We start from the raw sequence: 144,179 nt of genomic DNA on the forward strand, positions 1-144,179 counted from the left end.
AATATGTTTCCACCATGTGGTAGATATGCCACTTAGCAATAGCCATGGGTGTTGGTCTCAAAGACGATTTGAAAGTGAATTCATGCTGAGGGAGACATTACTGAAAAATTTCAAGATCTGCCTCTTCGGGGCAAAGAGTGATTTCCTTTCTGTGTCATGGATGCAAAGCAGTTGCTGGCAATAAACAGACCACTGTTCATTTCCGATGGATTTGTGCCCTTTGGGTGATTTCATTGTGAGCCATAAGGGGCTTCCCTTCTGGTTCTGGGCTTCTTGGGAGGTGAATGTTCTGAAAACATCATGGGACTGAGAGCATTAGACAAACAGAAAAGAAGTGTTTGCACTAAAGAGATTGTTGAATGAGTTACTATCTTTTGACAGAATCACCCTGCAGGCTTAGGGAGTTGGACACACATAGAGTTTGAGGGATCTTTTTCACAACTTTAGTTTCATGAGCTGACTTGCCCAATGAACGAGAGGAGACAAAAAGAATCATTTTCTTTAGCTCAGGTAATAAGAGATTCAAAAACTCACCAGATACAGGAGGCCTGATAGGAAATTTGATTGTCTTGGGGCTATCCTGTGCCTCGGAGATCTCATCAGCATCTAAATCTGTCAGAAGGCATGTTTAACAGAATAGGAGAATATAGTCCATTTGGACAAGTTGCTTGTTTTATTAAGGTACTGCCACAGTCACATAGCCAGATAGGAGATTTTATCATTGTTATCAGGGCGACAAGAAACCAGCTTGTTCCTGACACCGCCTTGGTGGGAATCATTTTAAACAATTCATGTTAAGCCTGCATGCTTCCAGTGTCTGGATCCTCTCCAGGTGTCAGAAACTTGCTACAGCAAGGAAAGCAAGGTCAGATTTCCCTAAGGGTTCTGCATGAGCATGTATATGTGTGTGATATTGTACATGTGAACATAACACACACACATGCATATATTATATGTGCAATATACACATATCGAAGCATATTTTGTGCGTGCATATAAACTCTATAAATACATACATATTTCCCTATATACATATACCCATGTATGCATATACACATATACTATATATATACATATACACACATATATATCTTTTAGAAGGGAGAATAGAGTTTTTAAACAGCCACCATGTGAGTTAGATTTCTGTGAAACTTCTATTTTTCTTTCATCTATTCTTGTAACTCTTTGTACTCATATACACCTTTCAAATTCTACTTGTATTGTAGAATTTAATTATCATTTCCATCAGATTATAAACTTCTCAGAGTTAGGCATAGTATAGTTTCCAGTAGTCCAGTGGGAAGATTATTAGTTTTGGAATCAGAAGATTTGGATTCAAGAACTACCTCTGACACTAACAGTATTATTGTGAAGTGGTTGTTTAACTTCTCCAGGGATTTAAACTTATTTGTAAATTGAGAAGTTTGAACCAGAATATCTCTTGCAACTCCCATGATCCTAACAACTCAGAGAATCTCTATAAAATGAAGAAAATAATATTTGAGTTAGCTGCTACACTGAGCAATTCTTAATGCAGGACTTTGCAAATTATAAAGTGGTACACAAACATGATCTATAATTTTAATATTTCTATTTGCTCCAATTTCTAACAGACTGCATAGCACATTGTTTGGTCCACACCCTGTAATTTCATCTGTTTAGGGAATTTTACTCTTTATTAATGTGTATTATCAATTGTCTAAAGCTTATAGTCTTAGCTGCCTATGGCATTAGGAGTTTAAATGGCTTATCTTTTACCATGCAATCCATACATGTCAGGGTCAAGAATTGATCCTGGTCTTCCTAAATCCAACCAGTATTCCTCCCAGTATACCTAATGTCCCTATCCACTTCATCATTCTATTGTTTGAGGCAAGAAAATGATAAAATGAATAGAATATTTTTCTGAGAGTGAGGAAAAAGACTGGCCCCAGACACTTTATAGATGTATTAGGTGGACCCTGAGTAAGTCATTTAATCTGTCTGCCTCAGTTTCTTCAATTGCAAAATTAGGTAAAACACTTTATTACTGATGTGAAAATCAAATGAAATCATTTATAAAGTGTTTAGCACATTTTTGTACCAAATTAGGTATTTAATCTATTCTTTCCTGTTTCTTTCCCATTAATAAATATGTATTGAGGGAACAGTGAATGAATTAATGAATGAATGGGACAAAAATACCTGCAGGACTCCTTGTGGTCTGAGGTGGGGGGGAATTGAATAATGGTTGAGAATAGGGAAGTAGCTTATAGAGAAACAAAAGTATTATTCAGCATAAAGTATCATTGGATAACAGAAACCTCTCATATAACTCATAATACAAGATATAAAAAGATGCCTTTTTTGGGGGAAATACTTCTTCAGGATGGAGATAATCTTAAAATATCACATAGTAGTAATGATGTCCCCTTAATGAAAGCTAAAAAAGACCTCTTAGTGATCATCTAAGTTCAATTCTTTGTTTTTATAGATGAAAAGAATGGAAACCCAGAGCATTTAAGGGACTTGTCTATAGCAGTCACAAAAGCAATAATTTGCCAAGATGGGACTCTTCAAATTTTTTGACCCAATTACATTGCTCTTATAGGTAGTACCTCACCTTCCAAACAGAAACAGGAATATTTTAAAAAGGGATCTCACCAGTCTACAATAATCACAGTATGTATTTATCTCAACCTTCTTTCATAAAACTTTACATCATCCTATAAGTTACTGGTTTCCTCCAAGAAGAGAGGATAAACCTATTTATTATGTGGTTTCCCCCTACAGCAGGTATGGTAACCCATGCTAGTTGGCATGGGTTGTAAGGTTATTTGTTTGTTTGTTTTTTCCAATGAGAGGGGAAAAACCACACAGAAGAAAAAAGTGACTGTATCTGCAGTTGCTCTCTTTAAAGTCTTATCTCAAAGTATCTAAAGATAAAAGATAGAGGGGCAAACTGAAAGGTATAAAATAGTTTGCACTATGTTGTCTTACTCAGGTGACAAGAGCACTGAAATCAAAACAGGTATCTAAACACAGGAAGTGTCTGGCAGCTTTTATAGCCTTTACTGATTACCTAGGATCTGACAGCTTCTGCAATACAGGATTGAAGGAATTGGAATACCATATTCCAGGAGGCAAAGGATCTGGGGTTACAGCTATGAAGCAACTACCCAACAAGGATGAGCATTCTCTTTTATCTTTTAGGGGAAGATATGGATCTTCAATGAAGTAAAAGACTTTCAATAATTTTTATTCTACAATATTTAATATTAAGGGAGAAGTGATAGAAGGGAATGCAGGTTGAAGGTGGTATGTGTTAGAAACAAAATACTATGTTGGGACAGGATGGAAAGGAAGAACCAAAGCATATACAGCACAGAAAATAGAATGGAGAGAAATACACACCTGGTAATCATACATGTGAATGGGATGAAGTCTCTCATAAAATGGAAATGAATAGCAGAGTGGATTCAGATTTTGAGAATCATATGATATGCTTACAAGAAAACCATTTGGTACAGAGAGATATATACAGAGTAAATGAAAAAGGTTGGAGCAGAGTTTATTTTGCAGGGGTAGAAATTCGGATCTTAGATAAAGCAAAAATTAAGAAATATAGATCTACAATGATGGATAGAAGCAGCTACACCCAAAGAAAGAACCCTGGGAAATGAATGTAAACTGTTTGCATTTTTTTTTTCTTCCCAGGTTATTTTTATCTTCTGAATCCAATTCTTCCTGTGCAACAAGAGAACTGTTTGGCTCCGCACACAGTATATCTGTGACATATTTAACATGTATAGGACTGCTTGCCATCTGGGGGAGGGGGTGAAGGGAGGGAGGGGAAAAGTTGGAACAGAAGTGAGTGTAAGGGATAATGTTGTAAAAAATTATGCAGGCATGGGTTCTGTCAATAAAAAGTTATAATTATGAAAAAAATATAAATCTAATTCAAAGAGATAGACTATGAAATAGTATTGATATGAAATGTATATGAATCAAATAGTAGAGAAGTCAAGCCTGTTACAGAAAGACATAAAAAGCAAAACCATATTTGGGAGAACCTCAAGCTTCTCCTCTCAGAATTAGACAAATCTAATCACAAAATAAATGAGAAAGAAATAAAAGAGGTAAATAGAATCCTAGAAAACTTAGATATGGTGGACTTTTGCAGAAAATTTAACAGGGACAGAAGGGAATACGTCTTTTTCTTTTTAGAACATGGCATCTCCACAAAAATTGATCATTTATTAGGGCATAAAATCCCCACAACCAAATGCAGAAAGGCAAAAATAATAAAGACTTCCTTTTTCAGATGATGCAATAAAAATTATATTCAATAAAGGACAAGGGAAAGATACACTAAATTCCAATTAGAAATAAAATAATCTAATTCTAAAAATGAGTGGATCAAACAACAATTCACTGAAATAATCAATAATTTCATCTGAAAGAATGACAAGAATGAGCCGATATAATAAAATCTATAGGATGAAGTCAAAACAGTTCTTAGGGGTAAATTTTATATCTCTAAATAGTTACATGAATAAAATAGAGAAAGAGGAGATCAATGAATTGGGCATGAAACTAAAAAAAGCTGGAAAAAACAAATTAAAATCCCTCAATTAAATACCAAATTAGAAATTCTGAAATTAATAAAATTGAAACTAAGAATACTATTGAACTGATAAATAAAACTAAGAATTGATTTTATGCAAAAACTCCAATAAAATAGATAAACCTTTGGTTAATTTGATTAAAAAAGGAAAGGAAAAAAAACTAAATTAACAACATCAAAAATGAAAAGGGTGAACTTAGCACCAATGAAAAGAGAATTAAAGCAATAATTAGGAACTATTTTGCCCAACTGTATGCCAACAAATCTGACAATTAAGTCGAAATGGATTAATATTTACAAAAATATAAATTGTTCAGATTAACACAAGAGGAGGAAATAAATTCCTTAAATAGCCCCTTTTAGAAAAAGAAATTGAACAAGCCATCAAAGAGCTCCCTAGGAAAAAAATCTCTAGTGCCAGATGGATTCAATAGTGAATTCTACCAAAGATTTAAAGAACAATTATTTCCAATGCTATGTAAATCATTTGCAAAAAAATAAAAAAAAATAGGTTAAGAAGGAATCCTGCCAAATTCCTTCTATAAAACAAATTGATATTGATACCTAAACCAAGAAGAGCCACAATCGAGAAAGAAAATTAGAGACCAATCTCTCTAATGAATATTAATGCAAAAATCTTAAATAAAATATTAGCAAAGAGATTACAACAACTTATCAGTAGGATAATAGCTTTTGACCAAGTGAGATTTATACCAGCAATGCAGGACTGGTTCAATATCAAGAAAACTATTATCATACTTGATCATATATATATAACAAAACTAACAAATTATGTGATAATCCTTATACTCTTTACCACTTTACCTCTTTATGGTATGTGTGTCAGTGGCAGCTGTTTCCAAACATGTCCTTTAAATTTGCTGAAAACTACATATTACTGATCTAATCTTATTTCTCAAAAAAACATTTGTGCTTGATATTGTCTTTTGTATTTCCTCTTGTACTATTACACATATTATAGTGTTCTTATTATTTTAACTAGAATGTATATTATAACTTTATATTTCCATCAGACTTTTCATAGTCTTCACAAATAACTGAGGATTAATTTCCCCCATTATACCGGTTTTAAAATCAAATGAAATCAAGGGAATCCATATGAAAATAAATATTTACTATAGAATTGCCAAGAGGTGGCTAATTCTGCTTCTCTGAAATAGTAAAAACAAATACAAAACAAACAAACAAAACAAATAAACAAAAACTTACTTGGGAGTTTCTCTAGGCTTCATTCAAGGTCAACTCAGGGTCCCTCAGCACCCTTGGTGGAGAGCTTGTCTCTGTAGAATTGACAAATATTTTCCTCTCATGAATAAAATATTAAGCTGACCTCTATATGGCAATGCCCATAGAACATGGTACAGAGTCTAAAATTTTTTTCCCTTCAGTTTTTATCCTTTCCAAAATATTTCAATTCTTCTCTTTTCTGTCAAAACACATCAATGTCATTTTTCAAAACATTGATCTATAATGCTACCATTGCACCTTTTCTTCCTTTTCCCCCCTATAAATATCCATCACTGCTGACATTTAACATACAGAAATGGAATTCACTTATGCATGATTGGCCATCATTTTCTATATTTAGACAGATTTTTGGCTGATCAAGAAAAGTCCCAAATTCTTTGCTTTTGTAGATTGACATGCTTAATGCAGCTCTACCATTTTTCAAAGATGCCATTTAACTTTTCAGATTTTTTTCCCTCTTTTTCAGGGCCAGAAATAAAAAAAGGGATGATTCCCTACCACTTAAAAATACATGAAATCATATCCCTTAGATGTTTAAAATTATCTGATATATGAATACATGCATTATATATACACATATACACTTATATAAGTTTGAGCAAGCCCATACATACACAAATGTATATATACCCACAAAATACACAATATGTATGTTTGTATGTATGTGTGTGTGTATGTATATATATATATATATATATATATATATATATATATATATATATATATATAGAGAGAGAGAGAGAGAGAGAGAGAGAGAGAGAGAGTGAGTGTGTGTGTGTGTGTGCTGGAGCCAGAAGACCTGGGAAGAGTCTGCAGTATGAAGGTAAATCAGACTCATGACCTTTCAGAAAATTGACTTTGAACTTTGAACTTGCAATGATCACACACATTATGAATCAGTATTTTTTTTTTGTTCTTTTCATCAAGAACAGAGTAGCTGCAATATATCAGAGGAGACCCAATGACCCAATGTTTCTATATCATCAAATTTGGTTAATTTTTGAAAAATACAATTATACTTATATTTGTCTCAATTTTAATGTTCCTATTTGGCAAAAATCCAATATATGTTATACATGATAACATATATGTTAAATTCAATATTTGTAAACATATTTATATAATTGTCTTGCTGTACAAGAATAATAAGATCAAAAAGGAAAGAAAATACTCATTTTCTTACTCAAGAAAACAAAATGAATGCAAACAACAACAAAAAGAGTGAGAATATCATGTTGTGATCCACATTCAGTTTCCATAGTCCTCTCTCTGGGTGCAGATGGCTCTCTTCATCACAAGATCATTGGAAATGGCTTCAGTAGTCTCATTGTTGAGAAGAGCCACTTCCATCAGAATTGATTGTCATATAATATTGTTGTTGCCCTGTATCATAATCTCCTGGCTCTGCTCATTTCACTTAGCATCAGTTCATTTAAGTCTCTCCCAGCCTCTGTATTCAACCTGCTGGTTGCTTTTTACAGAACAATAATATTCCATAACATTCATATACTACAATTTATTCAGCCATTCTCCAACTGATGGGCATCTACTCAGTTTCCAGTTTCTTGCCACTACAAAAAGGGCTGCTATAAACATTTTTTCACATATGGGTCCCTTTCCTTCCTTTGAGATCTCTTTGGGATACAAGCCCAGTAGAAACACTGCTGGGTCAAGGAGTATTCACAGTTTGATAATTTTTTGAGTATATTTCCAAACTGCTCTCCAGAATGGTTGGATCCATTCACAATTCCATCAGTAATGTATTAGTGTCCCAGTTTTCCCACATCCCCTCCAACATTCATCATCTTTTCCATTCATCTTAGCAAATCTGAGAGGTATGTAGTGGTACTTTAGAGTTGTTTTAATTTGCGTTTCGAAGAGAAAAATTTTAATATCTTTTCACTAGTTCACACCCCCTTCTTTGACTTCAGTAAGCTCTGGAAGTTGTAGGAATCACCTGCTATTTCCAAACTATCTTCCATTGTCTAAGGTATCATTTATATATGAATACACACATACACCTCTCTCTATATACTAATATTCTATGTAATAGAAACTGGAACTTAGCTATATAAAGGTTTGCATAGATTTGAAATAAACATTTGTTTTATTTATTTTTGAATCTTTTCATAGTAGTGCAGTTTTTGAAATACAAAAACCTCATTATAAGGAAGTTACATTGTATTAGGGCTCTTAGGACAATGAAAAAATGTGATCTATTGTTGAATACATATATGCATGGTTTCTGTCTCAGTACATATATGTACATGTACAAATAGAATACATATCTGAAATATTATCTTACTTAAAGAGATATTAATTGTAATGGTGACCTTTTTACCTATGTTTGTGTATAGAACCTTTCTTGCATTATTCTCTGTTGCATATGAAATACACAAAAACATAGTATATGAAAGAAATATCAATAACTTATCTAATAACAATGTTTTCCCCGTGAAATCAAAGATTCTACTCAATCTCCAAGGAATGTTCATCAGGATTGACAGAAACAATAAACCTGGAACCTAAGATTTTCGTGTGACAACCTTAAATAAACTTTAAACTCAAAAATAAACTTTATAGAAATATAATGAAGAATAGATAGAAGAGTCACTAGCTAATATCTTTCTTTTTCTTCAGCTACTGATTGTTAGTTAAGACAGTAGAATTGAATTAAGAATCTGCTAGTTCTACTAAAGGGTTTTGGCAAGAGCAAAGAAAGTAAACTATGCAAGATCATATTTGTCATGAAATTGCTTGTTTTGCAGCTACTATTGCTGTGAACAAAATATATTTATCTTTTGACTCTCCTGAAAACAGTTGTTTATGGACCACTTGGAGGTGCGGTTGAAATTTGAGCTGCAATAACATGCAGGATGCACACGCAGCAATTTGGTGACAGAATGTTGAATGTTGGTAACTACTAAACTCTGTCTAGACACCACTTCTCACAATTTGTGTTGGTAAAATACTTTGCATCAGCAAGTCTATTTAGAACAGCAGTCTATAGAGGTTGTTTCTAGTGCAAAACACTAGAAGCATTGTTTCCCTTTGGTTACTGAAAAGTCCTATCATTATCTTCGGGAAGAGGGGCTGCCAAGGGTGTAAACTAATTTTACTGTTTTCATGTATTCTTCTAGTAAAATCTTTCTGATACTGCTATGAAAAATTAAAAATGATTTTAAAAATCCTGCCAATTAGAGTGGTAAAACTGTATGCATGATGAACTGAGATGTTAGATATTTCATGTACTTTCTTTGGGTAACTTATGGGAAAAGTAAAAGACACCATAGGAATATACTTTCTAGTTTTTTGACAACCAAGCAATAATTGATTAATAATACAACTTATCTTTCTTGCTTAAATCAAGTTTACATTTTTCCTTTAATTTCAATATTACACTAATGACTATTATAATGAACTCAATAAATCTGAAGTCAATATTAATTTAATATTTGAACATCTTATTAACCAACACTGGCAAATAAGAACCATTGTTCTAATACACTTTCTATATGGTCCACAGCTATTATACCAAAGTTATTACATTCTAAAATTCATATTTCAGATGAGATTAGGTAGAAATTATGTTTCTTCCACAGATTACCTGAGTTGGAAAGCACATTATAAAATACCTGAACCTTGATCCATTAGCACCTCATAGATCAATCTATAGAAATGTATGTCTGTCTTCATTTCATGTGCTTCCATTGGTGTTATGCTCTCTTTATGCATCTTTTAAAGAGATTATTTCAAAAAAGTGAGAAACCTTGATGGTCTTTCCCATCAAGATTGATGTGTATTTTTGACTAGGCAAAAAGCTGCCTCATTTTTTACCTAGTCTGAATCACTGGATGGACTCAATAGACCTGTTAAAAAGCTTAGCTTAAAGGATTCTGGGAAGATGGCTGAGTAAATTATCAAAGTTTAAGTCCTCCTGATTTCCTCTATGAATAGAATAAGTTTGTATTTCAGGGCCAACAGACTAATGAAAAATCAAGAAGTCTTGGGGCAAAACAGGGGTCCTCTAAGGACAAGCCAAGAAAATTCAAAGAAAGACTCAGGTGAGCATTAACCCATATGAAATGCAAACATCTTCAGGCTAGCTCCAGAGAAATATCAAGTGGGAAGCCCTGGAGCAAGTCCAGTGTGACTGGAGCCTCAATTGGAACCACAGAAACTTTTCCCTATAGAAAAGCTTGAGGAGTTGCAAGTTTGAGTCCAGAAATACTGAGGGAAGCTCAGCTGATTAGGAAGGCCAGGTCCAGCTTTGCTGCAGGGACTGAGCTCTGGGCAAGAAGGAACCAGTACAATCAGTGAGTGCAGAGACAGGGGTGGGGAAAGGGATAATTGGGGGGGGAGGGAATGGACACTGCTGGCTGCAGGCACTTGCTGGAGGAGGGCACTCTTAGTTTAGGATTTCTGGACACAGGGGCGAATTGAAGTAAAGCCGGAGATACCATCCCCTACACCCCAGTTTTAAAGGTGCTTATACTCATAACTCTTATTAAAAATGAATTGGCAGAGAAGAACCCCACCATAGAAACTTACTATGGAAAAAGAGAAGACTCTACCCCAAAAATTAATGTGAAATGATTCCCTGCCCAGAAAGAATTTATAGAAAAACTTGAAAAATTTTAAAAATCAAATGAGTGAGGAAAAACTAAAAATTAAAAATAAAAATTGCCCATGAAAAACATGAAGATTATGAAAAAAAGGTAACCTACTAGAAAAGGAGATACAGAGTTTCAAAGCAAAAATAACTCTTTGGAAATTAGAATTGGGCAAGAGAAAGCCAGTAAAGCTATGAGAGACAAAGAAATAACAAAAAGAGATTATAAAGAAGGGAAAAAAATAGAACTGGATATGAAACATCTTATGAAAAAAAACAACAGACCTGGAGAACAGATCCAGAAAAGAAAAAGATAAGAATTGGAATGCCTGAAAGTTGTGAACAACAACAAAAAAGGAACTTGACACAATGATGCAAAGAATAATGCAAGAAAAATTGCCTTGGAGCTATGGAACATGAGGGGAAAGTAGAATTAGGGAAAAAAAAAAAAACAAAAAAAAAAAACAAACCTATCCATCATCATCTAAACAAGATCCTTTTTGGAAAACACACCGAAACATTACTGTTAACTTTGAAATCCCCAGATCAAAGAGAAAATTTTGCAAGAAACAAGAAAAAAAAAAAAAAAAAAAAAGACTGGAGCTGCAATAAGAATTGTACAGGATTTATCAACAGCCACAATAAAAGACTGCAGGTCCTGAAATCAAAATATCTAGACCTCCAACCACAATATCATATCCAACAAAATTATCTATAATATTAAATGAGAAAAAAATGGACATTCAATGAATTTTCAGATTTTCAGGACTTTTTATCAACCAGACCTAAACTTAAAGAAAATTTAACATATAAGAGCCAATATCAAAGATCAATTTCAAGGAACTCAATATGGACAAACTGTTAATGTTTGTTTTTGTATAGATATGTATGGCATATGTTTAAGAATGAAATCAACAATAAGGGAGCTCAAAAGAAAGATTGGGGCAGAGTTAAGGCAAAAATGGTAATTATGTTATACAAATGAATTGCAGAGGAAGAATAAACATAGAGACATTAGAGCAGGGAGGAGGACTCTCAAAATTCTGAAAATCACAATGGGAATGGATTAAGTAGGCAATATTATATATGTATATATAAATATAGTCTTTCTTAACTATAGTCTGCTTAGGGTTTGGGGAGGGAGAATGAAAAGGAGAAAAACAAATAAAGTAAAAAATGTGCATAGCAGAACATAAAAATAAAAAAGCCTTATCTTAAAAATGCTAATGTCTCCCATTACATTGGGCACCATGACATCTCTGATCTTTCTTATTTATGTCTTGCCATTAGATCCAGAAGCCTTCAAAAGAGATAGTGAGGTTGGTGACTGGAAACCCTCTCTCATTATGGTATATGACACTGATGTCATAGTACTCTTTGAGATGAAGGACAAACAACAATAACAGCAATGAAAATGAATAAAATAAATTTCACAGAAATGAAGCAACATCCAGATTCATACAGCTGATCCAGAGAATCATCATTTGAACCTGGGACTTTGACTTCAAATCTAATCCTCTTTTCATTTAATAGAATAGCCTTTTTATGTGTGTGTGCAATACCACCAAATTGGCTATGGTATTTGAAATATGGATATTCTTCCACTAACCATAGTTATGTTCAACTCCCTAGTAGAAAATCATTGATTTGTCCATCTAATTAAGTAAACAAAAATTTCCTTTCCATTACCCCTCCCTTGAAAATGAAAATTGAGAACTTGTGAACATATTTTTACTGTATATTCAAACAGTTCTGTACATTAATATAAAAGAAAAAAAGAGGACTATTTAAAATGAAGAAAATGGTCAAATCAGGCATTTAGATTGCATGACACACTTGCACTCTCACCAATGTTCTTCAGTTGTTAGTATAAATTAACTTCCATTGAAAACCTGCTGTTTCCCTTGTATAGCCTGATCCATAATATAAGAATATAGGTTATATAGCATGAAAAAGAATAAGTGAATGCTTGAAATAGAAATTCACAGCACATCTCCTTTAGCTTCTTAGTGTAGTAATACTGTCAGTGAGCAGCAAATTCTGAACCATTATCACAATTTTGTTACAAAATATCTTGAAGATTTATCCAAAAAGGTCCCCTCAATTTTGGAGCCATGCCTTAAAAAAGAAGTAAATTCCTTTTAGAGCCAACATAAATAACAAATTAAGTGACTGGCAATAGTATAAAGTTTTGAAGCAAAACATTTTGCAAGTTCAATGATGTTTAAACAAGGGGAAAAAAAACAAATTGCTGGAAGGAACCTGAAATGCCCCAGGCTCAGGAATAATGAGCACACCCTCTGATCTCAAGACTGTTGCTGCTGGCAGCCTCTTTCTCATATTTGGAAGCTTTCACTTTGCCTAACAATCTACAGAGTGCATATTTTAAATGCATGTGACATGTCTAACTACAGATACTGAATAGAGCAATAGATAAACAAATAAACAGAAATGAGCAGTGAAGGATAATAAAATGTACTGAATTCTTGTTTTTTAGGTCATAAAATAGGGCAAAGGACAGGTGCAGAGAGTTTGTTTTCTGAGGTTTTATGCTTTATATTATAAATAATATTTTACCTGTTCCCTGATGTCAAAACAGAGAAGATAAATTCAATATAAATAATCTCTGTCTCTAAGTCTAAGAGTGATTGGTCACCAGAAAGTTAATGGATAAATAGAATATTATTCTTGCATTTTTATTGGATTAGAATTTAATGAAGTTCTGGAACCAAGAGATGCTGAAGAATATTGGAAAATTTGTGCCATTAATGGTAAGTTACAACAAATACCCAGTTTGCGAATTATTCTAAAGATTCAATCACTGAAAAATCACTTTAAAGATTTAATAACAGTTATTTTCAATTCCATTAAGATACCAAGAAGCTAGATGCCCTTCAATGAATTTAGGTATTGTATGTGATGCTTACAAAGGCTGGAATGCTTATAGGCAACACAAAGAAGTGGAAAGAATACTAGATCTGATTTGATGAGACAGATTGGAATACCAGTTCAGTCATATAAATAAGACACTGGAAAATCTTTTATCCTCTCTGGACTCCAAGTGCTTTATCTAAAATTTTAGACTAGATGTCTTTTGATGTACATTTGAGATTTAAATCTATATTATTTTTATACAAGTCTGGATGGTATCTGATTAGACCGACTCCCACCTTCTAATTGGTCTATCACCTTCCCTTTGGTGGAAAAAAAATCATGACAATGGTTGAAGTCTTTGACCCATTTCTGAACAATTTGAAAGGTTTTTGGGTAATTCTCAAGATCATCCTGCCTATGATATCAGTCAGAGTAATTTAAATGAAAACTTTTCTTTTCCTCTAAAAATGTACCATTCAATTGCTCTACTAATAACATTGTTCTCTCTCTCTGAGTTTCTCTGTCTCCCTCTTTGTCTCTGATCTAGTCTGTCTTTCTTTCTTTTTGTCTCTCCCTTCCTTTTTCCCTCTTCTCTCTCTTTCTCTCTCTCTCTCTCTTTCTTGCTCTATCTCTCTTGCAGAGAAATTGAAATATGTTATTTTCCAGCTGCATTCAGTAGCATGGTGGTGGAAGTAATTCAGAGTTGTGATCTGGCAAGCTGTGTTGGAGAGAGGGAGAATGTGGAAAGAGATTTGAGAACTGAAGAAAAAAACAGGGCTGATTTGCCAGGGTATAAATATAAAGAAGTTTACTCAGAAAATGACAGGAGGAAAAATGCGGGAGGGAGGGATTGGGACCATGATGGAAAATAAAATGAGGATTTGTGGTCATAAAATATAATGAAAGATTTAATGATAAAAGAATAAAGAAAGGTCATAATTACTTTCCATGGCAGTGGCCCAAGATAGAAAGTAGTGGAAGGTAGATGAAGAATTGAAAAATTAAGAACTGAAGTCCCCTCTATGAAGATGGTATTTGGAGACTTGGGAGTTAGGGAAAGACTGAGACAGGCACTGAAGATCTTGAAAAATGAAGGGAAATATCATAGTGTGGAAAGATATTGACCACTAAGATCTAGACAGATGTGATAGATTGGAGTACTATGAACCTCAGTAAAAGACAGTTTTCTCAATGATTGCACAAAAGGCAGAATCTGAAAATGGAAAAGAGAAAAGCAAGATGGTAGGTCCCTCATTCTGACCATCTGACCAGGGAAATATTATTTGTACTGGGGTCTTAAGGTAGCTAAGTTAAGCAGAATTTTGTATTTGTGGAAAGTAGTACTATAAAAGAAAAGTAATAGTCTCACTTTTAATTGGTGTACTGAAATAGTCTTCATTCATAGATATAAAATACATTGTTGTTGGGTTTTTTAATGTGAATAATTGCCCTGAGTACTTTAAAAGGAAAAGCCAAGTCTATAACTAATTTGAAAAGTCTATCTTTACATCCAGCTATTCCTTTCTTTGACATTCCTAGAAGTTATCATTTGATAAGTGCTTTTTATTCAGTCAGGAGACAGATATCTTTAAAAAGAACCATCTTCCTCAGTTGAAACTCATACCCTTGGGAAGATGATTCCTACTCTTAAACTAAGATTGATGATCTAGACAGCCACTATTTGGTGGAACTTATGGAAAGATGCAAAGGAATAAGATGTATGCTAATATATTTGAAATAAATCAGTATAGACACTTATTTACAAATACTTAATTCTTAGTATGAGGATGTTGAGAGTCTAAAGTTTATGCAAATAATTTTATTTACTTTTATGTTGAAAAGAAGGGGGAAGGTTGTTCCCACCGCTACAGCTAGAATAGATTTCTAAAATAGAAAGCTGTATATTTCAATCACCTATATGAATGAATGGATGCATGCATGAAATGAATTGAAAATCATGTATTAAGATCTTACTCTACGCAAAGCAGTAGGTTAAGTACTGGGGATAGATATATTATCCCTCTTCCTTTCAGTCTCAGAGGCTAAGGTTTCTTCTCTCTTTTTTCAATCTATTTGGGCATCTGTTCCCTTAGTCTAATCACAGGGATCAATTTAATGTTGACCTCGAAACTCTAAATTTCTAATCTTTTGTAAAAATCATAAAGAGGATAAGAAAGATAAGAGGATAAGAGCTGGAAAAACTCTAGTCTTCTTATTAAGGTTCTTGCATCAAATAAATCAATATCTAAACTATCCAAGACAAATGCTTGATAATCCTCTTTGCAAAAGTGATGAGGGGCATGGAAAAACAAATTTTATATTTTAAGTTTAAACTTTTCTTCTCAACTTTAAAATCACAAAGAAACATTTCTATATGCAAAGCTGAACAGAGGAAGAAAATTTTGTAAAAATTGCTCATTTAAAAATGTATATACTTTGTCTCAAAAATTTGTGGAGTTTTAAGATGTTAAAGCTTAAAATAATAATCTAATATAACTCCACATTACTAAAAAGCAAACAAAAAACATTTGCCCTTCTCCCCTCCATTCCACTTCTTTTTCCTCTCCTCTTTCTTGCCCTTCTTCACATCACAAATCTAGACCCACCAGGACTAATATTAAAAAGTCATATGAATTAATCTAGTCTTTCTTCCATCAGAGTCTCATGGAAAAAAAACTTCTCTAAAAAACCTATTAAGTAGTAATTTAATTTTGTTTGAATTTTAAATATCTTGGTTAAATTATGGTAAATCATTAGGAATGTCAATTAGTTCTTTGACTCAATTGGCAAAGATTTAATAAAATGATATCTGTATTGTACTGTGTCATACTGACAAAAAAAACTGTTTTACTGACTTATTAAATAAAATATCTGTTGATGTTCCTCTTGTTTGCACATGAGTATAATTAAAATATTTTATGGAACTTTTATTAAGTAAACAAATCTATTCTTCCTAGTTTGCTAAAACATCTATCAAAATTTTCTTTTTATTTCAGCCAGTAGATAATCTGTTTTTTTCTTATTTCCTGAGATTTTTACCAAAGTTCAAAGGAGCATCTTCTTTAAAGCCTTGTGTAATAACTAAACTCATTTGTATGCACTTACTCAATTTTTTATAGAATATAAACTTCTACTTGTTTATATGCATCTACATAAAATATACATTTCTACCTCTTTCAATATGTTTCAAAACCATCACTATTTTTGATTGACTAATATGAAAGTTTCCTTTTTTATCATCCTGACACCTATCAATGCCCATGCTGCTATCAATGGCCACATTTTTCATTTAGTTATCCATTTGTTCTTTTTTTCCACATCTCTTCCTTTTAAAATCCAATCAATTGATAGTCAAGTGCTATAAATTAAATATGTATAATGTCTCAAATTCTATCTCTCTTCTCCATTCCTATTGTCATCATCCTAAGTCATATCCTCAAGATCTTTTGACTGGACATTTGCCATTGCTTTCTAATCATTTTTGCAGAATCCAATTCAAATCCAATTAAATATTTCCTGCATACAATTGACAAAATCTATCTTCTGTTCCATGGATCTGACCATTTGACTCCTTGGCTTTTTATTGTTCATTGGTAGAATGCAAATTCCTTAGTTTAGAAATCAAGGCCTCAGACAGGATGCCTCTATCCTAACTTTTTAACCCAATTTTACCTAATAGGATCTTTCACATACTCTCTATTCTGGACAAAGTAATTTATACCAGGTGTTACTTGTGATAGATAAATCAATAGACATTTATTTTGTTCCAGGCATTGCATTAAGTGCTGGAGATACAAAAAGAAAGACAGTCACTGCTTTCAATGAGCTTATAATCTAAAGGTGACAGCATGGAAATAAACATGTCCAAGGCAACTTATAGATTTAACAAATAGAAAATAATTTATAGAGAGAAATTACTTGCTTTAAAAAAGATTGGGGAAGACATCCTATAGAAGTCAGGGAATCAGCAATATTGGTAAGATGGTCAAAAAGAGGGATATCATTCCAGACACAGAAGAAAGCCAGAAAAAATGCTAAGAGTTAAGAGATAGAGTGTCCCCTTTGAGGAATAGCCATGAGGCACATTTCACTGGATCAAGTATATGTAGGGGAACAAGATGAATGAAGATTGGAAAGATAAAGGAACTGAGAGTTATGAAAGAATTTTAATTCCAGAGTATTTTGTATGTTATTGTAAAGACAATAGAAAGCTATTGGAATTTATTGAAGAGAAGGGGTAACATGACGAGACTAGGGTTTTATAAATACATGTTAGTGGTTAAATGGAAGATTGATTGAACTGAGAAGAAATTTGGGATAGATAGAACTAACTCTGTTGCTGAAGTATCTTACCGATGTGCGTTAAACAGACCAATCATCATTTTTCTTAATTTACTGATGAAATTGTTATTGTATCATCTTTTCATGTTTGACTTTTGAATGATCCCATTGGGGTTTTGGCAAGAAGACTAGAACGATAAGCCATTTCCTTCTCCAGCTCATCTATAAAGATAAGAAACTGAGACAAACAGCATTAAGTGACTTGCTCAAGGTCACACAACTAGTAATTGTCTGAGGCAGGATTTAAACTCAATCCTTCCTGATTCCAGATGTAACACTTTATCAAGTGCATAATGAAACTGCCCCTAAGGAAACTATTCTCTTCTTCCAATCCAAAATGTAAGCATACTATATCTTTTTCATGAACATTTACTCATAACCCTCTCATGAAGGAGAGGGTAAGAAATGCTTGGATTGGATGAAGCTTGGATGAAACCCACAAAAAAGGGATCAGCAAGAAAATAGAGTAAAATAAGGAATATTTAGAAAGTTAGGAAGTAGATCATGATAACATAATAATTCTGAAATAAAGAAAAGAGGTGTCCAATAGAATGTAGAACACTCAAAATTAAGTGCTATAGAACAGTCACCAAAGATGAAGGTATAGAAGAGGAGTGAATGAGATTATTTTTGGCAATTTGAAGTTCATTAGTGACTAATGAGTCAGTGATATATATAGTTATAGATATATATGTATACATTTGTATATTACATATTATATGATATGTAGCATAATATAATATATATAAGTATATATATATATATATATTTATATATAAAACAGTTGTGACAAAGTGGAAGTATTAGAAATTAAAACAAAACAAAACAAAAGAACCTTGTTCCAGAAATTTAGCACTTAGAGATAGGCAGCTGAATTGACTACACAAGTCAAAAGATTGCTTAAGAATCTTTGGCTAGCTCAACATCACATATTTTTGGTTACAATATGCTTTAGTAGATGCTGATGAATATATTTCATGTACGGAATTATTCTTGAAGATAAGATTGTGTATTAATGGAATGTACTGGACTAAATTACACATTAATTATTTGGGTAAAATTTATCTGAAAAACCATAACGATCAGCCAAATGCAAGCAGAATTTTTAGTACTATCATAGAAACTTTAAATAACACATCAAACATTAAAAAAGAGTTGAAAGTAAATAATATCTTTCTTAAATTCAATAAGAATTTAAATGCTAGATGCAGAGACCTATGTAATTGGGTAGCTAGATAGATGGAGCACCAAGAAAAACTTGAGTTCAAATTCTGCCTCAGGCACTTACTATGTGACCATGGATAAATCAGTTAATCCTGGTTGCCTCAGTTTCCTTATCTGTAAAATGAATAGGAGGAAAAAGCAATCCAGAATCTTTGCAAATAAAACCCCGATTGGAGCCACAAAGAGTCAGATACAACTGAAATGATTAAACATTAAAAATGTAGCAAATATGATTTTATCCTCTCTCAGAGTTCTAGGAGGAAACTCTGAAAGTTTGGGATATGTTCTTTGATGCCAGTATTCTTCCTTTTCTGATTACTTCAAATTTATCCTTCATATTACTTTTTTCTACATAGTTACTTTGATGTTTGTCCCCTATTATACTAAAATTTATTTTAGAATGGTGACTGTGTGTTTTCTTTTCTTTGTATCCCAACCTCTTAGCATAGAACTTGGCAGATAATAAGTACTTAATAATTGCTAGCTGACTAAGTAACTGATTTTCTTTTCTTTGTTACTATTGGTTAGAGTCACCTACCGTTATAATCTGCTTATTTTTAAGGGTTAATTACTGGTACTTCATTTCCATGTAAGAGTTAACATAAATTAACATTTATGAAGGAATATTTATTCCAAAATTAGAAACACACACAAATACATACACATTCTGTCCCTGCAACTAGGCTATAATTTCCTTTATGCCATTTTGATCTGTGAGAAGAAATAAAAGTTCATACATTAGCTTATTTCCTATATTGCATTGTTCCTTCCAAGTTCATAGCACATGACTGCTAGTATTAGGTACAAATCACTTTAAGATACTGTGAGTGAAGAGTCATAGAACAGCCTCAAATGTGAAAAAAATAATAGAAAAGGTTGAATCTGGAATTTTTGAAGATGCTAACTCCTCAGTCAATGTAAAAAAAGCTGACCACATTGTTAGTCATTAATAACTAGTTACAGACTGACTACTTATGCTAGACAATCTCTCCAAGGAATTTCCCTTACACATCATTACAATTCTCTTGGAAGCAAGAACTCCCAGACATGTATTGTAGAGAGCTTAGAAAAACTGAGAAACCTGATGGCATATGCACAACTACCAGATTCCTATTGTATCTAAATATCTTTCTAATTAGTCCATAATCACAAAAAGGGAGGAAGGCTTTTGAGGTTCTAGGGGACTTCTGAAGCTCGATAATCCTCAATCTTTGAAATACTAGTCAGAAAAAAAAAATCTTTTCTTAAATTATTAGTCCTAAGAAGGTCACTACTTTAACTCTATTCCCATCACCCTCCACACAACCATTTATGTTTGACCCAAGATCCTTAGTAATCTACTTCCATCTTGTTAACACAATGAAATGAAAATGTTTCTATTCTTCTCTATTTTCAATATGAAATGAGGTTTTCCAATCATTGAACAGATTTCATATGCCTTTCCTTCCATGTTGTTTTTAATTCCCAAGATTGGAGCTGGATCTGAATGCTTATGAAATCTGATGAATCAATTTATCGTTAATTGTATGGGAATGTATGTTATAAAGTTTAAAAAAAAAAGATGTAGCTGAAATCAAAGGATCTGAATAAATCCTACGGTTCTGCTTATGTGATCATAGCAAGTAACTCAATATATGATATTCAGTTTACTCATCTAAAATGAGGAAATGGACAAGATGTTTATAGTCTCTTCAAGTTCTAGCAACTTCCAGATCTAGAATCCTACAATCTCCCTATTCAGTCAAGCTTACTTATGGTTCATCAGGGACCAGGGAAAACTGCTAGTTCCTTTCATGGATATCATACCTTTTCTGTTAGTCACAGAAGGGCATTTTAAATCATTTAGAGACTTTATTTTCTGACTAAACCTGTGTGTCTAATCACTTGTGCTTAATCAAAGTCAATTATGGCTCAATGGCTATCTATATAATGGGCAGGCTGCTTATAATGAGCAAGGAAGACAGCATTTGAATACCACATGATGGATCCTTAACACTGATCTATTCGGGGGTCAAAAGTTCAATTTTGAATTTAATATCATTTTCCTTCTTTTTTCTTAGTTGACAGAATCCAAGCCTCAAAATATACTCTTTAAAAAGAGAGAAAGAAAATCCTGGGTGCAGTAGCTACCCAGGAGCTGAATCTGATTTAAAGTGAATCTCATTTCATTTACCAGAAAATAGTCAGAGCAAAGGCAAACTCCAATTCACCTAGCTTCTCACCGAAAACCTAAAAGAGTAAGTACAGAAAGTGACTTGTCAAAAAAGAAGGCAGTACCAAACCATCTGGGAAGGTATTGAAGGGCACAATTTTGTATTATATTAAATGCCCTGGTACCTACTTCTGTCTGTTGATTTTATAGTTATATATATAGTATTCTGGATAATTGAGGGAAGGGGAAGAAATACAACATGTTTTAACCAAAAAAAAAAAATAAAAAAGCAGAAAAAAGTCTAAAAGTAATTCAGTAACTTGTAATTATATATGTGTATATATACATATATATATATATATATATATATATATATATATTTCTACTCTTAGTTATCAGATTTTGATAGTGAAGCATTGCAAATAATGGCCAACACAGGGTATATATGAAAAAACTGCAGCAAAGAAAGTTACATATTTGTAGGTAGAAAAGTTTTTATGGCTCATCAAGTTCAATTTCTCCCATTTTTCAGGTGAAGAAACTGAAACATAGAGGTGAGTGATATATTCATGGTAACACAAGTCATTACTGGCAGAACTGATATTTGAAACTATGTCCTCCAACTCCAAAACCAACAATTTTTTCCCACTGCATCATTTCAGGGTTTAATTGTGAAACTGTCAAGGTTCTCTTATGTTATTGAGACCTTTGAAATGGACTTTGCCAATTTTCATGGTAGATATAAAAATAAATATGTGTGTAATTTTCTTTATTGCTTTATCGGATATTGATTAAAATCATTACTCAATATTAACATTGTTTTATAAATCAATCAGTCTTACTACAAATAATCATTTCCTGAATAGCTACTGTGTGTGTGTGTGTGTGTGAAAGTGTTTACTTGATTTGGGGGGAGTGGAGTTGAAAGGAATAATACATAATTCAAACTTAAGGGTTCCTGATAGCTTAGAAAGCACTTTTCTCACACACACACACACAAAAAAAATCTCTAAGATAGCTTTAATAGAGTTATTTCCATTTTATAGGTAAAGAACTTAGGCCCTCGCAGATTCAAAGGTTTGTTTGAGGACACATAGCTGGTTCCTAATATATCAAACATATATATTCAGGTTATCAAACCCTCCAAATCTAGTGTAAATATTTTTGTACACGTGGGTCCCTTTCCTTTTTTAATGATTTCTTTGGGATATAGACCTGTTAGTGGTATTTCTGGATCAAAGGATTTATAGGTCTTTGGGCATGATTTCAAATTGCTCTCCAGAATAGTTGGATCAGTTCACAACTCCAAAAACAATAATGCTAGTTATTATTCCTCTATAAGTTTTGTTATTTCTGATCTAAATTCTCTTAGCTCCTTCAGTTGAACTTTATAAGAGGTTTTTTTATTTTTGTCATGGTCTATGTTGTTTATTAAACATTTCAAAAACAAAAGGGAAAAGATCAAGTTCTCCTTCATGGAGCCATACAATTCCAGTAAGGTCCCCAAACCATTTCATCCCCTTCTCTTATTGCACAGAGCTTTTCCCCAGGTTCTATTTTCTCTACATGTGCTCCCTGCCTTCCCACAATTTCAAGTACTACCTCTGTGCAGATAACTCACAAATTTATATATCTATTCCTAGCTTCCTTACTAGACTCCAGTATCATCTCAATCAATTTGCTTCTGGATGTGTATTTCCAGAATATTCTCAAGTATCTCAAATTCCACAGGTTGGAAGTGAAACTATCTTTTTTTCTGAAGAATAAAATCAGTATTTTGTACTTGTGGCACAAGCCTACCAGAGATAAATCTACATTATACTATTTCTTTTACAATAAAATTAAATGTAGGAATTGTAGAGAGCAGGTGAAAATTCAGTTAATAGTTTTGATTCATCAAAAAAAATAATAGTCATTTAACTTTTGATGGATCCTATAACAATCGGTTCCCTCTTTACCCACTACCTCTAAGACAGGAGTTCTTAAAATTATTGGTATAAAAGACAATTTGAGCATTATGGTGAACTTATAGTTTCCTTTTCAGTCAGTCAATAAATCATATTTATTAAGTACTCAATATATGCCAGGAACTGCTAAGAAAAGGATGTATAAAACAAAATACATTCCATTATAACAAATACAATAACATTGAAATATAATTGTGAAAATAGTACAGATACAAGTTTATAGACTTTAAAGTTTAAGAACCTTTGCTTTATGATTTCTTTTCTACTTGGTTAAAAAATATTTCAAGAAATACCTCTCTTTATATATTTCTCATTGTTCAGTCATTTTAGTTGGTTTTGTTTTTGTTTTGCTTTAATGCACTTAATTTTTTTTACAATTACATGTGAGTATAGTTTTCAACATTTATTTTTTGTAAGATTTTGAATTCCAAATTTTCTCTCTCCCTCCTTGCTCTCTCCCTCTCCCTCACCAAGAGAGCAAGCAATCTGCTCTAGACTATTCATATACATTCATATTAAACATCTTTCCATATTGGTCATATTGTGAAAGAAAAATCAGAATAAAAGGGAAAAACATGATAAATTAAAAAAACCCAAAAAGTGACAATAGTATGCTTCCATCTGCATTCAGACTCCATTGTTCTTCCTGTGAATATGGTTAATATTTTCCAGCACAAGACTTTTAGAAATGTCTTTGATCATACTATTGCTATAGAAAGTAATATCTATCATAGCTGATCATCACAGAATGTTGCTGTTACTATTGTACTTAAATGACAATCTCCATTTCAATCATTACCTTATGCTTTCCCATTTCTGCCCTTGCACTAGATTGTTAATATCCTGCCTCAAATATGGAAAGCAACATGTCATATGTAGTCTTAACTGGATAGAGCAAAATAGTACTTTTACCTTCTCATTCTAAATATTATACTACCATAGGCTAATAAGATAGCATTCAATTTTTGCCTGCTGCATTATATTAGCTTATATTCATCTTGAAGTCCAACATCAGCAATAACGAGGACAAAAAACAACAAAAATCCCCCATGATTTTTTCAGAAAGTGTAATTAATGACTATAGATATATGGATAGATAGATAAATAGAGCTTATTTTTAAATGCAAGAGTAGGAATTTGGTTTTATCCATAACAATTTATTTAATAAACTTGGCAAATAAAACAAAACAAAAACATTAAGGCAAGTTACCTGTTCTCCAAATAAACTAAGTTCAAAGAAACTTACAACTTACAACTAGTTTCAAAGCCAAGGATTTTTAAGCCAGACCAGGTCCTGAAGACTGAATGAAGTGCTTCAGAAGTGTTGCTACATTGGTGTAGTAAGTATGTACACTGTTAAAACTATATGTGAAGTGTATTTTTTAAATCTTATGTCAATTGCATGGGGTACTAAAATGTTAAATGAGGTTTCCTCAGCATGAATCATGATTATTCAAAAAACAATTACTTTAATAGGAACACAGGATCATTGAATTAGATCTGAAGGGAGATCAGAATCAATTTAGTCCAATCCTCTCATTTGTAAATATGAATACTGAGATCAAGGGAGGTGAAATTATTTCCCTAGGACATCTGCAGATATAATATTCAATCTCAAGTACTCTCACTAAGCTAATGGAGACTATGTATTATGGAAATCGTAATCTATAGTTTGATGGGCATAATATTGGGTTAATCTAAAAGTAGATAAATAGATCTGTATCTATCTATCTATATCTATGTATGTTATGTGTCAATCATTTGTGATCTGACACTCTCTCCCACAAGATGCAACAATTGTGGGATACAATAAGAACAGTACATTATACACAATAAGTGAAGTGATAGGCTATTGATATTCTGTTTAGAAAATATCTAGACTATTTCCCTTCACTAAAGGTCTTTTAGGAAAGAGTAGATGGCCATATTTGTGTTAATATTGGAGGAAAGAAATTCTTGTTTGCTGAGATTTCATTTTATTAAATTTTCCCATTACTTTATACTTGAAATATGTTTTAGATTCTGATGTGCAATGTGTTAATTAGCTTTCTGAACATATTTATTTGACAAACATCATCTATATGTATCAAATTTGCAAAGGATTAGGATGCTAGTTCAAGTTTTTCCATCTAAAAGCTAGATGAACATGTGCAAGTCGCTTGTTTTAGAGGTGACTCATATTTTCTATATTTGTTGAATTAGACTGATTCCAAAGTTACCCCCAAATATGCAGTTCTATAAGTGAGTTTGCAAATTTGATACATATAGATGACATGTTTGTCAGATAATTTCCCCAGGAGTTGCTACTTCCTGGAAAGCAAAAAATGTATGCATTTTATGTATAGAAATGGAAAAAAGAGGAAGAATGAACCTGCTGCCCATTTATTTTGCTTAAAACTACTTTTCTATTACAACTGAATTAAATATTTTGTTATTTCCTTTATAAAGTCTTTGTGGACTGGGGAAGTATGGTCTTTTATTTTTTGTTAGCATACATCTATTGGTAAAATAAAAATGGATAAAGAAATATGTAAAATATATAAATACAAAATAAAATAAACATACACCCCCGATTTATAAGTATTATACATGTACTATTGTATAACATACTTTAAACACACTTTAACACACAAAAATAGACAAATGATTGATAAAAGATGAAATAGTTTTTTCTTTTAAGATATAATATAATTATTCAAAAACAATTATTATTGATAATTTAGTGTGATCCATATGATTGAGTATGTATTATTATTTTCCAAAAAATCCAATATACCCTGGGGGATAAGGCAGATTTGTAAATAATTTTTGTTTATTAGAGAGCAACTATTCATTAAATTTGATCAATGTAACTAGACAAGCAAATAAATTCATTTTAGAATATTTATTATTAAAAGATGCATAGTAAAAAAAAGTTATGACAGTTACTATAGAAGCTTCCCAGCAAGAATCACTTTTCTTTGTGTAGAAATTTACTATAATTAAAGGGAAAACACCAAACAAAAGTTAACAATGTCTAATTCACCAGAAAGACTTCAACATTAATCCATTTCTCTTTCATTAACATATTTAATTTCTTGATCTTATTTGAGTGTTTTATCTTTTCCTGTGAAAGTTAGCAAAATAATAGTTTGACTACAAGGTTCATTGTGGAGAATAAAATATATAAAGTCTGGAAAGGAAAGTTGGGGTCAGGTTGGGAAGGATTTTAAAATACAGATAGAAAAAATTATATTTATTCTAACAGTGAATAGGAATCACTAGAACTTATTGAGTTTGAGGATGACATATTTACATCTTCATTTTAGGAAAATCTAATGACCAGATCTGTAAAAACAGAAGAGCCATAAGGTAGAGAGGGATATCAAGTAGGAAACCAAAGAAATAATCCATAGAAAAGCTGATCAGGGCTTGAAATAGGTTTGTGGCTATGTGAAGGTGACTAATTTGAGACTCACCCTCCAAAATCTGTAATTATTAATTGTTTGAATACTTGGGAAAAATGAAATTGAAGAGTTGAGAAAAAGATTTGATAACAAATAAGAAAGATTCTGATGACCTTGTTAAGAAATAATTAAATGAGGAAGAGAGGTGAGATTGTGGGGGAAAGATGGATAAGAAATTCTGTGATGCGGACAAAAATCTATTTATCCCTGCTTACCCTCACTCTATTACACTAAAATGGAAAAGAGGGGGGGAGCTCAGCATCCACTTCCTCAAGAACATTGCCCATCTTTAGAGGGATTGGGGTCCTGTGAAGATGAATGAGGGTTAATTTTATGGGGAAGGCATAAGTCAGTAGGAGATTTTCTGTTGGAATATACAAGGTTACTTCTCTGAATAACTGACCAGTGAAAGTTTATAATTGTCTCAGGAACTGAATCCTGGTATAATTTGTTGGGAGTTTAATAGTCATTAAAAGGACTGAAGTAGGGAAGTATTAGACAATGAGTTAAAGACACACTTAATTTTGTTAGAAATAAGCCACCAATTAGCTATTATGGACATGTTTCATGTATTCAATTTCTCCACCTGCCAATTATTTGATCAAACACTCCTTGAAGTCATATGATAGTTCCCCAAACAGTCCGTGCTTTAGACAATACACTAGAGAAAATAATGTCTAGTAAAATGGATGCTAGAATTGCACTTGCTTGAATAAGATGATCTCAAACAACCCTTACTGAAAATGAAGCAAAAGTAGGCTTTTGGGGATCTGAGTTATATGTGAAAATGTTTTCTAAATTATAAAAAAAAACAGGAGAGTAGAAAATAATAAGGAAAAACTAATGGATTTCCAAAAAGTTTCTTTTCTTTTCTTTTCTTTTTATTTTTAAAGCTTTTTATTTTCAAACAAGTACACGGATTGTTTGACAATATTGACCTTTGCATAGCCTTGTGTTTCCAATTTTCATCTTCCCTCTACCACCTCTCCTAGATGGATAGCAATCCAATATATGTGAAACATGTTAAATTCAATATGTATAAACATATTAAGACAATTCTTTTGCTACACAAGAAAAATCAGATCAAAAAAAGAAAGTAAATGAGTAAGAAAACAAAGTGCAAGTGAACAACAACAAAAAGAGTAAGAATGTTATGTTGTGATCCACATTCATTTCCCATAGTCCTCTCTCTCTCTCTCTCTCTCTGGGTGTAGATGGCTCTCTTCATCACAAGATCATTAGAACTGGCATCAGTCCTCTCATTTCTGGAAAGAGGCATGCTCATTAGAATTGATCACTGTATAATATTGATGTTGCTGTGCACAATGATCTCCTGATTCTGCTCATTTCATTTAACATCAGTTCATATAAGTCACTCCAGACCTCTCTAAAATCATCCTCCTGATCATTTCTTATAGAACAATAATATTCCATAACATTTATATACATAACATTCAGCCATTCTCCAACTGATGGGCATCTATTCAGTTTCCACTTTCTCGCCATTACAAAAAGGGCTCCCACAAACATTTTTGCACATTTGGGTCCTTTTCCTTCCTTTAAGATCTCTTTGGGATATAAGCCCAATAGAAACCTTGTTGGATCAAAGGGTATGCACAGTTTGATAACTTTTTGAACGTAGTTCCAAATTGCTCTCCAGAATGGTTGGCTCCATTCACAGTTCCACCAATAATGTATCAGTGTCCCAGTTATCCCCTATATCCTCCCACATTTGTCATTATCTTTTCCTGTCATCTTAGCCAATCTGAGAAGTGTGTAGTAGTATCTCAGAGTTGTCTTAATTTGCATTTCTATGATCAATGGTAATTTAGAGCACCTTCTCATATTAGAAATGGTTTTAATTTCTTCATCTGAAAATTGTCTGTTCATATCCTTTGACCATTTATCAATTGGAGAATGGCTTGAATTCTTATAAATTTGAGTCAATTCTTTATATGTTTTAGAAATGAGGCCCCAAAGTTAATTTTCTACATGAGACTTTGCATTATTTGTTTAAAAGATACCATAAAGGGTAGTTAAATGGCACAGTGGATAGAGCACCAGTTCTGAAATCAGGAGGACCTGAGTACAAATCTTGTCTCAGACACAACACTTCCTAGCTGTATGACCCTGAACAAGTCACTTAATCCCAATTTCCCCAGGAAAAAAGGGTATCACAAAATAGTAGGTAAGATACAAGAAAAGTATCAATAGACAATTGGAAGGTATCATTACTAGCTAGTAGGAAAAACAAAACAAAACAAAATAAAAATCATAGATCAAAGAAGCTATTTGTACACAAGTCACAGATTTTGAATAATAAATCAAAAATATTTTTGGCAAACAGGTATATTCCACATCATAGATAACAACTAACAATACTATTTGGAAGCACAGATGTATACTTCATGAATGAATTATAGATTTTTCTTCAAAATAAACAAATTTAATAAAGGGCTAATTCATTAACAATGTTATTACAGACCCATTACTACAAAGGAATTTAAAATTCAACTGAAAAATATCACAAAGAATATTTTGGTAAAGATAAGTAGAAAGGAATACCTATTTTTGTAGGAATATACTGAAGACTACTATTCCATAAATAGGAAATTAAGAGTGACTTGGGAAAATTTTACAAATGTATATAGAAGCATAATATACTATTGTTGAGAATTTTATTTCAGTCAAATATTTTAGGACTTCTATTGTTTTAAACTTTGCTTTAATAATTATTTCATTCTTAAAAAGATACAAGAAGTGATGCATACTAATCTTATACTAATTTTTGGCCACAAATATGGTAAAGCTGGATACATTCCAAATTCTTTATTTTGGGGGATATTGTTCTTTCAAATGTGGTGGTCAGACTGGAGAAGACCTTAACAGCCAGAAGAGGAGTTTATATCATTTATCCTAGAAGTAATAGGAAGGTTGTTAGATGATTCCTGAATTTGTATTTACTAAAATTGTGGTCCAGTGAAAGAAGTTTGAATTTGACCTAGGTGTTGGGTGGATGTTAATATCTTTGTCATAAATATGCTAATTTCTTAGTTGTATGGAGAATAGCTTAGAAAGGAATGGGACTGTCATTAATTAGTTAATTCCTTAAATACTCAGAAATGTATTTCAAGTCATTTGAAATAATTTATAGCAATAAGTTAAAATAAACTTGAGTATTTTCATTTTGTTTCCTTAAACTATTTTAACTCAGCATATTTTACTCATTTTTCATAGAAAAGTCAAAAGCAAAAAAGAAAAAAGGTAAAAAAAGAAAAGTCAGGGACAGAGCCAAGATAGCAGAGAAGGCACAAACAACTTTCTAAGCTCTCATACCCTCATTACCAATTGTGCTTGACTCGTATAATTAACAAAGATTGGTAGTACAACAATTTACCAGCTGAAGATAATCTGGAAGATCACCAGAAAAGATTTGTCCTGGGGGGCAGGAATAGACCAGCTCAGGCAGGGATAGAAACAGGAGTGGGGAGTGGCCTCTGTGGTTGGAAGGTTTACTGAAAGATCTCTGCCATAGGCTGACTGCTTCGGTTGAGGAGTAGTGGACCAGAAGAAATCAGAGCCTAGGGTAGAGGGTACTCTGAAGGATGGCCAGAGCCTAACAGCCACCCAGGACCGGAAGTGACTAAGAGCAGACTATAACTCAGCTCTGCAGTGACATTCTACAGCTAGGGGCTTTCACAGGGGGAAGGGAGTAGTCATAAATCTGCATGGCAGAGGGCATAGCCCAGGGCAGCATCTAATCTGCACAGTGGGGGACTCAGCCTGGGGCAATGGAATTTCCCTAGCTCAACTATGCTTCCCAGGCAGAGAACTTCCAGTGTTGTGAGAGGTAGGGCAACTGCTAATACTCAAAATGGACTTTTGTGGGGGGCAGCGATACTTTAGCAGCTCAGCCTCTAGCCCCAAGGCAGTTGCTAATCCTCACAGCAGGGCTCTTTGCAGGGCACTTCTGCAGTTTGACCATGATACCCAGGCCTAGTCACTTCCAGGAGTGTTTCCCAGAGCACTGCCATAGCTCCACCACTCTCTGCAGTCCATAGACAGGACAGCTACTGTTCATATACCTCTCCCTGCTTTGCAGAGGAAGCTGGTAACCTCCTTGCCTTGAAGGCAGATCCTAAGGACATTTTTAAAAAATGAGTAAAAAAATCAAAAAGATGATTGATAGCTCCTATACAGAAAGAGATCAGGTTTTCAACCCCTAGGAGACTAATAGCAGACAGTCTCCAGACAATACTCCAAAGAGAGATGTAACCTGGTCTCCAATACAAAAGGCTCTCCTAAAAGAAACTATAAAAAAATCTTAAAAGAGAACTAGACAAAAAATGGGGAAAGGAAAGAGAAGTTATGCAAGAGAGCAACAACTTTCTGAAATGTGAATCAGAAAAGGTAAAGAACTCCCAGGAAGCATAGGGAAGCAGAATTTGTGAAATGGAAAAGATAAAGAACTCCCAAGAAAGTAGGATTTGTGAACTGAAAAAAGAAAATAACTCAGTTAAAAACAAATAAATAAATAAATAAATGAAATTAGTGATATAGCAAAAAATTCCATAAAGCAAAACAATTCATTTAAAAACTCAATTGAACATATACAAAAAGAAGTAAAAAAAGCTAATGAAGAAAATAACTCACTAAAAATCAGAAATGAACAAATAGAAATGAATGATTCATTGAGACATCAAGAATCAGTCAAGCAAAACCAAAAAAAAAAAAAATATGAAAAACTAGGAAATAATGCTAAATATCTACTTGGAAAAACAACAGACCTGGAAAATAGATCTAGGGGAGATAATCTGAGGATCATTGGACTTACTGAAAATTATGATGAAAATAAAGAGCTTAGATACTATTTTACAGGAAATCATCAAAGAAAACTGTCCAGATCTAATAGAATCAGAGGGTAAAATAGACATTGAGATATTCATCAGGTGGCAAATATTGTTTTTTGACCCAGTTATATGTTTCCCTTCTAATATTAGATGCATATGATCTACTTGTGGGGAAAAAATAGAATGGTTTATTTTATCTTATATCATGCCCTCTGTCTTTTGTTTAGTAATGAATATTTCCCCTGTATCTGAAAGCTATTTTTGTCATTGTATCTCTAATCATTTTTTATTTGACCTTTTATATTTAGATTACATTTCCATTTATAGCTAATTTTGGCAAATGACAGAAGGTGTGGTCTATACCTAATTTCTTCCAAAGTGCTTTCCAGTTTTCTCAACAGAGTTTGGCCAAAAATTGAGTCCTTAACTCAATAGCTTGGATCTTTAGAAGGACTGAACTCTAGGCTACTAAATTAGTTGTTTCTATATGATGACTAAGTAGTCTTACTCTGTTCCTAGGATAGGTAGATGGCAGAATAGATAAAGCAGTGAGATTAGAGTCAAAAAAAGTCTAAATTCAAACTTGATCTTAGATAGTTACTAGCTACATGAGCCTAGGCAAGTCACTTTACCTTGTTTATTTCTGTTTCCTCAATCTGTAAAATGAGCTAATGAAGGAAATTGTAAAGCCACTCCAGTATCTTTGCTAAGAAAAGCCTAAATGGGGTCACAAACAGTTGGAAATAATAAACAATTACAAACCTGTTCCACTCACTAGTCTCTTATTTTTAACCACTATAATTTGGGTCATTATTTTGTAGTAAATATAGTTTGAAATCAAGCACAACTAGACTTAATAAACTAATAAACATTTTTCCATTTTATCTCATTATTTCTTTTGAAATAATTGATTTTTTGTTCTTCCAGTCAAATTTAATTATTATGTTTGGTAGTCCTATAAAATAACTTTGTCAATTTGACTTTGATAAGACTGGATAATTGTTTTAATTTTGGTAGTATTACATTTTTTTCAGAATATTAGGTTGTCCTACTCATGAGTAATCAGCAGATTTCCATTCATTTTATTTCCTTATACAAAGTTTGTAGATCTGACAATATAGTTTCATTATGCATCTTGGGTAGGTAGATTCCCAAGAATCTGTTCTTGGTGAAGTCAGGCTGGGTTTTTCATAATCCAATTCCATTTCAAGATCTTTTTCAACCCTCTTTTTAATGTGATCATTAATTCCACAATATTCCTAGGGATTATTGTTTGCACATATTATTCTCTTTAGTTGTTTGAAAATTACAATTTTTTTTTCTTTCCAAACTTTTGTTGCTTTCTCTAGTTTCCATATGATAGAATCTGGTTTCCAGCATCATGCCTAGCTATCATGGACAGTGACTCAGAAAGTACATTTGCCTGTTGCTATGAAATTGAATGATAAAATTCTTTTGGCACATGTTTCTTGAAGCCATCAGTTGTAGTTATATATTCTCTTATTATTGACTTATTTATCTTTATTATTAACTCATCCTTAGACATTCTTTGATATATTTTGCCTAGTGCATGAAAAGAAAAGAAAATTTCTGAACATTTCTATTTTTTCTTTGTTGATTATCTTCCTATCCATTCCAATCAAAAAGTCTATTTCTTTGTTGATACTTCTTTTTTTCTCCAATATTTATGTTGCTTTTAGTTTCCCTTGCTGATCTTAGCTCCTTCTTAGTTTTTAATGATCCTGACTTTATTACATGAGCATGACATGTTATGTTCATCTCCTACTACCTGGACTTATTTACATTTCCCATAAGAACATCCATAATTAGGAGTATGTTGCCTTATGTAGAGAGAGAGAAAGGAAGAAAAGGAAAGTAGGAAAGAAGGAAGGAAGGAAGAAATAAAGGAAAGAAGAAAAAGAATAAAAGGAGGATGGAGAAAAGGAATAAATGAAATGAGAATGATGCAAAGAAAAGTGAGGGAAGAAGAGAAGGAAAGATAAAAAAGAGAGAGAAAAGAAGGAAGAGAGGAAGGAGCTGCATTGTCCAATAGGAATTGGCCATTTGGGTCCCAGTGAGACAGATACTACTATTCATAGATTGTTGTTCATCCTTCAACTTAGAAGAGAACCATGGCATCAGGAAGGAGATATGCATGACTTGCAAATAAATTGAATTTAAGTGAGGGAGGACTGTACAAGCTTACTAGCCTCACTCTTTCCTCCTGAGCCCATTTGAGTCCATTGATAAAATATAGACTAGAGATAGCCCCAGATGCATTGAGAGGCCTTGGTCTTTCTGAGCTAACATCTTTCCTAGGTCTCAGTTTATCTGAAACAATGACCTTTCAATGATTGGGATTAGGTAAAATTGAGGCAAATACTGGTCTCTTTTACCTAGTCCCAAAATAAAATCAATCTGGGAGAGGAAGACTCTCTGGCTAAAACAGAAAAAACAAAACAAAACAAAACAAAAAAACAAACTACTATTTGCACTGACTTTGAGTCATCAGAATCCATCACTGAACAGATTGAACTTAGGCTGGAAGTCATTATTGGCCATCAAATGAGAACCAGATGCCACTAGAAGAAAGGATGAGACTGATTCCTTATAAGAGCTCACCTTCCCTTAAATCCAATTCATTTGCAAGTCACTACATCTACTTCTTTAATGAAGGACAAACAACAACCTGTGAATTGTAGGTGCTCTATCAAGGACTTAATTTGGGAAGAGAAGGCACAAAAAATGACGTGAAGGAAAGGTAAGTGACAGTAAGGATAATAAACTAAGGAAAGACAAGAAAAGACAAGACAAGGAAATCAGAATACAGCCAAAATTAGGTTTAAAAATATAGCTTTTTAAAAAAACATATTTTTGAATAATTGATATACTTACTCAAATGAGATGTATATTTAAATCATTAGCACAAAATAAACACATGAATACAAACAGATTAAAGTTAGAAAAGACAAAACAAATTAACCATTTGCAACCTAGAGTTACATTGAGGTAGATATATGATTCCTTCTCTGATTAACTTAATTTTGAAAAAAAATTTTTCCATACAATTCTTATGTACTTAAAAGAATGAAGTTCACTTAGACAAACTCCCAGAGAATTTTGTAAATTACTATGGGTACATATTATGTGAGAATTAATAATGTTATGCTAAACTAGTATCCTGGTTTAAAGTAAGTGGTTTCCTCTCATGAGGAAAGTTTCCTATGTGCTTCTAAAGAACTCAAGAACGGCAGTGGCAATTGTGTTGATGCATTTGAAAACTTATGTTCTTTTTTTGAAAAATCTTTTTTTCCTAAATTTTTGTATTCTTCATTGGTCTTGCCACTGTCCTTTTGAAGGGCATGACAGTAACAAAATTGACAAGGTTTAATCTTGAAAGATAATCAGAAAGCATTAACAATATTCAGGTATAACACTTTATATCACTGTTGATTGAAGGGTAAAGCCTATGATTGTGGTTTGTAAATATTTTCTGGCAGTAACTCAATACAGACAGAATTCAGCTCGTTAATGAACTGCCACACTAGCTCCTTGCTTATTTCAGTAAAGTCCCAAGTTTGCAGTCGAGTATTTAAGAAGCAGGGTTACAATGATCCTTACTCAACCATTTTTTTAAAAGAAAGATTAGTAGTAAATTAAAAACTGACACACCAAGTAAATTAGAACATCAAATGATTTCGGAATAATAAACTTTAAAAAGTGTATCAAATTATGTTCAGCATGCAAAAGGCAAAGCATGTAGATGAAGCCCAAAGCACCAGTCCACCACTGTGTATATAATTGTGTGAAATGTATTGGGAGGAGCACATGTTTGTAATATTTTTTGAAGTTTCTTTACTGAGTCAAATTCATTCCCTAAACAAAATTCTAAAATAGAAGTTAGACCCAACTGGCAAATATATCTTATACAAGATATGCTGTGTTTAAAGGTGTAAATCAAGCTTCAAAACAGAAATTTAATATAATTTTTCTCCATTTTAGTACTAAACATGGAGAACTAGTAACACTGGCAAAGAAAGGAAAGGCAGTTTTACTGAATCCTTTGTTAAGAACAAAGAGTTTTGAGTAGAGGTAAAATTCAGATCTTGTTTCTTTAATTTAGATAGAATTGAGAAATTTAGGGCAAATATAGAACTTAGGTTAAGCCATGAAGAGAAATATGATATGAAGGCTGCTTTACTCTGTAGGGAGGAAGAATGAATTCAAAAGGATAGACCAGAAAATGAGAAGTCCATAAATAAATGTAATTGAAAACACCAAATGGTAAGAAATACCCCAGCGGAGAGAACCAACTGCAAAGAAAATCTTCAGGTTAGAGAATGCATACAGAAACAATAGTTCTGGATGCGATCACATCCCCACAGGGAGACAAAGGAGTGCTGCTTTCCCATGTCCAGAGAGAAATGAAAGAATTCACACCATAATTGGCAGAAGGATACTCTGAAAATCCAAAGCTTTATGGTTCAGATACAACCTGGAGAGTAAGACCCTGGGGAATATGCATCAAACACAGAATTTTTAAAAAGGGCAGTGAACAGGTACCAGAGATTCAACTTGACCCAGGATGAAAAAGACCTAACGACTTGGGCATTATACACATTCCTTCCCAGCAAATTTGTGATCATTGTCTTTTTTCCCTATCAGCAGAAAAAATTATATATATAAAGACACACACATATATGTATGTATATGTGTGTGTGTACATACACACACATATAGTTTGTCTAAGACAAAGGATACATGGTTGTTTATTAGTAATAAAAATGTAAAGTTGTAATTGAATAAATCTTTACTGTTGCTATATATCCCTATTTGGTATTGCTTCAGGGTAAAGTCATTACCTCCTAAAGTTAATATATTTTGTCCTTTATATGTATAGGTACCTAGAAGCTAAGGTGAATAGATACATTTTTATCCACTATGAAAGCAAGCTTTTTCTTGTGTCTGTTATTGTATAAGTAAAGGTGTTTTAAGACTACATCAAGGTAACTTGGCTGGCCAAACCTTCCAAAGGTTTTCATTTTTGGAATAGTTACATCAATAGATTCAAAATCATAACTTCCATATAGCTGTATATTTTTTGACTATAGTAATGGGAAGAAAAAAAATTGGCCTTATTTCCTATGCAAACTCTTAAAATCTTCATTGTATAAGGGATCTTGAAAGGAAGCCTTTTTGTTTTTAATATACAAAAATAAGAACCATAATTTAACCTGCATAAAAAGATGTTTCACTTAATCCTTGTTGCTTGAAAAGATTAAACCAGACTTCTGAGTCACATAACCAATAAGAGAGAGTAATACATATTCTGATTAGTACCTCTTACAAGCAGAGACAGACCAAACAAGAGATTAAAAATAAACAGATGCAGCTAGATGGAGCAATGTTTAGAGCACTGTCCTGGAATTCAGAGGACCTGACTTCCAAATCTGGCCTCAGACACTTGATATTAGCTATGTGACCATGGTCAACTTAGTTCAGTTGCTTGGGGAATGAGAAGGGGAACAGATGAACCATTAAGATATTGTTATAAGTTTACAAAGAGATAAAGTGGAAAGTAGATTTAAACAAGTAGAAGAGGCAAGAAAAAAACATACCTTAAAAAGTTATACTAAAACTCACATATCTCCTTCAAGTGAATCAATGTGTTTTCTGGGACTAAATTTCAAATTGAAGAACTCACAAATGAAGAGACTGGAGATGAAGAGGGATTCTATGTTGCTCTAATCCAATATCAACTAGCCATAATTCTTCAAGAATTTCTCTTTGTAGTAGAATGTCCATTAGGATGAATCAGCACAGATACCTAGATTCCCCAGATTCAGGCCAACTGGCTCCCTTCCTCCAATGCCTCACCTTGCTTAATCCCGGGTAAGAACCCAATAAATACCTCCTGCATTTTGCTGCGTTGGGAGAATCTGATTTCACTTGAAGCATGAAAATGATGTCGTTTTGAAATTAGAGTTCAGAAGATGTGTCTTGTTTCTGTTTTCCCTTTTTGTGCTTCTTTATGGAGCGCATGACTTCTTAATAAATCTATCTTGCTTCCTTTGTTCAGTCTTTTTCTGCGCTTCATATTTTCTTGCACTAAAAATTGGTATACCAAACTGAATTAAACAGGAAGGGATACGTTTTATAAATGGGGACAGTGGTGAGGTCAATGGAATAAGTTTGCAGGAAAGTAGATTAAAGCAAAAGAAAATCTAAAAAAAGATACAAAATTATGTGAGTAATAGGAATAAGAAAATTTTATACAATACTACTCACAAATGGAAGAAAATAAGCACAAATCTCACAATTTCAAATGTGAACTAAAGCAGTAAATTGAAAAAAAAAACATAATGGATAAAAAACAAAACAATAACAACAACATCAAAAACCTGATTTTCTCTTCCTTCATCTCAAAGTCTTAGTTTTTTTGGTTTCCTTCAAGGATTAACCCAAATTTTCCCCCTCCTGCACTTTCAGGTCTTCTCAGCTATCATGAGTTAACTTACTAATTTATGAATAAGATTAAGAAAAACCTGGATTCAAATCCAGCCTCAGATACTTACTAGCTTTGTGACCCTGAAAAAATCATTTACCTTGTTTGCCCCAGTTTCCTCACTTGTAAAATAGGTATAGTAAAAACACCTGCTTCACAGGATTGTTGTGAGAATCAAATGATCTATTTATATTTTCTTGCACTAATAATTGGTAAACTAAATTGTATTAAATAGGAAGGGGAGTATGTTTCATCAATGGGGATAGTGGTAAGATCAATGGAATAAGATTGCAGAAAAATAAATTAAAGCAAAAAAAATCTAAGAGCAAGATCCAAAATTATGTGAGTAATAGAAATAAGAAAATTTAATAAAACAAATCATTCCATAAGGTGTCTGGCACATTGTAGGGATTATATAAATGTTTATTGTTTTACCTTCTTCTTCTACCCTCTTCAAATTTCCTTCCAAATACCATTTATACATTTTGTATGTACCTAGTTATTTATATGTTGGTGCTGAAATGGTATAATGAATAGAGTGCTAGACTTGCCATAACCTGAATTAAAATCTCCTTCAGCCACATACTAGTTCTGTGATGGTGGGAACAACATTTAACCCATGAGACTCATTTTACTAAAATGAGTCCATAAAATGGAGATAAAACTTACAGCTCACAGAATTTTTGTGAAGAGTACATGTGATTGTATATACATATGTATGAGTGTATATCTATGTATGTTTTGATTTTTGATGTATAATTAGTGGTTATTTTTATAATTATTAATATTGTTGCTACTGCTGTTATTGTTATCTACTTTCATTAGAAACAAAATAAAATTAGGGACTGGATATATGATTTCCCTGGGAATATTTACATGAATAAACTCTTTAGCTAATAAGAATCTTGCCTTCTTTGAAATTTATAATGCTAGTGAATTGATTCACATATAAATATATGGTGGAAATAGAAGCAAGATTTGAAACAAATAAAAATTAAATGCATGTAAGGTAAGAGCAAAAAGATGGAGTGAATAAATGACAGGGTGTTCTACAAATGAAGTCATCAGCTTTAGAGAACAGGTATTGTTATATTTTGGATTCTCAGAGGCACTAAAAAAATAACCCTGGTGACTCTGTTCTACAGCAGTTCTTGCTATATATACAAATTTATTAGAAAATGACTACAATGGAGAAAATTTCTCTTCATTGTTATTGTTCAAGAAATATGACAGTAACAAAGGGCCAGACAATAGGTGAAGACCAGATAATGGAAATAAACTTGAGGCTTATGGTGTTTTTGCTCTTTTTGGTCTCTTGTGTCTCAAAGGGAACATTGCTTTTTGAAAGTATATTACTGACTTTAAACAGACTTGTAGAAATGTGTACCTGATTTACTTGGGACTTCTAGTACTATTGTTAGGCCTCTTGGGCCTCTTGGATCCTCCTTCCCTTCATCCTACTATGGAATTATTGTGTTATTTAGGGACTTGTCCTAGATGAGAAATTCCTCATGGAATAGCAATGTTTTTAAAACTCAACCAATTTTTTTCTAACATTTGAAATATATAATTAAGCAAGGTTTCACTGAGATTGATTTAGCATTTAAGCTGTTTTTTAAAAATTTTGTCTAAACATTTTGCCCATCCCCTAGGGTCTTTTAAAATAATGTTCTTTACATCAAACAAACAAATTTCTAGTTTGTTATTTGTTGAATGAGTATTTCTGACAATAAATATTTAAGGAATAGTTCTGATCCACAGATAATTCTGAGGATGTGTATATCTATCTATCTATCTATATATATAATTATATATAAACATATATATATACATATATATGTATGTATTACTTCCTAATATGGTTGGTATATAATGATCTGAGAGCAGTGTGCCTCTATATATGGGGGAGAAAGCACAATGTATTTGTTTTCTTTCAGATTGTTTGTAGGTTTTTCCTCCTGTCAAAATATTTATATTTTAATATATCTGGTATATGGTATAGATTTTCCCCCTCAGATGTGTCTATGGTCTTAAAATAGCATTTATTTTTCTTAGAGAACTCTAAAGACTACAACTTTTTTGTCAGAAAGATGTATTCTTTTTCTAATTGTGACTAATTATAGATTATTGAAAATTACCAACTTTTAACATTTATCTAAAATGTACTTAATCTGAACTCTTAACAATTTCATGATTAGAGTTTCATATAACATTTCTTTCTGGACAACTGTATATAGTCATATCCAAATGAAATAGTTTCTATTTGTAATTTTAGCTTTGAGGAATTTTGATAGAGTTTCTTTTACTCCAATGTCTCACAAAGATCTGATAGAAATATTTAAATAACTCCCCTTAGCTTTATAATCTTGGTGACTTATTGGGATTCAAACTCAACATGAAAAAAAACCTCCCAACTAAATCTTACTATACTGCCCCATTTCCTCAAAGATAAAATAAAGCTATCTAAAGGCCACAAAATTTAATTATCATTTCACTAATAGAAAGTTTGTTTTGCTTTATTTTGATCACTATTCTCTAATATATTCAATTCAATACAAATTTCAAAATTATACACAATTGTCTTAAATTGCTAACTCCTCCCCATCCTTAATCTGGATCAATCTAAGACACATGGCAACTTCCATATTTTTTTCATTTCTTAATTTCTGGTCCTAAGAAATAGTGCTACAATAAAGGTTTCCTATGAATAGTAAGATTTAGAATTATGTAAAAAAGTATTTTTGGTCCTTGATTTTTACCCCCTCATTTATATAGGAGGCAGAGAAGAGTGTGATTAGTGGCAGAGCTGAGATTCAAATATAAATTATTTGAATCTGAAACTAACACTCTGTTAAATATAATAAGCTTTCTTCTTATGTCTTCACAAATTAAAAAAATTGATTCCTAATTTATAGGAATCAAAACAAAGGCAATAATTTCTACTGTATACTGTGGATTAATTCATTCTGTGTAGGAAACATTACTTTCAAAATAAATATTTTAATTTTAACAGCAAATGAATTCTAGTTTCTCAAACAAGATCTTTGTAAAAAATGAACATCCTTAAGACATTTCAGTGTGATGATTTCCATTGTTAATACTATCTAATAAAGCTGGGTGTTCTTCTATATATTGTTAAATACAATAAGAAAGCAGAAAACAATAATGTGAAAAGCATATATCTTAGTTACTCAGGTTTGAAACAAGAAGAGTTAAATCCAAAATGAGGGAAAAAATAGTGCCCAAACAAAATTTTGGTGGCTATCAGCTGATCTCCAGAACATTCCCATTTTTATCAACTAGAGCAATATATGGATTATGATTTCTTTTCACATTCTTCCACCCCAACTCCTTCCCTTATACTATGAGACTTTAAAATACATATAGATACTTCCTCAAAAACTCTTCCAAATTCTCCTATTTATGTATTTCTCATGTTTATTAGTGGACTGTATTCTACCTCAGTCACATTAAAAAATATGTAATATATGTGATTTTTATGTGATCCTTTGACACTAGTTTGCTATTAATAACATGTACCTTAAAAGGCATGCGTGACCTCTTAGTCTTTTGCACTTTTGTGCTTTTATTCAGTCCATGGATAGTCTATTCTTGCAGTTAGTGGATGACTTCAACTTTACCTACTATGTTCCCCCTCTGAATCTATGATAACAATCCTCCCTAGTGACCTGCGAGGTAAAAGAGCCCACCACCTGAGAGATGGTCAGAAAAATATGAACAAAAGAGAAATCCTTTCCTACCCTCAGGAGTCAGCTACCTGGAGTTCAACTCTGACTTGTTACCTGTGATAAGACTTGATTCTCATGCATAGTAACTACCCTGTCTCCTCCTTCTCTCTATCTTGCTCATACATATTTCAGTCTCTTTTCTTATTTTTTTTAATTTTTTAATTTTTTATTTTATTTTTTTTTATTTAATAGCCTTTTATTTACAGGTTATATGCATGGGTAACTTTACAGCATTAACATTTGCCAAACCTCTTGTTCCAATTTTTCACCTCTTACCCCCCACCCCCTCTCCTAGATGGCAGGATGACCAGTAGATGTTAAATACATTAAAATATAAATTAGATACACAATAAGTATACATGACCAAAACGTTATTTTGCTGTATAAAAAGAATCAGACTCTGAAATATTGTACAACTAGCTTGTGAAAGAAATCAAAAATGCAGGTGGGCATAAATATAGAGATTGGGAATTCAATGTAATGGTTTTTAGTCATCTCCCAGAGTTCTTTCTCTGGGCGTAGCTGGTTCAGTTCATTACTGCTCCATTGGAAATGATTTGGTTGATCTCGTTGCTGAGGATGGCCAGGTCCATCAGAGCTGGTCATCATATAGTATTGTTGTTGAAGTATATAATGATCTCCTGGTCCTACTCATTTCACTCAGCATCAATTCGTGTAAGTCTCTCCAGGCCTTTCTGAAATCATCCTGTTGGTCATTTCTTACAGAACAATAATATTCCATAATATTCATATGCCACAATTTATTCAGTGATTCTCCAACTGATGGACATCCATTCAGTTTCCAGTTTCTAGCCACTACAAAAAGGGCTGCCACAAACATTCATGCACATACAGGTCCCTTTCCCTTCTTTATAATCTCTTTGGGATATAAGCCCAGTAGTAACACTGCTAGATCAAAGGGTATACACAGTTTGATAACTTTTTGAGCATAATTCCAATCTACTCTCCAAAATGTTTGGATTCATTCACAACTGCACCAACAATGCATCAATGTCCCAGTTTTCCCACATCCCCTCCAACAATCATCATTATTTTTTTCTGTCATCTTAGCCAATCTGACAGGTGTGTAGTGGTATCTTAGAGTTGTCTTAATTTGCATTTCTCTGATTAATAATGTTCAGTCTCTTTTCTAATGAGGAACTCACACCTCTGACCCTAAAGCTACTTGCATGCTCTTCAATCTTGGTCTAAGGCAGGAGAAATTGTCATTCCTTATAATAATTAGTAAGAGTTCATCAAGCTGCTTCCCCAAGTGATAGTTTTCTTCATACTGATTATTTGCTCTGTTTGTTTCTGGAATTCCTTGTACCTTTTGCTAAATGCTGGCTATGAGAAATATCAATGTTCTACAAAGACTATCTTTGAGTCATTTAGCACTCCCTCTCTTTTGTTTTTAGTAGCCCTTGAATCAGGTCTGTTGTAGTGGTAGATAGTTTTCCCAATTTACAGACGGAGTGAGTGCTATCAGATTTTCAGCTTTTGACCAACTATTCTAATAAGCATAGTGCTGTGATTCAGGATATAGATGAAAGGTTTGTGCGGGTTAGCCCCCAGGTTCCATAAAATAGAAAATTCCTATTCCTTGAGAACTATTCTACAAAGACATATCAATATATCCATGATCTTACCACTCCCCACAAGTGTTTTATTTCCATGCTTATGAACTCTAACATTTCTTTTTCTGTCCATAAATCTTTTTTTTATTCCATTTTTCCCATAGCCTCATGCCTTTCAGCAGCTTAGCAGCTCTATATAGAGTGCCAGAACTACAGTCAGGAAGATGAATTCAAATCTAGACTCAGATATTTACAGACTTAATCTCTGCCTCAGTTTCCTCATATATATAATGAAATATTTTCAATGAGAATCAAATGACAAAATGCCTATAAAGTGTTTACCAGAATGCTAAGCACTACATAAATGTCATCATCATCATCCTATATGTCTTCTTCTCTTGGTTAAATTCCTTAAGAAACCTGCCTACCAATTGTTGCTTCCTCATTCTCTCTTCTCATTATTTACCAAGATTTCCATAGACTAGTAGTATAGATGGAATTTGAATGTTTATCTCAGGCATCTCTAAATCTAATATTCTGTCCATTAATTTTTTTCTTTAAATGCTTCATGTTTTCCATCATAGCAAATTTCATTTTAATATATATTAATTTGGAAATATTTTCTTAAAGAAATTCATATAATTTAACATTTATACAATACTTTACATTTTTACAATGCTATTTTCACATATATGTCTATATAAAAATAATGTAATCTTGCCAATGACAAAAATGAGGAAACAAACTTACCATGGAGATATAATTGGTAGAATATAAGCCAGGATGAGGATGTAGTTTTCTTATTCCAGTTTTGGTTTTCTGTCCATTAAAATATACTACCTCTCAGGATTTAGAAGAATTTCATATTATTGATTGTAATTTCTTAATATTTCTTATATTTTGATTTCAAATGATAGTTGGGATACATTAAAATATTTTATACAAAGGTGAAGGAACAATGTTTCCTCCAAATCATACTTCTCTGACATGTCATGCTTTCACTGAGAACACTACTTTCCTTTTAGCCAGGCAGCAGTGGAATTTGAGTCATACCTAGCTTTTGATTTTCCTTCATTCCACATATCAAATCAGTTGCCAAATTTTGCCTATTGTACCTGCATACAACATCTCTCATATATGATTGCTTCTTGTTATTAACATAGCCACCAGGTTAATTCCAACCCTCCTTACCTTTCATCTAGATCACCACATCATTTCCTAATTGGTCCATTCCCTCTGAAGTATTTGCCAACTCCAATCCATTTTTTTCACATTATGTTTAGAGTGCTTCTTCCAAAAGACAGGTCTGATCTCATCTCTTCCTTACTCAAAATCTCTAGTGGCTTGTTATTACTCCTAAAATTAGATTAACATTTAAAACATTAAAAATTCTGACTCCTATCTTATGTAGAAGAAACCTTATAGATCAATTTAAATTGCCAGCCAAGTTTCTTTTTATTCTAAACAATAGCAGTGAAATAAACTCAAGAATTTTCTGAACTGAAAAAGAAAGACATAAATACATCATTCAATTTATATCTCTGGTACTTTCCTCCTCCATTACAATTTCGCTTCATATATTTTGTTAAATGTAGGAAATTTGTCTCATTGATATTTTACCTTCCTTTTCTCTTTCCCTTTCATATTCATTGATCTGTGTCTGAATTGGTTGAATGCTGGCTTGCAGTCAAGACGATCTAGGTTGAAAATCTGCTCTTTTGGGGTGAACAAGAGCAAATTACTTGAGCCAATCACTCAATTTCCCTGAAGCTCAGTTTTCTCATAGGTATAATGTGGAAATAATATCTGTAATTTCTACCTCATTAGAGGCAGGTAGGAAGCATGATGTATAGAGTATGCTGTTAGGAGTCAGAAATACCTAAATTTAAATTCAACTTCAGAGTCATTCTACCTCTTTAACATTTAATTCCTTCATCTTTAAAATGAGGATAATAATAGCTTTTACATCACCGAGTTGTTCTAAGGAAAAAATAAGATTTTATATAGATACATAACTTTGCAAAACTTATGCTGCTATATAAATGATAGCAATAATTATTAATACAATGTTGTAAGAGTCAAATTTAGTAATGCATGAAAAGTGTTTTGTACATTTTAAAATGCCTTATAAATGTCAACTATTATTATTTTACTGATGAGTGTAATGAACAAAACTGTGTAAGATATGGGAAATTGGTTAAGCAGATGCCTATATAATTCAGAGAGCAGATGGCTATCCCTTTGAATAATTCAGATTTCAATTAAATAATATAAAACCATATTTAGAGCTACAGGTGACTGTTGAAATCATGGAGTATGACCTCCAAGTTTAAGAGATAAGAAAACGATGCCCAAAGACATAAAATGACAGGCCCAATAGGAAGCCAGTAGATTAGAATGCTGGAGTCCGATGGACCAGAGTTCAAATTTGACTTCAGATACTTACTAGCTGTGTAACTATGGGCAAGTCCCTTATTTTATTTGCTTCAATTTACTCATCTGTAAAATGAATTGGAAAAGGAAATGGCAAACCACTCTGATATCTGTGCCAAAAAATGCCAAATTGTGTAACAGAAAGTTGGATGTGACTCAGACTTCTCAATAACAACATACAGTCACATTGACATAAGTTACAAAAGAATCAGAATTTTAGAGCTGATCTAATTTTAAAACCAGTTTTCACCACATCAGACTGTAATAAAAGATTCAATTAAGGGAGCTGCTAGAGGGGAGAATTACAGGAAGATGGTGGAGTAGTTTGGTAAATTTCTAGCTCTCTTTATTCCCCACACAAACAGAAGAAATTTGTATGTCAGGGAGAACATAGACTGGTGAAAAATCGAGAAAACTTGGGGAAGAGGAGAGAAACTCAAGATACAAACCCAGAAGAACTAAAAAAGACCCAAGTGAAGTACAAACACCTCTAGGCTACCTCTGCAGACACAGCTGGTTTGGCTGGAACTTCAAAAGGAACCTCAGAAATTTCACCTTCTGGACAGCATAAGGAGTCGGGGTTTGAGTCTTGGAAGATTGAGTGAACATCGACTGATTAGGAAGGCCAGGCCCAACTATGATGCTGAGATAGGGCCCTGGGCAAAAAGGGACAAGAACAACCAGTGAGTGCAGAGACAGTGGAGCAGGGGCACTTCGGGCTAAAGGCACTTGATAGAGAGAGGCATTCTTGGTTTGGGGTTCCACTTCAGAAGGGAGAGATGAAGTAAAAAGTCAGAGGCACTATCTCCATTCCCCCAGAATTAGAGTTGCTTTTATGAATACCTCTTATTTAAAAAAATAACTAGCAAAGAAAAATAACCCCAACCTAGAAACATACTATAGGAAGAAGGAAGACTAGGGTTCATCTTCAGACAAGTATACTAAAGTTAAGGGGAAAAAAGGCTTCTATACAAAGAATAATATGAAATGGTTCCCTGACCAGAGAATATTTATAGAACTCCAAAAAGGATTTAAAAATCAAATGAGAGACATTGAGAAAAAAATAAAAAAATAAAAACCACCAAGAAAAACAAGATTATGGGGGGAAAGTTAACCAAATAGAAAAGATTTCAAAGATGAAAATAATTCTTTGAAAGTTAGATTGAGTAAGGGAAATCCAGTGAAGCTATTAGAGACTAAGACATAACAATAAAAACGTTATGAAGAAAGAGAAAAGAGATAGAACAAAATATGAAACATAAGAAAAATGATGGCTACAGAGGACAGATCAAGAAGAGAAAATATAAAGAATAATTGAAATGCCTGAAACTTGTGATAAAAAAAAGAACCTTGCCAAAATAATGCAAGAAATAATCAAAGAAGATTGTCCCAGGGTAACAGAACATGAGGGGAACACAGAAATAGAAAAAAAATCCACCAATTACTACCTCAATGAGATCTTTTTTTGGAAAACATATAAGGACATTATTGCCAAATTTTGAAATCTCCAGATCAAAGAGAAAATTTTGCAGGAAACAAGAAAAAAAAAAAACACAACAACAACAATTCAAATATACTGGACACTTAGAATTGTCCAGAAGTTATCAGCAGCCACAATAAAACAGCATAGATCCTGAAATCATATTGCTAAAAATCAAAAGAACAACTCCTATGGCCAAAAATATTATATACAGCAAAATTATTTATAATTTTGAATGAGAAAAAATGTACTTTCAATGAATTTGCAGATTTTCAGGACCTTTTATCAACCAAACCTGAGTTTAATAGAAAATTAAAATATAAGAAAGAGCCAATATCAAAGATTGCTTTCAAGAAACACAACATGGACAAATTGATTGTTTTGTTTTGTTTTGGTTTTTTGGTGGGAAATGATAACATATGTTTAAGATTGACATCAACAATAGAGCAGCTCAAAAGAAAGATTGGGACAGAGTTAAGGTAAAACTAATAATTATGATATATAAAAGAAGTGCAGAGGATGAATAAGCACAGGGTCATGAGGGGGAAAGGCTCATAGTTCAAAAAATCTACTCATATTGGAAATGGGTTAAATAGGAAACATTATATGCATACCATGAAGAGTATAGCACCCTCCAAAATCTATAAAGGGGTGTATGGGCAGGCAAGGAAGCAAAGGGTGAGAGAAAACAAGGGAGGGATCTATGAGTAGGGAGCAGTTAAGTGATAGCAAGGTAACTTAGGAGTAGAATTAAAGCAAAGGGTGAACAGGATAGAAAAAATATGTGTGTATGTGGGTGTGGTGTGGTGTATGTGTAGGTATGTGTATGTTTATGTATATATGTATGCAAATATACTCTTTCTTAACTATACTTGCTTGGGAATGGGAGGAATGAAAGGTAAATAAAAAGAATAAAGTAAAAAAGGTACAAAGAAGAAAATAAAAGAACCATTTAAAAGGAAGTAAAGAAAAATTGATCATTCAGGAATATAATTTCTTCTAATAATATAGAGATAAATAGATAGAAAATTTCTTGAACTGGTCATTTGTTGCTATAGCCCTGAAGTTTTCCTGGGCACTTGACAATGTTCTCTTGCTTAATTTTGTTTTTATTCCTTTTCTTTTTGTCTTATTTTTTTAAATAAAATAAAATTTAAAAATAAGGAAGGTTTTAATATTTCTTTTTTCATAAGTTAAAGGAATTACTGATCAAAAGTAAATATGTTGGTAAAATTTATCTTTGAGGGGTTGCAAGGAGGGGGAAAAGACAAGCAGCTGATGATTGTTCTACTACTGATACTGCATTTGGAATCTTAAAAAAAAAAAAAAAAAAGAAGAGATTAAAATGTCTGCATTTCAAAAAGTCTGCCATGTCTGCATTTGCATTCATCCATTCATTCACTCAACAGCTTTTTATTGAGTGAACATAAGGTCAAGGCCTAGTCCTAGACATCAGGTTGGATGCAAAGTTGTACATGGCTTGTGTGGTCCCTGTCCTCATGTTATTCATTCCCCAAGCCCTAATTGATGGCAATAAACTGCCTTGAGTAAAGGCCTTTAACCCTCATTTGTTATTAGTGCTGTATTATGCAACATATATTATTTACAAAAAGGATTAAAAGCCATATCAAGAGAGGGATGCCTGCTTAATAGCTATTGCAGTGTGAGCATTGCCCTGCATTAGCTCCATTGATTTCCACATCATTTTCAGGAGCCTGAGATAAGGCTGGACTGCTTTAAATGCACAGATTCACTGTGAGGCTCCAATGCCATTGTCAGACATGAGACAGCCATTAGATATATTAGGACTCTGAAATCAGGTTAAAAATCCCATTCCTTCACTTCCCTGGGTGATGATTCTCCTCCTAGGTCACAGATCTTTTTGACACATCTGAAACTTCTTCCTCAAATGGAGAAATTCACAAAGATCACTGCATGGAGGGGGCTCCTTCCCAACCTGATTTGTCGAACCCGATTGTACAATATAATTTTCTCTGTGGGGGTAAAAGGGCAGGATACTTCACCTGTCACAGGCTACTGAAAGCAGTCAGCTTTCATCAGCAAATCCTGACAATGCAGAAGGAATGAGTCACCTTAAGGAAACATGGGGCAGAATATTTCAAAAGTGATCTCAGCAGACTGATGATTCCTTGTCCTTGACACCCTGCCAAGGGCTAGATACATTGAACATTTGGGATGTAATGGAGCCTACAAATCACCAGTTGCCTAAAGTCCCACTTGGGCCACAAGAGGATGATGTGCTTGACTTTTAGTTCAGCTTTTATTACATGTTGTAAACTTTTGACTGCTCTGATGTGTGTTGTCATTGATGTGTCAAGATTGGGCTCTGACAAGGTGTCTGACCTGATTGAAATCAAGAACACTCTGCTGGAACTTGTGGAAAATAATAGGAACATCGCTGGTGTAGGACCTCAGGCAATCAAATACATTCCATAATCATGTCAGAAAGAACACATGGAGGCTTAATTCAAGAACATTTTAGGAGGGAATACCTGCCTCCTTCCACTGCTAGTCTCAAACAATTATAATTGGTTTCTATGCTATGAGAACTGTTACTGAACATAGCCCCTATTTTCCAATAAATCATAAGTCATGGGTTATAAATTTCCCTGTAAAAAAGGTTACATTTATGGATGAAAATATGCCCTACCAATCCTTGTTGCCAAGTTATTGTTGTTGTCTACCAATTAAAAGGATATCCTTGGTGCTGAAGAAAAATTACAAAGGTTATCAAATGAAAGATAAACTTCACATTTGTGATGCTAGCATTGAGAATGCTCATTTTATGGGATGTGAAGACCTTGTTTCTCTTTTAGGCAGTTTCCAATAATACACAGTTCTAGTACAGTTTCTAATAATATAATTGCTCTTAATAATACCACTCTCAATGAAAATGTCAATTGAATGTGTGAAACAGAAATTGGGGGTCCCCCTGTTTGTTTGTTTTCTTTTTAAAACAAAAGCCTTCCCAACAAAGAAACCTGAATTCAGAAAGACAAGAATGTTATCTTAGTCACAGTAAATTTCAATCAAAGTAACAGAGTACTAGTGGGACTGACTAGGTCCAAAGCGTGCTTCAGGTTGCATTTGCAATTCTTCAGCTGTGAGTCCCCACTTGTAGATTAAAAGCTATGGCCCATCACTGACTGACAGACCTACTCTTTAAAGAAGCTATGTAAACAGGCATGTTACCTCCTTATAGCTGGAGAATGCAACCAAAGCAAATCAAACAGCTTTTCTACTGACTCTGAATCACCTAAGCATAGTTGTGCAAGTGAACATCACAAATCCCTTTTAAAATTGCAAATCAAATATGGAGGGTGTTAATATTTGAAGGAGGGTAAAGAAAATACTATCTTCCTAGAATCAATATTTCCTATCTCCTGTCACTGTTGTTAAGTCATTTTTCAGTTGTGTCCAAGTCTTTGTGACTCCATTAGGGTTTTTCTTGGGAAAGAAGCTGCAGTAATTTGCCATTTACTTCTCCAGCTCATTGTACACATAAGGAGTTGACACAAACAGGGTGAATTGGCATGACCAGAGTCATTTAGCTAATAAGTGTCTAATTCATGATTTAATTGAGGTCTTCATGATTTTAGATCCAGTACTCTACCATCAGGCCATCTAGTTATCTCAAGACTAGGCTTGGTTCTAGGTTTAAAAATTTTCCATTACTCTGTTAATAGATGAACATGGAATGTATGTTTAGGGAAGTTAATTGGATCCTAGAAAACTTAAATATGAGAGACATTTGGAGAAAATTGAATGAAAAGATAAAGAAATACATCTTTTTCTTGGCAGTTTATGGTACCTACACAAAAAGTGAACATGTATTAGGGTATAAAAACCTCATGATCAAATGCAGAAAGGCAGAAATAGTAAATGCTTCCTTTTCAGACCATGATGCAATAAAAATTATATTCAACAATGGGTCAGGGGAATAAAAACCAATTGGAAATTAAATAATCTAGTTCCAAAAAAATGAGTAAGTCAAAGAACAAATCACAGAAACAATCCATAATTTCATCCAAGAAAATGACAATAACAGGACAACATATCAAAACCTATGTGATGCAGCCAAAGTGATAATTAGGGGGAAATCTTACATCTCTAAATAACTACATGAATAAAATAAAGAAAGAGGAGATTGATGAGTTGGGCATGCAACTAAAAAAAAACAGAAAAAGAGAAATAGGGTGAATTGACTTGACAAGGATCACATAGCTAGTAAGTATTTAATATATAATTTAAACTAAGGTCTTCTTGATTCTAGATCCAATACTCTACCACTAGGCCATCTAGTTATCTCAAGACTAGGCTTATTACTAGGTTTAAAAATGTTCCTTTTCACTGTTAATTTTCAAACACAGAGTGTATGTTTTTTCATATACAGATATTACATATGTGTGTATTTGAGTATTACTATGTGAGTGTAAGTAGGAATGGGCTTGAAACAATATCCAAACTTGAATGTTCTCATATTAAATAGATCTTAAAAACTGGAATCTAGGAGATTCCAAAAAAAAAAAAAAAAAGAAAGAAAGAACTGACCCTTGCAGAATACCATTGTATTATTAGGTTCCAGCTACCCATTCCTTCCTCATCACCTTCTGTAATGACCTTCTAGAGATCAAGTTCAGAGAAGCGTTCTAATCACATATTAATTTCCAATCCTCCCCAACACCCAATGACTGAATCTCTAATGCTCACCACTGTATTAAATTAAATTCAAATAAGAAGACTAGAAAGATTTTGGGAGAATGTTCTGAAAGATTTTGAACACCAGACAGCTTCATATTTGATCTTGGAGATCACAAGAAATGTATGAGTTTTTTTTGAGATTTTTTGGATATATTAATAGGAGTAGGGGTGGGATGCAGTGTATGAGATATGGTCAGACCTGTGCTTTAAGAATTTCACTTTGAGAACTGAAAGTAGGATGGACTTCATTTAGAAACTTGAAACAGGAAGACCAACCATAAGACTTTTGCAATAGTCAAAACATGAGTTGATGAGAGCTTGTGTCAGGATTTTAGCAGTGTCAGAAAACAAAATATAAGAGTGCTAAGTGCTAATTGGGAGATGTTTCAAAGACCTTGGCAACAGATTGGATATAGGTAATGAGAGAACGTAAAGTCAAGGATGATAGCTAAGGGACTATCAATACTAAAAGAGAAGGTTTTAAGATAAGAGAGTTTGGGACAAAATGAATTTTACACATGTTGAATTTAAGATGTCTATAGAATATTCTGTTTGAGACATCCAATAAGCAATTGGATATGTGAGAATGGAAATTAATGGATAAACTAAGGCTGCTTAAATAGATAAAAAAAATTATCAGCATAGAGATGATAGTTAAATCCATGAGAACTGATGAGGCCCCTAAATAAAATATATTAAGAGAAAAGAAGAACAATAGATAGTTAGATAAATAGGAAATATACAAAGAGCAAAGAATGACCAAGACAACATCATATGGTTCATTAATGACTTAGCCATTAAATTAGATGGAAATAATTAGCTGTTATATTTATAGGATATGTAGAGATCATTATATATCTCTAAATGGCACTTTCTTAACTTTCTTCATTAAACATTTCAGCAGCAATTAAATAAAATAAGAATTGTGCAAGAAATGTATGGATGAGTCCTTTAGTGAGCCTGATTTATTATAATAACTTGTAAGCTTTAGGAAAAATATTCAACAAAAATACACAAAAAATATCAAAGAAGAAGAGGAAGTAGGTTAAAGACATACATTTCAGTTAGATTGGATATGGAAATAAACAATTTGATGGGACTGTGCCTGATTATTCTCAACAACTGCCTAGTTTTAAATTGTGCTTCATCTGAAATATTGTTTGAGTGAGCTGACTGTTGCTTGGACATTATTAATAGTGAAGGCATTTAGGTTGCATGACTGTGTGTATCTGTGTGTGTACATGTGTTTGTCTAAATCTATGTACATTTTTATATATACACTGTAGAATTCTTGAACATGGCCAAAATCTTATTGAATATTTATTGAGTTGAAATTAATTGAATTAAAATTAATCCACAATTTCACCTTATCTTCTTTACTTAATTTGTTCCTATTGTTTAAAACTGTCTTCTTTGTACAGTGTATGTTATGCTGTATAATGTGCTTACTGGGAATTTTTAAAAAATTATTTTCCCTTTGACAGATTTTAAAAAATTTAAAATTTACTTTTAAATATATGATTGTCCCTTGAGTTCTTAAAGGAAAAAAAAGTTCAGTTTTTGAAATCAAATAAAATGTTCACAGAATTTCTTTTTATAGGACTGATACATGTGGGTTTTACAGGGGTGAGAAAGATTAACAAGGAACTCAGTGTGATGTGAAGCAGTCATATGAGCAGCAGTGGGAGACAATACTTGACCTTTGGGGCTTCTCAAGGGATTGAAGTTAAAGTAACTCCAGGGGATCTTCAAATCACTTGACATTTCCCTTCTGTGATGGACCAAGCAAGCAAAAAGCAGAGAAATGCAAGTTACAGTGATGTTATAGTAAGTCAATGCTTACAATACTTCCATTTAAAGTCTCCCTTAATGTGACATTAGACAATTTTACTATAATGACAATATAGACTTAGCACATTAAGAGAACAAATGGTGTGTATATTTATTTGTGTTTGCTAAAAGACACATAATATCAGACAATCTAAAGAATTAGGAACCAATATTTAGTTGCTTATTTTATGATCACAATTCATTAGAACTTATTATAAAAACCAAATTCATTTGTAGATAGGCACATGTCAATTGAGTTAAGTATAAAGGCAAAATAGTCTAAAAGATATTATCAAAGAAATGTGTTAACTAGAAAAAAAGATAGGGCAATGAAAACTATATACAAGTATGGGCAGTCCAGGTATTTCATTTGTATTTTCATAACAGAACATAAGGAATAATTTCAAAAAGTTGAGTTTACCACACTTAATAAGAGCACATGAATAAGAGTGACACAGATAAGGAAGCCATGAATGCATGATCTTTCTCATCAGTGGAGGGATACTTATGTTAATGAGGTAATAGATCCTTTAAATAAATAAAAATAAAGTGAAATATTTATTGCATAATCTTGCTGAAGTTCTTCCCTTTATAGAAGTTGAAAAAGCTGCAAGTTCCTTCAGAGGCCATCTAGACCAAACCATTCATGACCTGAAATCCTTTCTATAATACTTTCCAAGAATAGCCATTCAGTATCTTTTCAAAGTCCTCCATTGTAAACTACAGTACAACCTACTTTTGTGTAAATATAATGTTTTCCTTACATGAGAACTAAATCTGCCTTTCTGAAATTTCTACCTGTTTTTTTTTTTTTTCTAATTTTGATGTATTGGATTAAGGAACATAAATCTTGTATTTAAATAATTAACATTTATTTCTATTAATTCTCCTTTACCTATTTTATATATACATTTATGTATATACAACCTGTCTCCTCCACTTAAATTTAAGTTAATTTCAAGTAATCATTATTTTATTCTTTACATTTATAATGCTAGTTCCTAATACTGTGCTGTGTTCAATATATGCTTATTGTTTGGTCTTCAAGGTGGTACTAGAAGAAAGCTATTGCATCTACACCAAATTGTTCATCTTCTCTTCAGTGTAACTACCTCCAAGGTCTTTGTTTGCCTTGTGTGATAGAGTCTCCAGTTAGTTCACTAACTGACTAGTCACCTTATTCCATATATGCTCCATTTGTTCTTTTCTTTACTGAAACATGATGCTGAATAAATGAAAAGAAAATAAATAATTGAAAAAGTATTCAACACGTGACCTGGCCATAACAGAATATAGCAGGACTAAGTGGTTCCTTGTTTCAACTTGGCTTTTTCATGTTAATGTGAATTTTTTCATAGAAATAGCAAAATGATTTGGAAGAATTCTAAACCATGTTATCTCCAATCAACAGACTCAATACTGGGTTTTTGCATCATCACTTACTATGCAAGGCCACATTTAGTAGCAGTTTGGGAAGCAATTACTTTTGTCACCAATGCCTAACTGAACTTTCACAGCAAGTTCAGACAATCTACCAGTTTTCAAATCTATTGTTTTGCAAATCATTTATCAGTCTTTATTAATGAACCTGATTTCAGCTAGCTTCAGCAAAAAAGATTGATAAATTCAATTTTCCAATACTATGTAGCTTCTTACATAAAAAAACCCAAATTTATGGTGCGATAAAGGTTCTTAAACTTATGAGTTTGCATCAACTTGTTTGCCTCTTTTAGTCTTTTCATTTCTGATTTTCATTGCTTGCTTACATATTTTGAACCAGTTTCCCCTTTCTTTTCCAAAAGAAACAGCTAAAATTTACAGAATAATTTGTGAGGAGATATGAAAGAATGATTTAGTGAATTAATTTAATTTTTCCTAGTTTTCCTAAACTTTATTACAGTCTTAGAGAACACCAATCATCAGGAGTGGGTATCGTTTTAAACAATGGAAGGGAAGAGAGAATGTGTAAATAAGTTTTTGTTTGTTTGTTTTGTTGTTGATGTTGTTCCACAAGTGGTTTTGCTGCCTGTAACAGAAAAATCCACAGGCTCACCTCTGACATAGCCAAAATAAGGGATGAGCTTTGTTCAATGTGCCAAAATATGTCTTTGCGAGCTTTTTTCGAAAACACTGCTATTTTCCTGGACAGCTTGGAGGCTTGGCATTTATTTTATGTGTGTGTTTATTTAGAGTCTTGTTCTAGTGAGACTGGAGATTATCTGAGAGATTCTTATAGTGGCAAGGGTCTGAATTATAGCACATTGTTTTGATGCTGACGGTGTTTTCCCTGTTATTATAAGTGTATTTACTTATGGATTGTTGGGGGTAGAGAGCCTGCCTTGCAACAGGGAGACAGCAAAGGTGAAGAGAGAAAATTCAAAAGGTCAGTAAAACATCTGGGGAAGTATTTGTGTGGGAGAAAAACAGACAATAGTTACTCTGAGGAAGCCCAGAACTGTCAGTTGCTTGCCTTAAACACGAATAAAAAGAAAGCTATCCAAGAAAGACAAATCTAACCAGGAAGGAAAAAAATGTGCTATTTAAAGTAAGCCCTGGAAAAACAAATAAAGTTGGAAAATGGTATGTTTAAACAGAGCTGGGCCAAAGTTTGGTGTAAAAATTAAAGCCAGAAAACTAATATAAACTCCAGCATTGTGATCCATAGAGGTTCAGAGACTTACTAATACATATAAAATGGGTTACTAATGGGCACTGACAATTAAAATAAGCAATAATTTCACTAGGGTAGGGAAAAATTCAGTTTTTTGGGGTGTTGGAGATAGTAGGTGAGGTCTTGAGATCTCTTCTCTTATTCACAAAGCAACTACGTCAAAATAGTGACTGTTCTCATGGTTTCCATTTGATATCCTCTTCTACAGGCCCTTTCTTCTCACTGTCTTTGCAATTCATTGTAATGTGACTTTTTACCCCATCTGGTCATTTTACAGCTTTCTCCATAATTACACATGTTTTAATTGCCAAAAACGATGACCTCTTTTCATCCTCCTTGATTTTTCTGAAGCATTTTATATTGCAGATCATCCTTATTTTTTCCTTTCTAAGATTACAAGAAATTCTTTATTCTCTTCATATTTGTCATGTCCTTAGTGTCCTTTATTCATCATCCATGGCATATGTATACACCCCAGATTTCTGTCTTTTGCCCTCTTTTACTATATTTTCCAGACAACCTGATCTATTTATTTAACTATAGTCTGTGTACAGATGACTCCTACATGTATCTATAATCTCTCTCCTAAAGTACAGTCATAAATATTTAAGTACTCATTGGATATTTTGAACCCCATCTCTCTATTCATGAAGCTGTGTTTCAGTCCATCATCATACTTTTAATGTAGTTCAATACAACATATAAATAATATCTTGTTGGAAATTTCTTAGATTGTTCATATCACCAGGCCAGAGAGAATTTGGAGAACTCAATGCTGAGAGAAACCTTGAATCTTGTTTGCATTTTAAACCCCTATTCCTTACAACTCCTTTCTCAACTATAGGTGAGGTCCATGTGTACTTCCAGGTAAGTTTCTAAAAGGTTGTTCCAAAAAGGTCAAGAGTTTTGATGGAATTAATGGGGGGGGGAAGCAAACGAGGGTGACCTAGCTATACTAGATCTAAAACTACATTATAAAGCAGTGGTCATCAAAACCTTTGGTAATGGCTAAGAAATAGAGTAGTGCATCAGTAGAATAGGTAAGGTTCACAAGACACAAAAGTAAATTACTATAGTAATCTAATGCTTGATAAACCTCAAAATCCTAGTTTTATGATAAGAACTCAACATTTGACAAAAATTTCTGGATAAAATTGGAAAATTGTATGGAAGAAACTAAGCACTGACCAACCCCCAATACCATATACCAAGATAAGGTCAAAATGGGCTGATGATTTAGAAATAAAGAGTGATATTATAAGCAAATTAGAAGAATAAAGGATAGTCTACCTCTCATATCTGTGGAGAAGGAAAGAATTTATGGCCAAAGAATAAGTGGAGTGCATCATGAAATGGTCAAAGGATATGAACAGGAATTTTCAGATGAATAAATTAAACCCTTTTCTAGTCATATAAAAAAAAATGCTCTAAATCACTATTGAGCAGAGAAATGCAAATTAAGACAACTCTAAGGTACTACCTCACACTTCTCAGATTGGCTAAAATGACAGGAAAAAATAATGATGGATGTTGGAGGGGAAAACTGGGGAAAACTGGGACACTGATCCATTGTTGGTGGAACTGTGAACAGATGCGATCATTTTGGAGAAGAATTTGGAACCATGCCCAAAGGGCTATCAAACTGTGCATCTATCCCAAAAAATTATAAAAAAGAGAAAAATACCACACGTATAAACAAATTTGTGGCAGACTGTTTTGTAGTGGAAAGAAATTGGAAATTGAGTGGATGCCCATCAGTTGGGGAATAGCTAAATAAGTTATGGCATATGAAAATTATGGAATATTATTGTGCTATAAGAAATGATCAGCAGGATGATTTCAGAAAAATCTGGAGAGACATGCATGAACTGAGGCTGAGTTCATGCCATTCTTTATTAGTATAATAACATCCATATATTCTATTAGATGGGAAGTATGGAGAGCACTCTTCCAATAATGTAAATTGTATTCTCATTCATTTTGTCATTGCTCAAATGTTCTCTACTACCCTTATAAATATATCTTCTTTTGTTTATACTTCAAAACTTGATTCTCTCACCTGTATCAGTCAACTTTATAAATTAAAGTGCTATCAAGGACTGGTTATATGAGAGTTTCTTTCAAATCATTCAGAATTATTTTTTGGACTTTTGTTCTGTAAAGTGCTATGTACATTCTGAGCAATTTAAAATAAATGTTTAATCCCAGAATATTGAATTCCTTTTTAAATGTCAGGTTGAATAAGAAAAATAAAACATAGTAATTTGGAAATGAATTAAAACATGATTTGCAAGGCTTCTTATCTTTTGCTGACATTCTTTGGGACCTGTATTTTTGGTTTTATCTATTATCATTTCACATAAAGCTTTTCATTGCCAAGTACGAGTAAAGGTAGTTTATCTTTCTTTGAACAAAGCATGCAACTCATGGGCAGAGGAAACAAGGCATTTTTATTGAATTTATGTAAACAATGTCATCCTAAAAATCTTATTGTGCCTTTTTATGAATTATATCAGTTTAACAATATGAATAGAATCTGAAAATATATGTGATGGAGATCTTGTTAGATTTTTACAACATGGCTATCAGATAAACAACACACTTTTAGGAGCACTCATATTCAATGATATGCACTGAAAAGGTTCCCAAGTGGCACTTTTATTTCTGGTATCTCCCTCTAGAGTTGAATTTGTCCATTCTTCTATTCCCATTAACATGAAGTTTTATGATAGCTCATCCCCATGATCCTACTTCTGAAAAAAAGCACATTATAGAGTAATATTAGCCATTACTTCTTCACCCCTGCTATAATCCAATGAGGAACCACCTGTTTATTTTGTCCTATTAACATTTTCATATAATGATGAAAAACAATCTGAGTGATTTATTTTTCATTTTCAAAAAGAAGCAAAACCACTATAATTTTCTTAATTTGTATGAGATTTGATCTATTTATAAATGCTCAGCTTCAAGTTTATCTACTGTATTGAATTTATTTGTTTTATTAAGTATTTCTCAGCAATATTTTAATTGTTTAGACTGAAGTCAGAATAAATCTATGTGCTATGATTTTGATGTTGGTAATGTAAATGATATCCTCAAAAATATGTATGACTAGAAAAGAAGTATGTATACCCATAACATAATTTGAAAGATGACGAATACACAGTGCAAATATTGTGTTGGTGTCCACAGAAATAAAAATAAGAAGAAATAGAGGCAGGCTTCACTTTTAAAATAAGTCTTTTATGAAGGATTTATCAGGGGCAAAAGGATAAGAAGAATTATAGGAAATGAGAAGATTTGGCAAGATTACATTCTGAGATTGTAAAGCCATAACTGTTCCAAAAATTAATGGACATATCTTACATATCACTTCATTTATAGAGGATTAATTAACTTATTTGATTCTTACAAAAAAAATCTGTGATGCATGTAGATAGACATTAATTCTTATTTTATTTCTATTGGAATAATCTAAAGTCAAGAGAAGAGCAATGATTTTTACAAGACTTTGTGAGAAATGTGGAATGACTAGACCTGTTAGGAATAACAAGAAATTAGAATTTGTCATTTAATAAGTGTTTGAAATAATGAATTTCTTTTTTATTTTATCAGTCTGTTATCTTTTTTCCATTGTGAGACCTATCAAACCTAGATATAAAAATAAATTTAATTTAGAACTATATTTTATATCATTGTATCACAAAATTTTAAAACAAATTTGAAAAATTATTCAGTTATTAAAATGATATATAATATCATTTAGTGAGGACAGATATCTTGCACTTTAAAAAATATTTATTATTATATCACTTTTAACACATCATTTTAAATTATTTTAGTAATTGTTTAAAAGATTCTTAACAGAGTACTACTTAATAAGCTGATCCTTAGCTTAGAAGGATGGTCTTTACCCAAGAGCCACTGTGGCTTCAGAAAGGACTAAGGAATGGTTGATATGATGTTTTGCCTGACAACTGCCGAAGAAATGTCAGCAGCGGAACAAAGGTTTGTATAAAGTGTTCATTGATCAGACCAAGTCCTTTAATACTGTCAGTCATGAGCACTTGTGGAAAATCATGTTGATATTTGATTATCCAGAGCCAGAGAAGTTCATCAGTATTGCATGTCACTTTCATGACAGCGTGCTTGCATAGATTAACAAAAACTTGTGCTTTTCCCTGGTATTAATGGAGTGAAACAGGGATGTGTGCTTGCTGCCATGCTAAAAAGCATGATGTTTTCAGTGCTATTGTTGGTCTCCTTCAAAGACTGTGAAAATGGTAGCTACCACACTGGTGGTAAAGTATTTATCTTGAAAAGACTACAAGTCAAGAGTTAATATGTAACTTTTTTGTTTGCAGATAATTTTGTAATCAGTGCAGCTTCTGAGACTGAGATGTAATAAAGTATGAATTGATTCTCTGCCACATGTACTAATTTTGGCTTGACAATTAACATCAAGAAAATGGAGATTCTCTACCAGCCAGTACTGCATTATTTACATCTGGAACCATTGCTTACTTTTCAGGGAAGTCCCCAATAATGGCAAAGTTGATGAATGCATTTTTTGGAAGGCTCTAAAGGAATATGTGGGAGAAAAAAGGTTTTAGACTGCCTACAGAACTGGAGGTCTATAGAGCCTTTGTGCTGACTTCACTTTTGTGTGTTTGTGAAACCTAGACAGTATATCAGTACTGTTCCAGGAAACTGAATCACTCTATTTGAATTGCCTTAAGAACATTCTGAAACTCTCCTGGAAAGATAAGTTACTGAACCCTAAGGTCCTTTCTTAAGCTGAACTGCCAAGCATTCAAACTCTATTGCAGAGAGACACTCCAGTAGGCTGCTGAGATTATTTGAATGTCAAATGTACATTTGCCTAAAAGACTATTTTATTGAGAAATTATACAAGGTAAGCACTTTCCCAGAGATTAGAAAGAAAGCTATAAGGACACTTTCAAGGTCTCTCTGAAGAGTTTTAGAATTTATTGTAAAACATTGGAGACACTATCATAGGACCACTCAGCATAGTGTGGCCATATAAAAAAAGCTTTGTGCTCTATGAACAAAGCAGAACTGTATCAGCGCAAAAGAAACACAGGGTGGACAAATTTAGAGACATCTCTTCCAAATGGTCATATGGACTATTTTTGTCCATATGACCTGCGACAGAGACTTCCTAGTTCATATTAATTTTATTAGTCACAACTGGACACACTGTACTGTGACCTCAATATAATGATGTCATCATGGCCCTCTTTGAGCATAAAGAATAACAATTATTGTCAAGTTCAGGCTTCCGCATTTGTTTTTTTTTCTAATAATCCAATTGTTTTATTTGTCCTATTTTTTTAGCCAGTAAATCAATCAATATGCATTTAGTGTTTATTATATTTCAGATCCTATGTTAAGCAATGAGGAAAAAGAAAAAAGGCAAAAATATAATCTCTGTTCTCAAAGCAGTTTCCATTCTAATAGAGGAAACAGAAAACAGCTGTCTATATATGTCACATACAGTGAAAATGGAAGATAACATGGTTTCATGAATAAGTTACTAAGAGTGGGGGGTGAAGGGAAAATGCAGGATGGGAGGTTGGAGAAAGAATCCTAGTGAGATTTAAACTGAGTTTTAAAAGAATCCAGGAGGCAAGTTGGGAGGAAATTTATCCTTGGAATAGGGAGCAGCCAATGAAAAGATATGGAGTTGGGGGATTTATAGTTAAGTGTGAGGGAGAGCAAAGTCGGTGTCACTAGGCTGTAGAAAATGGAGAAGGGAGTAAAATAAAAGACTGGAGAGTTAGGAAGTCACTCCCATTTATCCCTGTCCTTGAATGCCTGCCTCATTGATTCATCTCTCCCAAGTTCCTAAGATAATAAAGTGTTTAATTGGATTAGATGAAAGGTAACAAAAGTCAAGGAATTATTTGTATGTAACAGAGACAGTATATACCACTAGATCCCTAGACACAGTATTTTCTGAGTAGCAAGTTTCTCTTTCATCTCAGTGCCTCCCAAAGGCAGAAATCTATGTCTTCTGTCCCCCTCCTAAGGATGAGAGACAAGTGAAACTTTTCAATTCCTCTGCTACTTCCACACAGAAACTGAGTAAAGACAATTTACTCACACAAAAAGGGCTAGCTGGGTCTATGTAGGTAACTACTGAATACCCAATAGCTTTCTCAAAAGTTGCTGTATGAATGATTCAGCTAAGTTTGATTTTACATCCTTAAACTATACTCCTCTCAACTGTTTCACTTAATTCCCCCCCCAAAAAAAAATTCTTCTCTCTTAAAATCTATATCATAGTGCTTTCATTAATTAAAACAAAATTGGATTGAGCCACAAATGGTTAACTAATGCTATCAGAATCCTTTCAAAGGCAAATGGCATCAGGAAAGCGAGTTGCCCAATACTGAGTTGTAATGTCCATTCTTACTCTTCTTCAGAAATCTGCTTGGTAGGGATTTCTACCATTCATTCTTCATCATTTTTCCCTTGAGCTTGGAGGACAATCAATGCACACACTCTACACTCCTGAAATTAAAGGAAACAGGAAAAAAAAAGCAATACAATTATTCTCTCTACATCAAGACTTTCCCCATTGTGGTTTCAATATATTGCAGATTGACAGAAGAAATTAAAGGGTAATTGGAGGGCATGGGATTTTCAAATGCCTCAGATGACACACAAAGGCCAACAAATGACACACAAAAAGTTTGGAAATTAAGAAATGCATCATATATATATATATATATATATATATATATATATACACACACACACACACACACACACATATATATATATACAAAATTGTATAATATCAATATATTTTTATCTTTTTATACCACATATTGAAATTTTGCATTTGTAATGTTGGAGAAACCGAGGCAAGACAAAGATTAGGTTTTTAATATTTTAGTAATGGAGAATTTGGACTAGCTGGCTGAATGGGACTCTTGTCTCAAAGCATTCAGCAGCCAGCAATTAATTTCAGAGACTTTTATAGGGCTCCAGCACTAAGGGAAACAAAAGCAAGGCAGGGCAGCACACTGGGTAAGTAATAATTTCAGGGAAGGATCATAACTTAGTGCTGACAGATTGGGGGCAAGATAAGGAGGTTGAGGGCAGGAGACAGGAGTCTGAGACAGGAAATACCCAGGCATTTGAGATAAGCCATCTGGAATTTTATGACTAGTGAGTGACTAGAGCTTAATAAGGTTAAGAAAGTGGGGGTAGCCATAATATTTTATTCAGGGCATAGAATAATACAAGGAAAATGAGGCAGGGAAACTGAGGTATTACACAATAAATTATGGTAAATATCCATATAATCAAAGGGGAAAAAAATTCAGATTTTTCTCTGGTATGAAAGGAGGGCCAAAAAATTTTACATGGGTTTTCCAAATCACAAAAGTGCCATGCTACTAATTCTTGTGATGTGAAAGTGAATTGCCACCTCCTTAATTCAGGATATTATTAATCTGAATGTTAAAATAAGTTTAACTTTGCTTTGCTTTATTTTACCATTAAGCTTACAAACTGCTATTACTCTCATTTTATGTTCATATGAACCAATGTTTAAATAGATTCCACAAATTTTCTCTCAGGGATTGTTTGTGTGACTTCTGAATTTCTACTTCCTTCCTAAAAGTCAAATTAGTACAACATAAGTCTTATTTCCTCAGTCCTGCAGCTTTAGCATTTTTTCCCAGCTTATGTCCCTTTGCTGAAAAATCTTTTAAAAGCACCTTTATCTTTATGAACATTTCAAATGTATAGGAATAAAAAAGCATAGAAAAATTTTAAAATGTTACAAAACATGTTTCCTTACACTTCCTACACACAAAATCCTTACACAGGATTTAAATCCTGAATGATTTCTAAGAAGTATTTATTCTAGGAGTTTCTTTTTGTGAGTAACTTTACAAAGAAATTGAGAAAATGAGACATTGTTAGAATAGATCTTGGTATAATCTGATTATTCAGTTATCACAAAACAAAAATGTGAGGCTTTCACTTATCTGAAGTAATGACTATAATGCTTAATACTTTCAAAGGTCAATGGAAATTAATAAGAACTGTGATAGACCTTGTGGCAGAAAAGAAGAAGGAAGAAGAAGAAGAAGAAGGAGAAGGAAATGGAGAAGGAGAAGGAGAAGGAGAAGGAGAAGGAGAAGAAGGAGAAAGAAGGAGAAGGAGAAAGAAGGAGAAGGAGAAGGAGAAGGAGAAGGAGAAGAAGGAAGAAGGAGAAGAAGGAAGAAGGAAGAAGGAAGAAGGAAGAAGGAAGAAGGAAGAAGGAAGAAGAAGAAAAAGAAGAAGAGAAGTAGCAGCAGCAGCAGCAAGTGCATTTTGAAAATCAAAAATAGAAATCTTTCAGGAAAAGTACAGGGGTGAATAAAAGCCAATATTAGGAAATGAGTAGGAACAAGGAATAAAACTGACCCCATAAAGATAAATCCCTACTCTATAAATTTGAACCTAATTTTCCAGTAATCTAGAGAGCTACCTACAGAAGAGCAAAACTTTTAAGAATTAAAAATTCTGATGAAATACAATAAATATTTAATTTCATTGTTATCTGTATTTGATCTTATTTTTTCAGTTTTTAATCTATAGTAAATCTTTTTTTTTTTTTTTTGTCTAGCTATTTTCCAAAAAAAAAAAATTATTTTATGAATCATGTTTGGAAAAGAAAAATCAGAACAAAAGGGAAAAAAAAAGCATGAGAGAGGAAAAAAAAAACAGAAAAAAAGAAGTAAACATTAGCATGTGTTGATTTACATTCAATATCTATAGCTCTTTTTCTGGATGGAGATGACATTTTCTATCCAATGTCTATTGGGATTGCTTTGCATCACAGAACCACTGAGAAGAACCAAATCTTTCAGAGTTGATTATCACACATTCTTGCTATTACCATGTACAATGTATAAAAACTAGAGTAAATCTAATAGACTTTTCAGGCTTTTTTCTTCTTTTTTAGATTTTGGTCTTGGAGAAGAATCAGTAGCAGAAACTTTAAGATGATAATAAATTCCATCATAAAATTCATACAGCAGATTTGTCAACAGTAAAGGACCTACCAAGCTTTTGTTTAATTTGATTTTTTAAAAGTTTTTGATTGTGGAGTCCTTCTGAATTGTTATAGAATAGTGAATAAGAGACCAAAGACAAACTCTGTACTCTATATCCCGATCACAAAAATTCAACTAATCAAAATACAGTGATTACCCAAAAGTCTATATCCTAAGTCCCAGGTTCTTAAACAAAAAGTTTATATCCTAAACTATGGCGTTTCATTGATGAATGTGGGCATCATGAAATTATGATTTATTAAGAGTAGAAGTTTGATTTCTATAGCTTATTTTCCACGGTGTCAGGTGAAAAGAGGTTATGAGTGGGAAAAATTTTAAGAAATCCTGTCCTAAGCAGCTGCAGTAGTAGGCAAATATTATATGTCATTATTCTTCTTAAAGAAATTTTAAATCTAATACAGAGGTCACTCAACAACATGATGGCAAATTCTGGTCCTTGAACTAAAAATTTTTTTTCATAATTTTCTTAGTGGGCCATAAAAATACAGGTATCAGACTGGAATTGGAACAAGTGCTTTAGTTTGCTGACCCTTGGTCTCATAGAACAGAATAGTCAGGTGTATTTTTTAAAGTTCTCTATATGTTTAACTTTAAACAAAGTCCCTTGATGATATGTATTTTGAAGTCAGTTAACATTAAAGGAAGATCAAACATCCATACTTGAAATAAGGGGTGATTTTTTTTCTACTTGAAAATCTACTGAAAACTTACTGACATTTAGATGGTCTCTAATCTTGTTTTTTTTTTTTTTTTATTTCCATCCCAATTTGATCCTTCCCCCTTGGCCCCCCAAGTTATCTGACTTTACCATTTTGATCTTTTCTTTACATTTTATCATACATGGTTTCTCTTTAAAGTGCACTTTTTCTGAGTATTAAAAGAAATATGTCTATTTTAGAAAGTTTCAAACTCAGTAAATACCCTCTTCCTGCTTAAAATGCATGCATATAATATGCATATATCATGTGCATTTGTATTTATATTTATCTGTTGCTTCCAGTATTAGAATAGGAATTCATTAAGAGGAGAGAGCATGTTTTAGCTTTTCTTTTTATCTTTCATCCATAGCATAGTGCAAGGCACATAATATATTTTATTAAGTATTTGTTGATTGATTAATTAATTCTATTATTCATATATAGAAATTAATTTGATTCATCGTGGAGGATTTTTTTTCCTTCCTTAATCCTTTTATGGAACTGAAAAGGCTTGTATCTTATGATGGGACTTTCTTGTAAGACCTTCCATTTAAAATGATATTTTCAATTGTCTTGTATTTTATTTTGACGGTAATGACCAAGACTACTAGCATTCATCTATCCATCTATTTACCTATCTATTCATTTGTCAGTATATAATTATATACATATATAATTATATGCATACATACAGTATATAATTATATAAATATACATATATACATATAATTATATAGATACATATGTACAATTATCAGTATGTATATAATATATATATATTATATAATCATATACATATACATACTTACCAGTATATAATTATATACATATATAATACATGCTATATGTATATATGTGTGTGTATATATATACATATATATACACAGAGAGAGGGAGTGTTGTGTGCCTATGGCCAACAAATGTTATATTTACCATGGTATCTTATTAGTTTATTAAATGAAAATAAGTATCCATTATGCAATAATTATATTTTAAGTTTCAATATCTCAACTTTGATTTGTGTAGATCTGTAAGTTATGCATTATACAAAATAAGCATAGCTTTAACTATAAGCCTTCAATTTAACATATCATGTTTCTGCAGGCAGTTGTTTTTTTCAAAGATTTCTTTAGAAGTCTAGATAGATGACTGTATAATCTTCTCTTCCTGTGTGAAAATCTTTTGTTATCTTACAATACTGCATATGCTCTGTCTTTCCCAATCAAATTATCTAGAAGATGAAGTGACCAGCAGAAAAACCTTATAAGTACACTATTGATTTAACCTCTCAGAAGCAGATCTTAACGATAGCAAGGTTCCTACAATAACATGCCTGGATCATTTGCTCTTACTTTTATTTCATTCTAGTGTAAACTGGCAATCATTAGGAAAGATGTGGTTATGAACAGATTAATTGCCTCATTATATTTTACTTATATCATCATGTAAATAATAAGTTCTTACTACTTAGTAGTCCATGACTATTTACTTTCTGTAAAACTTGAATAATGAAAATTTCAGGCAGATTCTAGTTATAAAAATGGACTTCAAAGAGTAATTACAAAATCTATGTGCTTTGAAAGTCAAAGAATGACAGGGTTAATCAAACCATTTATGTAACATTTGGCTAAATAAAGAAACTCCATATAATAAACTAGCCCCCAAAATGCACCTAGGATTCTCCAGTGAAGCTTTCAGTATTGTTAAATGTCTTCTGTGAGCAATAAAACCTGTCAAGCAATTGCTATTCTCTAAAACAACAGCAATTTTCTCCTACACAACTAAAGCCGGTCAAACCTTCAACTGAGGGCCAGGGGAGAAGAAGAGAGAAAAGGGAATGGAGAGGAGACAGAGGAGAAGAAAAAGAAGGAAATATGATTTAGCTAGTTAAGCAAATCCTAGAAGACCTTGATCACTTTATCACTCAGTTGGCAATTGCAGCCACGAAAGAGAGCAAAAAAAAAAAAAAAAAAAAAAAAGTAAGAAAGAAAGAAAGAAAAAAGAAACTCATAGAAAAACCTGTGTAGGTACTTGTGAAACTCATTTATTGGGATATAAAACGAGGTTATTTTTATTTCACTTGCATATTGAAAAACAAACATTTGTAATGTTTATGAAACAAGAAAGAGTCTCAAAAGGCTTGTTATCACAAGCTAAAAACAAAACAAAACAAGAGCACAAAATGTGATAGCACTGCTTTTCACAGACATTGTGTTCTAGTTGATGACTTTATTAAACTGGGGAGTTTCTGAGGAAAGAGTAGGAGTAAGAATAGCTGAACCTTGGGAGAAATAGTGGGTAATGAGTTCAGGGAGATAATGATATCTACATTTCTATTATTCTGCTTGCATTTTGTGACATATATGTGTGTATGTTATATAAAATGCATATTTTTATATACACTATGTATAATCCATAGTATTACACGCATATATATTATATGACTTAAAAGGAGGTATCATAGCAGATGTATATTTAAAATGCAAGTGTTTTACTTGCTCTTCTGTATGATTCATCATTACTTGTTTTCTTTCTCTCTTTCACCCAATGGCGAAGAGGGTCTGGCTCTGAGCCCAAGTCTTTCATATAATGATGAACCTTAGACAAGCAAAGCACCATCTGGTATTGTTTCAGGTATGAAATTCATAAAGACAACCAGTAAGCTATGGGTTTCCTTCTGTACATGCAGAGCTAGCTACAGGCTAGCATGTACACACACACACACATACACACACACACACACACACACACACACACACTGTACTTACCTAGTCATTGAAATCACTGAAGCCAGATTACAGTGTATTATTAATTTTTCTTTTCTTTTCCTTTCCATTTTTAAGGGGAAAAACTCAGAGAACAAGGAATTAGAAGAATGATTTCTGTCTTTATTAGAAAGCAGATACGAAGTTGCTGATTTACTGAAATTTTGTACTGGTTTCAAATATTAAGAATTTTGAGATTTAATATAGAATTGTACCATGCAGGAGTCAAAAGGAGGTTTCTAGTCCATTTATTATCTAAAAAATAATGAATCCCATCTATGGCATCACTGAAAAATGTTAATGTGGCTTTTACTTAATGGTCTTAAGTCTTAAGGAAGGCTAATTCCAAAAGCATTGCATTCTATTTCTGGAAGGATAGAATTTTTAGGATTTTTTCTGTTTTTTTTTTTCTTTGTAGCAAATAAAAATGAGAGAAACAGACATGGCAGAGTGAATAAAGAGTTGGCCACAGAGTCAGAAGAAGGAAGAAGTGTGTTCACATTCTGCTCCTGACACATAGTTTCTATTTTACCAGACTTCTGATTTCTTAATTTCATTGCTATAGTCTTAGAAATTCACTTGGAGGTATTATCAAAGTAACTTAAACTCATCTTCTCTCCTCACCCCAAATTTCAGCTTTCCACACTGAAAGACTGTAAATTGCAAAAACTAATTTCATTGATAGAGAAAATTCTCTCACTAAGAATTGCTATACTTCTGAATTGGAGGAGGTCCAGGTCATTGCAAATAAATAAATAAATAAAAACCAAACAACATTTCTTTGTAAATTTCCAATAATATCTACTAATTCTGTCCTCAAAGGCCAAGCACAACTATTTCATCTATTTCATCCAATTTCATCTTAGAAACAGATCACAGAAAGGTGCATTTTGATGATATAAATCAGTCCATTAGTCAAAAGGCATTTATTAAACACCTAAATATTGTGTTAAAAATTGGAGACAAAGAGAAAAACAAAAAAATATATTTAGAAGCTTATGGTTTGTGAACTCATAGATTTTCTTAGAGTTAAAAAATTCTTCTCACTGTAGCTTTTCAAAGTATGCCTATTGATGGAGTTGTCTTTATGTATACTTATAGGTTTGACTAGATAAGATTACACTTTTAACTGGGGTCTGTAAAATTAAAAACAAATTATTAACTATTGCAATAAAACTCTATTGTCCCACAAATTTCATTTTTAAATTTTAAAGCATTATTTTAAGAAAGTTTCCACGAACTTTATTAGACTGCCAAAGGACAGGATTCTTTCACACATACACACACACACACGCACACACACACACTCACTCACTCTCGCTCTCTCTCTTTTTCACACACACACACACACACACACACACACACACACACACAGGTTAATAATACCTTGACCAAATGAATCTTTTAAGTAAATTCCAATTCCAAAATGTTGTAATGCTGTGAATACTTCATATGTGAATATTTCATACTGTTGATTCAATTGAGCCTATTCTTTCATGGTGCTAAATTACCATTGAATTTTATAAATTCTCACAGAGCAAGGCTTTGAGTTCTTTAGTTTTCATGGACAATCCACACTGAAGCTTGTTGATACATTTTGAAAACATGGTGCTCAGAATTCCACAGAAGATACAAAATGCGATCTGAACATTGTTGACAGGACTTGAGTTCTCATTTCATATTGAAATTTCACATTCACTTTACTAGCTTTCCACTAATAGTCCTAATTCTTATATATATGAACTGTTTTCTAAGCAAGTTTCAAATATGCAGTACTTGTACATTGGATTTTTGAGCCCAAATTTAGAAGTTTATTTTCTAGATATCCCATAGATTTCTGAAACACCATATATCCAAGGACACTCCTTTAAAACATCTCTTCCAATCTTCCCTATTTCTACAAGGATATAGTCACTTTTTATGAAGTTTATTTGCTTTTAGATTCATCACGTTCCTAAAAATTTTGGTAGTTGTGATTTACTAACAGCTGAAGACATTCTACTTTTTCATTAATGAGTTCATTAATTAGATCGCTGTCTTTCTCACCCATCCCTGTAACATTAGAAGCTAACATATGAGTGAATAAACCAACCTATTAAGTACTATGTGATAAACATATATATATATTTTTTTTCAAAGACAAAAGTTTAAAAAAATGCCCTAATTTCAAGAAGCTCACAGAATGAAGAAAAAAAGAAACCATTCAAATAATATTATTAAAGAGTAATACACATATATAAAAGATATATATATATATATATATATATATATATATATATATGCATGTATGTATGTATCACACAGCCGGGAAGTGTTAAGTATCTGTGCCAGATTTGAATTCTTGTCCTCCTGACTCCAGGGATGGGTGGGGCTCTATCCACTGTGCCAACTAGCTGTCCCTATTACATGTATTCTTTTTTTTTCCAAATTGCCTATGTTTTTCTTTCTTTCTTTTTTAATTAAAGCTTTTTATTTATAAAACATATACATGGGTAATTTTTCCAACATTGACCCTTGCAAAACCTTTTTATTCCAAATTTTCCCCTTCTTCCCCTCCCCCTCCCCTATTTGGCAGATAGTCTAATACATGTTAAATATGTTAAAATACATGTTAAATCCAATAGATGTATACACAATTATACCATTATCTTGCTGCACAAAAGAAAATCAGATAAAGAAGGAAGAAAAAGAAAAACTGAGAAAAAATGCAAGCAAATAACAACAGAGTGAGAATGTGTTGTGTTCCACACTATGTTCTCACAATCCTCTCTCTAGGTGTAGATGGCTCTCTTCATCACTGAACAAGTGGAACTGTTTTGAATTATCTCATCGTTGAAGAGAGCCACGTTCATAAGAATTGACTGTCATATAGTCTTCTTGTTGCCATGTATGATGATCTCCAGGTTCTGTTCATTTCACTTAACATCAGTTCATGTAAGTCTTTCCAAGCCTCTCTGAAATCATCCTGCTGGTCGTTTCTTGCAGAAAAATTATATTCCATAGCATTCATATACCATAATTCATTCATCCATTCTTCAATTGATGGGCATCCAATCAGTTTCCAGTTTCTTACCACTACAAAGAGGACTGCAACAAATATCTTTGCACATATAGGTCCCTTTCCCTCCTTTAAGATCTCTTTGGGATATTCTGGGTCAAAGCGTATGCACAATTTGATAAGTTTTTGAGGATAGTTCCAGATTGCTCTCCAGAATAGCAGGATCTGTTCACAGGTCCACCAACAATGTATCAGTGTGCCAGTTTTCGCACATCCCCTCCAACATTGGTCATTATTGTATTCTGTCATCTTAGCCATCTGATAGGTGTGTAGTGGTATCTCAGAGTTGTCTTAATTTGCATTTCTCTGATCAATAGTGATTTTTGAGTACCTTTTCATGCAACTACAAATTGTTTCAATTTCTTCATCTGAAAATTGTCTGTGCATATCTTTTGACCATTTATCAATTGGAGAATGGCTGGAACTAATATAAATTTGAGTCAATTTTCTATATATTTTAGAACTAAGGCCTTTATCAGATCCTTTGGAAATAAAAATGTTTTCCCAGTTTACTGCTTCCCTTCTGATATTGTCTGCATTAGTTTTGTTTGTACGGAAATATTTTAACTTAATATAATCAAAATTATCTACTTTTTGATTAATAATGATCTCCAATTCTTCTTTGGTTGTTATGTCCCTATGAACTACTCTAACTGGTAGCTCCCCTTTGAGCTACTCTTAATGCCCGTCCCTGGACAGTATGGCTAAGCCACACTTACCTGTCTTTGGGCACCAACCCAGATCCCATGGAAACAGATCACCAGGAGGTAGGGGTGAAGCGAAAGAGAACTTTATTCTTAGATAGCACATATTTATACCCCCCTGAAGATCTGGGGGAAGGGGAGGTCCTCTAGGAATCTGGCATAATGGGATTGGCCCAAGAAGAGAGAGAGAGGTGTGCTAAGCTTTGAGAGCACCAAGGAGGGAGGCATGGTACCTGGAGTCAGACACCGCCTCCTGGGGTTATGCCCCATCTCCACACTGACCTGGGCCTCAGTACCTCTCATGCCTCAAATTCTCCCACATGCCTTGAACAGCATTCCTTGCTTCTAGAGGTTTTTTAACCCTTACATTTCGTTACAAATTCCTTTCTTCTCCACAATCTGAGAGATAAATTATCTTATATTGTTCTGATTTGTTTATAATATCATTCATTATGTCTAGATCATGAACTCATTTCAATCTGATCTTAGTATATGGTGTTAGGTATGAGTCTATGCCTATTTTCTGCAATATTAGTATCCAATTTTCCCAACAGTTTTTGTTAAGTAGTGAATTCTTATCCCAAGTCTTTGTATTTCTCAAATATTAGATTGTTAAAGTAATTGACTATTTTGTTCTGTGAATCTAATCCATTCTACTAATCAACTTCTCTGTTTCTTAGCCACTACAAAATGGTTTTAATGACTGCTGCTTTATAATATAGTTTTAGATGTGGAGCAGCTAGGCCATTTTCATTTGCTTCTCTCTTCATTAATTCCTTTCAAATTCTTGACCTTTTGTTCTTCCAGATGAATTTTGTTGTTATTTTTTCTAAGTCAGTAAGTAGTTTCTTGGGAATTTGATTGGTATAGTACTAAATAAATAGACTAGTAAGAGTTGTCATCTTTGTTATATTCGCTTGACATATCCACAAGCACTTGATATTTTTCTAATTGCTTAAATCTGACTTTATTTGTATGGCAAGTGTTTTGTAGTTTGCTTATATAGTTCCTGACTTTCCCTTGGGCAGATAGATTCCTAAATATTTTATGCTATCAACAGTTATTTTAAATGGAATTTCTCTTTGTATCTCTTGCTATTGGATTTTGTTAGTGATGTATAATGATGCTGATGATTTATATGGATTTATTTTGTATCTTGCAATTATTCTAAAGATGTAAATAGTTTCTAATAGTTTTTAGTTGATTCTCTGAATATCCCATCATATCATTTTCAAAGGGTAATAATGTGGTTTCCTCATTACCTACTCTAATTCCTTTAATCTCTTTTTCTTCTCTTATTGCCAAAGCTAGCATTTCTAATACAATATTGAATAGTAGTAATGATAGTTGGCAACCTTGTTTCATCCCTAATCTTTTGGGAATAGTTCCAGTTTATTCCCATTCCATATGATGCTTACTGATGGTTTTAAATAGATGCTACTTACTATTTTAAGGAAAAGTCCATTTATTCCTATACTCTCAAGTGTTTTTAATAGGAATGTGTGTTAGATTTTATCAAATTTTTTCCCTGCACCTATTGAGATAATCATATTTTTTTTGTTTATTTGGTTATTGATAGAGTCAATTATGCTAATAGTTTTCCCAGTATTGAACCAGTCCTGCATTCCTGATATAAATCTTACTTGGTTATGGTGTATTATCCTGGGGATGATTATCTGTAATCTCTTTGCTAATATATATTTTTTAAGATTTTTGCATCAATATTCATTAGGGACATTGGTCTATAATTTTCTTTCTCTGTTTTGTTCTACCTGGTTTAGGTATCACTACCATATCTGTGTAATAAAAGGAATTTGGTAGGAGCCCTTCATTCCCTATTTTTTCAAATAGTGTCTATAGTATTGGAGTTAATTGTTCTTTAAACATTTGGTAGAATTAACATGTAAATCCATCTAGTCCTGAGATTTTTTCTTAGGGAGTTGATTAATAGATTGTTCTATTTCTTCTTTTTTTAAAAATGGAGCTATTTAAGTCATTTATTTCCTTTTATTTTAATCTGGGCAATCTATATTTTTGTAGATATACCTCAATTTCATTTAGGCTGTCAAATTTTTTAGCATAAAGTTGGGCAAAGTAACGCCTAATTAATGTTCTAATTTCCTCTTCATTGGTGGATAATTATCCCTTTTCATTTTTGAGACTAACAATTTGATTTTTCTCTTTCCTTTTTCTAATCAAATTAACTAAAGGTGTATCTATTTTGTTGGTTTTTTCATAAAAAACAACTCTTAGTTTTATTAATTTAAGTTTTTTTTAAACTTTCAATTTTATTGATCTCTCCTTTTATTTTTAGAATTTCAAGTTTGATATTTGATTGGGTTTTTAAAATTTGTTCTTTTTCTAACTTTTTTAGTTTCAAGCCCAATTCATTTATTTTCTTTCTCTATGCAAGGAAGCATCTAGAGATATAAAATTTCTCCTTATTATTGCTTTGGCTCATCCCATAAATTTTGATATGTTGTCTCATTTTTGTCATTCTCTTAGATGAAATTATTAACTGTGCCTATGATTTGCTGTTTCACCCATTCATTCTTTAGGATGAGATTCTTTAGTTTCTAATAATTTTTGGGTCTGTTTTCCCCTGTCCTTTTATTGAATGTAATTTGTATTGATTAGTGGTCTGAAAAAAAATGCATTTAATTTTTCTGCCTTTCTGCATTTGATTTTGAGGTCTTTATGTCCTAACATATGGTCAATTTTTGCATAAGTTCCATGAACTGCCAAGAAGAAAGTATGCTCCTTTCTGTCTCAACTCAATTTTCTCCAAAGATCTTTCATATCTAGCTATTCTAGTATTCTGTTTGCCTCTTTAATTTCTTTCTTATTTTGTTGTTTGATTTATCTATTCTGAGAAAGCAAAATTGAGATCTCCCAGTATTATAATTTTGCTGTCTATTTCTTCTTTCAACACTCTTAACTTCTCCTTTAAGGATTTACATGCTACATCTCTTGGTGCATATATGTTCAATGTTGATATTTCTTCATTATCTATGTTACCGTTTAGCAAGATATAGTTTCTTTCCTTATTTCTTTTAATTAGATCAATTTTTGCTTTTGCTTGATCTGAGATCAGGATGGCTACTCCTGCTTTTTATTTACTTCACTTGAAGCATAATAACTCCTGCTTCAGCCTTTCACCTTTACTCTGCATGTATTGCTCTGCTTTAAATATGTTTCATGTAAACAACATATTGTAGGATTCTGGCTTTTAATCCAATCTGCTATCCACTTATGTTTAATGGAAGAGTTCACCCCCTTCACATTTACAGTTAAAACTACTAATTCTGTATTTCCTGACATCTAATTAACCCCAAATTATAATTTTCTCTTTCCTTTTCCTCTTTCCCTCCTCCCCAGTATTTTACTTATGAGTACTACTCGCCTTAAGCAGTCCTCCACCTTTAGAGATCCTCCCCTTTTCTTATACCTTTTCCCAACTATTTCTGTTTTCCCTTCTATTTAGCTTAACATTTCCCTTTTCTCCTCCTCCCCCCCCCCCTTTTCTATAGGGTAAGAGAAGTTTCTCAGTAAAACCAATTATATCTAATATTCTTTCTTTGAGCCAAATCTGTTGAAAGTAAGATTCACACAATTTTCATCACCTTTTCTTCTTTCCTTCAGTTATAATAGATTTTCTTTGCTTCTTCCTGAGGTATAATTTCCCTCATTTTACCTCCACTTTCCCCATTTTTTCTGTTACAATCTCTTTTCCACCTTTAGTTTCTTTTTTATATTATATCAGTAAAATCAGATTACACATGTACTCTCTATGTACACCTATAACCGAAATACAGTTCTCAAGATTTTTTTTTCTTCTTACCTGTTTATGCTTCTCTTGAGTTCTATATTTAGAGGTTTTTGTTTAGCTTGGTCTTTTCACCAAAAATAAATGAAATTCACCAATTTCATTGAATGTCAGTTTTCTTCTCTGAAAGAAAATGTTCAATTTAGCAGAGTAATTTATTCTTGCCTGCATTCCAAGTTCCTTTGCCTTTTTAAATCTCAATTCCAGGCCCTTCAATCCTTTAAGGTAGAAGTTGCTAGGTCCTGAGTAAACTGTATTGTGGCTCTTTGGTATTTATAGAATTTTTTTTTCAGGATGTTTGTAATATTTTTTTCTTTGATCCAGTAGTTTTGAAATTTAGCCACAATATTCCTTGGGGTTTTAATTTTGGGGTCTCTTTCAGGAAGTGTTCAGTGAATTCTTTCAATGGTCATTTTTCCTTCTGATTTTATGATATCCAGGCAGTTCTCTTTGATGATTTCCTGAAAAATAGTGTCTAAGCTTTTTTGTTTTCTTCATCATGTATTTTGGGAAGTCTAATAATCCTTAGATTGTCTCTCCTAGATCTATTTTCCAGATCAGTTGTTTTCCCAATTAGATATTTTGCATTTTTTCTATTTTTTTCTTTTTTGTTTGGCTTAACTGATTCTTGTTGTCTCATTAAGTCATTCATTTCCATTTCTTCAGATCTGAATTTTAGTGAATTATTTTTTCATTTACTTTTCTTTGTATTTATCTATTTGAATTTTTAAATGAGTTTATTTTTTGTTGTTGTTCTATGGATTTTTTTTTCTATTTCACAAATTCTGTTTTTTAAGTAGTTATTTTCTTTTTCTGTTTCACAAGTTCTGTTTTTCTTATTGTTTATTTCTTTTTCCATTTTATCAAATCTATCTTTTAATGAGTTATATGCCTTTTTCAAACCCTCTTGCAAAGTTTTCATTTCCTTACCCCATTTTTCTTCTAGCTCTCTTTTAAGATCCTTTTTTAATTTCTTCTAGGAGAGCCTTGTGTGATGGGGACTAAGTTATATCATCTTTTGAGGATTCATCTGGAGACAATCTGCCTTTAGTCTTCTCAGAATTTGAATTCTGTTCTCTTTCACCATAAAAGCTGTCTATCGTCAGAGTTCTCTTTCCTTTTTTACTCATTAAAAAAAAAAAAAAAAAGTTAAGGTCTGCTTTTAGGGTAGGGGAGGTTTTCTGAGCTTCCTCTACTAGCAGTGGCCTCCTCTGCAATTGGTCATGGCTGTGCTGGGTCAGTGCTGACTCACTTCTGGTGCTGAGTGGGCATAGCCAGATCCCATGAGATTCTGGCATTTTGGGGTTCACTATTGACCTTTTTTGTTTGTGTTGAATGTTTTCTAACTTCTCTGCTGATCTACTGGCTTGCATGTAGGGTAGAGTGACTGCTGTAGATTCCTGTAGATTTCTCCCCATAGATTCTCCAACACACAGAGTCTGCATCACCCCTAGGAGTCTGAACCATCCCTAGGAGTCCAACCATCCCAGGTCTCTGTGCTGTCTGCACTGGTGTATGTTCTCAGCTGCTTGTGTTTGGCTGCCTCCCTCCTATTTCAATTGAATTAAAACAGACCTTTTCTGGCAATCTTTAAAATTATCTTCTGTGGGTAATTTGTTGCACTTCCAACATTTGTGGATTCTGCTGGTTCAGAGCTAATTCAGAGACTGGATTTGCTAATTAGTCAGAGGATTGTAGAAGATGGTCAGAAAGAAACATGTCTCCTCTCCACCATCTTGGCTCTACCCCTGGAAGTCCTATTATAAATATTCTTACACACACATGTGTATTGTACATATAGGCATGTTGTTATGCAATACTAGTTTTATTAGGGCATGAGTTAAAATAGAAAAGATAGGAGGTATAGATGAGAATGGAAACAGTTACAGTCATGTCAGTAAAAATGCAAAGAATTATTAGATCAAATGTCTTGTTAGAGGAACAATAAGAAGTTCAGGGTCATATCAGGGTACATGATGGTGAGAAAGAATGAGAAGACTGCAAGAGGTATAAGTTATGAAGAGATTCCTATTCTGTGCAAATGATTTCATATTTGATCCTACAGATTGATAGGGAACTACTGGCATTTATTAAATGGAAAGGATGAGGGAACTTGCTTAGATGTGAACTTCAGTTACATTAATTTGAATACTGACTGGAGGTTGGACTATGAATGGAGAGACTTAAGACAGGAAGATCAAACAGCATGCCATTGCAATAGTTTATGTGGTTGATGTGATGTGTGATGTGATGAAGGTCTATATCAAAGTGGAAGATAAGAGATAAGATAAAAGATATTATAAAGATCAAACCAAATTGAAGTGACATTAGATTACATATTGGTGAGTATGAGAGTGAGAATTAAAAAATTACTCTTAGAATATGAGTCAGGCAGAATGGGATGATAATGAAGAATAATAGGGAAGTTTAGAATATTTGATGTTTTCAAGTAATGAGTTAAGTTTGTTATATATAGGTTTATGTTATCTATGGGATATCCAATTTCAGATTTCTAATAGGTAATTATTAAGGCAAGATAAACAAATTTTAGAATCATTGACTTAGAAATCTTAATTGAATCTATTACAGCTAATGAGATGGTCAAGAGAAATGGAAGAGAAGAAAAGAAAAAGAAAAGATCTAACCCATAACTATGAGGGACATCCACTACCAGCTAGAAAATACCTAGAGTAAAATTCAGCAAAGGTTAACCAAGAAAAACCTTCCAGAAAAGTAGGAAGAAAAAATATTATAGTGTTACAAAAAGCTAGAAAAAAAAGGATACCATAATCAATGGTGACAAAGGCTGCATAAGTCAAATGTCCAGGATGAGGCTTTAAAAAGACCATTATATTTGGTATAATTATTGAGGTTAGTGCTACACTTCAGACAGTTGAAAAGGAAAGAAACAGAAATAAAAGGACATGAAGAAATCTAAAAGGTTGAATTTAATATTTATATCTTTCAGAATTTGATTGTGACATGTTTATGCCCTAATACACATTTTGTGTGTGTGTGTGTGTGTGTGTGTATGTGTGTGTGTGTGTGTATATGTGTGTGTGTATAGTGAGATATGTCTCACTGCAAAAAAGTACATTCCTTTTTATGCCCATTCAATTTTCTCCAGAGGTTTATTATATGTAGTTCCACAGTATTTGAATTATTTTTTTCTGGCTACTTGCAATAATTACTCTTTAACTTTGGAAATTTTGTATTTGTCTATAATATTCCTAAAAGTTTTTGTATTAGGATCTCTTTCAGGTGGTGATTGATGGACTTTTTCAATTTCTATTTTCTTCCTCTGGATCAAAGATATCAAGGCAGTGTTCCCTGATAGTTTCTTGAAGTATGATATCTTGGTTCTTTTTTTGCAGATCATGGTTTTGAGGTAGAAAATTATTCATAATTTTTCTCCTTAATTTATTTTTAGGTAAGTTGTTTCTCTGATGACATATTTAACATTTTCTTCCCCCACCCCACTCTTTTGTCTAGGTTTTACTGTTTCTTGATGTTTCATGAAGTTATTAGTGTCCATTAGCCTAATTCTCAATTTTAAGGAATGACTTTCCTCAGGAGCTTTCTTCCCTCTCCCGTTTTTTCCTATTTGATTATTTCTACTTTTAAGAAGTTAATTTTCTTCAGTGAATTTTTGTACCTTTTTTACTATTAGGACAATTCTCTTTTCAATAGTGTTTTCTTCTGTATTTGTATCTTTTTAACCAACCTATTCATTTTTAAAATAATTTTCTTGTATAACTATAATTTTCTCCCATTCTTTCCTTTACCCTGATTATCTTCTACTTTTACTTTCCCAGAAAATGTTGCTGGGCTTGTGTCTAATTAACATTTTTTTCCCTTTGAGGCTTTGCTTGCAGCTGTCTTCCAATTTTTTTGTCTTCTAGTTTTATGTCTTATTCTTCCTGAGACTGTAATATCATTTTTTTTTTGGTCAAATTGTTGCTGTGGTTTTTGTTTGCTCATTTTTACAACTTATTTCTGGCTTTTTCCAAAGCTGCTGCTCCTAATATTATCACATCTATCTCCAAAGCCCATTATTGGCACTACAGCCACATATACTCTGGGATGGACCCCATCTTGGTGATATAGACCTTTCCTATTGATATCCTCAAGGGTCTTAGACTAGAAAAAAATGTATTTCTTTGACCTTTTTATTCACCCTGCAGTTCTAAAATTTGATTTGAAACATTGTTTTACAATTATTTGAAGAAGAATGCTGGGAGAGCTCAGCTAGGTTCCTGTCTCTCTTCCATCATTTTAACTCCACCCACAACTTTATACAGTTTTCAAAGAATTTTGAAAAAAAAAAAAACACGAATGATAGCATAAGGTCTGCTAGGAACTAATGAATGTTTTGTTGTTGTTCTTTCCTTTTGTTTTTGCTTTTGAATAGTGTGGAAAATTTGGATATATTTGAAGATAGTAGTAAAGGAACCACCATGATAAAGAAATGTTGAAGATTGGGGTCAGAGGTGATTGAGGATATAATCTACAGAAGATGATGGGCAGAGAGGAAATCAAATGTAGAAAGTTTGCTTTTGGAAAGAAGAAAGGCCATCCCCTTGTCATTCCTCATATCTTACTTTCTGTGCTAAAGTTTGCACTGTGAAGACACAACTATAAGAAAAATATTATCTGTCTCTGTAACTTGTTCATATTTCTATTCACATATTCAATCTGGTGAAATCATTTTTTCCAATCAGCATATTACTAGGAGAGTGAGCTAGAAAAATCTTAGAAACTCTCATAAGTTCCTTATTTCTTAGTTTTTTGATTGGCTCTGCAGTAAAGGAAGCAAGATTGCCTGATAGAATACTTTGATAGGAGTTAAAAGACCCACACTTGAATGTTCCCCTGAATAATTTAAAAATCAAGACATTATGCTGTAACCTTAGTTATCAGTGTTATAGGCATGAACAGGTTTTTCACAAGCTATGTTGAAAACGTTACCTAATGTTGTATGAAAGTTTTCATTTATCATCTTGTCCAAATATCATTTATACCTCTTAATATTTTGAGTGGGCAATGATTTCTAAAAATGACATCATAAATATCAGTGCTATATATAGGCAGTGATCACTTGCATATGCATAAAGTGAAATATTTCAAAAATTAGAAAAATTGCACAGGTAATGTGTAATATCCTTTATGCTTTACTTAATTTGTTCTTTGTAGACAAATTTTTTTTCTCATTAACCATATTAAGATCTGAAGAAAATGACCATATTTTCTATAAGTATACATAGCTGAGCTGGATGATATAATTTCTAAGGAACTAGGTATATGCTTTTCCTATTTTAATGAGATTGAGACTTGCTAAAAGAAACTGGTCTTTGAAATGATACAGGAACTTCTTAGTTTCAAAGATTAGGAATTTCAGCTAGAACTTTTGGTTACAGAATCAGCAGCAGCTACATTTTTTAATGAAATATAAGAGTGGTTAAAAGAGTTTTTCTTTGAAACTCTGATAGGACTTTCTTGGACTTGTAGCAAGATGAATTAGGATATATGTGGGCAGATTTCTCTTTCCTTTCTTTCAATGACATGGCAGACATAATATAAGTGAGAAGACATGTGCTTGCTGAGGAGAGGTTAAGCCTGGACCTCAGCTCTCTAGCTACTTGTTTTGCTTTTTATCCCTTTCCTGAGTATATAACGACTACCAAACAAATATGGAAAAATGGATTTTTCTAGTTTGGGAGCTCATGCATAGGCTCCTGAGATGATGTTTCCTAAAATTTATACCACTCCTCAGGGGAGAAGATGATCAGTGGTGAGCATTGATGAGAAGATAACAAATCTAAAAATACTGAAGAGCTATACATGACTGACTAGATATTGTTGATCTTATGTGTTAGTCTGAGACTTTATTTATTTATATGAAACATATGTAAATTATCTGTTCAGTCGTCTTCCAAATGGTATCTATCTTCTGAGAAAATACTGTGTAATAGGTTAAGAGATTTTTGGTTTATAATTTAAATATTTACTAAATATTTATTCATTCGTGTTTTCACATATCTTAAACACTTATTTTTGGTGGAGGTTATAAATAGTTGTAAATATAAATCTCATTTTATACATTAAGTACCTTTTCTGAAAGTGACACCATTTTTTCCTTTTTGGTGACACTACAAATAAGCCATGAGAAATCAGATATTTAAAACAACATATGGATTGAGGTCATCTACACTATAATTAATCCAAACTTTTTGTGAGTTTATCATCTGAGCCCCCTTTCTAAGAAAAGTCACTTTAGTGGTGTTAAAAAATTTATGACATGTTACACCCTTCTCCAGCATTGAATAAATATGATAATTAATGGTGTTGATGATCATATTAATGGCAATAATGACAATAAAATTGATCATTTTATGATTGTACAATTTTAAAACTTTCCCCCAGTTCTTAGAATCTCCCAACAAAAGGAAATACAGAAGAGTTTTACAATCTTAGGGTTATTTTATGGTTTAAATAAAGTTATAATAAGGCCCTTTAGGTATTCAACATAACAAAAACAAAAACTTTGGAGGGAGACTGAGACAAGACTTGTTATATAAAAAATTCTTTCTTACAATGGGTCATGTTATAGCAATACTCCAGTGTATTTAGATATTAAATTTTCAAGCATTTTATTGCTTTTATTTACTAAAGTCAGAACTTTGCAAAACACTGACATGTCTTTTTAAAATCTATTACAATACTAGTATTTTTTGAAGTCTATGGGTTGAGTGGATACTTGACCTCGGCAGCAAGCAGCAGTCTATGTACATTTTTTTCTATCCAAAATGCTTCTTTAACTCATCCTTTTCCTAACTGATTTATAGCTCTTATTGTTGCTGCCATCCATCCTGATTGTGTGTTCTTTTATAGATGGCACCAAGGGAAATCTTCCTCTCTCCTGATAATCCAAATTTCCATCACTTTTTTTCATAAAGCATTTTTGAGTAGGTAGATGACATTTTTGTACATGGCATCAGATTAACTTTCCAGAACTTTAACAATTCCAAATTGGCATTTAAAATTACTTTATAGAATTCCTGATTCAATGGGGCTGATGAAATTTGATTGATTTACTTAGTTTAGTATTTATGTATATCTCATATATATATATATATATATATATATATATATATATATTTTTTTTTGTTTTTGGACAGTTAACTTTGTCAAAATTACAAAAGTACAAAATTGATTGATTTAATCAGTTTAATATTTATGTAGATCATATATATATATATATATATATATATATATAAATTTTTGGACAGTTAACTTTGTACAAAATTACAAAATTTGCTTGTAATAAAGCAAAAGACAAAAGGACAATACAAATTTGTTTCCACATTACATCTCTGATTGAACCATTATTCTTCTAAATAAATAACAGTATTATTCTTTCTTTGGAACTTTTCATAGATGGTCTCATTTCTAACTATTACACATGTAACAGATGAATTCATCTTAATGGCTACTACGTTATAGACTCAAAATACACTTAAGATTTTATATATGTATATGTGCATATATATTTGTTTATATATATATATATATATATATATATATATATATATATTTATTTATTCGAATTTTGAGACAAATTCACATTGCTTAAAAGGGTTTAGAGATTCTGGTTTGTTTCTAAGTACCATTTAAACATATTCATTTACTGCTATACTCAATCATTTCACAAGATAATATAATTTGGCATGATAAATTGATTCTTCTTAACAAAGCCACAAGATTTGACATTTCAGGAGAATTGAAAATTAAAAAAGGCATGAGGTAGAGTCCACATAATAATTGCCTGGTATTTGGTTCAAACTAGTGCTTTTAGGCACTAAGTTTCCAAAAGCTAAATTGAATCCCACAAGGAAATAGGAGCAAAGAAATCTTAGCAACTGCTAGAGCCTCCTTCTAACTAGCTACAAATGGGTTGCTGGTTGAGAATGAAAACAGCATAAAGCAAAAAAGATGTATTTGGGCATTTAGTCCATTCCCTGCAATTCAGAAAATTGTTCTTTACGGTCTATTTGCCAGTGTTTAGTTTAGTTAACTCTTTTACTGAGATCCTTTTACTAATCAAACAATCTGCCTGATGGATATATTATTGCACAGGAACATGTAATAGGGAAATACAAGACAGCCTCTTTCCCCGAAGCAAGAATTTTCTCTTTTTAATAGTAGCAAGAAGTCTTGGGGAAAGGAATGTTTTTCTATACCTGTAAATCTAGAAGGCAAATAACTACAATGGTTCACCATAGACCTATTTTTTATTGCTAGTAAGAGAATGTTTACCATTATCCAAGCTAATCATGGTACACTATATCTTCCACATTTTATATTGCATATTATTATAGGCACATATCACTATAATATAGTACTTTCATTTTGAGCCCATCATGATGTGGGTATAGTTTTGTAGTAAGACACATTACATTTAAAGGAAAAATAAATTTAGAGAGAAGTTTGGTATTCAATTATATGTACTGTAGCTTCTGTTTAAAGAGTTTTATAGCTAGAATTGGTTTTCATTACTGACTCGCAATAGGAGCTGGGATTTGCTTTGTGCTTGTCATTTGTAGTTAGAAGGTTTCAAAAGCTCTTAAATGTGTTCACTTTCCCCTTTCTTTTTCTAACATTTATTTTACACTTGAAGTATATGGATTTGCTAATTTAATTGAAATTATTTACTGATAGGGCAAGCAATTAGCTAATTTAGACCCCTGGTGGGCATAAAAATATTTTCTTTTTCCCAATTATTTTTAGCTAAATAAAATTACATATAAGGTATGTATAAGATTCAAGTTGCAACAAATCAAGGGAAAAAGCAGTTTTCCAAAAGGAAAAGAGAAAATAAAAAGGTTTGGAGATTATGGCATTGCCTTTAACTTCATGTTATTTTTTTTTCCAGAAAGGTAGTGCATAGAGGGATAAGTCATTTTTATCAGTGGCTCAATTTTAGGCTGGACTGACAAAAGTAATGCTTTGTAGGCTTTGGCTCTGAATATTGTGCTACTTAAGGTTATCAACTGCAAAGCAAGAAGTCAAAGCATATTATTCCTGTCTTTTCCACTATTTGACAATGTGACTTAAAGCATCAACTGTCCTTGACATACCTTTACATATCTTGACATGTAAAATTAAAGCATGTAATAAGAGTATTTTCAAGAGTGGATGATATAATTAAGTAGATTATATGCTCATCAGGGAGAAGGAAGTGAGTATTAAGAACCTAATATATGTGAGACACTATACTAGCGCTTACAAATATCTTACTTACTATCCCAATAAATCAGGAGATATAACATATAAGCTTAGGAAAGAAAACTTGCAACAATCTGTAGATTTCCTTTAGAATTTTGAGTTATCATGAAAAATTAGAAAAATCACAAATCAAGAAGAGAAACAATTTAAAGATACATTCTGATAATATTAAAAATTCAAGTTAATAATTGATGAATTAATGGAAGTGTGAAATATACTAATTCATTAAAAATAATGTCAAGCATATCAGGGAGGCAGAGGCAAGGTTCTCTCTTGAGGGTCTCACTTGAAATTTCCCCTAAATCTACCCAAATAATTTAAAATAACTCCTCTAAACAAATTTGAGCAGCAGTACCCACAAAAAGATAGAGTGAAAAAAATTCCAGCCTAAAACAGATTTGAAGATTGTCAGGAAATGTCTGTTGTACCAGGGTGAGAGTGCAGCATACTCCAATATAGAGCAGGTCCAGGAAACCAGAAGTAGGGTGACTGAATCAGTGACAGCAGTGGCAGTTTCCAATGCAGAAAAGAATGTGATCAATCACAGACCAGACAACAGGCCAGAAGAGCAGTATCTTATTAGAAAAACAAATAATCTGGAAAATAAATTCAGGAGAATTTTAAATCATTGGGTCACCTGAAAGCAATGATCAAAAAAAAAAAAAAAGACATTACTTTTCATGAAATTTTCAAGGCAAACTATCAGATATTCTAGAATTAGAGGGTAAGAGAAAAATTGAAAGTTTACTAATTATCTCCTGAAAGAGATCCCAAAATGAAAACTCCCAAGAACATTATAATACAATTCCAGAGCTCCCAGTTCAAGGAGAAACTATTTGAAGAAGCCAGAAAGAAACAGTTTGAATATGGAGTCGCAATCAGGATAATACAAGATTTAGCAGCTTCTTCATTAAAGGATGGGAAGGATGGAAATATGGCATTCCAGAGGGCATAAAAATTTTGATTTTTGTTTCTGCCATACTATTTCCCAATTTTCTCAGCAATTTTTGTCAAATAATGAATTCTTTTTCCAGAAACTAAGGTCTTTGGTTTTATCAAACAGTAGATTACTATATTCATGACTACTTTGCCTTGTACACCTAACATGTTCTACTGACCCACTACACTAGGACTTTCAAACATTCTTGATGAAAAGAACAGAGATGAATAGAAAATTTGACTTTCTTGTGTTTAAAATGGATACAATACTATTTATAGCAAGCCTAAGAATGTTTGGGAAGAAAAATGCAGTATAAACTTTAAAATACCATCAAAATATGACTTATTAGTTTTAAGTGCTCTATGAAGAGAATTTGACTTTTCTTAAAGAATGCAATAAAATCATTAAAGCCCATCATTGCTCCTTATCTTCATGTTAGTTGTATACTTCTATATCAACAGTTTTAAAAATAATGATTTTAGATATTCTTGTACTATTTATTCTAGTAGAAATGAAAACAATGATAATATTTAACTGCACATATCATAATAATCAGCATCTCACCTCCACCACAAGCAGTAGCATAATCATTATCATCATCATCATCTTCCACATATATGACATTTAATTGCTTTTCAAATCCCTGTTAAATTCAGAATCATTAAATTAACATTTATTAAACACTCATGATGCAGTGAGATGAAAAGACAAATATGAAACAATCTTTAAGAAACTTAAAAATTTGACTGGTGGAAAATAATCTGTATATAGATGAGTAAATACAACATCTTCACGCAATAAATGAAAAGTAATGAAGTAATGGAGAGGAGGTAGATGAAGAAGGCATAGAAATGTTAGCCATCATGCCTACATGTTTTTCAGAACATTTGCAATTCAGCTTAATGCCTCATTACTTCCCTAATTTCCTTCTTTTGTATAATGGCAACTACCATCCTAATATTGCTGCCACCGGGACGGGGAGGATGACAATTCTTTTTATTCCAACGATACTATATGATGACATGTCTTTTATCTTTTTGCAAAATTTTCATATTCTTTGGGGATAAGAAATTCATCCTCTACTTTCTGGATAACATATAACTACCATGTTCCTGCATTTTTAAACATAATATTCAACCATAACACAAGACTCTTACTACATTAAACTTGGGTGTAAGGAATTTTGTTGGAAATTTTATGAATAAAATGTATACATCTCTCATTGGTCTGTCCAATATTATTTCTTCATATTAATTGTTCCAGAAGTATTATGTGCAACAATTTCATTTTTTAAAGACTGAAATGTGGATTCAAAACTGTAGATTACATTAACAGATGATTACTTTGTACAAAGGGGAAAAAATTATGAAAAGAACAAAGATTGTTTTGTTTCATATATTTTTATTTAGAGGAATAGAAATGTTGTTATTTCAAAAGGTCAAAAATACTTTTGAGTGACCAAACTAGTAGTTAAAGTAGTTGAAGATGTTATCTCATGTATTATTATTATGTATCATTATTAATTAATCTTAATAATTTTTATCATAATATAATTATCATTATTAAGAAAATGAATATCACAATGTCACAAAAATTCACCTTATTAACTATAAACAGATTGGGACTCCATTCAATCACATGCCATTAGTAATAATATCTAATGGGATAAAATAAAAAATAGATTACCATAAGATTACCACACTAAAAAGCCAAATTCCATTAAACTTTTTTTAATACAAAATTTTCTTAAGAAATCCTTTTTTAAACAAATGATGACAATGTATTTTCTGCTCCATTATGATAAACTTTTACACTAGAGAAGATCAGTTCATTGTTTTGATCTCTAATTTATTGACAACTATGTGAAATATTATATGCCCTTTTTGGTGGCATCAATGAAGTGACTTGCTTAGGATCACAGTGTCTGGGGTCATATTTGACCTTAGGTCCTCTTGACTTCAGAAGGGGCTGGATCTCTAAACACTGTGCCATCTAGTTGCTGCTCCAACAGTTGTATACTTTTTTGAAACATTGCTTTAAAGCAGGGTTCTTAAATTCCTGACTCCTTTTCTTTTGAGAAATTGCTATTAACCCCAGGTATATAGTTATGTAAAATACAAATCAAACATTCATTGATAATTCATAATTTCAAAACCCCCACATTAATTTATGGGACTCCATATGGGGTCCACAACCTATAGTGTAAGAAGCTGGGCTTTAAATTATCTATATATTTGTATTTGCTTAGAATTCCTTCACTTTTAATTTCATGGGATATATGATGTTTCAAACTGATATTTGGTGATGTGTATTTCTGTCTTCCTAGAATGTAAGGACTTAACTTTTTTTTTAATCTCAAGATTTATCACTATGAATAATAGTTGAAAGAAATCTTTTATCTTCATTATTTTGAAGCAAGTTGTAATTTTTGTTTGTTTTTGCAGAGATTCAAGTTGGTAATCAAAATTATATCCACTAATTTTGCAATGTTTTTATTTTATTTTAATTAAATATTTGTAACTTTCAAACTCTTTTAAGTCTGGGTGATTTAGAAAGTTGTAAAGTAGATGGTGATTTACCTTGATAAAAGTTTTCTAATTAGGAGTTCCTTGAGGTATGAAATGAGAAGTTGATACAAAATCAAACTAAAGACAAAACAAATTATGAATATAATTGAAATTAATCTGTGAGTGCAGAATAAATGCTATTTCCTCAGGATATACAAAATAGAAATCTTTTGCGATTATACACATATACACATATGTATATATCTTTCATGATCACTTTTTAGTTGCTGTCATTTCCTAGACTGATGTCTTTAAGGATTATGTAAAAAGAAATTTATGTTTCTATTATCATTGACTCATTAGTCTTAATTTGTTATTGGAACTTTAATAGCATATAATGTGGCTCTATCCTTTTACAACTCAAGAATCCTACTACTGAGCATTGCTGGATTTTCTGGTCTTCTCTTGTGGCCAAAAATACCTGATTAGAACTTGCTTTCTCTAGAGATCATTTCCCTCATTTGTTCAGATTCTTGGTCCCTAATTTTCAAAGACACAACTAGGACATCAGCCTCTCCTAGTCTTCTGGGAGTAGAGGAAATGTTATAAATCCTGTGCCTATATCCCCATAGTCACAGACAGTTTTTCTGCATTTTATTCTCCCCCCCCCCCTTTCTGGCTACTCTGGACCCCTCCTATCTAAGATTGAACTTAATTCATATACAATGAGCAGAACTACTTAACAGGCTTGTTAAGATTCAGCATTGCCCTAGGTAATAACCAAGAAGATTTTGAGAGAGCTAAATCTCAAAACAGAAGAGAAATTAAACAGAGTTCTAAAATGTTTCATTCCCAGTTCTATGAAAGTGTCATTACTGCTTGAGCAAAACACTGAACTATTGCTTCTTTTTCAAAGCTGTCACCTTTGCAGCCTGAATTTCAAAATTGACTAATAGCCCTAACTACATGGAAATTCAAGTTTCATGTAGATGAAGCAGCTAAAAAAATAACAAATGTTACCCTCTTTCACCTGTGTGGTTAGAGAATTACTTACTTATCATTCTATGATATATCTTAATGATGGGAAAATGCAAGGAAGAATAAGGTACCTTTTCCATCACTGAGAGAGGAATTTTAAGTCCTATTAGGCAATTTTTGTTAGTGATCTGATAATAGGAAATATTTCCTATTAGAAGCTTTCATATTTTAATTTGCAAAGAGAAAGAAATGAAATATGAAACCCCAGGCACTAGTCAAATAGATGCTCTGGACCTAACTGTCAAATCCTAGGTTGAGTAGCAGAAGGATTAAATTAGGAACTGTTGCTTAGACCCCCTAATGAACACAGCAGGTAGGTTGTAAACAGACTGATCTGTAAGTGATGTATTAACCTGTGATGGTCCAGATTCTATGCCATCAAACAATTCAATGTCACCAAAAATTCAGTGGAATTTTTTGTCAATTTTTGAAATAAAATCATCATAGATTTAGAACTGGAAATTCAATGTCTTTAATTTTAAAGATAAGAAAACCATAGCCTAGAAAGTTTGAATGATTCATTAATTAAGATCACATGAGTTTTTGAAGTCTAGGATTTAAGCCCTAGTCTTGGTTCCAAATAAACATTCTTTCCATTACATAGTCTACTGTTATCCTGGAACAAATATTTTTCTTGCAACTAAAAAAAAAAAAATGCAGGAAGAGTGGTGGGGAAGTAAAGTGGGAAAGTTGTCAATATAGACAGAAAAATACTCTTTCTTGTTGGCTTTAGTTTTATATATATGTGTGTATATATATATATATATATATATATATATATATACATCCTATGAGCTTCCTTGATATATATGCTTAAAAAGTTATATACCCATATTTACATACACATATACACACATCCCTAGAATGGCAGACCTCATATGTTCTCTAGAAAATTTCACTGAAAAATGTCAATTCTGAAAAAGTTAAATAATACAGAATCTACTAAAAAAGATGATGTCAGTCAGTGTAGTTAATCTATAGATTGAGGTAAGTAAAAAAGAAAATCCATAATTAATTGCATGAAAATTTCAGGACTTATGTGTAAGAAAAGAATGATAAATGTGCATATTTATTCACTTATTGTTTAATGAGAACATCTAGTCATGAGAACATCTAGTCTTGCTTCTAGTTTTTTTGTTTTCTTTTTTAATGTAGGCAATAGCAATGAGAAAGACTTCTAATGAAAAACTATAATGGAAATTAAATTATATGTATTATAATGGAAAATGATTCAAAGCAAATGGGGTGAGAACTGGACTTGGAATTTCCTTAATCTAGGGAACTCAGCAGATCTGCCACTTCTGAGCAACTTTCAGTATTTTAAGATTGGCCTAGATCATGGAGAAGTTACAAATTGCTTGGGTCACATGGACAGTTATTTGTCAGAGCAAGAAATTGAATCAATGTCTTTCTAGATACAAGGCCATATTATGACAAAGATTGGACTTGATATTTACCTGATAATAAAGATGATTATCACTTATAATCCAGTGGACACACAATACAGACCATTCTTTTGATCAGTCATTTTTAGGAAGAAAATGCTGAAATTCATAGACTTTAACTTTTGGATAAAAATATTACATAGTTCCCTAAACAAAAATTATTGGATTTGAACTTATTAGCTACCAGAGTCTAAGCAACAAAATAAAAAACTGGACAGCATAAACATGAGAAGAGCATGTTCTTATATCTAAATGACATTTACGAGCATGGCAATCAAACAATATTAATTCATAAGTATAATAAAATGGTAGAAGCAATGTTATTGTAAATCAGAGTTGTATTTTTTATCTCGAGATAAAGCCAATTACAAATGAGGTAAAACATTTTAATAAGTGGTATTAAGTTCTATTCTAAATCAATTAAAGGTGGTAATACTAACAGCAATCCAGACAATAAAATGATATAGTGTGAACCATGTGAATGAAAATTGTTTCTGTGGATCCTTGGATTTATGGGGAAAGAATTCTCATAAGAGTGTTATTAACTAAAATACTAGGTCATGAGTATTCTATATTTGAATTGTCAGTGTTAGAAATGGCTTAATAAATAATGGCTTAATAAATTCAACATGTTTAACATATATTGAATTACATGTGTCTAGGCTGGGGGTGACGGGAAGATAAGGAGAAAAAAATTGAAACAAAGTTTTGCAAAGACGAATGTTGAAAATAATCTATGCATATGTTTTGAAAATAAAATGCTTTAAAAATAACAATAATAAATACAAAACTATAACAACAATGACACTTTTCTAGATAAGTGACATTCTCTGAAACTTTCTAAGTACTTAATGAATAAATTGTGGTAAAATGAAACAGGAGGTCAAAATGAGAAATGTTTATTTTGTTCTCAAAAAAATGAGAAAGACAATAAAATGCAAGCAAACAACAACAAAAACAGTGAAGATACTATGTTGTGATCCACACTTAGTTTCCACTGTCCTCTCTCTGGGTACAGGCAGCTTTCTTCATGACAAGGCACATATGCATGTCTTTTTCTCCTTTAACATCTATTTGAGATATAAACCAGTAGAAACATTGCTGGATCAAAGAGTCTGTCCAGTTTGATAAATTTTTGAGCATAGTTCCAAATTGCTCTCCAGAATGGTTGGATCAGTTCACAACTCCACCAACAATGGATTAGTGACCCAGTTTTCCCACATTCCTGCTAACATTCTTCATTATCTTTTCCATATATTAGGAAAAGCCAATTAGCCAATCTAAGAAGTATGTAGTGGTACCTCAGAGTTGCCTTAAAGGACAAAGATTGGATGATGTAATCATGAAGGGATGGGATTACTGCCACTTCAATCCTTCACTAAGTATTTTGATAGGTCAACATTACCAGGTCAGGTAAGTGAGTATTGTTTGGCAGCTAGTGCTATATACTTATTATGAGGACATAGAATTATCACTAAGGAGATATGATTGAAACACATGTGGACTGTCCTTTCCTGCAAAGTCACCCTCCTCAAAGTCATGTCAAAAGGACTGTATTAGTGACTATTTTACAAAGTACTGCATTAATGCTTACTTTCCTTGCTTGCTCTACATAGCACACACACACACACAGAAATAAGTGGCTGTTAATTGATTGAGAAAGTGAAAGTGTAAATTTCAGAGGAAAAATATAATAATAAAGAAAATAATTTATCATATTGTTTAACTCACCTTTCCAGTTATTCCAAAAACAAACAAAAATGCAAGCAAACAGAAACTTTGGGCCATAAAATTAGTACCATCTTGGCTTTACTAACAATGTTAGATTCTAATTTTCTTATTACTATTTCTATTATCTACCAACACCCATAATACTTTACTAACTTCATCTTCTGTCCTCACATAGCAGATTGTTTTGCAATTCTTTAGTGTATTCAATCTCTGATACTGTATATTACCTTTATCTATTTTAGTATCTTATCCCTTATCTTCTACTGTTTGACAGAAAGAACCTTGAGAGCCAGACCTTCCCTTATCTAAATATGGTCTCTTTCAGTCCCTGGGAGCAGAAAGCTATACAATAGATATGAAATAAATCTTTGTTGTTGTTCTTGTCATCCCAAACTTTAAACTAAGTAGGAACTGTGTCTGCCCCTTATTTGTATGCAATGCAGTGACCTGACAAGTCATTGTTGGTGCAGTGATGATGAAAAGAGTATAGCAACTGGAAAAAGAAACAGAAAGCTTTGATAAATAGAAAGGTCTCCAGCTTGGAAAAAAAAAAAAAGATAAAAAGTGTAATGGGAGAAAAGAGTCGGCTGCAGCAATTACAGCAGTTTATTACAAGTAAGAAATAAAATGTAAGAGAGGGGGGCTTCTAATTAATTAGTTAAGCAAGAGTTCAAAGTTTCAAGTAAAACTGTGCTATTTTCCACAACAAAGGAAAGTATCTTCTCATTTGTGGTCACAATCAAAACAATTTGAGGCAACTACAAAGCATTTGGGAAAGTAAATGATTTTAATACCAGTGAAGTACCTCATCATGTCAATGATGTTTGTAGTCTTCTTATAGACATTTAACTCAAATGAGGTGAACTCTGTTTTCTAATAGAGATTCTTTCCAGGTTCATTATTTTGCATTCCACGATCTTAATAGAGAAGAAAATCTCACCTCATAATCCCTAAAGTAGTTTGATTAAAAAAAAAAAAAATCTAGCCAGAAAACAGTTTTCACTAAAAGAAACTAATGACTGTATAATCTGAAAATTGAATAGAGAAAAAAGTGCTAAGGTTACAATGATTCCCAATTTGAAAAAAGAAAAATGCAGTCAAAAATATTGTTATACTTCTTTATTTTGTCATCACCAATTTTCTTATTTTGCTCATGAAATCTTCAATATATAATCATTCATTTTATTATTTCATGATCTTCCAATTAACTAGTAGTCCCTCCTCCATGACTTAGTATTTAACATTTTCATGATTTGTATCTTCCTACAGGGGTACACATTGCTATGTTACCCCACTATCACCCCACACCAAATGCAGGATTTTTGAAGGCTAGGCCTGTTTAATTTTTGTCATGTTTTCTGTGCCTACAACAATGGCTCAAGAATAGTAGGAAATTAGTAATGCTTGTTGATTCTTTAATTGATTGATTGTTCTAACATTAAAACTAGTGGGATATTGGCTTCCAAAATATTCCCTTTGAAAACAAGATAGACTGTACTTGGACTCTTCAAATGCATTTTTAGAATTGTTACTAACAAATTTTCATTTGTTCCTTTCTAAGGTCCATATTAGGGCCAAATCTGATAATGCAAATTTAATACATTTTAGTAAGACTAAAATTTTCCATTTTACCTGCCTTAATTTAAATTGTGAATTAATTGATGTAGTTGTTATTGTTCAGTTATTTTTTAGTCACAGTTGACTCTTTGTGACTCATTGGGATTTTCTTGGCAAAGACACTTGCCATTTCCTTCTACAGTTCATTTTACAGATAAGAAAATTGAACCAAACAGGGTTAAGTAACTTGCCCAGGGTCACCCAGTTAGTAAGTGAATGAGGTCAGATTTTAAATGAATCTTCTTGACTCAAAGATCCCAGATCTATCTACTAGGCCACCTAACTGCTGTAATTGTTGTAATGATTATGACTAATTCTAATTATGTATGTAGAACAAATCCCCTTCTACCAAACCCAACACAGGATCCTCCATAAATACTATGCCCATAGAGAGTATATAGCACCCTAGCTTTATATCTAGAAAGGATTTTAGCAATCATTTAACCCTGTCCTGGCATTTTATAGATGAGAAAATGGAAGCCATCAAAGCTAAAATGATTGCATAGCTTAATGTAAATGGTAAATATGGGATTGGAATGCAGGTGTCTGACTTCAAATTTAACTGCTCTCTCCTCCTAAACTCCACCAAAATTGCTCACATAAGTAAAATATGCATGATGATTCTCACCATAAACATACAACTTATCATCATGGGAAAAGATTCCAGCTACATACATACCCAAGAACCATAGAATTACTGTGACTAATATCTCTCAAAGTATAGTATAAACTGTGACTTCTAAATGTTTTTAGATATACCGCTTTCTCTACTGGACACTTTCCTCTTCTCCAAGGCACCTCTCTGCTACTATCTGCTTATGTTGGCTACTAAGAAATCTCTTTCCTTTCAGGAAAAGGGTTTCTTCAATTCTAACACTCTTGTGTGAAATAAACTATAGTTTCCCTGAGCCAGGTAAAATGTGAAGCCCTTTGGTCAACTCTGTCTTTCTAAGTGGTTATTCCAGTTTGTCTTTTAAACTCTAACTCTTATCTGCGACATGGTTAGAAACTTCGTTTAAATTCCCATTATGCTTGTGGTCATTCCAGTCAACAGACACTTATTAAGTGGCCCCCACTATTTTTCAGGCACTGTGATAAGCACAAGCACTAAGGATGCAAAGAAAAGCAAAACAGTTTTTGTTTACAAGAAGCTCATAGTCTAATAGCTAAAGAGCAGGCAAACAATTATTTCCAAATATATAAAAATAAATGGAGATCTATTCAGAGAGGAAGGTCTATGATTAAGGAGTAGTGGGAAAGTCTTCTTATAAAATGTGAGACTTAAAAGCAATCAGGAAGCTAGATTGAGAAGATGAAGAAGAGAAGAGTTCTAGGTATGAAGAGCAATTAGAGAAAACAGAATTAAGAGGAGTATCTTGTGATTGGAACAGTAAGGAGGGTAGTATCACAGAATACATGTTAGTGTTTCAGACATTTTCAGTCACAGCCAACTCTTTATGACCCTATTTGGGGTTTTCTTGGCAAGGATACTGGAGTGAATTCCCATTTACTTCTCTAACTCATTTTACACCTAAAGAAATTGAGGCAACCAGGGTAAAATGACTTTCCCTGGATAACAAATCTAATAAGTGTCTGAGGCCAGATTTGGACTCACAAGATGAATCTTCTTGACTATTGCCTTGTCACCTGCTGCACTGCCTAGCTGCTCAAGAGAATACATAGAAGTTGTAAGCTGGATCAGTAGAAGGATGGTGATATTCTTAAGATTAATAGAAAAAAATAGGAAAGGGAAATAGCCTACCAAAGAGAACAATGAATTGTTTACATTACGTTGAATTTAAAATACTTATTAAACATAAATTTTGTGGTATACAACAGGGACATAAGAGAAGTCAGCAGAGATCTAAAGGTTGGATAAATAAGCTGAGAATCATCAGTATAGAGATAATTGAATCCAACCAAATTATAACCATAATCAAAATTGTAAAGAAGTTGGGAGAAGCTGTGAGATAGGTGAATATATTCTTTTCAAACCCTCTCATCCATCATATCTATTTCATGAAATTCATAGGGATTGTACTCTGGAGGAAAGATTGGAAAGCATTAGTAGCATTGACCTACTTCCTAACCACAACAGAAATCACTTTTCTACTTATATGCATAGTCCATGGGATATTTTTGAAGAAAATCAATTATACCATATTACTTAAAACCAGAACTTTGGGATAAGAGAGGCTATATTCAGTCTTGAAATTTTCTCAACAATAACCTAATGGCTTTACTTTTTGCTTCCTTACTCCTAAAGAAAACTATGAAGATACCTAAATTAATATGATAATGTTAAACATATCTCAATAAGCTGTGACAATGTATTAAATCAATTAAGACTAATTGAGACATTTTGCCATATAGCTCATTTTTATAACAGTTTACCTTTTACTAGTCTGCTTACAAAAATCTTGGGTTGTTACTTCCTTCCAAGCTTCAATGAGGCATTAGAGTATTTTAGAATATTAGATATTCTTTAATTTAGAAAGTAGACACAATCTATCTAATAGATTTGGATATCACAAATGCAGGATTCTTTCTGAAATTCATCAGTAATCTACCAATATATAATTTACCTAAAGATTAAAATTAGTAGGCTAACTACAAAAGTTAGTATTAGTTCCTCACTCTTGATGGACTTACTGAAACATTATGTGAATCCTGTGCTAATTAATGTACTTTGCAAGTCATTTTCTGAGTAAGTCAATTCCTTTTTATGATTTTTGGGGCCAAAGTAACTTGTAATTTTTCTTAAATTCAATTAAATGCACATTTATTAAGTGTCTTCTATGTGCAAAGAATTTACAGGCTGAACCCCAATATATCTCATTAAAGAAAATCTCATTTATAATTAGCATCAAAATATAATCCCAAATATAACTTTTTGTCAATGCAGTCCAGCCATGAATAAAATATAACTTCATGGAGAATTGTATGAAGTGACCTAGATGCATGAAAGTTTGATGAGGGCTCTGCTGTGTAGATTCCTTACTGAAGATAAGAGTTGCAAGTGAGTGACTTTGAGTAATTGAAGATCAGACCAATAGAGGGCAGGTTCCAATAGGCTATACTAAAGTAGAAAGTCTGTGAGTGTGTCCACAGAATTATTCTGTATGTTTGCATTGTATATTTGAGTTGAAGAAATCTAAGTCACTTGTGTATCAAGAGATAGTATAAAGCATGATTAATTTTTCATCTACAGTAATACATGAAGAATAAGATGTTGAGTAACTGTGCTCTGCCATGGTATAGATCATGGTATCCCCAATGATGAAATTAAAAATGCTTGACATTTTAAGATATGCAGTAATTTAGGATGAAAAGAATTAATCTAACTTTCAAGTATCACTTTCTTCCTAGTAGATAGTCAAGATGTGGAAGCTAAAGCTTCTTAGTATTGACCTGGGTGGCTCTGAGGAATTCATGATCTTCTCATGCCCAAATAATGCTCTGCAACCTAAAGATTAATTTTCCATGGCTGAGGTATAGCTGCTAAATTCTTTCCTGTACTAAATTGATTTTTAAATCTATCAATAAGAGAGCATAGTGCATGCTATTTATTCATTTAATATGAGCTTTCCTGATTGACCAGTTATCTACCCATATTATTTTAAAATTTTCTCTTCTTGCTCATTGATCCAGATGCTTAGATGACAGTTCCATTTTTGTGAATCAGAAGAATAAATACATTGGTTAACATTTCATGTTCATATGCGGAATGAAAAAATAAAATCAATTGCATTTGAAAGGGCACTAATTACATTTTGGGATCAATTAATTTCCCTGTCTTTCCCAAATTGACTTTTCCCTCCATATTTGGCAACAATGTATTTTTTTGATCTTTCTGATTCTGACCTTCTAGTGATTGAGGTTGCTTTGCCCACCCCATATTGTGATTGCCAGCTTTGGACAACATTCCCATGCAGAGATCACAGGAGGAAAAACATGTTACAACTGGTGTCCCTTGTGATATTAATAGATCCCTTAGGTGTTTGCAGAACTTCCACCTGTCTCTTTGGCACTGACAAGTATTTCAGAGTTCCTTTGTCTTTCCTTATTGTTTCAGTTGTTCAGGGAATACAAACTGAACCAGAGAAAATTATGTAAAAATAGAAAATTATTTATCAAATACATTCTAAAGAATCAAAGACGCTTGAAAATTTATTCCTAACCCATTTCTCAAGTCTTTAAGCATTTACATACACATATGCATACATACATATGAATATATATGCATACATATATGCATAAATAATTATGTCAATCTGATGATTTTCTCGTCACATTTTATTTTCATTATATTGCTTTCCTTTTTGTTTGTTTGAACAGCCATAGTTTGTTCAAACTATCCTCCACTTTGTCCATCATTGAGCTCTCCTTTTATTAATCTCTATACTTCACATTTTCTTAACACAGATTGATTTGCGATGTCTTCTATTTTGGTCACATAATGAAGCAGTATTTATTAAATATCTCACCATTTGCAAACCATTGTTTTTTTTTTTCTTTACCTCAACAGAGATTATATAATACATTAGGAAAGAATAATATACTCAATTTTTCTTAACTGAACATGTGATTTCATTTACACATGAAACTACCAATGAGGAAATTCCATCTACCAATACAAAATGATCCTTGATTTGCTTACTTTGACTTGCCCAAAGACACAAAGCATATATATGCTAGGGACAGAATTTGAAGCAAGCTTAGTAGAAGATTAATATTCTCTCTCAAATGTAATGTTCTCTGTTGAGGTTTCCTCAGAGTCTCTGGAGGCAGCCTTCATTGCAGTTCAGTAATCACTACATGAGTAGCCAGGAGTTAAAGCCCCAATCTTTGATTATCTCCTTCGAAATCTAGTCTCCTTCCTAGGCCCCGGTTAACTTTTTTAGAGGCCTATCTCTTTTTTCTTGGTTCCATGAGCTCAAGCTCCTGACTCCTTCTCTGGCTCCTGAATCTCTCCAAATATTCAAAGGTTTGTGCTTCAGTCTCCAGCCACAATGGAAGTGGAAGATGGAATGAATCTGTCTCAACCTCCAAGAGCTTCTAGTGGGCTTGTCTTTTTCTGGCCTGAGAGCTTCTAGCTTATATGCCCCACACTTAGTGTATACATAAATCATTATATCACTAAGAAACCATTATTTGTTGTAGGATTAAATCAATACTAAACTCGATTTAACCATTGTTTCCTCAATTCCACTTAGTACCTTGTTTCAAGTTCTGGCCCATAACATCTCCTTGTAGGATTAAATCAATCATACTGAACCATGCTAAATTAGAAAACTATTGTCTCTATCAATTGCACTAACTTAGCACCTTGTAAGAATCCTTTGTTTCAAGTTCAGAATTCTGACCTATAATAGAAGACAATACAGAATCCCATCATAGCCCTTTGTCTGTTTCTATTGTTTTGGTAAGGTCACTTAAAATTTCAGAAGGCTTATGTAGACTTGTTGTGGTGAGAAGCTGAAACTTGGAAAGTCAAGAAATAAAAGTGAGCAGGGCACTAGGAGGCTGAGTAAATCTTTATAAACTCACAGACGAAGTATATTTTGAGCCAAGAAACTGTAGAAGAAACTTGGGGCAGTTTAAGTTAATTTTGCTCCCAAATGAATTGACTTGTAATGAAATCAACAGCTCTTTAGAGAAAAAGGTTAAATGACTACCCTATTACTTGAAGTTGTTGACACTCTTAAGGAGGGAACCTTATTGTGTTCTATATTTGAGCCCTTGCTGGACAGTATTTATTTGAAAAGTCAACTGTTATGTTTTTATTTATTTTTTTTTTAATCATGATTTCTCTGAGTCATAAGATTTCTACTGGTGCATTGCACAAATGTAGAAACATGTCTTAGGACAGAATTCCAGATGGAAATTGAACCCAAAATCCTGAGTTCAATTGTTACACTCTTTGCAAAGGGAGTGAGCAAAGAGTTAGAAATGAGAAAGCACAGGATATGTTTGAAAAAATAATGAGATCTATTTGATGTATGTGAGTCTTGCCTCCCCATAAAAAACATTTTAAATTTTTTTTTGAGAATAAGGGATATTTTGCATTTCCTCTTTATCTAGTTTAACCCTTAAGAGAATATTAAGCACAAATTAGATCATAAACAAGGTAAATGTAAACAAATTATCATACTGAATCAGAGAAATAGTTTATGATTTATAAATGTATGATTTAGAAGAACAGGACCATAAGGAAGAAATGTGGCAGAGCTGGGATAGGAAAAAAGAAAGCAAGCAAGAGGTAAAATATGTATCCTGACTAGAGATTGCCCAAAGAGAAGGAAAAAGTGATTCTCTGCCATTTCATTTGCAAATTGCTGAGTAGAAAGAGGAAAAAAGGGAAAGCTTAGTTGAGGAGAAAACTAGAAACAGTAGTAAGGAGTAGAATTGGGAAGAATCATAGAATAAGAGTTAGGAGTATATAAGAAAACTAATACAAACTATGCATTATGTAAGGAAACAAAGAAAGAAAAAGAATAAGGAAGATAAAAGGGAAAGCAGTAGCTTCAATATTGTAGAAGAAATGATGTGGGAAAGGTGGCAAGAAGGATTTAGTGTTTGTGTCCATGGAATACTAAGCCTCCTTTTATTGTGTAGAGATAGATTTAGAAGACTAAATATTATGAGACAAAATCCTCAATTTGGATCACACCCAAACCATGCATACCAAATGAAAAGCAATGTCAAATGACATCTTGTGCAAAGATCAAGGGTATAGTAATGACTATAAGGAATAATAAAGAGAATAACTATTCCCCATCATAAGCCTGATTGTCCTTGGCTATATTCACCAAACCACGATCAACTTTTGAATAAAATATTAGTTGACAGTTAATTCAGAAAGGCTTCAGACAAAAGAACTAAAAATTCCTCTGCTATCTCTCTTTATCAAAACAACAAGCTATTGATACTGACCCTGCTCATTTTAATTCAAGAGATGAATCATCTCTGATCATTGGAGAAAATACATACCAAAATCTTTGCTTGAGAAAATCTGCAGGTGGAATTTAAAGGACAAGGAAAACTTTAAATTAATGTATTTCCACTCCATATTTTCAATATACTAAAAAACATCTTTTTTGTCTTGCTGAATTTTGGAGTAAGTATAAATATTGCCAAAGCCTGATTAGAATTATTAAAATTAAGTCTCAAAAGTAATTTGTTGGAAAAGAACTGGTGTTGAAGGTTGCTATAGAAATAGGATTGTAGGTCATAAATTTAAATAGGAAAGGGACCTTAGAGTTTATCTAGTATTTTCCTTTCATTTCATAGATAAAGAAATTGATGTTCAACAAAGTGAAGGGACTTGCCCAATGTCATACAGTCCATATATAACAGAAATGGGATACGATCCCAGTTTTTGGATTCCAAATTTAACACTCTATTGCACTAAGAAAATTTTTTGCTGATAAATAAGAAATCATCCTACTTTGTAACCATTCATAATTTGATGGTTATTTAAGTTTTGTGAATAGCTTTTTTCCCCCCAAACAAGCTCAAAACTTTGTCTCCTTCAATTTCATAAATTAGAAAATCAAGATCCAAAGTAATGGGAAATGAATATAGCCAGAATAACACTAAGTCTGGAATCAGCAGATCTGGATTAAAATCCTAACTATGTAGCATACGCTCTGTAAAATCCTCCAAATCATTTCACTTCTGTGGGCTTCAGTTTTCCTTATTTGTACAAGGAAGTAGTCAGACTAGATAGCCTTTGGGGTGAGCCTTCATCAGGATATGATTAATATATCCTTATACCTCCTCCTTCAGGCTATCAATACCCCAAAATAAAGTGAAAATGTGTGACTTGTTGCTACTTATTGTTACATTGAAAGTAATTTTCTGAACTAATAATTAAAGCTAGGTTTTTCTTATTCAAAGTTATTGTTATTGTTATTGTTGTTGTAGTTGCCATTCGGCCCTCTTTCCCTTTAAGAGCAAAATAGTTTCAGTAACAAATTTTTGTCTAAAGAATGTTAAATTCTCTCTTCAACACAAACACAACATACAAACTGATATTTAAAAACATAATCTGAATAATTACTTTCCAATGATCTCCCCCCAAAATCAAACAATTAGTTAAAACTATAAAATTAGTGATTTATCCTACCCAAAGAGACAGTTTAATTAAAAAAAGAGTTTCACAATATCTTGTTATCTTTTAAAACTTTGAGAAATGACTTCTATAGTTATTCTCTTATTATATATGAGTCTGGCTATAGGATGGAGAAAGAGGATGTATCACATGAGGGGAAGTAGCCATGGATCACATAAGACTGGATATAAGCATTGTCTATGAGATTAGCAGAGAAGGATGATTGACTCAAGACTGGGTGCAAGAACTAGGAATAATATTTACAGACTTAGTAAATACTCCACACGGAGAGCAGATACAGGCATAAACCACATAGAATATCAGAACTGGAAACTCAGGAAAAAAAAAAAGTGAGAATTTAGATATATATCCAGTTCGTTGTAGTTCAAGAGAGGCTCCAGAATTATTCTTTAAAAAGAAAAAAAAATCAAAATTAAGAATGTGTTTTTAAATTTAGATAAAAAGCCCAAACAGAAAGACTCAAGAACCTAATTTAGATATCTGTATACAGTTTTAGGCACCGTCACCACAGTGGATAACATAAATCTCATCCCAGGATTTATACATATTTTTGTAGAAGTAGAAAGCAGCATCCAAGTTTGGCTCTTTGGGAACTAACTTGCAGAAATAAATTAGAACTCACAGATAGAGTAGGGAAGTAAAAGGGAAGTTCTTTATAGCACTAGGAGAAATACGAAGAACAAACTTTAAAGAATGACTTGTAGGAAGCTTTCAGACACAAGTGACATTTTAATCAAGGTGTTCAACAGATTAGTGAGGGTAATAGTATGTTAAATGGGAAGCAAGACTTCCACATGGTCTTATTTTATAGTTTAACCCGTTTCCCCATGATTACTAGGCTCCTTGACAGTAATACCCATGGCATGTTATGTCTAGGCCATTTTATACATCTTGGCAGTATTCAGACATCTAGGTAGTTAATAGATGGTGTGTTCAAACCACTTGAAAAATGGAATACCTTGCTAAGCCAAAGAAAACTGTGGTTAAACCTCAGTAATTTATTACTTTAAAATTCCCATACCCAATTCTGGGGCCAAGATTTAATAGCTGTGGGGTGCCGGGAAGCCATATTTATTACCATTTTATTACCTGAACAAAATTTTCAAAAGATGCAGCATATAAGCTAACAACTTTGAATACTGTAAATAATTAACACCACAATAATATGATGTCCCATGACAACCCATGAGGAGTTTGATTGCTTATTTGTTAAATTGCTCTTTTATAAAATATAGTACTACCAAATAGGTCATTAGTGTAAATTAACAAGATTACAATGTACTGCCAGAAAATTCAATTATTGTCTAATTTTTTTCTTAAAAAGCATTTTGACTAAAATAAAGAGGAGTTTGAAAATAAATTTATATTTTACATAGTATTTTTCATGACAAATATATGAGAAGAATGTAAAAGAATGGAAAGTCTACTGAGTGACTCTAGGAGTAGAAGAGTTGAATCCAATCTATTTCTGACAATCACTGTATCTGACAATCACTAAGCATCACTTTTTAAATCTATAAAAATCATGAGGTTTGGACTACATACACAGCAGGGATCCTTATGCCTCTATAACTATAATCCCAATTTAGAATGGCATGAGCATTTATCTTTTAGTCAATATTTTTCTATTTACTATGACATGTTGTTAGGATAACGCTGTTGGGAGCTATGATCTGTCAAGTATGCATGGTTTGCTGTTTGTTTTAGCATATAATAATTCACATTTATATTGTAGTGTTCTAAAGTCCTCAAAAGACTTTCCTCACAACAAACCTGGGGTAGTATATAGCTCAACCCTCATTAATATCATTTTATGAAAAAGGTAAAAGTAACTCTGAGAGATTAATTTATTTATGTATGGTTATATAGCTAGTTAGTAAGACACTAAACCCAGGTCTTCTGGATCCAAGTCCATTGCTATTGATTCATTCTGATATTAATGGAGGAAAACTTTGGTAAGAGAAAAAGCAGTGCCAAGTTTGATGGAATTTATTTCATTACTGCTTCCCCAAATGTTCTTATTTCCATTTGATATTCAACTAAAAACACGGAGTCCCTGAATATTACAAAGTTTACTACATGAAATCTATACTTTTGAAAAAGAAAAAAAAAAGACATATAGTTGTTCACATTGTGAAAAAGTATGTAAAAACCTATATATCTCTGGTCACAAAATCATCCAAACATATTTGAATATTAGAAAGTCCCATTACATAGACAAAGTCTGGGCAGTGAATAAGGCAGACAGAGCCAGATCACACTTAGGAAATTGTGCTGTAATTTAAATGACCCTAAACGTCTTGATACTGCAAAAGCATATCTCTTTAAAATTCATATTTTCCTAGTAATATTTTGTAACTGGCAAATAATGAAACACTATCATCTCAGAAGAAATGAGACTATAAGCAAAGAGAAAAAAGAGCTAGACATGATGAGAAAGTAAGCTGCATCATTTTGCTTGTTATGACTTGAACATGAAAGATGCCATTGAAAAATTACTGAAAACACGTAGGACAAGAAATGGAAGGTAGGTCAGTCACAGATAAAAGGCAACAAATTGATAGTCTTTACAGTATATTGGTATATATTAGTATGTAAGATTTACTAAAGAAAGCAGAAGAAAGCTTCCAGGATTCTCTGTAAGAGGTTAATGGAAATACACAGGTCAGAATCAGACAAGATGAGGAGACACAGAGAAGCAGCCATGTTCCTTCTTATATTTGGGAAATTGATGCTATTTTTTCAATGAAAATATAAGACTTTCTTGACAAATTTCCTTTATGTATACATACATGTACACACATATACACACACTGAACAACACATACCTATATGTGTATATATATATGTGTTTATATCTGAGCATGGAACAAAATACTTATTTCAGAGCATGTTTATAGATGTACACATACATACATAAATTAAATAGCATAGTATTTTATTTAGATAAATGGCTTTAAAGCCATGAAGAATTAATTTCAAATCCAGCCTTTGCTATTTAATGGCTGTATGACCCTACACAAGTGACTTAATTTTTAAATTTAACTTAGGTAAACCTTATGCTTGCAGAAATGACACGGGATGTAGAACTTTCCAAGTTTGGGACTTCTCCTTGTCAATGAAAATGCAGGTTTGTTGTTTAATCCTTTATTCTCAAAGAGGATCATGACATCAGGAGGAAGTATCAAGACATGCAAGTGAATTGGATTTCAATGAATGTGCAAGGTCACCCACCTTACTTTCTCCTTTGGAGATATCACGAGTGACCAAATATACATCAGGATCACTGGAGATGGCCCCATGTATTGGGAGACATTGGACTTTTTAAGCTCAAGTCTTTCACAGGTCTCAAGTATGGTAAGGCAACACTCATTAATTAAGAAATTAAGTATAGAATGATTTCTATTATCTAGTTAATACACGTGTTTATATACATATATCTATACATATACATGAATACATACACATACATATATTTGCACATTATACACACACACACACACACACACACACACACACACATAAATCTGGGAGGTCAACACTCAGAGTTTTGGATCAAAATAGCATCAATTTCTATTTAGATTCCTCTAAGCCAATCAGGGTCTAAACAATGGCTAAGTAGGGCTTGTTCTGGGACCTGTTGGTGGCCAATCCATGATATTTAGACTGATGAAAGTTTAAGGCATAAAAACACAGGGCTAGCCCTATGCCAATATAGTCATTATATTCAAAAAGATCTTGTTTTAATTGTATAGTCCATAATCAGATGTCTTAAACCAGAATACCTGTTTGTTTTGAAGGGGATAATATGATCATAGATTCAGAGCAAGAAGGCATTTTATAATACTTCGATTTTGTAGATGAGAAAAATGAGGTGGAATGATTTTGTTTCTTGACCACATCAGGGAGGTGTAATAAGCAATAGTGACAGATTTTGAACCCAAGTATACTCTTTATACCGACTCATCAAAATGTCTTTATCATATCTTCATGGAAACTTGTTCTCTCTCTCTCTCTCTCTCTCTCTCTCTCTCTCTCTCTCTCTCTCTCTCTCCTCTCTCTCGCCTCACTCTCTCATCCATGTTTTATTTCATGTTCAAACTTTGTGACATTTTGGAAGAGTTCTCAGACCTAACTCCTTACACAAGCTTTCAATGAGTATGCAGATCTAAGCTATGGACTGTTAAAATTCTGTAGTAGGTGAACTGAGACAGAAGCAATTATGTTGTTCGTTCATTTCTCTACTAAAATCTATTCATGCATATGGAGGGGGGTTACCGAAATACAGATGGAGAAACAGATTGAAAGGAAAATATTATCCTTTTCCCACTATTAAAAATGTTTCTTGTTTCTTAACTATAATTAAGAACAGATGAACATCAAATGTGATACATAAGTAATCTTTTGCTGAGAATGATGTATATTACAAATTAAAATTACTTAGAATTTCAGTTCTTACCCTTTACAAATGCCATTCTGAGCACACACTGTATAAATTTTAACTAACTTGTAGGGTGCATATCTAACATGCACAATTAGGTCAGCATGTATGCATACACATCCCTGGAGGTCCATGCATTTAAAAACTTGTTAAGAAGTACAAGTCTGTCTTATGCTGCACTCCTTCAGGTATACATGGATTAACTTTGCACTTCAAAGAATTCACAGTTCAAATAGATATCAATGCCAAATTCACACTTCTTTTTAAACCTGTAGCAGGACTGCTTAAGAGTATTTACTGCTGATGAGCATTTCCTCATTTTAAAAATTTATTTCCTTCACTTTTAAGAGAATGTATTAAAGTTTATGTTAATTAATGGTGAAAATATTAAACAAGTACAGAAACATAAGGGTGGTACAGATGATGATTTACTTCCAGTAATGTCTCCATCATGTTGGTTCTTATTGGAGAATTCACCTGATGTCTGATGTTGAACAAGGATTTTCTTCGAAGCTAGCTCAGATTTATTTCTTTAGTATTACCCAATCCTCATATCTGTGACCCAATCTAGTTTTGCTATCATAAATTTGTTGCTGGGTTGTTTGTTGTCTTTCATTCTTGAAGAAAACCAAAAGGGCATCATTATGTTAGAGTCCAGTTACAGAATTACTGATCAAGTCCAGTTACAGAATTACTGATCAGAACAATATAAGCTCAGAATGTTCTGCCCAGGTTGGACACAGAGAGTTCATGTGAACATTTGGGGTGGACTCTGTAACTGAGCACATCTTACTTCATCATGCTAGGAAGTCCTGTGTCAGTGTCTCCCACGTCACACAGTCTATTTTAAATTCTTAAGAGAGATCTTAGAGATGGAGCCAAAAAGGCAGAAGAAATACAGGAACATGACCAACATCTCCCCAAAACCTCTCCAAATTCCTTTACATAATGATCCTAAACCAATTTTATAGTGTTAGAGTACCCAAAATGTAATAGAATATTTTCCATCCAAATAAAATTCAAGGTCAGCAGAAAAGGTCTGTGGAAGTACACTGGGAACCCAGTGCACAGACCCGGCACAGGAAGGGCCAGGTCAGCTCGGAACTCAACCCTGGCCCCAACCCAACTCCAGCTACATGCAAGCAGGACCTCTGAATCAGAAGCATTACTGGTTCCCCAGACCTCATGGCCCCTCTCTCCCTGCCCTGAGATATCGGAGAAGACTTGGAAGGTCAACAGAAAAAAAAAAAAAATGGGACAACAGGATGGAGTCCAGCATGCAATATCAGTGCAGGCCCCCAGCACAGGCACAACACCAATCCCAGCCCTGGCCCAGTTGCCAACATCAGCTAAGCAGGACTCCGTTGCTTTAGCGTACTAGATAGTGGGGTAGGGGCACTCCTAAAAGTTTCTGGGCAGAAAAGGGGACTTGTGGGCAGATTTTGAGAAGAATCTCTGAAAACATCTTGGGACAGTGTACCATTCATTGTGGAAACAGAGCAGTACTGTTTTGTTTTGTTTTGTTTTTTTATAACTTTTTATTTATAAAACATATGCATGGGTAATTTTTCAATGTGAATCCTTGCAAAAATCTCTATTCCAACTTTTCTCATCCTTCTCCCATTCCCTCCCCTAGATGGTACATGATTTCACTTCCACTCCACACTCCTTCTCTTCATAGGAATCACATCAATACTCCTAAAAATATTCCAATGATGACGAGACATTGTCCGAGAAGGAACATTTCAAGGCCACCACACACCTGTTGTCCAAAAAGGCCTACGCTATGGCATAGTTCTTTTCATTACATAGAAGTCTTTTTTTTTCGTAGGATTCTTCTGAGCTTTTTACCACTCAAGCCTCTCCCCAGCCCTAGAACTAGGAGGCTGCTAACCTCCTGTTGGAATCTACCCCCTTAACCCACGATGATCAAATCTACAACTTTATTGTCACAGCCCATTCCTTTGTAATAATTTTTTTTTATAGCAATACCCATTATGATTGGGGGTTTGGGTAACTGACAAGTCCGACTAATAATTGGAGTCCCTGATATAGCATTCCCCCAAATAAATAATATGAGTTTCTGACTGCTACTGCAATCATTCCTTCTCCTTTTGGCATCTTCAACAGTTGAGGCAGGAGCTGAGATAGAATGAACAGTTTACTCACCTTTAGCAGGTAATCTCGCCCACGCAGGAGCATCCGTAGATCTAGCTATTTTCAGAATATGAACAAATAATTTTCAGATGATAAAATTAAAGTAATATAAAATTAAAATTTAATTTAAAATTAAAGTAAAAATTTGTAGTAATATGAAAAAATGCTTTAAATCACTAGTTATTAGAGAAATGAAAATTAAAACAACTCTGAGATACCAATTCACACCTCTCACATTGCCAAAGATGACAGGAAAGGATAATAAATGTTGGAAGAGATGTTAGAGCATTATGTTGTTGGTGGAGTTGTGAACTGATCCAATCATTCTAGAGAGCAATCTGTAACTATGCCCTAAGGGCTATCAAAGTGTACATACCCTTTGACCTAGCAGTGCCATTACTGGATCTGTATCCCAAGGAAATCTTAAAGGAGGGAAAAGGACCCATATGTACAAAAATGTTCATACCAGTTTTTTTTATGGCAGCAAAGAATTGTAAAAGGAGTGGAAGCCCTCCAATTGGCGAATGACTGAACAAGGTGTGGTACATGAAAGTATTGGAATATTATTATCTTATAAAAAATGGTGAATAAGCTGACTATAGAAAGACCTGGAAAAATTTACATGAACTGATGCTGAGCAGAACAAGCAGAACCAGGGATACACAATAATAGCAAAAATGTGCAATGATCAACTCTGAAAGGCTTGATTTTACTTTGTGGTTTATGATCCAAAGCAATCCCAATAGACTTTGACAGAAAATGCCAACCTCAATCAGAAAAAGTGCTAAGGAGATTGTAAATCAACACATGCTATGTTCAATTCTTTTTTCTATTTTTTAAATCTCTCTCATGGTTTCTCCCTTTTGCTCTGATTTTTTCTCTCCCAACCATAATTCATAAAACAATTTGTATTAAAAATAAACCAAAAAAAACAAAACAAAAGAAGATATTCCAAATATAATTGGAAGGAAATATTTTTATAAAAAGACAGACCTTGAGAGTATCTTTATATATTTTTTTTTTCTGACCACCATATAAGTGTTTGCTCTCTGTGAGTTCTTCATTAAGGAATTTTTTTGGCAATTGTATCATAAACTTAATAGTATTCTCAATAATTACATACATAATAAAAAAGATGAAAAATATCTGGTGATAAAGTGCTAATATTAAAATTAATTAAAACAATTAAAATAAAAATAATGTATCTTTAAAAACCAATTTTTTTTCTGATAATGGCCAAAGAATTCAAAACCCTAGGCCTTTAGTCAATATCTATCTTATTCTAATTCTGTTGACTTTCCTTTACATTATTTAATAAGTCTTTTCATTTCTCTTTGCATTCTTCCAGCTTACTAAAATTCTGAAACCAACTATAGTAACAATCATTTTGAAATTTCTAGTGTTATGAAAATATATGATTATAGTAGTCATATCTCATTTTTATTTTCTAGTTGTATTGTCATCCATCAAACTGATGTGAGGAAAGAGGTTTTCAATCCTATGTAAATGTAAATTGCTATTATTCACACTCTACTAAATTGTAATTACCATTTATATATACAGTATAGTATGAGACATGTTTAAATATATGTTGGTGTACTTATTTTGTGATTACATCTCTATTCTCAAGTTGCTCTTTCTCTAATGTTTGAATGTGACCTGAGAGTCAATCATCATACATCCCATTTTCATATTCTAAAACTTTCTTGAAACTTTTTTATGTGAAGATACCAATAAAAACATAACTTTAAACTGATGACCTTTTCTAATTTTTATTCTTTTGTCCTTTCTGTAATTTTTGACTCTACTGTACTTCATTTTTAATTTTCTTTTTCCCTTAGTGTCATTGGTTTTATTTGGCTTCTTTTCTTCCCATGTGATACTTTAGATATTTGTATCTAGATGAATAATTTAAATGAATAATCTTCCATCTCTTATTCCTAAATATTATCTTTAAAGGTTAATCATGGATACTCTTTTTTTCTCACTTTTTTTCTCACTTTTTTTCTACAATCTCTCCCTTAATGACCTACTGAACTTCCATAGTTCAATAATGATGTTTATGATGGTGAGTCCAAAATCTATATATTTGATCTTAAACCAAAATTTTAAGTTTTCTATTGCATTTCCATTTGCTTGATGAATAATAAGTTGCAATGTTATCTCAATTTCAGCAAATTTAATGCTAAAATTATATGACTGGGATAAATTCTACTAAACCAACACCTACTAAAAATGTCCCTAATTTTTCTTCTTCACTTAAAAAAAACTTTATCTTTAATACATTGCTTTATGAATGGTGTTTGGAGAGAAACATCAGAACAAAAGAGAAAAATCATGGGAGAAAAAATAGAAAAAAAGTGAATATATCACGTGTTGATTTACATTCAATCTCCATAATTCTTTTTCTTATTGTGTACAATTTATTCTTGATTTTTCTTGTTTTGCTCAGAATCAGTATAGATATTTCCAATCCTTTCTAAAATCATTTTATTCATTATTTTCTTTATAGAATAATAATATTCCATTACCTTCATATACCACAATTTGTTCAGCCATTTCCCATTCATGGACATCTATTCATTTTCTAATGCTTTGCTTCCACAAAAAGAGCTACCTACAAAGATTTTTGCACATGCAGGTCCTTTTACCTCCTTTATGGTTTCCTTGGGATACAGATCCAGTAGTGGTGTTTCTGGGTCAAAGGGTATGCACAGTATGATAATTCTTTGGGCATAGTTCCATTTTGCTCTCCAGAATGGTTGAATCATTTCACATCTCCACCAACAATGCATTAGTGTGTCAGTTTTTCCACATCCCCGTCAACATTTGTCATTATCTTTTCCAGTCATCTTAGCCAGTTTGAAATTGCATTTCTCTAATCAAAAAGTGATTTAGAATATATTTTCATATGACTAGAGATGGCTTTAGTTTCATCATCTAAAATTGTCTGTTCATATCCTTTAACCATTTATCAATTGGGGAATTACTTGTATTTTTATAAATTTGATACACTTCTTTATATATATATATGTTTAGAAATGAGAGTTTTGTCAGAAACACTGGCTGTAAAAAAAAATCATTCCTCACTTTGTACTTCCCTTTTAAGCTTGTTTCTATTGGCTTTGTTTGAGTAAAATCTTTTTAATTTAATGTAACCAAAATTTCCATTTTGTCTTTCATAATGTTTTCCAGTTCTTTCCCCCTTCTCCAAAGATCTGACAAATAAATTATCCCTTGCTCTGTTATTGATTATGGTATCCCCCTTTATGCCTAAATCATGTACCCATTTTAATCTTATTTTGGTGTGGTGTGAGATGTAGGTCTATCCAAATTTCTGACATTATTCTCCAGTTTTTCCAGCAATTTTTGTCAAATAATGCATTCTTATCCCAGAAGTTGGAATTTGGGGATTTATCAAATATTGGATTCTAATTCCTTTATTCAATTACAATTCCCCTATTCACTCTGATTTGACTTCAAAGATAATATCAAATCATCTCATAGGTTTCTCCAACACCCAAATGCTTTTCAATTTTACAGCCACTGCTTAATTTTAGGTCATCAATGAAAAAATTGTAATAACATGCCTCCATCATCTTCTCTCTTCAAATCATCTGACCCACACTTTCCAATAACCATCTTTTCTAAGGTCCAGGTAACTCTGTTGCTGCCATAAATTTCTTCATATAGTTGCCAAGAGAAAACACAAATTTGTTTTATGAATGGTGTTGGGAGAAAAACATCAGAACAAAAGGGAAAAATCACGGGAGAAAAAATTTTTAAAAACTGAATATATCACATGTTGATTTACATTCAATCTCCATAATTCTTTTTCTTACAACTAAAATCTTTCAAAACGTTGAAATTTGCCAACTGGACAATTCACTGTTCCCTGAATTTCATATTCAATCTGCTGAATTTGTTCTTTTGTACAATTACCCACCATATCTGGAATCCATTTCTTTCTCCTCTCTAAAATAGCTGAAGTTTCAGCTCAAAGGCCATCTCTCCTGAAAAAGCTTTCCCTAATCTATCTATATGTTCTTATTGCTATCCTCTTCCTATTTAAATTAGATTGAATTTGCTTTTTTTAACTCATATTTTCATCCTTCCAAATTGTACACTACAAGTGTATACACTATTAAAAATAAGGTTAATTTTAGATTATGCATGTAATGCAAAATTATAGTATCGCTGGTAAATTTTTTCAAATAAATTCAAAGAGTGCTTTAAATGGAAGGTGATATATATGACACAGGATCTAAAATGTGCATAGACTTGTGTGGTGTGCTTGAGATGGCCATTAATATCTTCTCTCTCTTTTCCTCTTTCTCTCTCTTCTCTCTCTCTCTTTCCCTTTCTGTCGCTCCCTCTCTCTATGTATATGTATGTATATATGTATGCATGTACATAAGTGTATATGCGTATCTTGTTCATCTTTCTAATAAACTCCCTGAAAGAAGAGTTTTTTTGTTGTTGTTGCTTTTTGCCTAGCACTTAACACCGGGCTAGAATTGACCCTTAACTAATGTTGTGGAATGGAATTACAATGTTATAAATTTGGAAATGTGGTATACATTCATATGGTACAAACATTATTCCAAATTAATTATTTTTTATTATTATAGCTTTTTATTTACAAAACATATGCATGGGTAATTTTTCAACATTGACCCTTGCAAAACCTTCTGTTCCAGCTTTTCCCCTTCTTCTCCCAACCCCTTCCCTAGATGGCAGGTAGTCCAATACACTTCAATTTATTTTTAAAAAAACTATAAGAGTCTGGCATATTACAAAAGATCATAGGTATAAAAGTGAATTCAATAGTTTTTGTTATATGGTACACCATAAGTTTAGCATGTGAAATATGAAAATAGTAATGTTTAAAACTCATGCTATGTGTTCTATAAAGTCACTTTTCTGGTTCTTGATACTCTAGATTTTTTTTTTTTTTTGCTCACAGTCAAATCCTTCTATTTCTCTTTATCAGAGCAGAATTTGCTTCTTATTGAAATGAATTTCGTGCTGTAGATATCCTAGTTGATCTCACAAATATAAGAGAACTCTTTTCTCTGCAAAGAAGTATCCTGATTTTTTTTCTGAAGGTGTTTATAATATTAAAATGCCTACTTTTAATTCATGTGAACATAGGAGTTGACCTAACATCTTTCATCATTCTGAATGAATCTGTAATGCGTTGGTTGTTTCCACTAATTTAAGCAGATAGCTGACTTTTCCTCCCTAAAAGCTGAGTTTGGGGTAAAGGTCTTTAGACAAAAAGCAGCACAATAAAATATAGTATGGAATATCCAATTTTCCCATGATGCAAAATTCCTCCCCAATCTGAAAATACATTCTAAATGTGTATTTTTTTTCGTTTTAGAAGAAAATGTGCACATTACAAAGCATAATATACAAAAGCATGTAGGTAGATACACACACACTCAACATGTCACTTAACTGAATGGACTACCCAATTTTCAGAAACCATTTGGCCCATATGCTGCTGCTGTTACAAAACACTAACTAGTTATTGAAAAATTCAACTGCCCATCCTGAAGGATCAGTCTCCTAGAATTGGCACGCCAACATATAAACAATCTATTCTCTAAAAGCTATGCTTGGGAATAAAGTAAGAAGCAATCATTCAGGTAACTCTGTCACAGGCCATTCAAGACTTTAAAGGTCATCACCAACACACTGAATCACCCACAGAAAGAAAGATTTAAAATGAAGGGAAGACTTAGAAAATAGGTATTATGTGTCATCAATCCTCCCATTCTTAGAATTTTGCTGAAAATGGCTCATGCTTGAAAACCTCTTTGTTTGGAATTAGAAAAAAAAAGGCTATTTTTTTAAACAGATATATTTGATCTCTATGAAATAGTTTAGTTCTTAGAAGCATTTAGGTGTTCTTCTAAACAATATAATTATTTCTAGGTACCATTCCCTCTGCCCTCTCTCCATTTTTACTCTTTGTTATTTCACTAAAATGAATCGTTTTAAACAGTCTTACTTTTAGGTTGTTAAATGAACAATATTGGTCACAGCAATTCTATTAGTCATAAATAAATGGAATAGTACAATTTGATTTGTAAGGCAGTTTAGTTTGAAAAAGTGGAATTTATTTTCAGAGTAATATACATGGATTTTCCTGAGGGTCAGTGTTTGTACATATACTATTTAATGGAAAAGAACAATCAGGTCTCTATAGAAGGATGGAAACAATGTCTGAGAAGTTATAACAATTAGTGTCCAATTTTTATAACAATTTTTTCATATTAGAATGAAAAGAAAAACTTATTTGTGTTATTTCAACAGTGACTTTTAACTGCCTAAACAAGGGTCCTCAGAAATTTTTTGAACTTTTTTACTTATCTTAATTCATTGTATTGCCAAATAATGTTGATTTATTCTTCACAAGACTTACTATTGTTCTTTCAGTCATATCTGACTCTTTATGACCCACATTTGGGATTATTTGGCAGAAATATTGGAGAAGTTTAACATTTCCTTCTCCAATTTATTTTAAACATAATGAAACTGAGACAAAGGGAGTTAAATATGTGTGTATATATGCATATGTATATGTGTATATGTATATTGTATATATATATAAGTCTGTGTACCTTTATGCTTCTGTATACTATGGTTTGCATTATGCACATTTTCTTCTATAGCTAAAAAGTACAAATGTAGAAGGTATTTTCAGGCTGGGAAAGTATTTTTCCATTTCCTAAGGTCACACAATTAGGTATGTGAGGTCAGATATTAATGCAAAAAGATGAGTTTTCCTGAGTTTGGTGTAGCTTTCTATTTACTGTACTACTCAGCTTAATCTGTTTTTTTGTTTGTTTTGTTTTGTTTTCAGTTATAATTAATAGGGTCTTCAAAATTTTCTTTTTCAACTACTTTTTTGTTTTTCAATACATGTAAATTTCTCCTTCTAGCATAGTCTTTTTTTTTAATTTAATAGCCTTTTATTTACAGGTTATATGCATGGGTAACTTTACAGCATTAACAATTGCCAAACCTCTTGTTCCAATTTTTCACCTCTTACCCCCCACCCCCTCCCCCAGATGGCAGGATAACCAGTAGATGTTAAATAGATTAAAATATAAATTAGATACACAATAAGTATACATGACCAAGCCGTTATTTTGCTGTACAAAAAGAATCAGACTCTGAAATATTGTACAATTAGTTTGTGAAGGAAATCAAAAATGCATGTGGGCATAAATATAGGGATTGGGAATTCAATGTAATGGTTTTTAGTCATCTCCCAGAGAGTTCTTTCTCTGGGCGTAGCTGGTTCAGTTCATTACTGCTCCATTGGAAATGATTTGGTTGATCTCATTGCTGAGGATGGCCAGGTCCATCAGAACTGGTCATCATATAGTGTTGTTGTTGAAGTATATAATGATCTCCTGGTCCTGCTCATTTCACTCAACATCAGTTTGTGTAAGTCTCTCCAGGCCTTTCTGAAATCATCCTGTTGGTCATTTCTTACAGAACAATAATATTCCATAATATTCATATACCACAATTTATTCAGCCATTCTCCAACTGATGGGCTCCATTCAGTTTCCAGTTTCTAGCCACTACAAAAAGGGCTGCCACAAACATTGTGCACATACAGGTCCCTTTGCCTTCTTTATAATCTCTTTGGGATATAAGCCTAGTAGTAACACTGCTGGATCAAAGCATATGCACAGTTTGATAACTTTTTGAGCATAGTTCCAAACTACTCTCCAGAATGGTTGGATTCGTTCACAACTCCACCAACAATGCATCAATGTCCCAGTTTTCCCGTATCCCCTCCAACAATCATCATTATTTTTTCCTGTCATCTTAGCTAATCTGACAGGTGTGTAGTGGTATCTTAGAGTTGTCTTAATTTGCATTTCTCTGATTAATAATAGCATAGTCTTTTAACCTTTTTTGAATGTGTGTTATATATTTCTTTGGCAGTGTGGTGAGCTCTAACCATTTCTTGTCAGATTAGTGTTTTTAAATGCATACAATAAAATGATGATTGTAACTTTTCCATCCTCACTCACATTCTTCAACTTATTCATTTCTGAATGAAAATGAAAAGGATTAGGGTTGCCAGGTCCTTCCATACCCATCATGACTATAGAGTGCTACATTAATTTATGTTTCTAGAAGCACCTGCTTCTTCTAGAAAGTGATTTTGATTTGAATACATTATTGTCAGAAGTTGATTCCCAAATGTCACTTCTGCATTTGCTACTGTGAGTTACTCAGGGGTCCTCAAACTAAGGTCCATGGGCCAGATGCAGCAGTTTAGGACATTTATCCTCCTCACCCAGGGCTATGAAGTTTCTTTATTTAAAGGCTCACAAAACAAAGTTTTTGTTTTTACTCTAGTCCAGCCCTCCAACAGTCTGAGGGACAGTGAACTGGCCCCCTATTTAAAAAGTTTGAGGACTCCTGTAAGTAGTTATATTATGATTTTCCTAAGATTTCTTAAGAAAACTTTTCTAAGATATTACTAAGAAGTCTATCTCATAAGAGTGAAAAAGAGATCAGAAATTTTGAGACCCAAGAACATAATGTACATAACATTGACAACAAGGTAAATGGCAAGAACAACCGCACACATACATACACACACTCAATCAATCAAACAAAAATGAATGCAATAAAATTCTAAAATCAAGCATTACTCAAATGAAGACAAATGAGAGATTATCCCCAAACTTCTTCACTATGAGAGGTCCATAGAGGTTGAAAATTATATATTTTCCCTACTTTTTCAATATATTAATATATTATACTGATTTTCCCCTTCATTTCTTCATCAATCTTTTATTTTTGTATGCATTTTTCTATCTAGTTACTTATTTTACCTTCAAATATTATTTGTTATAGGAGATTGCTTAATAGTGTAGAATGGTATAGAATGGCATGGAAAACAAAATTCTTCAATAAAAAACTTATTTTAGAAATATTCAAGTAAAAATATATCCTCTTCCCAAGACAGACAACAGACTAAATTGCTAAAATTATGGCACAGTATTTATTTTAAAGATGTTAAATGCTCACTGGAAACAGAAAAAGATTCATTTTTTCCTTTTAAATTGCCTTACAGATATTGATATTATTCACACATGAAGAAAGCAAACAAAAAACCCAGCTTGTTGCATTTTATGAGTTTAAACTGTGTCATTGTTTTGTTGTCATTTTAATTTCAAAAATAATGGAATCAAGTTTAAGGGATGATTTTGAAAAGTGAAAGATCATCTACAAAACTGTAACATTTATAATTCATACTTTATATCATCTTATTTTAATACTTCTCTACATAGCTAAAAATGCAGCAGATAGTATACATTATTTGATCATTATGGTAGGGATGTGATGTGGGAAAGAAAAATGGGGAAGCCAGAAAAGCATCAAATCCGCATTCAGAATAGTGGAGCTGAGATTATAGTTTGAATACTCACTGGATCTATGACTATCATTTTATGTCATTCAGCCACAGTTTTCCTTTTCTACAAAAAAAAAGAAATATTTTCATACCACGTATAATTAGGGCTGATAAATAGAAAATTGGTCTCAAAATTAGGAAGACATATTCAAGGGCAGCTTCTGCTAAATAGTAGGCAATGAAACATGGGAAAGGTATATGAATTTCCATGTCTCTGTCAATTCTGCATTTTGCATTGAGGGAAGTTTTATCACTGGGAATTTCCTACATTAAGGAAATCATAAGGCCAGAGTATACTGTTTACAGTGACATAGGAAAATTGCATTATAAATTTTAAAGTAGAATCCAAATGTTAAGTATTATTTTTGTTAATATAACAATATAATATGCAAGAAGATAGTTGATTTCATTTGGCAAAACAATTTGGTGTAGAATCACTTATATTCATTCTCAATTTATGGCTTAGGAAAAGATAGAAAATTGAAAAAAGCCAGATCCAAAATCAAATAGAAAATCAAACAAATTTCAAAGGGGTTGTGTGGAATTTTCTCAAGGTATTGAAGATTACATTTTATGGTACTGACTTCATTAAAGTCATTTTACCTGAATATTTTTATTTTTTGGAGAAATTATGAGTTTTATAAATTTCTTCATTTCAAACAAACAAACAAAAGATATTTCTTATATTTCACAGTTTCTTGGATCTCCAATCAAGATATCAGCTTCATCATGGTACAATGGAAAGTGTCAGGGACTGTTTGGAAGGAGGGGAATAAACATTTGTAGATCCTATACCACAAGCTGGGAATTATGCTCATCCCATTCCAAATATCTTATTTGATGCTCATAATAACCTTGCAGAATATAAACTTTTATTATCCTCCTTTAATAGGTAAAGAAAAAGAGTTAGACAGATGCTGTGATTGCCCAGCATCAAAAAGGCAAGAAATGACTGAGGCTAGATTTGAACTCATCTTCCTGATTCCAAGCCCACTAATATGCTAGTTAGAACCATCTAAACTACTCTCATGACCAAACATACTTTGTCCTCTACTCTAATTATTGAAATCTATGTTGTAGAATCAATTTATAATGATGTATATGCATCATGTTCAGTGAATATGTCTATCTTAAATCCTGAAAGTGTCCTAATTTGATAATTGCCTCTTGATCTGGTTCATTAAACACACTGCCTAAACATATTTAAGCAAATGCTATTAATTTAAGTTTATATGGAAACCAGACTTGCCTATTCAAAGTAATCAGTCTTTGAGTCTTATTACTCTGTCCACTGTCCTTCCATGCTTATACTCTGGCATATATTCATTACCATTTACATATCATGTCATTGATTAAAGAAGGAATTTTATATTCCTATGATAGATACTAAGAGTTTCTTGGAACTTTTTGTCAGCTACAAGAAACAAGGACAAGAGATAAGTGATCCATGTTCCCAAAGTTCAAGGAGTCTGTGCTATTGATCCTACTTATCAAACAAAAAAAAAAACCAAACAATATTTTTTTGAGGCAGAAACTTGTATTTAATTAGGCAAAGGTATTTGTTTGCAAAACATTTCAGAATAAATCAACAATAAATACTTAAGTGATTAATAAATAATAAATCAAATTCTAGCTCCCTCTTAAACCTCACAGGGTTACAGATGAGATTTTAAATAATACTCAGGTTAAAAATTGGTTGTTATGTTGAGAATAGAACCATTTACATAAAGGAATTAATGTTCCAGGAATGAAGTAATTTTCTCTAAGAAACCGAGGCCTGTACACTTAAAAGCATAATCTGGCCATTTCTTATAAAAATAAATTTTTAATGTATATAATTACATTATGTTTTCTCTCCTACTTCTTGCTTCCAGCTAAAATTATTGCTAAAGAAATGGGTTAGCAGGTAAAACAAAATAAACTGAGATGGGTTAACCTGAAATATATGCGCTAAGAGGTGGTTTGGTGATGAGACACACATAAATGAAGGACCATGATCCAGTCAGCCTCTAAGTCCAAAGAAACAAAAGGGGGCAAAGTAGACACAGTAATTAAAACAAAATAAATCCAATACAAGGAATATCTTTTTGACATCATGGTGGTGAGATAGTAGAAAGTCCTAATTAGGGAATGTGTAGAGAAAAGTAATTGGGCCATGAAAATAAAAGATTCAGAAGAAAAAATAAAGTGCACATGTGGGGAAACTGGTAGTTATCATTAGAGAAAATATTCACAGCCTTAGTAAGCAGTTCTGCAGCTTTCTTTGCCAGGCTATAAGTTATGTCTAGCTTCTGCCAATAGGGTGCAGAACAATGCTGATGCAGGCAGTTTTGTATTTGTTTTTGGTAGTTGTCTGTAATGGCTCCATGGAATAAGACAGACCCAAAATACAGGTTCTGTGATTGGCCATTGAAGGGAGGTAACCCAAGTCTGATCCATGTAGAATTGCTTCCCTGTTAAACTTCCCTGTATTTCAATGACAATAAAGCAAGAGTATGACAACATCTGGGAAGGCCTGAGAGTGCCATCTTCAATTTTCTTTTTTTAAAATTTTACTTAAAAACTAGTGAAGGATTTCACTGAAAAGAAAATATAATCAATGAAAGAAAGGATGCTAGAAAAGATTACAGAATGAGGGATAAAAGCTGAGTACCAAGAAAGAGTCATAAGGAAGTTACTATTGTATTCTGAATATGGATGCAAATTAAAGTAGACCATATGGCTAAGTAAATCTAGTTGAAAAGAAAAAAAAAAGAGTATATAGATGAACAATTAAAAAAATAAAATGAGATTTGATTACACATTTAATGTGTAATGGAGGGGGGAGGGAAAGAATGAGTCCTAGTTGCACAAACGTATGCTTACTCCAGTGTCTGACACATAGTAGGTGCTTAATAAATGATTTATCAACTGATTGGATCGATTATGGAAGCATAGCATATTTGCTCATAGATTAGAAATAGATGAATTCAAGCACTGGGATATCAAAAGACCATTAATAAGCTGTAGGAAATAAAGGAATTAGAACAAACTAGAGCTGTCATGTGCAAGGTTTTAAATTTATTTTGTAATGCAAATATAGATACAGGATAAATGAGTCATACTTGACCAAGGAACCAGTGTTCAGAATGGAGGAAAAAAAAAGAAAGAAAGCAACAGCTGTTCCCTGAATGAATTTGGAGTTACAAATTCATTTGTAATAGATAATCTATGAATGTAAAATATTTATTAATCCTTAATATTTGCAAAGTGCTTTTCCTATGTTAACTCATTTGATCTTTTCAAAATCCTTGGAAGGTAGATGCTCTTATTTCTATTTTACATAAAAAGAAACTGAGGCACAGAAAAGTTGAATAACTGATTGAGGGCTATACAACTAATAAGAATCTGAGTTAGGAATGAAATTCAGTTCTTTCTGATTTCAAGTGCCATGCTTTATCCACTGAGTTGCCTAGCTATCCCAGGTTTATAGAATATATTTTTAAAAGCAAGGGGGCAGGAGGGAAGAAAAGAAGAATAAAGAATTGTGATCATAGGTACAGTGAGTACTTGGAGTATCATAAATTTAAAATGAGGCAACAAACATTTATTAAGCACTTACTATACACCAGGTATTATTCAAAACAATGGATTACAAAAGGAAAAAATAAACAGTTGCTGCTCTCTTAGTGATTACATTCCATCAAAGGAAACAAATGCATAGAGATATGTAAGTTAAATATATATATATATATATATATATATATATATATACTTAAATATAAGATAGTATAGAAATATTCTAGCTGTCTGTATGGGGGGAGAGGAGATTGGATATCAAAAAGAACTATTCTAGAAGATGCCTTTAGAACAAGCTGTGATTTAAAGATTGTGATTTGGTAAAGCAGAAATGAGGGCGTGTATTCCAAACATGAGATGTGATAGGCAAAAGTAAATAAATAAAAGAGGATGTACAAGCAGGTAATAAAAGAAAGAGTAATGAACAATGTGTTGATTATATTAAAAATTAAATAAAGATTCAATGAATTTAGATTATATGGGTATATTTTGAATTGGCTTTTGGGGAAAAATTTTTACAGAAGGAAATAGACTTTACCACTCCCTGAAATATTCTATCCCTGGAGCACCATAATGAAAAGTATAGGCAACAATCTACTCTGAATTGTTGAATCATTTAGGAAAGAAAAAACAATAACAACAACAACAACAGGTGGGACCCCTTCTATCTAGCACTAAATGGAATTTTTTTTAAAAAATGTTATGCATGCATAGTTCACCAGGAAAATAAAATAGTTAAAATCTGTTTTTTTAATATAGTGCTGAGTCTGTGCCAGGTAATGCCATAAGAACTTTATTATTATCTAATTTGAACCTTAAAGCAAATCATCTCCATTTTGCAATTAAGAAACCTGAAGCATAGGTTATCCAGACTTATTCAGAGTCATACAGTCAGAAACTGTATGAGGTTGTAGCTGAACTAAGGTCCTCTTAACTTCATACTTGGAGTTCTAGCTATGGCACTACTTACTTATAAATTTTAAATCATAAGTCCTGAATGTATCACATCCCAGACTACTGAATAAATTTGTGAATATGATTGCTGCCCATAATTTTTCAGGAACTGTTTATAACACAGGAAAAGCAGAGAACGAAAAGGGAAAGGTTCATGTTGGGGTTATGAAAAGGAAAAATATGATCATGGAGACTTCAAATTATGTAGTAACAAACTTGACAAGTTATTTGCAAAAAGTCTAGATAGATCTGATTTATAAAATCTACTCTACAAAGTCCCATTCTCATTCTGTATCACCTGAACATCAACATGATTTCTCAAAGTACAGCATACTCTAACAAATTTTTATACTGATGATTAGGTTTTGGGTATGATACAGAAGTAGTCTGTCTCTGCTATCTGAGGACCAGTCTACATAAGACCAGAAAAATTTCATCTTTAATAGCCTGTCCACTTGGTGATGAATTATTTGACTGTGTGAAATTAGGAAAAAATACTGAATGGTCTTTGGTACTGCTTTCTCCTTTCATTTTTTGAAATAACACTTGTAAAGTAGAATAAAAAGATAAAAAATGATAAGAATAAACTGTTATTAAAACTATCTATAAACATTACCTTACCATCATTGAAAGATTGATTATGTGAGAGAAGATGTGTTGTCCTAGAAAGTTTTAAAGTTCAGGTATTGGGACATAAATTCAAATTCAAGGTCTGACATTTAATGCCTCTATGGCTTTTAACAAATCATTTACTCATACTGGGCCACCGTTTCTTCATCTATAAGATGATGAGATCAGAAAAGATAGCCTCTAAGACCCTTACCACTCTAAATCTATGAATCCCCAAATATTTGCAAAACATTCATTGACATTTAATAATTTATCTCTCCAAAATTTTTGAGATAATAAAAATAACTTCCAGGTCATGTACTTATTTTCACCTGTCTTGAAATAATATGCATATATATCCATCATTGCTGATGGTAAGCTGATGGTAAGCAGGAAAGACTCATTCTCAAAGTATATAATCTTGGATATTGACTAAAAGGTATAAAGAAGACTGTATGAGTCCAAGATGGGAAGCAACCTAGCCAAACTCTCACAACATTCATCCCCAAAACAATATTAAAATAATAAGACAACTCAAATCCTGGAGAAACATATCCAACAGAAGGCATGGGTGAGATAGTTCCCTCAACCCAAAATAATTAGGAGAGATCTGTGACATGTTGTACTACCCAAAAGTCCATAGCATTAATACTTAAGAGTTTGGCATAGAGGAAGATAATGGCAACTGCAATTTCAGGAATTCTCAGCACAGAGGTGGTAAGGGACTCAGAAAAATGGTCAAGAAAAAGGGAAATAGTATCTATATAAAGCCACCAGCAAGAAATATCTATAACAGTTATAATCTAGAAGCATTTTCAGTAAGTTCAAAGGTGAAGCAAGGATGTCCATTATCATCACTATTATGAAATTTTACTAGAAGTGCTACCTATAGCAATAATACAAGAAAAATAACCGGAAGAAATAAAAATAGACAATGAGAAAAAAAAAAAAAACTATCACTTTTTGCAGATGATATAAGGGTACCCCTAGAAAAACCTAGAAAAACCAATTAACAAAATAGCTGAAATAATTACCAACTTCAGCAAAGTTGCAGAATATAAAATAAACTCACATAAATCACTCGCATTTTGCTATACTACCAGCAAACCCAGCATTAATAGGTAGAAAAAAATCAATTTAAAAGCATTGTAAACATTACAAAATACTTGGCAGTCTGGATGGTCGGTTAATTGGTTGTTGTCCTTCATTCTTGAAGAGGATTAAAAAGACATCACCACCATGCTGAGTGAAACGAACAGGGCCAGGAGATCATTATATACTTCAACAACAATACTATATGATGATCAATTCCGATGGACCTGGCCATCCTCAGCAATGAGATCAACCAAATCAGTTCCAATGGAGCAGTAATGAACTGAACCAGCTACGCCCAGCGAAAGAACTCTGGGAGATGATTAAGAACCATTACATTGAATTCCCAATCCCTATATTTTTGCCTGGCTGCATTTTGGATTTCCTTCACAGGCTAATTGTACAATATTTCAGAGTCTGATTCTTTTTGTATAGCAAAACAACGGTTTGGTCATTTATACTTATTGTGCATCTAATTTATACTGCTCCAAAGGAAAATGAAGGAGAGATGTTAGACTGACTACCAAAATAAAGATCTACAGATCTTTAATATATTTAACATCTACTGGTCATCCTGTCATCTTGGGGAGGGGGTGGGGGGAAAGAGGGGAAAAATTAGAACAAAAGGTTTGACAATTATCAATGCTGCAAAATTACCCATACATATAACATGTAAATAAAAAGCTATTAAAAAAAAAAAAAGACATCACCATATTGGAGTTGACTTACATTGTGTCTATCTGGGGCTGATTAGACCAATATAAGCTCTGAATGCTCTACCACAGGTTGGACATGAATAATCCTTAGGAACATTTGGGGTAGCTTCTTTAATTTTATCCATATTGTGTTTCCTTTTGGGTAATTCAATTCGGCTTTGCTCCTAAAATACAGCACCTTCTCTGGTGAGGGCAAGCCATGCTGGGTGATCCTGTGCCAGTGTCTCCTATGAGCAATTCTAAAGTTCATAAGAAATATCCTGAGAGTGTCCTTGTATCACTTTTTTCTGACCACTTTGTGAGCTCTTGTTCTGTGTGAGTTCTCCATAACATTTTATTTTATTTTTTGGCAAGTGTACACTTGACATTTGAACAGTGTGGCCAGCCCAGTGGAGTTGTGCTCTCTGCAGTAGAGTTAGAATGCTTGGCAGTTCAGTTTGAGAAAGGACTTCAGTGTCTGGTTATCTTCTTCTGCCAGGTGATCTTCAGAATCTTACAATTCAAATAGAAGTGATTCAATTTCCTATCATGCACTGGTGTACTACTGTCCAGGTTACACAGGGTAACAACAATGAGATCAGCACAAGGGTTCTGTAGATCTTTATTTTGGTAGTCAGTCTAACATCTCTCCTTCATTTTCCTTTGGAGCAGTCCAAATAATGAGCTAGCTCTGGCATTGCCAATGCACCAGAATATAGACAAATAGAAATATTTGGTGAAAGAGTAAATACTTACAAAAAAGCCAAGATGCTATAATAAAAAGAGCAATTCCATATAACTTAATTTACTTATTCAGTGCCACATCAATCAAATGACCAATCATTATTTTATAGAACTAGGAAAACTAATGACATAATTAAACTTGAAGAATAAAAGATCAAGTCTATTAAGGGAATCTATTTTTTTAAAAAAGTGAAGGAAAATGATCTACCAATACCAAATTTCAAATTATGTTACAAAACAATAATCATGAAAACAATCTGTTACTGGCTAAAAAATAAATTCAGAGATCATTGGAATAGATTAGGTGCACAATACATGATAGTCAATGACTGATAATTTTTAATTTTATAAGCCCAAGGATTCAAACTTTTATGTCAAGAACTCACCATTTGACAAAAATTTCTGGGCAAATTATAAAGCAATTTTAAATAAGCTAGGCATAAACCAAAAGCTTTTATAACAAGTTAAGGGTAAAATGGATAAATTATTTAGACATTGTTGGTGATGATAAACTGTGAAAGATTTAACTGCTCTGATCAATACAGTGATTTAAGATGCTTCCAGGAAACTAATGATGAAAAAATGCTTCACCTCTGGAGAACTAATGAACTCTGAATACAATTTGAAGTAGAATTTATTTTCTTTATTTTTTTTTATTATTTTTGGGCAACATGGTAAATAATTCATAATTTCACATATATCACTGGCATATTATTTGCTTTCTTATTGAATTAGGGAGGCCTAGAGGGAGGAAGAAAATTGAGAACTTAAGATTTGAAAGGAAAAAAAGATTCAGAATAAAAAAAATAATTTTCAAAAAGGCAAAAATGTGTGGAGAATAATATCTTAATATGCTTAGCTTATTTATTTGTAGAGAGTTATTAACTATGGAAATAGTTCTAGTTCTAGTTACATAAACATGGTTTCTATTTTCTTATCTGTTAAACATAAGCAATAATAGCATCTACAATCCAAGGCTATTGTGAATAATATGTGAATCTTTTTATTTAAAAAAATTATTATCTAAATCCTGACCAGTTTTATTGTTTCTGAGTATTTTTTAAAAGTGTTAAATTTATTGGAGCAAAATGTTATCTAATAGATTGTTCTGCAACAAATTATGCCTACTATTAAAATAAAATGATGCCTCCAAAGATTAAAGAAAGAGATTGTTAAAAATAATTATTATCTACTTGTTCATGCTTTCTATAGATGTTTTCTATTTTCAAGATCTCCAAGCAATAGTGTAGTTCAATATGTTTTGCCTATACATGATAAAGTTATCAAGCTGATCCTATTTTATGACACTGTGCTGATCATAACCATGCACTATAGTTAAAATCTTTCAGAGAAATGAGCTAAAATGACCACAGATTACTATCACCTCCTCTTCATTAATCACTTTTATCTTTACTGGTACAGAAGCATGAATTTATGCTTTTCATTTTTTTTCTCTACTTTCTGGACAAGGAGATAACAATAAGAAAGCATAAGTGAAGAGTCATACTGTGAATTTTTTTTCTTTTTCAAAAAATTTTTTTGAATTAACTTTGATTTTTGTCTACCCCAGGAATAGTGTGTATTGTGCTATTAAAGACTTTAAAAAATAATTAGTAATCATGATTTTGCTAAATCCTTTCTGATTAATGACTAAGTTCTTTTTTTTTTTTTTTTTTACTCCATCATTTATTATTCCTGGACTGATTAAACACCATCATGGGATAAATGTTATAAAAATAGAATTGAAAGAGTTGTCTTTCATACTCAGAGAACACCAAAATGGTATCACAATATCTGGATTAATTTGCAGAGTGTCTGGCTGTGTTTGATCATATAATTATGAGATCATAAGGCTCTACCACAGGTTAGGCACAAGTAGTTTATATGGCCATTTGGAAGGGAGGTATCTTTAAATTTGTGTATCTCACATTTATTTTGAAGTACCACAATTCTACTTTCTTTTTGATGTGGGCATGTCATGCTGGTGGGTCACATATCCATGATTTAAATATCTCATTACAGATACCATACTTCTTCAGAGAGACCTAGAGAGCTTCCTTGTATTTTTTTCCTTTTGATCATCATGTGAGTGCCAGCCTTGCATGCATTCTCTGTAAAAAAGTTGTTTCGTCAAATGTATGTTTGATAAAAATCTCCATGTATTTATAACAATTTACTTGACCTTATCAGTGCTTGTCACTGAGGAAGCACATGCAATAATGATTGTGGCATAGATTATCCTGCAAGTGTCAATCACATTTTCAATGATTTGTTAACTCCTTTTGAGAGGCATACAGCTTAATTGACTAGATTGATTTTGATTGCAAAACATAGACCAGCTTTGGAGTACTCCTCATCCATGTGTCCATGCCAGAAAAATATATATCCAGTTCCAACTTAATTTTCCAGTCTTGTTTTATTTAGGATTGCTATTTGGATGAAATATTTGCTTTCTCCTCTCACAGCAAGAAATGTTTATCTTTCAAGTCTACTTGTATATCTAGTCATTCATAAGTGTGTGCACATTTCATATACCTGTAATGAGTGAAATCTTCTTCTCAAAAACTTTTATTCATGCTTTTTTAAAAATTTATTTTCTTTTTTTCTTTATTAAAGCTTTTAATTTTTAAAAATATATGTATGGACATTAACCTTTGCAGAACCTTATGTTCCAATCCTCCCCCCCTTCACTCCCTCCACCAGATGGCAAGTAGTCCAAAATATGTTGAACATTATAGAACTATATGTTAAATCCAATATATGTATACATATTTATACAATTATCTTGTTGCACAAGAAAAATCAAGTCAAACCAGAAAAAAATGAGAAAGAAAATAAAATGCAAGCAAACAAGAACAAAAAGAGTGAAAATGCTACGTTGTAAACAATACTCAGATTACACTGTCCTCTCTCTGGGGGTAGAAGGCTCTCTTCATCACAACATTATTGGAACTGGTTAATCACTGTTGAAGAGAGTCACATCCATCAGAATTGATCTTCATATAGTCTTGTTGTTGCCATATACAATGATCTCCTGGTTCTGTTCACCTCACTTAAAAAAAAAAAAAAAAAAAAAGTTCATGTCTCTTTCTGAAATCATCTTGTTTTGTCCACACAGTGGGATACCCACCTTCCCTGGTAAACAATCCCCTAGGATTGGTGAAGGACATAATTTTAGGGAATTTTCTTAGCTCTTTCCTCATACCAGGACGTAAGTATTATTGTCCTTAAAAAGGGTGATCAGTCACCAGGAAAAATGAAAACTCTCACAGCTATTTCTGTAATCTAAAAAGAAAACTCTATGGCCTGGCCTGCCTGTGTGAAGAATTTTGATTATAGCTCCCAGTGTTGCCACATCTGCTGTTTCATCATTAGCTGTCATCATATGACTTTGAGGTATATAAAAGAATAAGATAGTGAGCCAGTAAAATAATAAATTATAAAATATTGATTAGCAAAATTATAAAAATATTGAATAGTAAAATAATAAAATATTAAAATGGTCTGAATAATGCCTTTTGATTCACACATAAATTGGTTTTCTGTGAGACAAGAGATGTCCTGCCAGCAATCTCACTTATTCCTTTAGGCAATGGAGCCCAGTGGCAAAACAAAAGTTTAGATAACTGAAAATGCTTCGAATGACCTTGATAACTTCATTATCTGACCAAGCTTTAAGAGCTCCAAAGTGACTACTTCTGTTACCTTCATAGCCCATTGAAACAAAATATTAAAATCCACTGGGGAAGTGTTCATGTTTTTGGGACAGAATTCCCCAGATCACTGATGGGTTTGATGCCAGTTGGTTATTTTCAAAATGGTTGATCCTGTCTGTCAAGACCGTTGATAGGTATATAGCTGCTGCACATGCTAAAGCTTCTTGTACAGGTAAGAGCTGGGTGGCAAGTGGATTACAAAGGTAGATGAGCAACCCTGAAAAAGACAGTCCTCACACAAGGGGAGATAGTCCTACCTCACATACCCTATCTATGATGTAGGAGCAGTTATTTTCAGTCAACAAGTGGGAAAAGGGAAAGTTAGCTTACCAAGTCCAATACAAATATTATGCAAGCATCTTCTTTGTGGATCACTGTGTGGTCTAAATGACTCATTGTCTCAGTTGAAGGAGGGTTATAATTTATCATGGCACTTCTAATTTATTGAGTTCTCTAATCAATGAATTATTGAGAGAGAGATAAATCATCGTTTAAACTTTTGCCCTTCTCAGCTTAACCTATTTGTAGTTTTTGTGGGTATCAGGTATTATATTGGAAAGTTCTTAGAGTTCTAACCTGTAAGTCTGTATTCCTTTTAGATTTCCAGTAACTGAATTAGAAGTTTGTAAATGTGTATATGTGGGAGAAAGGATTCCCTTTCCCATTTCAAGTGTACATATATGAATTGGAAATTAGTCTGAGCAGTTATAAGAGACAATGAACATATCTTAATAGATTACCTCTCTGTCTCTTCTTGGACTACTTATGAGAAAGATTTGGGGTTTTAAAAAGAGGAATTAATGCTGACTGAGAAAGTTGAGAAGAAATCAAACTCTATAGGAAAGTCTCTCCTTTGCAATAATATATCTTAAGCTATGTATAGCAGAGACTGTACAACCATTAAAACAAGGTGTCTAATAGAGGAAGTCCTACAATTGCAGTGGAAGAGGATGTCTAGTTCAACTAGCAGCAGAAGTATTGGAGAATACCAGAAACGGAAATTGGTGGTCTTACTGTATTTGAGGTATGATTACACTTGCAAAATTTTTTTTCTATACCAGGGTTGGTCAGTCACACACAATCTCTGTACTTTTTCAGTCATGCCATTGATGGTGTTTATATTTGATATGCCCTATGCATATATAGATTGAATATTCTATTTTAAATTTCCTTGTCATCTTTTTCCAGGAAATCCTTTGGACTCAAGGCCACTTTGCATTGTTGATGATAACTGAAAAGTCTACATATTTGTGGGAGATCAGGAGCCATATTTCTAGCAGTTGAAATAAAACACCATGAAAGTATTTCCAGGAAATACTTTGGACTCAAGGCCACTTTTCATTGTTGATGATGACTGAAAAGTCTACTTATTTGTGGGAGATCATGCAACATATTTTTAGCAGTTGAAGTAAGACACCATGGTAGCTCCCTTCTGGGAGGACTGATCTATAAGCAGGAGTTAGGAGAGTATATCCAGCAACTTACATGTCATTTACCATATATTGGCAAACTGAGTCACACTAAGCAATCTTATAACAATGATTTGTACTTTAGAATGGCAATTTGTTCATTTTCTCTGGAAAATGGAAATGTCAAACATATGGGTATGCTCATAACATCTGGTCAGTAGAAAAGACTGCTCAGTAAATTAAATCATATCAGAATTCTGTTTAGTTAACTTTGAGAAAGCATGTCAATCAAGCTTTGATAGTCTGCTGCAGGATGGGGATATAGAATAAGAAGAATGCAAATTACATTAAGATGAGCTTTCCTCCTTTCAATGACTTTAAACATCATTAAGCATATTTTGATTAGACACAGATGAATGTTTCTCAACTTCAAGAAACTGAAAAACTTTTCAGTAAGAAAATAAAACAAAGCTAAAATGGAAAACTATGGAATCTGTATAGAAAAAAATGATATTTTAAATAGTATTCCATTTTTATATAATATGAACATATCTCTTCAGAAAATGTGAGTAGCGAGGATACACACACAAACACACACATCTCTTCAATTAGTTCATTATTTCCAGTTACAGCATCAAGGAACACATGGGGATATTTTATTCTGGCTCTTCTTTTTTCTATATTTGATGAAATCTACTACTTTTCTTAGGATTGTATTCCTTTATATGCTGGGTCTAGTGTTCTATAACTAAATGACTTGTGTCATTAGGCAAATCCTATTATCTCTCTGGGCTACATTTTCCTGTGAAATATCTGTGAAATATGGGTTTTTGAAGTAGGCCCTTATACTTGTATCTGTATGCAGATATTAGCTATATTTTGAAAGCACTCCCTTGTCTAGTTTATCTTTTGAGTTCCTGCTCATTTTTAAAAGGTACTTTCTTTGAAGCCATTGAATTCCTATCCTCACTCTATCTCCTCCATAAAGTCTTCTATCTTCCTTTTTAGATCATATATAGCATTCCTCACCCTCAAATTATCATGTTAATTTTGTGAGTTACTACTCTCTCCCTTAGTAGCTTATCCTCCAATTAAGTTTCTAGAGGATAGGGATCATTTTTTTAAACTATTCATTTTAAATCTCTCTGCAACCTAATAGTCTTTTGTATTCAATAAGAATCATTATTAGCCCTGTTGTGTTGTAAATGAATTTAAGAAACTCATTAAGCAGTTAACAATGTACCAAGTACTGTGAGAATTGCCTGAGATACAAATACAATAGGAAGGACAGTAAGTCACTTCCCACAATGAATTTACTTTTTAAAAGAGAAAACAAAACATTTAGGGAGTGGTGACCCGGAAGGTGACTATAGTCTAAGTTACAGGAATGAGGAATGGAGCCAAAGAGGAGTAGAATGGCAAAAATTTATCAAAGAATAATTACATAGGTGATTTGGTGGTTATAGAATAGGAGTGGGGGTATATAGGAAAGAAAGAAAGAATTAACTAACATAGAGGTGATTGGATAAAAGGCTATAGAGACGAATTGCAAAAAGGAAGTGAAGTGATTCATGATTTGGCTTTCCAGAAATGAATGGAGAAAACCCTAGTTTTCCAATGTAGGTCACCATTGTGTTTCCTTATGTCATAAATGACCTCTGCTATTCCTTCTGCCTTTAAAATTCCATAAATGATGAAAAAAATATTAAAGAGAGATTTGCTTTTCCCTTTCATTTAAATTAGGTATTTTTTAGAAAATTATGAATTTTAATCTTTTCAATGGCAGGTTATCCTAAGGAAGTTTCTATCTTATTTATAATGAAAATTAAACTGAAATTTGTCTTTCTTTTTTTAGTGACTTTAAACAGCATTAAACATCTTCTGATTAAAAAGGGATGATGGTTGAAAGTTAAAGAAATTGAAAACCTTAAATCAAAAAATTAAACAAAATTAATATTAAAAATATCAAGAGGAAAATGAAAATTCTAATATAGAATGAAAATTCTATATAGAATAAAGTCATATTGCTCAACAAATTGTGGCATTAGTAATCTTTTTTTTTTTTTGCTGTTGTTGTTGTTTCTGTTTTTGTTTTTATAAGAGCCCCTGGATCTTCTAGAATACTACTCTTCATATGTCAATGAACATTTATTCTAGCCTATTGTTAAAGTACATGGGCTTGCAGATATAAACAGGCTTGTGCTTCATTCCCAATATACTCTCTGTTGTCTCTTTTCTTGCATTGGAGTGCATTACTCATCAGAAGCATGGACATACAGATATTACTCAACCTCAGAGTTACTTCTGTAACTCCTGAGACCCCATTGGTATTCTTTCCATTTATATAGTCATAATAGTACACATTCATGAACATGAAACATTTACTAAATTACACAACAAAATCAAGAATAACATGTGATAAAAGTCTTCAGTGAGAAGAATCTGAGACAAAAATGCCTGAAGATCAGTTTATTAACAAAGTTAGTAATTGCCATTAAATGATATCAACTGATCCTAAGTACCCAAGACCCCTCTGACAAGTAGAATAACCTTGTATACAGTTTGTTACATAAGGTACAGTGATAGAATCCTGGTCAGTATATAATTATCAATCAATTATTAATAATACAAAATAAGCTAGAGCATCAGAAACTACAATATTACAATATTTGCCTCAATAAAAGACAAAAGAACAAATAATTTTCTATCTATATATTTGGGTCAAACTCTCCAAATAAGGAACATAATGTCCATAAGAGGACTTGGGGAATTAGAAGTCAGAAAAGAAGTGGTGCAAGTGGGTACATAATTCCAGAAATCTAGGCGTAAGACAAATGAGTAGATGAACCTATTCCAAGATTCAGCACTCTTCTCTACAGGATAGGATGTTGGTTTTATCATTTAGGAGATAATATAATTTGCTCTATAATAATATAATCTTATATAATACAATTATATATTATATATTATATATAATATATAATAATATAATATAATAATAAGCTTCTCTTTTTCTTATCCTCTCCACTTTCCTACTAGTAGAACTCACTTCCCCATTACTCTTGAAATACTAAAGCAATATTAATCTCTTTTAGCAAAGCCTGGGGTCATCAGGTTGCCAGATCTGATTCCTTTACTACTCACTGAAGACATGCTAAGTTGTTTCAATGACATGACCATTTCTTTTAGCTGATAAGGGCAAGGTCCTCACTCCTGTTCCCTTGATGGAAGAGTTTCTTTCAAGCCAAAAAGGGCAACCCATTCAAGTGCATGAGGGGTCTTCTCTATAAATAGCTATGATGGCACTAAAGAACAAGGAATCTTTAAAAAACAATAGAAGTAGGATTGTGTTTTTCTTCTATATGTTTCCAGTACATCTGTGAGGTTTTTTTTCCCTTCAATTCACAATTCACAAACCAGAGGATTATTTTCCCTCCAGTGAGCAATCAATTAGTCAATTAATTAAAAAATATTAAGTGACCATTATGGTTCATGCACTGTGCTAAGTGTTGAGATAAAAGAGAGGCAAAACACAGTCCCTGTTCTCAAGGAACTCAAGTTCTAATAAGACTTCTGTTGTGCCACAGTTCTCTTTTAATGTTCTGACCCAGTTCCCCTAATTGTCCATTTAGTTACTCTGCCTCAGATTATAACCATTTCCTCTTAATGTTTGATGGGATAAAGGTCTTTATCCATTTTAGATATCATTAAAATATCAGGAGCCTCTCCAGTACTTCCCTCCATTATGTCATCCTAGCTGCCTCTCCCCATTAGGTCATCGGTCTTGTAACCCTATAAAAGAAGTTTGTATCTGACATTCAGGACTGGATTCTTTGAGATGATAGTCTCATTCAGCCCTGGGACCAAACCATGGATCCATTTGGTCCATTTAATAAATTATTAAATACTCTTTAATCTCTGTCTTTCTCAGTTTCTCCAGCATTACACTTCCAGGCTTTAGACAATTTCCTCTAAACCCCTTCACCCTAAAGCAACATTTCTAATTTTTGGATTCTCCACTTTGGATTTTTCCCCAAAGCCAGAGGTAGTTGCTCCTGTCAGATTCTCTCTTCAGGTGGCAACTGTATCTTCCCATATAACTGATCTTTTGCTTTTCTCATGGTCTCCTCTCTTTTCTTCCCTTAACCACCTAAAATGTAGCACAGATTGTTTTCTACCAGGGAAGTAGAAATAAATATCTCTACCCTTTTCTTTTAGTCTCCTTTACATTACATTCAGCATTCTCACTCACCAGAATTGCGAGAAGAAATGATTTACTTCTCTCTTTCTTTCCTGCTCTCTCTTCTCTCTGTCTTATTCTGCCTGTTTCTATCTCTCACTATCTATTTCTTTCTCTTTTTCTGATTATTACACACACACACACACACACACACACACACACACACACACTCTAGAAATGAGATTGTACCTTTTTCTCCTATATATATTAAAGGGTGATGTCTCTTCAAACTCTTCTTTCCATTGAACCCCTTATGATTTTAATACTTTTTTTAAACTCAAAATGGCCATTTCAAAAGGCTTTTACTGAAACACTTGGGCAACTTTACTGACAATCACACTGTCTTTCAAGTGAAAAACCTTTTGCCACCCCCCTCCCCCAATCTCTTAAAAAAAAAAAGGGAATAGATTGTAAGATCTTTGAGGGCAGCTTATTTATATTGGTTTCTCCAAATAAATCATAAAACTGGATAAAGAGATAAAGAGAAAAGGGCAGGAAAAAAGAGAAGGAAAAGTCCAAATTATATCATGAGAGCTTGGAGTGGGTATTATGGAATCACTATTATTATGATTACTGATCATTTCCAGAAATCTGTATATTATATAACAGCTATAAAAAGTCATTTATATAACTAAATATATAGACCACATTATATATACATACACACATATAAATATATAACACATATAGCTGGATGTATCTGTATTCATATTGTGAGGGATAGAAATCCTATCCAAAAATGATTATTCAGAGACCTCTCAAAGTAAAAAGCAGAAAAGTTGTTTATTTAATTATTTCTCATGAGAATGAGCAATTCCATCGCGAGGAGGGAAAGAGAGAGAACTCACGGTAGAAGGGCTAAAGAAGGGGATAAGGTATACAGTTTTTATAGGGTTTAGATACAAAAGATTACATCATGAGTTGGAGCACCCTCACCCCATCTCTGCCACCCCCCAATTGGATGTTATTCGTGCCAAAAACAGCAGATTCCTAGTTCTGGGAGGAACCATAGATCAGGCAACTAATTGGCCAGATGTTGGTAACTTGAACAGTGATAAATGTCATCATTCGAGGTTAAATACATATGTCTAAAATCTGAGTACATGTTGGCTACCACTCAACATATTCACGCAGGTCACAGAGACCTAGAGAAACTAAAAATACAGAACAGGAAGTTAAATGTCCTTGGAAGTTCAGCTGCTGGAAGTTCTTCACCTTATCTTTACTACATACAGCTGCTGGAAGTTCTTCAATTACACACACACACACAATATGAAAGTGCAAATATGTGATTATTAATAAGTAATTATTGTAACAATTAATTGATCATATAGATAGATAGATAGATATAGATGTATATATATAGTTACAGACACATAACAACTTTGCATGGTTTCTGTTTCTGAGAATAAAAAGACTAATACCAGAAACTCTACTATGTAATCTTATTTTTGTGAGAATGAAATTATACATACATACATTATATATATATATATGTGTGTATAATTTTATTTCACTATACGTTTGTACACACTTGAGAAGTTTATGCTACTATCTTCATTACACAGAAAAGTTAAGTAATCTTCCTAAGATCACATGGGTAGTAAACATTTGGGGAAAGACTTGAAACTAGATCTTTCTATCTCAATGCTAATGTTTGTGATATAATATATGTTAGAAGGGAAATGTATATACAGTGTTCAAAAAGTATAGGCTGAATTTACTCTCTGATGTGAAATGCTAGAATAGTATAATCCAGTTATTTAAAAAAGTATCTGAACACCATTTCATTCTTACACAATGTAATACCCCATTGTTTTGATTTTAATAATATTATATTTAACTTATAAACATGGTCTACCTCTACATAGCTGAAATGAGCATATAATTTATTTTCATTCAAGTTTTAAAAAAGTTAAAACAAGTAAGACTCTTGATCAAACTATAGTTTATTGTAGAATGAGGTATGAGTCCAACCTTTTTCCCCATCTAGTTGTCCATTTTCCCCAAAAATGGATATTGAATAGTGATTATATTCTCCAGTATTTTTAAGTAGGTTATCAAACACTGATCTTTTTATATTCATTGGTTTCTATTTCTGGGATTTCTATTTTGTTCTATTGATCTTTTTTGCTACTCTTTGTCAGTGACAGAAAGTTTTCAAAAATTATTATATCTTGCATTTTGAGATCTGATCGTGCTAAGACCATTTCAGTTTAAGGAAGGTAGACTGCCTCAGCTAATTCAGAATCATAATCTTGGTAAAAATGTGTACCCATCAAAAGCAATTCATTTCTTCATTTTAAAATGTAAATCAAAAACTACCTCATGAATTTTCAAAATCATCCATGAATTTTAAGAAAAGGTACCTCACAGGTTTGTCAGATAACCCATCTTTGACTAATTATTCCTTCTGCAAATTCACTGACAAGTCAAAATCAAAATAGTGCTTGACTGTCCCCACCCCCACCAAATGAATGTGTTTTTTTATTTTCAAATTAACTTCTTTCAAAGTAAGGACTCCTAAAATTTACACATTTCTCCTATTTAGTAATTTAATATATTGCTGAAGCATACCCAAATTTTTGTTACGTGATTCACACACTTGACGGCTATTTTGAATTCATTCATGTATTCTTGCTTCATATTCTTCAAAGGGTTTCCTATCCTGACCCCTTTGTCTTTTTAACATCCATTATGAATCTGTGATTGTGTCATGAATTTGGATAAAACATTATGCTTTCCACTTTGATAAATAAATAGCTAAGGAGATATAATGCTGAAAAAAGAAAAAAAAAGTGATAGCTATGAAAAGATTTGTTGAAGCCCTGAGGAAAAGATAAGTTTTCAGCTATCCCTGTAAGATAAGTTTTCAGCTATACCTACTAATATATGAAAAGTATTGTTTTGGTTAAGAAAAAGCTACCAAAACATCTCTAGCTCATCTGTTTTCAGAGGAGATGAACCCTTGGTACAAATAACTTATTTCTCTATTTACTATCCTAAGCCTATGTATATGTGTATCTCTCTGTCTCTGTCTCTGTCTCTCTGTCTGTATGTCTTTGCACATCTCTGTCCTTCTCTTTCTTTCTTTCTTTCTCTGTCCCCCCTCCCCCATTTCTCCCCATCAGTCAAATTCCCTTTAATACCTATACTCATTAAATAAATTATTTATTGAGTCAAAGATTTTTGAGTTTGCTTATTTATTTCATTTGCTTAGATTTCTAGTTTTGATTTATTGTTTACCATTTTATTGACCATTCATTAACAATCAATGAGAAAAAACTGAAGTAGTTATTTTGGTTTCATTAATTATTAGGAAGATCAAGAGGCCAAATTATATTAGAGCCAACTCTATGAATGACTAATTAGATCCCCAAACTAAACAAAACAAAAATAAACAAACAAAATAAAAGGCTTTATTTATTTATTCTCAATTTATTTATGTGTTTTTTAATTAATTTATTTTTTACTTTAAACATTAAAAGTAGGATTACAGGAGATTCAATTTCACTTTCATATTCTCAGGCCAATAGTGCTATGGGCAGAGAATATAATAATTTTTCAATGATAAAATTGGATTTGGTGATATTGATAGCTTAGCTTTAATTCTATTCTACTATAAGCTGCCATGGAATATTTTGGTTTAGTATTTATAATACTTTCTTTAAGAATAAATATGTTGAGCTAGTTGATTCCACAAAGGGCTATATAGCTTTCACGACTTTCACATTTGTAACATTTTAATTACAATGTAACTTTGACATATATCACTAAATATCAAAATTTTGTTTAATCCTTCAACTAGTTTCCTGGTTATTTCATTAGCAAAACTTTTATAGTCTCTTGGATAGTCTTAAATTATATGATGAAATTGCATATCTACACAAGTTGAAAAGTGGAAACATAGCCAAAAGGAGAAAAAGCAACTAAGAAAGAGTTTAGGAGAATAGCAATGAAAGGAAAAGCACCTCATCCCCCTGTAAGAGCAAAAGATTTATTTTACCTTGGAGTGGATAGATTTTAGAGCTTTTAAAAAACATTAAATCCACAGAAACCTTAAAAAAAATTATGCAAGTACAAATCCTAGACACAAGTGGCTAAGTAGGAATAGATCTAGTAAAAAAAATTCAATATTAGTGTTTTATTTTATACAAATAGATACCCAAACATAAACTTTGCTTTATGAACATATTCATAAGTTTTAGAAACATTTTCATTATTTTAATAAAATAAATAAATATATGTGTGTATATATTTATATAATATATATTATATTATTTATAATATATAAAATAATAATATAAAATATTATGTATAATATATTGTAATAAATATTATATATAATACAAATATTATTTATAATATTATATTACGATAAATATTATATATTTATATGTGTGTGTATACACACACACACACATAAATATATATGTGAAAAAACAAATTGAAATAGTTTTCAGTCAATCAAATAAAATGAATTATTATTATTTTTGGAAAAGAAGGGTCTGTCTGTATATAATATAGATTGAAAGCAAGAAGTGGGTCACTGTGGAATCAATGAAAGGATACTAGACTTAGAATTATATGATCATGATTGGTTTCCTATTTATATCTGTGTAACCTTGGGTTTAACCTTTTTTTTATTTTTTTAATTGTGAAACCTGGACCAAATAATCATTAAGGTCCCAATATTTGTTCCTATGATCCTATTAATTATATTTTAAAATGTACAATTCCCTGCTTCACTTAATATTTTTAACAACCTTTGTATTCATAAAAGGGAAGCAAATTATCAAGATTGTTATTTCATAAAGATGGAATACTTTTCCATCTAAATTTATATTGTCAAGAAGACACCCAAAGTTTTTGTTATAACCACTGCTTCTGAGAACTATTTTCAAAACTTTGAGAGTCAATGAAAAATTAGTTTATGACACTTTCCCTGAGTATACTCTACTAGTAGGCAGGTGGAACTTCTGAATCCAAAATTCTACAATCAAATAAAGGTGTTCCTATGATAAGAACACAATGATAAGCACTCATTTCTAACTAATATTTGCTTGTAAGCTGGGCAAAGTAAGGATTCAAAACAGAAGAAATAAACAAATGGAAGAGGAAACAAAAAAGCCTGCAAATAAATGCATGTATAACCCTCAAGAATCAAAGAGAAATTCTAATAAAAATTACTTAGTCACTTTAAGTCAATTTGTAATGTGAAAAGTGATTTGATATGCTTTCATTTAACATATATTTAGGATCAAAAGGTTTAAAATTGGAAATTTCACTCAGTTCAAACATCTGATTTTTCCATATAAGGGTATCGAATCTCAAAGTAGATGAGTGACAAGTTCACACAGGGATTAATAGCAGAGCTGAAAATCAAGTCCAGGTCTTCTGACTCCACATCACATTCTCCTTCCTTCACACTAGAAAAGTCACAACTCTTGTGTAAGGCATTATATAGTCTAACATTGGCTTATAATGCCCATATTCAAAGTATTTCTCCATTTGGTGGTATAATTATGAAGTAGCTTTTGCTTATAAACCCTTTTAGAGAGCACAATTCTCTAACAATGAATTGTGAATTGAGTTCCCATTCCTATTTTAAGAAAGGTTGTTCTCTACTTTGTTTTTCCCATGTGTATTCATGCCACAAACAAAGGCTCAATAGGCAATAAAAGAGCAGAATCAACCACAAGTATTTATGAGAAATTATATTAAGCAAATGCATTACTGAACAGAATTTTTAAGAAGGCAATTAAGCAGAAATAGGAGAGAAATAAGATAGGGACTGCACATTTTTACATCCTGAATTGTTTCTCTCAGTCCTTCAATAGAAAACAAACAAAAAGTTGTCACATACTTCCTACCTTCTTTATTTAAAAGTCATCTCTTATTATCTTGAGGAAGAAAATTGTAAATGTGTAAGATATCAGCTACCGGCCCATTAGTTCTATTGCAATTGGATTACTGCAACCTATCTTTTCATTTCTCCCCATTCTCCCAAACTTGAGAATATTTTGGGACGAGCTCACATTAAATTTCCTTTTCTTTTCTCTCCCGAAGAAGGGAAGAACAAATAATCCGTGTGTGTGTGTGTGTGTGTGTGTGTGTGTGTGTGTGTGTATGTGTGTTGATTTGGGTATGAACATGTGGCAAGTTAATCACTTATAAGATATTTTTACATCAGATTCCGGGAATAGTGATTAAAAAACAAAAACAAACAAACAAACAAACAAACAAAAAAAAAAAAACCAAGGTAGCTTATAGATACAATATAAAGTATGACGGAGCAAAAATGAGATTCAGAAAATGTTGGCTAGGGAAATTGGAGGATGTAGATGAGGATGTGTCACTTAACCCCAACTGCCTCCCAAAAAGGAAAGAAATTAAGAAACCTTATGTGCCCAAATAATAAAAAGTGAAATAATCTGGGGGAGTCAGGTTAAAGTCAATTATGAAGAACTTTCAATATTAGTATTATAATAGTACCTCCAGGCACATATATGAAGGTGAACATCTTTTTCTTGTTATTCTTCAACAAAATTGCAGGGGAAGATAGCTTCTTACCACTTCTTATCTGCCATGAAGGCACTTCCAATTATCTGAAGATGTACAAGTTGATAGCTATATTGTGACTATACCTTGGCCACTCAGCTATGTCTTTCCATGTTTTTTTTTTTTCGTTTGAGATGTGTGTGTAAAGATTTGGTTGGGGCTCTGAAAAGTAGTTAGAGGGATTTTCTTTTCCCCCACGATACTGATTTGTGAGTTTCTATCCATTAGGCAGACCTGTGTCTAGAACAGGGGCTCCTCCAGTTTCTGTCATCTTTTCTTTTGTATAGAGTGTTATGAAATCTTGAAAGGGAACTGGCATATTCCCTTTTCTAGACATCTAAGTCATCAGGTACTGGTCACTGCTGTAGTTTTCACAACTTTAATAACATTAGTGAGAGCTGCTGAAAAGAAAAGAGCCATGTGCAAAGAAAGAGTCTGAGGAAGAAAAAAGCCCTGTGGCTATTGAATGGGTCAAACTCAGTGGAGGTAAAATGTAAAATAGATAATGAGCAGTCTTATTGAACATATTTCAACAAGGTTAAGATACTAGCCTTGCAACAGATTTTTTTTTTTTCTCATTCTATGATTTGTTATTGCTTAGAACTTGCCTTCCTGGGTGGAATTCAAATTACTTTGTCCATAGTATATTCATGGCAGGTAACTTTTTTCTTCTTTCTTTTTTCCCCCCTTTGTTGGGAAGAAAGCCTTGGACTAGAGCCCAAAATGGAATTATTCCTCAGTAATATGAGTTAGGAGTAGAATTGAGGTATTTGGGGGTCCTAGCTCCCCGTTGAGCAAACAGGCAAATTGAGAGCAATGAGCTCAAAGCAAACATTAAAGACAATAAAAGGACAGAATTTAGAGTACATCAACATGCTATATGAACATAGCCTACCAGTAACCAGTTACCCATTGTACAAGTCCAATCCAAGAAAATTGTATATTTTCCCAGAGAAGTTAATGAAGGCTTTTGAATTGTGGAAAAGGGGATTAAAAAGATAATTTTGGCATCTTTGTTAATGGTGTATTAAAAAGGGGAAAATCCAAGTTAGACACCATTAGGAGATATAATTATGAGTAAGCAATGTATTTTGTTTTTATGTTAATGAATCAATTAGATATGTGATTAGAATGGAAGAATTAAGAGTAAATAGTTGTAAAAGCATGAGAATTTCCATGAAAAGTAACCAGAAGATAGATCTAACTTAAAAGAAGTAAACTGATAAGCCAAATGACTCCATGATTCTTTTTATCCAGGAAGAATGCCTGTGAGCAAAAAAAAATCTTGACCCAACAGAAAAATGGGAACCATGAGCAAAGTTTTTGTGAATCTGTTTTTACCCCTTTCCTTAATAGACTCAGGGAAATGAATATTTAGAAGTG

This window comes from Sarcophilus harrisii, chromosome 3 (assembly GCF_902635505.1).
Source record: "Sarcophilus harrisii chromosome 3, mSarHar1.11, whole genome shotgun sequence".
NCBI lineage: Eukaryota > Metazoa > Chordata > Mammalia > Dasyuromorphia > Dasyuridae > Sarcophilus > Sarcophilus harrisii.